The 108,553-nt window shown below is 40.0% G+C and overlaps 2 protein-coding genes and 1 long non-coding RNA gene across 5 annotated transcripts; 2 read left to right on the top strand and 1 right to left on the bottom strand.

Moving 5' to 3' along the window:
- Positions 1-14,858: 14,858 nt before the first annotated feature.
- Positions 14,859-98,615, top strand: LOC137197124 (cGMP-dependent protein kinase 1). Of its 2 annotated transcripts, none has more exons than XM_067610288.1 (18): positions 14,859-15,548; positions 24,819-24,985; positions 44,165-44,278; positions 67,857-67,962; positions 71,611-71,674; positions 77,093-77,170; positions 78,812-78,903; positions 86,121-86,186; positions 87,734-87,808; positions 92,733-92,829; positions 92,965-93,104; positions 93,456-93,545; positions 94,255-94,396; positions 94,815-94,978; positions 95,185-95,307; positions 95,401-95,463; positions 95,573-95,639; positions 96,647-98,615. In XM_067610288.1, the coding sequence occupies exons 1-18, from the start codon at positions 15,292-15,294 to the stop codon at positions 96,743-96,745; spliced, it is 2,004 nt and encodes a 667-aa protein (XP_067466389.1). In that variant the 5' UTR covers positions 14,859-15,291; the 3' UTR covers positions 96,746-98,615. The 2 variants fall into 2 exon arrangements, with proteins under 2 accessions (XP_067466389.1, XP_067466388.1); XM_067610287.1 differs by lacking the exon at positions 14,859-15,548 and adding an exon at positions 19,307-19,611.
- LOC137197125 (uncharacterized) lies at positions 36,431-73,698 on the bottom strand. The gene is made up of 3 exons (XR_010931355.1): positions 73,634-73,698; positions 72,963-73,015; positions 36,431-36,578 (listed from the first exon to the last, which is right to left on the bottom strand). It is a non-coding gene; the product is annotated as an uncharacterized lncRNA (long non-coding RNA).
- A 778-nt stretch (positions 98,616-99,393) lies between the features above and the next one.
- On the top strand, positions 99,394-103,312 carry LOC137197629 (dickkopf-related protein 1-like). 2 transcript variants are annotated; one of them, XM_067611113.1, is made up of 5 exons: positions 99,394-99,507; positions 101,470-101,705; positions 101,834-101,975; positions 102,177-102,311; positions 102,438-103,312. In XM_067611113.1, the coding sequence occupies exons 2-5, from the start codon at positions 101,490-101,492 to the stop codon at positions 102,701-102,703; spliced, it is 759 nt and encodes a 252-aa protein (XP_067467214.1). In that variant the 5' UTR covers positions 99,394-99,507; positions 101,470-101,489; the 3' UTR covers positions 102,704-103,312. The 2 variants fall into 2 exon arrangements, with proteins under 2 accessions (XP_067467214.1, XP_067467215.1); XM_067611114.1 differs by lacking the exon at positions 99,394-99,507 and having other exon boundaries at positions 101,303-101,705.
- Positions 103,313-108,553: the final 5,241 nt, after the last annotated feature.

The raw sequence follows: 108,553 nt of genomic DNA, 5'->3' as shown, positions 1-108,553 counted from the left end.
TAATGCACACTTTATGGTAAAAACTTTGTGGTTTGAATTGAACACTGAATATTCCTGTGTGATTCAGCAATCAAAGTTAAAGTTTGAAAAAAAAAAAAATCTGGTATTTATTAGTAGGGATGCACTGATCCAACTTTTTCAGTTTCGATACTGATACCTGGGTTTTGGGTATCGGCCGATACCAAGTACCAATCTGATATCATTGTTTAATTAATAAGCTGTATGACTCACTGTGTGGAAGAGACTGGGGTCATTTTATGTGTAAAGTAACATCAGACTTGACTTTGCAGTCCTAACATTACTTTCCTAACTTTGAAAACAAAATGTAACAAATAAACGTTTATTTGTGTAAAATTGATAATATAATCATGAATTCATGAGTGTGTAATTCAAGTCATTCATTTGCAGGAGAGCGAGAATCCTGGAGGGGAAAGCGCCTGAAGTGAGCCTGAGGAGCAGAGCTAACACTAACTGCCAGCCATTGCTAAATAATCAAACAGAAATATGACTTTTATTAGTTGCTTGCTTTTACTAAAGATAGCATCCAAAGCAACTTCACATAGTGTTATACGTTTGCATACACTCTGTACTGTCTATTAAACAATGTGCTTCATAATGCTGAAACACCAGCAGCAACCCAGCTCCGGCAGGAGAAAAGCGTCTAACAGCACCACCGTTGTGTTTTCCTTTCTAGATAATAGATCATCCAAGATTGGCCCTATTGTCACCGAGTAGTATCGGACCCGATATCCAATATTAGTATCGGATTGGTGCATCCCTATTTATTAGTTCAACGCTTAAACTCAGGTAATCTGCTTCATCAGGACTGTGTAGGTGAGGATTTATCAGGCTTGATTGACAGCCACATGAGCAAACAACCCCACAACTGTCAGTTCCTGAGTGTTGCACAGAAATGTGTCCCAACCAGTGAGAAGAGTGCAGTCAAAATAAGGATGTGCTATAAGACCTTGTGGCACATAAGAAGCTGACTGAGAAAATAGGATTTCGGGGCCCTTGAGACAGCCATAATTTAAAGTTAGCTACTGACTTTCACCCAATTTCATTCAAGGAATGAAGTTGTGAACATACTCTTGGAAATCCAAAGTAAAACGCGTCCAAAATATTTTTATCTTGCAAATTATCGAAGGACTGATCCGTTACTGATTAGCGTCGATTCTCACCACAACAGCCTCTAGGGAGAAGAGAGATCCAAATAAAACTAATTACATCATGACTTCTGTTGTTGATGAATTGTTGAAAAGGGGGTTTGAGTTACCTCTGGAGTTTTTGAAATTGCCTGCTAAAAGAGCGAGAGGTACGCATTACTTCTTGGATGAGAAAAGGTATATATTTACTCTGAGCTGGCTCCTCGGCGTGCTGGAGAATTTGCTGGCACCCCGGAGAGACTGTGTGCTGGCCAGCCAAGCTGAACTCCCACACTCTACTACTGTACACAGTCAAACGAGGAAGGAGGGAGTCTGCTGCATCTTCTAGTTTCAGCTGAATTCATTTAAATAGGCCAGACTGATGCTCTAAAGATAGTTCACAGCTTAATGCATCTGAAAATATTGTAGTTATGAAGGTGTAAAGTCTGTACAACAGTGTGGAGAAAACAGGCTGTGTTCTTAATTACTGTCACCATGCAAAAAAAGCTACTTTTTAAAAATGTTTCTTTATTTTTTTTGATTGAGAAGGGTGTTAAAATGCTTCACACTTGTAATTTTTGTTTGACTCAAGTAGTTAGTTTTGTATTAATCAAATCATATAGTGCATGAATAGTATGGCAGCATGTGAAAACGCAGCCTCTACTCTGCTGTTGTCCACACTGCAGCCTGCAACCAACCTGTTTTCCAATCTGGCCTCTCTCTGCGCTTTCTGTGCTTTCGTTTTTCTAAAGAGGAGCATTACTGCCTCGATATGTGAAAATATTTTTTTTACAGTTGCAAGGCTGCACTGTTACTATAGAGTAACTTTCCCTCCTTAGAGGACCCAAAGCCAAGAAAAACAACAGTCTGATTCATGGGTTCACAAGAAAATTCTATTCTATTCTCAGCAGTGCTGTGGTTTTTCATCGTAATACCATACTTAGTCTGAGAAGATAATGTTGTCACAGTGCAAATGGAGTTTTGTCTATTAATGGATGCCTTGGAAAGTGGGTGGTATGAGAAAAAAAGATTTGGGTAATAAAACTGCCACGGTGTATACAATCATGTTCTGAACTGTTGTCTTCATTCCCTCATGTGCTTATACTAGAGATAGTTTATGGATAGAAAGATACACACACATTTACATACATGCATGAAATCCGCTGATTGTTAAATGTCTCTTAAAGCTCGATAAGCAATCAGTTTGAACCTGAATTCCTCTGCACGTCTCTCTCTGTTTTCAATCATCTGTCCAGTGTTGTGAAGTGTTTTAATGGTGCATGTGAATAAAAATGCTCAATTTCTCCAACTGATATCTATAATATGTGATGTTGTAAGTCGGAACTACGCTGCTTACTATATATACTGTGCTGTTGTGGTCTACCTGCCTGCAAGCATGGATTTGGGGGACTGAAAAATGGCTAAAAGTGGTGACATTTAAACATCAAGAAACACTATTATATTTCTTTTATTGCTTAGTACTTCTGAGATGCGGTGAGGTCAGGAGAGAAACAACACATTTCCTCTTAAGAGACTAGATATCATCGAAGCACTTCAGGCCCAGAATGAATGTGGCTGCTGCAGAAGATGCCGACAGCTGTAATGATGATAGTTATTTTCTTCGCACACCATTATCAGTGTTGTTGAGTTGTAATGCAACCCCTCTCCCCTGTCAGGGCTACACAAACACACACATCTCAAGAGGCCATGAAATGACCAGTTTGAAGAGGGGACCATATCAACCCCCACAACCCCCCTTAACCATTGAAGTTTGTCCTCGCTTCAGAGCTTGCTCATCTCGCCACGCTCTGTCAGCTGGTCCAACACTCCCTACAGTCTCTGACCATTTGAAATTGCAATGCAGTTTCAGCCCATCCACCACTGGAGAGGTGACTCAGTAACTGTTACTCATGACAGCCGATATGATAAAGTGGTGATTTTTTTTTAGTGGTGGAGGTCTGAGGCTGGAAACTGGGTCAAACTACAGCTCAAACTGTGCTGTTAAGTTAGGATACAGTACGTAACTTTGCTTCCTTTACCTTCTATAATCTTACAAGCTTTGTTCCCAGTCTCTCGGCCGAGCTGGAATCATCTCTGAAGACGACATACTGTGTGATGTAACAAGTCAAAAGTCAACTCACACCAACTGAGGGGACACACTCATGACTGATAGAAGCAGTTTCCGTGCCATCTGTCGACAGTCCTTGCCACCAGTGCTGGCGCAGCACAGCACACGAACGCAGACGTCCTGGTTTATCTTGTCACTCTACCTGGAAGGCCGATTTCGATGCATCATCCTTGAACAGACACTTTGATCTCTGGCTGCTGAGTAGTTTATTTTTGTTGAGGATTTTTAGAAATAGGCTGTGTTGCAGAGACACGTTCGGGTGAGCAGACGGCACACTGATTCATGTCAGATCCTGGTTGTCAAAGTGTCATTTATATAAAGACCACACCACTTTTTAAATGTGGCTCTGTTGACATCTATTGATCACACTACATTTTGTCTGTCAATGATTCTATTGAACTTTGCCTTTCTGTAATGTGGTGCATGTACTGGGATTTTCAATAAATAGTGATATATTGTAGAACTGCAATGATTAGTCAATTCATTGATTAGTTGCCAACTATTAGATTGATCACCAACTATTTTGATAATCAATTTTTTTTCTCTAAGAAAAAAATGTCTAAATTCTCTGATTTCAGCTTCTAAAATGTAAATATTTTCTGGTTTCTTTAGTCTTCTATGACAATAAACTGAATATCTTTGGGTTGTGGACAAATTTATGACAAGTTATGGATTAAAAAACTAATCAATTTATCAAGAAAATAATCCACAGATTAATCATTAAGGAAAATAATTGTTAATTGCAGCAATATTTGTAGAAAGGCCTGACGACATTGATAGCTACTGGTGAGCAGAGTAGTAGGACTCATATGTATCAAACTGCTAAAAGTAAAAGTTTGGATTTACAACTGCAATATTTGATGTTTTCGGACACTTGGAGCAGCGCAACAAGCTTTAAACTCAACATATCATTACCAATAAAGTTGATATAGTGAAAGTGTTAGCAAACAATTGCCTTCTGTATTTACACATTCAGCAGACAAAAAGCAACATTTTGAATTCATTTGTGTTTCTGGCCACCTGGCGAAGGTCCAATATTTACTCTCCTTTTAGCTCTGTTTTGGTCTTCACCACTTCCTTATCCACAATAAGCTGAAAGACGCTAAAACGCTCCATACAGCTGAGGGGAACTGCAGTGTTGGGTTACAATTATCTGTAAGTTTATCACCATTATGATCTCTTTCCCATACAAGTAGTCATGTGATCCATTGCTGATATAAAAATATTGATTAGAGCAGCTTTAATGTAGAGCATATAGGAAGTGAGTGGCCTGATATTGTCCTAATGTGGGGTCACACAGGAAATGAGGATTTGTTTCATAACCTTGTACCTGAAGGACATGGCTTTGAGGCATTAAGGGAAACTAAGCCTGGCCTAGGCATTACTTTCTAATCATCAAACGCCCACAACTATAAGTTAATGTGTTTAAACTCATAAAATGTCTTTTTTCCATCAGTATACATTGAGTCAGAATCCAGACCTGCACAGGCTTTGAAAGGCCCATCAGCAGGGAGTCAATCAATACAGAATGATTTTGAAATATGGCAGCTGACTGCAACGTCGACTGCAAGCGAGCCTCCCTCCGCCCTCCTCCTATTTTCTCCTCCTTTGATGATTCTCAGTGGGTTAGTGAGTAGCAATGATAATGATTCTTGGCAATCGATGTATTCTGATGCTTAGAATCAAGCTCCACTTCCTTGACTATACTACTATACATGAATCATTTTCAGGCACTGAACGCCTCAAAAAGTCACAGAGACACAGCTGCCTTTGATCCCAGATGACATTGTGACTTCTTAGCTTTAGGATGGCATTTGGACGCTGTGAAAGAGGAACAAAGCTTTGGTCAGCAAAAGGGGAATGTCAGAGATAAGTACAGACGCCACAAAGTCTTATTTAATACCGTATGTGACTGTCATATTAGTTCACTGAGTTACAACATTAACAGGGACACAATAATGGCCTTATATAGAAAGTACTGAGGCTGTTCTTCAGCTGTTAAAGCCATAAAGCATCCACCCTGCATTAAGTGTCCTTGAGAAATAATCCTGGAGTACTACCAGCTTCAGTGAGATGCTTCTCTGCAGTTCAGAAGAGTACCAAAGCGTAACGGCCGAATAGATCGCAACCCATCAAACAATCTTCAAGACAGCTATTATTTTAAATGTCTCTATAAGCTGCTCCATGCAAGGATTTTAAAAACTCAAAGCAGAGCCTGTAAAAGCAGATTTCATCTTCGCTGTTTTAAAAGCTCTCAAGTCCACTGTGTTAAATAAATCATGCTTTTTGCCTGTGGGAACATTCCCTGTTATTGAAAAGTAGAGCAGGGAGCAGTTTTGTGTTGCAAATAATGGAGATCAAATAAAATAATATAAATGTGATTAATGTGGTTATAACTTCATGAGGCACGGATGGTAGAAATAAGAGAAACAGTCCAGCTGAAATCTAAGTCTACAGTACACTGGGTGATGAGTGTGTCCACTGAGTGATGCTGTTTGTCTTGATGAGCTTGTGCAAGGTCAAAGGGTTCCCATAATGGAGACCTGCATGGCTGATTTACTGCAGCGCAGGCAAATGAAGAGTGATCATGCCTGGAACGTGAAAACTTGGAGTGTTTCCCGGCAGCCATGCCTGACTTTTCAACCAGATATCTCGAAGCGACCCCTGAGGCTGAGTCATCCACCAGTTTTTTGCGGCAGTGAACAGTGATATGCTCTCATCCGGAAAACGTGGTCAGATTTTTACTGCATTTGCAAAGTCATAAGGGTCTCTCTTGACTGAATTCAGGGTGAGTTTGCTGCGTGCTGTTACGTAATATAGGGACAGATTCATTCAAGCATCTATGAAGAATGTCTCCCTGTTTCTGTTCATATCACTGTATCTCTCACACTCTAGAGATGGCCACTCTAGCACATATTACATTAGTGAGCAGTTGCCTCTGGAGGCCTGTCCAGTTATTCTAGTGAGCTCCTCTGGCGCCATGTGATGTCGATTGGAAATGAAGAGGGCGTCGCTGGCTACTAGGCAACTGCAACGCCGCACAAATCAGCAACCACGCAAGAGGAGCCGCAGATAATATCTCAATCTCTCCCAGTATCAGTCAGTCTTGTCTTTGTCATGCAAATATGGAAATTACATTTGCACGTAACCAACAGTGAGCCAGCTCCTTCTTGCTGAAGGATGGTTTCTTAAATCAGACATCAAAGCAGATCGGTGTATTCAGCTGCCAAAGAAAATTAATGATGCTTTTTAAAAAAAAATTTATCAGTCACTCAATCTTTTCAACGGGAAGACTTTGGAAAACACTCCAACTCTTAATGGCCACACAATGACTGACAGCAATCTGAGTGAAACAACAATAAGAAGGAGACAAAGCCATGGAGGAAAACAAAAGATGTGCCAGTGTGGATTTATCAGGGTGGTGGAGGGATCTAAGCATGTGGATGTGACTAAGAGGCGGAGAGTGTGGGCATTTTTCTCACGTTTTCCAACCACAGACTCAGAAGTGACAGCTGAGACAAGACTCCCCCCTGCCCCCCCCCTACTGTTAGCACGTACAGCCATGGGCAAATGTCAATCAAAGATGTCAGTCTTTTGTTTTGAGCTTTAACTGTATCATCTGTATCCCCAACATCTCTCGATCTTTGGCATTGTATGTGCATAACCTTCTCTCTATCATTTGATTTCTTTGTTACTGTTTATCTTGAAGTTATATTTTTTTCTTCATTTTTCTCGTTTACATTCATCAAAAAAAATTACACTATTACTCCCCTCTTTGCCTCAACTGTTACTATTTTTTAAATTATTACTAAACAACATTCACTAACAGATCCATAAGTGCTCTCAGACACTGTTTTTATAACACCTTCCAGTTAGGGAGACGGTAAATGGTTTCACAGTGAGTGGGGGATTGTTAACCCTGTGCGGTTTGAGCCTGTGGTTGTTGACATGCTGCAGGTGGTGGCCTGTTGAATGTCCAGCTGAGACAGGAATGTGGAGCCCCTATGGGCGCAAAGCAGCCAGGATCAACCGTGCAGGCAGGAGAGGGTTCTCCTGAAGAGTTAATGCTAGTATCATCAATTTATCAAAGGTTTGACAAATCTTTAGGTCATTGTGTGAGCATCCCACTGCAAAGCGCAACACAGGACAGCTGGGTCTTTAGGTCACAGTGCACATCATAAGAGGGGTTTAGTTCAGTGACAGGCTGAGGATCAGCGTAATGGCTACAACATCTGAGGACCCTTTCTAGTTGAGCCCTGGGGGTCTCCCACTGATTTATTGCTGTCCCTCTCGCTGCTTGTGCCTATCTTTAGCTCCACTGACTTTTATGAGCTTGTTGAAGTGAAGGCGTGCTGTGGCACTGTTGTCAGAGCTGGCTCCAGACGCTTAGACCGGCCTCTGCCATGACTTTACATTACTTCCTTCCACGGGTTGTGCAAAGCTTGCTTAGTATGCTGGTAACCCTGCAGAGATAGGCATGTGCCAGAGGAATTTGGGGGTGCAATGTCTGTTTTTTTTAAGGCTTCTATAACTTGCAACTGCTACCGTCTTCTAGCTACCTATAACTTCTCCATCTCCATGTGCTACTCTAAACATTATTCAGAATTATGAACAGCTGATGATGCTATGTTTTTGCAGTAAGAGGCTGCTTATAAGCTTGGTGAAAATGTTAAAGGTCAGGGTGTATTTAAAAATATTTGGAGAATACTCTCTGACAGCTCAGAGAGCTTTGAGGGATTCAGAAGCATTTTCAGAATAACATGGAGCTGCAGGAGAACTTTTTATCTCACCGGAGGTAGGATGTTCACTTTCAGATGCTGCCATTGGTCAGAATCTCAGCATGCCTCTTATTCATTCATTCATAATGCACACAGTGTAATGGAGGACAGTTTAACTCATAGTAGGTTCGAATGTGACTGACCCACACTATAAATCACAGTTTCAAAGCTGCTTTAAAAGCCTAATTTTCCAGCACTGCAGTCTTCTCAGACTCACACATTACGCCTACATCTACACATATTTGGTGATATTATTAGTAATCAATGTGGAAATGGCTTGAGACTTTGACCATTCAGTGTTGTTGTTGACTCCTGTATGAATAGAAACCTAGACTTAAAAACACTGAAAACTAATTTATTAATAAACCTGCAGTTTTTTAAAGATATGTTCTTATTGATATCATCATATTATTTATTGTTTGTTCTTATTATTATTACATCATCATTTTGTTTGTATATGTTTTGTTATTTCAATTGTTTACTTCTAGTTTTAAGGACTGTGGAGCACTTTGAGTTTTTCTTTTCAAAAGTCCCTTTTAAAGTCCTTTTTGAACAAAGTTCAATATGACTGTTACTAATTTGCCGAGTTTGAAATACAAAGAGGTCAACCCAAAACTTAAGTGCTTGGAGAGCATTTTTTCTCATAACAGCCATTCATTTGAAGCTGAATAATGGGCTGTGATGTCTTGTAAAAGCTTTACTAGAATTGGTTCTTATTTTTAAGAGGAATGTCTAAGAAAACATCCCAATTCAAAGAATTTCAGCAGACCAAGCTCAGTATATGTGAAAGCTTTGCGCATACAGTCCCATCTTTGTCTCCTGACCCTCACAGAGTAAGACTGAAATGCTTTGGCCTAAAGCCTGACGTATATCCTCCATATGGTATGGTTTACTCCGGGGGAGGAACGTGCTCTCTCAAACTAGCTTCCATTAAACACATTCCTTGCAAACAGCCCGATAACGGCACGCTAGTAGGTCCCAGCTCCCCAGTGAAGTGACTCATCACTCAGGTGTGTTTACAGCTTATTACGCAAGAAAAAGAGGCTCCTCTGGAGATGGACTAGCACTCAATGTAACACATTTCGAGCTCCAAGAAAAAGTCACAGCAACTCATCCTCTCGGGCAGCTATTCGCCTCAAATGTGTCACAGGTGACGACCTTTTCAAACACGTGCTTACACTTACACAAACACACAGGAAGTGAGACTCAGGTAGTGAGAGTGAGATCATGTTAGTGTATGTGTGAGGCATCAGCAGGGTCATTTATTTCACACAGAACCATCAATTACAACCCATCTCTGCCACGATATTAGTTTGTTGCTTTAGTGCAGCAGCTGTAAAGCCAGATGGGAAGGAAAGGAGGCTATTTGTTATCTCACAGCCTTAGAGATGAGAGGGATTCTCCACAGCTTACATAACATGTCTCTTTTCATTCAATGCAGGCAGGGTTTTGTCCATTACTCGAGATGGGTATCAATAATGTGATGAATGCAGGGATTTCAATCTTTTTTTTTCTTTTTTCTTTTTTTTTTTTTTTACAGATGTGGCACCAGATTAGGTTCAAAATGAGAGCAAGCTATAAATTCTCTGATGACCCAGATGTCCTGACATGGACTAAAATCAATGAACAACTATATTTATACCACAAATCTGTCTGTAAAATTAGTAAATAAAGCCTGATACTGCTTTATAAAAGTAAACTCCCCACATGGACACAATCTGTGCTGCTGCTTTTTAAACCGTCACACGCCTCAATTCAGTTTAAAATAAACACACACAGGAGAAGGAAAAGCAAACAGTCAATTTTTCTGAAATGACGACATCACAGCTATTGTCTCCCTGCTCCTTGATGACACAGTGTCAGACAGCTTGAGACAGGCGTGAAAAGAAACACCTCTGTTACACCCGAGAATTACCAGAGGAGCAGAAAATAATCCAGTTTCACCTGAGTGAACACAGAAAAGCAGAGCCTCCATTTTCTCCAGTAAAAATAAGATGATGTAGGAGCGGCCTGGATAAGGGTTCATGACAATATCTGTTTGTATTCTTCTCCTGTTACCACGTGTTGTTCCCTCTGTTTCAACTTGAAGCTAATACTGGCAGCCATTTTTTAGCATGTCTGGAAAACATCAGCAGATTATTATTGTTACAACAATGCCAAACTCAAAATAAGTATTTTTTTTTTCAGCTTAACATTTGCTAATGTCACTTCATTTCACAACACCAAACAAAAGGCATTCGTGAGATTGTTGACATGATTTCATTTCCCTAAATTGTTATTCTCAGTTGGTTGACAAAAGATGCAACTCTGAGACAAAATTCCTCTGTCACAAAGTCGTGAACCTTGTGGGTGGGCGGTCATGTGTACGGAGGCCCTGAGAGCTCAGTGCACTGCAACTAAATAAAACACATGCCAACAGACAAAACAGTGGAGCAGGGGGAAGACACGATATTATTCAGGCATTCATAGTGTTACGGTTATTTGTACACATCAAAGCTAACAAAGAGTTGCGTGAAGAATGAAAAAAGAGAGCTAGAAGGTTAAATCCAAACTCTGCTTACTTGCTTACCTCTGCACAACTGGCCAATCCCTGCATGGAGTGAATGTGAAAATTGGAATGACAGTGACAGGTTAATACCAGCAAGTATCTGTAATAATTATAATATAATGACTAAAATAGATTAAATTCTTTTTGCTTATTTTCCAACATGTTGTCTTGCATTTGTAGCATATTTTCTGTGTTTTGTTGTATTGTGTTTTGTTACGCTGCAAATGTAAAGTCAAACCAGTGAATGTGTTTTGCAGTTTTTATTCAACTTCTTTGCAGGGCTTTTTTTAATCTAAATTGTGTATGTGTTGTCAAACTGATGAACTGTTTTCCTATATTTGCTTGTGGTTTGTCTGTTTGTTTCCTTCAATTGCAGTACTTTGACCTCTCTGGGCCACTGTACATGTGACTAAGACCATTAACAATGTTAGTCAGCCAGTGCACCTGGAAGATGACGTGAATACAGCATTCCAACCAGTGACCCCTGACCTTCTGTTCACCTCACAGACACGTTTCTTCTCTCTGTAACACTAAAATGCAAAATGCAGTATCCTCTCTCCATCAGACTGTATAGTATTCAGGGAGTGTCTAGTGCTGAAATGATTCAATCAATTAGTTCATCAGCAGAAAATAGATCAATCAACCAACCCCTTAATTATTATTTATTCATCTTTTAGAATTAAATAGTTAGGTTTTGGATTGTTTGTTTTCAAACAAAACAAGCAATTTGATGATGTCAACTTGAGCTCTGGGTAATTTTGGACATTTTCAAGACTTTACTGATGAAATTATTCATTGATTAATTGATAGCTTGAACTGCTACATCAAAGACAACTGGACTTAAGTAGCTATACTTTTCTTACACTTGCATTATCCGATCTTTTAGTCACTTTGAGTAAAACCAGGCTGCGAACACGACACTAACATATTATAACCTTTTAAGTAGATACGGCGAAGTTGTTAGCGAACAGCTGCTTATTTACACATCCAAAAGAGACACATTAGCATCCATTTGCAGCTGTGTTTGGTGACCTGGCAGATATAAATCCAATATTCATTCTCCTTTACGCTCTGTTGAGGGAAACATCTGGCTCTTTCTCACTTGTTGCTAGCTTCATCTATCTGCTGTTCGGTGTTGGGAAAGTAGTTTACAATGTGTTCATCAGAGCGTTTCCACCAAAATCAGCTGCCTGCTGCAGCTATAAACGAGGATGGTGAGAGTGAAAACATCTACGAGCGACCCCTTTCACATACATGTAGCCATGTGATCCATATATAAATATCAAAATATTGATTATAGCGTCTTTATAGATGTTTAGCGTCTTATCAAATATTCCAGCTGCCTTGATGAGTGAGAATCTTCACAGACAGATTCACTGATAGATTAATCAGTAATTAAAATAATTGTTAGTTGCAGCCCTAGCAGCGTTACAAAAAAGTGGAATCCAGTTAATCCCCACCTATCTGATATTTATGTTACTAATGCAGAAAGACAGGAAGGAAGTATCATTATTGCGTTTGCTAAGTCAATTTCCTGTGCTCTGGTTCTATCCATCTCCAGTGTGAAGCGAATGATCAATCTTCAGCTCTGGATATGATATCATGTTACAATGTAAGACTACATCAATGTGATGTGAAGTCAGAGTATGATATTGCTGCTAGAGTGCAGGATTTAGTGTTGTTCGGTACTGAAAAAGGCTCAAAAATAGATGGCTCCAGGCTAAAGTATCTCTCCTGTGCCCGCCCCATGATGTCTCTCTCTTTCACACTCTCCCAGAGCTCATCTCACCTCTCCTGGGATGGCAGGCCCAGGCAGGCGGCCAGCTGGTGGTGTCTCATTGGGACCGGCAGCAGAGGCAACAAGAGCACAGCCAGATGCAGTATTAAAGACATCAGGGGCTCAAGGGGACGCTTCTCCAGAGATGTAGCAACATACCTCTCCTACCATTGCACTCACAGTAATCCCCTCTAAGGTTTCCATACGGGCTGCTGGCATGATCATGTTTGTGTGTCTACAGGGATTTTAGCTTTGTGAATGGTTACATAAATCTTTGTATGCGAGTTTTTGCATGGGTGATAATAATGTGCAAGTATATGTCTGGGTATACCCAAGATACCTTTCTCTATTTCTTTCTCGCTTGTGTGTGTGTGTGTGTGTGTGTGTTAGTGTGTGTGTGTGTGTGTGAGTGTGTGTGTGTGAGTGTATTACAGGAAAACAGTGACTAATGTCTGCCCTCTTCTCTTCCGTAAGCTGATCTGTCCCCGAGGCGAACGAGAGGGCACCGGCTTTTCTCTGCCCAGAGACGCCTTCGAAACACTGCAAAGACAGCACATGAACCTTTAAATACAGCGCAGCGAGACTCAGCAATCACCGTGAACTCAATGACGCCCACGAACAGCGACTCGAGAGGCAGTCAGAGTGTCTATCTCTAAGTGCCGTAAGGTCAACTCGGGGTCCATTACCTAACCTGCAACATCCAAGGGAGATGACCCATCTAGAGCTCAGACAACACAAGCTGAGACTGGTAGTGCAGCATTTCTCACCCTGTGTAAACATGGAAGTAGTCTTGTGTTGAGGTTACACAGATTTTAGGCCAGTGACGTTGATATTGTCATGGTGACGACGTAAAGAGTGTGTGTAGGTACAGGCACTTATAGTGAGCATTGGTTCAAAGATAATGAAATCAAAGATCAAAGATAATGAAAAACTGATTGATATTGTGCATCTTTTTTTGTCCCAAATGCATGAATGCCCTTTTCTTGAATAGGATGTCAGTAGTGCTTTTTCAGTGTAACCATATTCTCCGTGGATATGAACAGGGTCACAGAAGGTGATACTTAATTTACCACTGTCATTATGGGCACAGTGTCTGCTGCATACATAATTAATCAATCACTATTTTCCACATTGATAACAGCACGACCCCAGTCCTCACCTTGTCTTTGAATGCTGGTTGCATTCACTTTGCTCACAATCACTGTGAAACATGGAGAGACACATACACAGAGATCTCAGTAACAACAGTAAAAATGCCGCTGCAAGAGACACTGTGCAATCTGCACCTGATAACTCTCGGGGTGATTATCAAGCCAGGCGCGAGCTAAACGGGTTATCACAAGTCTCACATGGGAGACGAGGGTTAACAGCCAGTTATCGTGGCAATATTCCTCTGTGAACTATTTGGAGATCTGCAGGTTTGAATGGAAAAGGTCATGTCAAATAATGTGTAATAAAACTCTTCAAATAGACCTGTATGGCCACGCATTCCAGCAACAAGCATTCATCTCCAGCCCAACAAGAGGTGGTTGGAATAATAAGAAGGCAAGCAGTAGACAAGGGTGAGATATGTTGAACTACACGAGCGAAGGGAAGATCTGTTCACTCTATTTTTAACCCAGAATCTTAATGAAACATCCCCCTAGCGCCCATGAGCTCCCTTTTTTCCCCCCCTCAATGAATTCATTGAGTTGAAACAGATTTAGGCAGTAGAATGAAAAATGGTGCATAAAAAACGACTGGCTGGGTTTGGAGATTAATATTACAGCCAGAGAAGTGATGATCTATCACTGAACTCTCTTCCATATACAGCATAGTGAGGATGAAAGTGACGAGCACTGTTGCCAAAATATGTAATTACTGATTAAACTAATCAGTAAGATTACACATTCCAAATCTGTTGTGTAATTAGCTTTTAGGCTACTTTATGTTGGATGCACACAATAAAGCCTCTTTTTTAATCTCATGCAACTATGAATCATTCATTTTTGCCATTCACAGCCTTAAATTCTGATGTCTAATTTCATTATATAAAAGATTTTGGTTATTGTATGGTCCTGAATTTGCTGTTTTATATCAACTGGTTATTTTTGTGACACACAAGTTAGGATCACTACTGATAAAAAAAGGCACAGTCATCCTAAAAACTCGCATAATAAATGAATAAATCTCCATAACAACACTGTGCAAGCACAATCACAGAGGCTTCTGGCCAATATAAAGGCTGTTAGCCTTGTACAGAGATTACTTTCACTTCACTGATGTGTGCACATTCCATATATAAAATGTATCCATTGCCAACAAGCTGTGGCTTAATCCACTGTCCTGTGAAGCCAATACGGGTGCGGGACAATTGATTTTTTCAGTAGGTTAGGTCGTGGAGGTGATGTTGGTGTTTGCGCTTTTGTCACTCAAAGGGTGTTCCGGATTGTGCAGATATATGGTAAACAAATATTTGACAGCAGCAGCAGCAGCAGCAGCAACAGTAACAGCAGCCCTGAGCTTCCTCAGTGTGTTTGCAGTGTGAGAGGCGGTGAAGTACAGGAGTTGTCTCGGTTCTTTAGTGCCCAGTTTGACGGCCTGCCTGCGTCCTCGGGAGAGGAAGAGCTGCTGTAATTGGTTTCTCAATGAAGGATCATCAGCTGCTCCCCGGAGGCTTGGTGGACTGTAGCGTAGCGCTGCTCCATCAATCGTCCATTTCCCGGCTTTAAACACCGCTTTGCTCTTTTCTTCTGAAATAAACAAGTGGGCAGTGAAGGGGCATTATCGGAGCATCATCATCATCATCATCCTGAGCGTATTTAGAGGGGATTTTTGTGTCCGTTTTCCCACAACCTGTGCGAGCGCTTGGAGTTAATCGTTTTTGTCCATATCAGCGGAGAATCGCGGGGCAAAGTTTAACGCAGATTTTCAACATGAGTGACCTGGAGGACGACTTTGCTAAGATCCTGCTGCTAAAGGAGGAGAGGATACGGGACTTGGAGAGGCGGCTGGCGGACAGGGAAGACGAGATTCAAGAACTGAAGAGAAAATTGCACAAATGTCAGTCTGTTTTGCCCAGCGCTCAACTTATTGGACCGAGGACCCGCAGGGCGCAGGGCATCTCCGCGGAGCCTCAAACGCACCAGGACCTGTCAAGGCAGTCTTTTCGGAAATATGCCAAGTCTGACTGGTAAGATTGTTCAGCATGGTATTGATACTTTACTTTCCCATTACGCCCATGTGTCGGCTTTGTGTTTTTCTTTTTCACTGCCAAAATGTAAAGATGTGCCATGAAATATGTTATTAGAAGCAGAAGTCTCTTTTTTTCAACAGAAATATGAATGAACATGTTATGAATTCCACACACTCATTCACACACACACACACACACACACACACACACACACACACACACACACACACACACTTCTTGTGGCACTTCAGTGGCCTATCTCCACCTCCACAGAGCTTTTTTTCTGGCTGTTTTCTACATTTTCTGTCTTTCTTTTTTTAATGAGAGATGGAGGAGACGTTTGCCATGAATGGACGAGCACTTTCATTCTTGGGGGCGATGACGCAGCTCCAAGGCGAGTTTCAGAAAGAGCTCCTAATTGATCAGATCCATCACGGCGGTCCCACAGGACACAGACAGGAGGAAGTGCGATGCATTATTGGCTTTTAGTAGCTGGACGCTGAGGACCCGAAGTGCATGTCTGAGGATATTTAATACTCCATTAGAAAACGCTTTGTTTGACCATATGCTTCCTGCATCACCTTTAGGTGCTCATTTTAGCTTCACAGTATGGTTGTCCTGAATTTGAGGGTTTCACATGAGGCCTGTATGTGATTAGTTGTCAGTAATTATCTCATTTATTCACTTATTTTCAGTCTATTCAGCTTGATTGTGTTGCCATTACTCCCAGCTAAAAGTTGACACACACTCTCTCTCTTTTTGCGCTTTTTAATTTCTTTTAATCTCAATTTCTCTTATCAGAATCACATCAGGATAAATGGCTAATTATGTTGATATTACACACACACACACACACACACACACACACACACACACACACACACAGAAATCACTCTGATAACTCAATTAAGATGCAGCAGACAGTAGGGTTAATTTAGTTAAGATGGCTAGACAATATCCAATCCTCATTTGCATGAATAAACTACAGATAGGGCAGCTCCTTATTTGCACTCATTAATTGATGCTCAGTGTCCCTTCAGACAACACAAAACTCTTCAGAGAGAGTCCTGAAGCATAATGAATTACAATAAAAAGTACTTGAGAATGAGACACAGAGTTCCTGAATGACCTAGGTCGAGAAATAAAGGCTAACAAATATTCAAGACAAAAATAATCAGGTATACTGATGATCTATTGTCAACCTTTCTATAGGACCTGGGTCTATTCTGAAAAAGGTCAAATTATGCATATATACTCAGCTGATGAGGCACAATGAGCGCTTGAATGGGCCTCCAGTGAACAGAAAGGCTAATTGCTTGTGGCTGTGATGCATGTGCAGTGAAACGGAAGTAAACCTGTTTGCATTTGTGTAAAGCACCGGTGAAATGACGTGATTGCTCTCGGTGCCACCGGTGTCTGGAGAAGGGCGTCCACCTGTGCTGCCGCCGTGGGGTCAGAGACGTTGTGACCCCCCCGCCCCCATTAGAGTCAGGGACGTGGCACCAGCCGGCGGCCCGCCCCACTCATCGGATTACCGCACCATGGAGAAACGGATCCTGTTTCTATTGATCTGCATAGGAAAAGGGCTGAGCTGGATGGTTAGAGAGGTGAAATTTAAAGCGCAGAGGTGCTTTGAAGGACAGTGGGAGAGAGAGAGCGAGAGAGAGAGAGAGGGCCTTTTGATGATGGGAGGATGGGGATGCAACACTGGACTTGAGAGAGCCAGAGCTTGAATCTAAAGTAAACTTTGCTGCTGCTCAAGCTTTGTGCCCTATGAACTTTTGCTTCCCTTGACAGAGATAAAAGAAAATATGATGGTTTTTTAATTAGCTGAGGCTGCTTTGGCTTCATTAGAAAGTTTAGGTATCTGCATTTAGAGAGAAGCACAAGAAAACAAATCTTTTCAGAAAAATATGTAAAGCCTTTATGTTAGTGGCTTAAACAGACTATTATCTGCACTGTTTGTTGAACAGGTGTTCCTCACAGGTGCTTCATCTCGTTAAAAGTCTCACAGAAAGCTTACATTTATACCTTTTCACCTCTGTGAGTTCTGAAAACAGGTTTGCATTGTTTGTGCTCAGCTGCTGATGCGCATTTGTTTTATTCAAATCTCTCCAAGGTTGCCACATCGGGGCACTTTCACTTTTTGTGCATAAGCCTACTGTACATACCATTATGTGCAATGATATATCTAATTGTTTTATTGTTGTTAACAGTACAAACAACCTGTTTCCTCAACACACTGCTCAGTCAGTCACTAATTCATTAATTCAACACCAGTATTGTGGGAACATTAAGTGATAGACCTTTTTTCCTGCAGAGCAGAGTCATGACACCTTGTTGTTGTTTGCCTGGGTTGATCTTTTAATCCGCCACAAGAGGGCAGCTGTGATCTTTTAGTACACCAACTGTCTCTGCCTAGTGTTGTTCACATGCTTGTCAGGAAAAAATGCTCTTTGACCACCACACCAAAAACACCTTTCCTTACAGCCAAAGAAATCTCATTGCTCTTCACTTTTTGTCCACACTGCCAGCTTGTGACTCCCCACTCTCAGCACAGTAATTGCTGTTTTAGCCTCAGTAACTATTCATCCTGTCAGATTGTCCTTGGCAGTTTATCCTCCTCTGAATTTGTCCAGAGCGCATCAGGCCAAATGCTGTTCGCTGAGCTTCAGATGACTCATTGGGATAATGTGGACAGACAAGAGCGGCGCTCAGAGTCGACACACACACACACAAGATTAGATGAGGAATGTGGAGCTGCTGTGAAGAGTTGTGAGCCTTAGCAGCTGTTGCTGGTGGTGTCTGACATACTGTAAGGTTATCATGCTTTGCCTTTAGCACCTTCACTTGGTCCAGTTTTTAATCTGTCACACACACTCACACTCACTCACACACACAGACACACACACACATTGAGAAAAGTGGGATTACTTTTTACCACTTTGACATGCTTTGTATTGCCTAAAGTCAATTGTTTTGGTTCAAATCCACACTAATAGTTTCAAATATTTCCTGATTTTTGCACTTTTGTCCAAATTGACAAAAACTTACAAGTACTCCAACACAATACAAGCGGTGCAGCCTCTGTTCCCCAATAGATGACAAACATGTTGTTTATTTTTACACTGAGGTTCATTAAGTTTCCATCACCTTCAACATCCATTAAGGCTCCGGTGCTCATCTATTTGTAACTCAGCAGCCTCAGGGCGTCAGGACCAGTTACTGAGGTATGATGACATGGTTCTCCGAGCAGTGGCTTTCTCACTGAGTCCATTATTCATGTGAGACGAGCGCAGTTCTCTCTGGAGTGGCAGACTGCACTGTGCCACAGATTCCTGTAGGCGCCCTTCTCGACATGCGCTCTCTCCGGGTCTCAGCCTGACGCACTCGGGGAGGACGGTCCTCCGCTGTCACAGCACCGAGGGAGGGAAGGAGCGAGGGAGGGAGGGAGAGAGAGAGAGAGAGAAAGAGAGAGAGGAAACTTTGCGTGACTGTGGCTGAGACGCTTTATGGGCTCACCTTGGCAATCGCGGCATCCACCGAGCATACCTTCGCTTAAATTCCCAACATCCGCTTTGTGACGGACTGTGACGGAGGAATCCCCCCCTCAGGAGAGACAGGGGCTGCATCCTCCGAAGCTGTTGATGCCGGATAAAGTTTATGAGCAGCGTGGCAGAGGAGCGAGGATAAAGACTAGACTGCAGACATTTCGATAAACTTACTGGGGAAGTCGCTCGTAGCCACCAAGTGAAATGGGCACCTTGCGCGACCTCCAGTACGCGCTCCAGGAGAAGATTGAGGAGCTGCGCCAGAGGGACGCGCTCATCGACGAACTGGAACTGGAACTCGACCAGAAAGACGAGCTTATACAGAGACTACAGAACGAGCTGGACAAATACCGCTCCGTTATCAAACCGGCAACCCAGCAGGTCCACAAGCAGAATGAGCTGCATGAGCAGCAGCGGACGAAGAGACAGGCAATCTCGGCTGAACCCACTGCCTTCGACATCCAGGATCTTAGCCATGTCACCCTACCTTTCTACCCCAAAAGCCCACAGTAGGTGTCCATATTATAATCTCACAATATTCACTTTTAATAACGACATCTTGTATTAGTTGCTGCACTCAAGTATGAATTAATTCACCCTTAGTCACCTTTCCGATTGCTGTGCGTAATGTTACGTATGGCGCAGCAGGTACGGTACCTGTAGCACATAAGGAGGATGAGGTGTTGCTCTACAAAACACACACACACACACACACACACACACACACACATAGACACGCAGTGCGTAAAGGGGGAAATGTCATGACGCCTTCAACTATAGGAAAATGAGATGAAAAATGATCAGGAAACAATCATGACAGTTATTAATAAGATTAATCAGCTGTCCAGCAGTCCAGTGGTAGCCGGACAGTCCAATAATTGGCTAAGATGAGAGAGGAATGAAATGTCATCCAGTCAAAGGGGATTATAGGTTTAGAGAGCTGGAGGTGGTAGCTCAGTGTAATATACCTTTGCTTATCTTATACAAGCTGTGATCAAGATTAAGATTTCTTTATTATCATTTCTCAGCATTCACATACATTGAAACAAAATGAATCCTCTGCATTTGACCCATCCTATACGTTAGGAGCATTGGACAGCCATGGTGCAGCAACCGGGGACCAACTCCAGTGCCAGTAGTCAGGGGCACTGACAGGAGTTTTAGCCCTAACATACATGTCTTTGATGGTAGGAGGAAACCAGAGCACCCGGCAGAAACCCACACAAACACATGGAGAACATGTATCCACACAGAAAGGACCTGGGCTGGCCTTCTTGTTTTCTTGCTGTGAGGCATCAGTGCTAACCACTGAGCCGCCCATACATATTCTGTGACAGCCAGTCTTAACAGGCTCTCTGTGCATGTTAACCTTATGATTTGTTTAGAGCTAATCTCTCTCTCTTTTCGAACTCTCAAGCACCCTTTTCCTGCTCAACCTGGTCTGCAACGTCAGGCCAGTCTCTCAAACTGAAGCTGGCATTAGAAAAGTGACTCTGTTTTAAATTAACCCAGTTATCTGCTGAGTTTGAACTTTAAGGTTGTGTTATTATGAATCAATACTTACCCCTGTGGTGGTCGGGAATAATATCTACCCTTCAATCTGTAAGCACACTGAAATGTGGAAATATTGGATATATTCAATACATAATCAAAACAAAATCCAGCTTTGAAATGCAGAAATGGATGTCACTTAACATAAGCATAAAAGTGTTCAATTTAAATTATTGGTATATTATCTACTTTTAACCCCAGTAAAGCATATGATAAAATGTTTCTTTTGTCGTCATGGTGTTTTAGACTAAAATGAAAAACAAGGAAAGGAAAAAAAACAACACTGCACAGTTTGCAGATAGATCACATGTGTCATATGAATGGCATTATGCTCTCGACACGCAGACAAAGAAAGCTCCAAAGATTTCATCAAAGGAGATTCAAATATGAAGGGGGGTTATTTATTTGAGTAGGAACAGGCCATTAGTCTTTGTTATACCTGTCAGCTGTGTAGAAAACACACAAAAAGCCAAATCTTTTCTTGTGTTTGTTTTATTTGTCTCACAGTCATAAATAAACGCGAGACCCTGGACGCTGGGCTTGGAATGTCAGATAAGGACAACACACTAGAGTGACCGTTTCATTATGATTATCGTCCTCATCCTAAAGCTTTTGCTGTATATGGCTATTTCCATTAAAGGATTTCCCAAAGAGGCTTTTAGTGAGATCATAACAGGAAGTTTCTCATTATCAGGTTCCTGAAAAAAAAACCCAGCATCTACAAAATATCAACTTTTCAAAAAAATTGGGGGGATTGTCAAGCCTTTTGACATTTTTACTCCCAGAAGAGTTTGGTGTCTCATCTATCCAGGAGTTTCAATGCGATCATCTTTCAATTATGATGGACAAAGGGCAGTTTGAGATTTGACAGATTTATAAAAAAAACCCCGTTGTGACAGCAGTTTTGCATGATCTCAAAATCGAAAAGGAAATCTCTTGATGTGACTGAAAATTTACTTCCTCTTACCAAGTGGTTGTTTGAACTCCTATCAAAAGCCTCCCAGCTATAGCCTCAATTTTCTTTTCACACTTTCCATCTGACAGAAAATGACTTTCTCTTCAGTGTCTCTATTCTTATAAGCATAGCCATGAAAAAAATTATGATTGAGAAGCAGACAGACTCTTGAATGCAAATAATTGAGTATGTCTGGGCGCTGTTTTCTTGATTAGTTCAGCAGTATTATCATTATCCAATTAGTTTGGACATCTTTGCTCGAGCAAGTTGAAAAAGTTCATATTTTTCTCATGATACAAAGCAAACATTTATTAGCTATTTTGTTTCCGTGTGACTCTTGTAACTTAGGTTTTATTTTTTATTGCTCAATTGACAACACAGACAATTTATTTTTCTTCTATAAAATACACAAGGGCCTCCTGGGATAAAAGCAGGTCCATTATATTTTCATTTTGTTTTGGTTTTTGAAGTGTAGCGATAATGACTGTTGGATTTGGCTAAATATTTATATTTTTCTTTCATTCTTGCCCACTTTATCTTCTTTACAAGGCCCGTAGAGTGTTCCTTACACATACGCTATCCATCCCTCTCCCTCCATCTGCCTCTTATTCCTGTTAGCCTCTCCCACTTTTCTGCCATCTCTCTTCTTTTTTCCCCCTAAAAGAGCATATTTTCTCCTTTTAAGGAAGACTGAACTTGCTCAGCCCCAAAGTTCACTAGTGGATGAAGGCAAATATATCATCCTCACAAAGGAGAGGAAGGCTGATGTTTTTATAAGGGTCTGGTTGGCCGCAGCGGACAAAACGTTGCTCAACGTTGCTAGCAGAGGCTCGAGTCAGGGGGTCCCATTGGGATGGAAAAGGCCAGAAATGTCCTGGGTGTAAATGTAACAGAATCGGGGTCATTGAGGCACATTTCCAGAGTATTAAAGGTCAACTTCAAGGAAATAACGGATTTTCAGTTTGTTCCTGGTTGTTTAGTTCTGCTGTATAAAGTTAAGCCTATTTCACCATCTCAATAAAGGTCGTAAGGATCATCACAGTCCAAAAAAACACAACACTTCACACCTTTATTAAGATCTACACCCCAAAACCTAATGAGAACCTCAAGATGAAATCAAAATTATCTCCATGTGCAGTCACTGCTGAGAAAGGGAGGAGGGTTTGAGAAGCACATATGAATACAGAGTGAGTGGTGAGAATTTAAAAATAGGTGCAACACCTCAATCTTCTCTTTTCAATTCCCAACAGGAGCTTGTTCTGACTCTCAAAGGCAGAGTCAAAAATCTCTAATGAGGAACTTCAACATCATCCTGGTCGTTCTGTTGGAGAGGCTAACTGTTCTAGCTTCAATTCAATTTCTGTCAGAGAGTAAAAGCAGGGCCGTCTGGGGATCCACAAGCCTTGAAACCCTAACTGAAAATTCAGCCGGCTGTTGAATGCAAAAAGTACATTAGTGATCATTTAGCATGCTACTTGAGACTCAAACAAAAACAAATCATTCAGCTGATGGTAGAAAAGACGCTCTTGAAATTTGTAGATGTTTGTCAAGGTTGAAATTTGTATTTACATGCCAGATGTAATATCTGCTGTTTGGCATCTCCCACAATTTTGACTTTTTTATCGGAGGGGTCAACAATTTTCTTTGCAGATTCGTTTTTTAAGGAGAAACATTCATGTGACCTTAAAAGATCAATGCAAGCTCTATTAAACATTACCTCACATACATAAATGTGCAGAGGAATTTGTAGTACTTGCTCTCTGAAAAACAACAGACATGTTCATAGTGCTCTGTGCATAAATCTAACAAAAACAAAAAAAAAATTCTGAGCGCTGCTGATATTGTATCATGGCAGACATTGAAGTTTCTTGCTTGAAGTTTGGTTTGTGTAGTCATGTGGTCTGTGTAGGACTTTGCTTCAGCATGGCACCAGGCCAGAGAAGCCTGTGTGTAGGGGGAGCTCTGTCTCATAAATGTCTTCCAGGTTATTTGCCCTTTTAGCTATAAGCTCCACAGGTGATCAGCATCAACAATGCACCCTAGAAATCTGTTTCTGAAAAGGGCACCAGGCACAAAAAGGCAAGCAGCAGTTCACCAGTGCCTTTATATCCAGCTAGCAGGGGATGAGGGGTGCATTCTGTCATTTTTATGTAATAAGGTTTAAAAGCTTCCCTTCTTGGTAGGGGTTAGGGTTAGGGTCATCTTGTTGGATTAACCCTCATACATATTATTAACCTCATTCATCCAGCTGACACTCTGTCAAAACCAGCCAGGCAGCACTCAGCTGAGCAAGTCAGACTCTGGTGATGACATGCTTCAATGAATGAGTGATCCTGACTCACTGTTGAGGATCTGGTCCGCCTCAAATGGCTCTCGCATATCTTGACACTTTGTATCCAAAAGGATCCAACTAACGTTTGCCTCAACAGTCTCAAACGTCACTGCGTCTGGCCTACGTTCACCTGTTGTAAACATACGGACATCTTTTACAAACAAATACCTCTCTTCCCTCGATGATCCATCACCGGTATCTAATGTGTATTCCTTGATTTAACTGATGATTTGACTTAATGTCCCCTTTCATAATGTGGTCTAATTCCATTTGTCTGCTTTTCCTTTTAGCCCGCCTGACAAAGTGCTCTTTCATGTGTACACCCAGCGGTACCTTGACGACTGCACATTAGCTTTACAGTTAATTACATTCTTTCCTTTCCTTGCATAGTCATTGCAGAAAATACTTACCTGTGGAATGCCCTAATTACTCCACAGTCTGAAGGCTGATTTGGCTTTCAAAAGTACAACCCTGAATGGAAACAATCTGCTTCCATTAGGCATAGATTTAGCTATTTATTAACTTGCTCCAGCGTTTGGAGGAAATAAAAAGGTTTCACCTTGACGTCTTTGAAAGGAGAATATCTTTTTTGAAAAGCTACTGTGCAGATTGTGTGAGACTTTAATTCACTTAAAAGTAGGCAGTGTACCTGCCTGTTGTACTGGTCAACATCCTTCACTGGATTGTAGAGAATATTTTCATTTAAGCCAAGATCTTTGGTTGAGATTCGTGTATGATACCTTTAGACTCTTGTGCTAATTCCTCTCTCTTATTCTTTATCATTTTGTCTTCCTACAGCCAAGAAGCACCAGTATGAATTTGTGCTTGTGCGGGTCTGATATTGGAATATCTCATTTCATTTCACCTTGTCTTCCAAGGTCCAAGGATCTGATCAAGGAGGCCATCTTGGACAACGACTTCATGAAGAATCTGGAGCTTTCGCAGATCCAAGAGATCGTGGACTGCATGTACCCTGTGGAGTATGGAAAGGACAGCTGTATCATTAAGGAGGGCGATGTGGGCTCGCTGGTCTACGTCATGGAAGGTAAAAGCACACATGCACAAAAGGTACATTATCCATCCTGCGGAGGCACAAATGCATTCAAATGAAAACAACAGTTTGAAAGGCTGGGGTCTAAAATGACGTACGCAATTACACTTTTTAAAAATAAAAATTTAACACAACTGAAATTGTAGGGCAATATCTGGAGAGCTTTAAGAGCATCATCATGACAATTATGGAAAAGAAATGAAAGGACATTATTGATGGGTTTCTGCAGAGCAATGAACTAAAACTCCAGACTACAACATTTTGGCACTGCTATATGATTCACTCACATCCCAATGATTTTATTTTACATGACGTTGCATGTCCGCTGCATCCTTTATGTTTCACTCTTTTTTTTTTTTTTACCAGTATTGTTTCAGCATATGGCTTTTATTTTCATAGTTTTTAAACGAGGATTGGTGACTCTGAGTGTGAGAGCTCGGATTATGGGAACAACAGAACAATGTCCAGTCTGGCACTGATGGGATTTGTGAAAGGGCATATCTGCTACATGATTTGCAACAAGTGATACTGCAATAAAATGTTTAGAGAGCTGTCGTCCCTGACATTAGATTTGACCTCATGGAAAATGGCTTCAGTCAGTGCATTCAAAATATAATTGATCATTATATAGAGATGAATGTGGGCATTCACTGACATTGTACAGATTAGAATACAGAAGTATCTAATATACTGTATAAAAAGCTATAATCGCTTGTTTCCTCTCTAAAACCTTAACAGTTTACACATGACTCAGATACAATTTCAAGAATTCAAAATGTTTCATGGTGGAAATACTTTCCTTAAATCTAAACATCATGGTAGAAAAATGAGAAAAATGGAAACCACGAAGCAGTAAGCTTGAATCTTGTTTATAAGCAGTGGCATTTAAAGGTTAATATTTTACAAGGAAGAACGATGATATTGATTGTTGCTCCTATTGTTTCACGCTGGCCACCTATTTTGATTATTGGGTTGGAAAGACATTTCCTGCATGCTCCATTCAGCCAAACATCGTTAAGAACAGGTCTGTGGGAAAGTACGGCTTAAATGATGAGACAGCAATTTTCTTTAAAAAAAAAAGAACAGAAAAAAGAAATTAAAAAATATATATATACACTATATAACACTATAAATCTATAATTCTATACAACTGCACATTGCTCTCTTCAAGCGCAGGCAGATAGGATTTGACATATCTGAAAGGACTCCACAGGCAGTGTCTCTGTTTGGATGCCAGCAGAAATGTTATGGCTGCTCTCTGTCTTCATCTTCTCTTTAGTGAGTCACTGGGTTTGAATTCAAAAACCTTTTGTGGGGGGTCTAAGCTATGACTTTAAAGGTTATCGTATTAGGAAGATGACTCGGTCATATTGATCAGTACACCAACAGGGGTCTTTTACTGTGTTTTGTCTGTTATGACTGAAATGAAATATTGTCATCTTGAAGAAATAGATAGCTATAATTGTATGAAGTATAATATTAAACAGAAGTAAAAATGTAAAAAAAACTGTAGTGTTGTTAGACTGAACTAAATTGAAGTTGACTGTGCCAGTTGGTCCACCACTTTGGACCAGACTGACATATCTCTATTGAAAATATTACCATAAAAACATTCATGCTCCCCAGAGGATGAATCTTAATGACCAGGGTGACCCCCTGACTTTTCCTCTAGTGCTACCTGAGTGAAACGATGGATTGTCATGAAATTTGGTTCAATATTCTTGTTCTCATCATCTTCAGGATGACCTGTAATGATTTTGGTGAACTCTGACTTCTCCTCTAGTTCCATCATCATGTCCAAAGTTGAATTTTTCCAATTTGTTGGTTTATGACCAAATACCTGCTAAACTAATGACATTCCTGTGCTTATTAGCAAATGTTAACATGCTAACACGCTAAAATAAGTTGCTGAACACAGTAAACATTATACCTGCTGAACATCAGCATGTTAGCATTGTCATTGTGAGCATGTTAGCATGCTGACATTAGTATTTAGCTCAAAGCACCACTGTGCCAAAGTACAGTTTCACAGAGCTGCTAGCATAGCTGTGGACTCTTAATCTTGTTCAAACTGCCTTAATATCAACACATAATTAAAGACATAATTCTTCAAGGTAGTTTTAGGTTAGTTGAAGTAATGTCTAATAAATTACTTCTAATTAATGCCTGAAATGATTGGTGTAAGCAGAATTTCCCTGGTCATATATATTTTGATGTCAAAGATACATTATTCATGTTTTTTGTGTTATACTGTTCATATTATTTATAATCTCAGTGTGTATGAAAACACCTTATTTATAGGGCATTTCACTAAGGGGGAGTTAAAAGGTGACAGTAAGAATGGGTCTAGAATTACAGTAAATTATTTGATGACTGCATGTTGTCTGTCAGTCAACACACAGAAGTGACCACAGCTCTGAACAGTCAATTAGATTTAGACATTTAATTTTATGAACCGTCTTACATCATGCATAATTGCAGTGTTTCACATCACTGTTGTAAGACGGACGTCATTTGTCGTCCTTATCTGTAAACTGCAGAGAGAAGTCAGATATGTAAAGAGTCGAACATGTAACTGTCATAATGCAAATGAAATGCAAAACACAACTGTGGACTGTGCAAACCGCCAACAGAGAGCTGAGATGAAAATTTGGAATGTGGGAGGGGAAGTATTGTAGATTATATCTTTCATGTACTGACACCTGATGAGTGTTATGAGAAACCACATCTTCAATTATTGCACCGGTGTCCTGCGTGAATCCAACAATTGTGGGTGAAAAAGGAAAAAGTCAGGGTATAAACCTCTACATGTTGAGCCAATTGTCTAAAATTCAGTGTTTTTTTACCTGAACACCGGTCTCATCTGTATGTCGTGAGTAGATCCTAATCTCTCTCTGTGACAGAGGCTGTGAGAAGATGATTGTACCAGAGGTGACTCGTCATGCTGGGTCACCAATGAGCAAGTGTCACACTGACATGATGAATAGGCTTCTCTTGAGTGCAACAGAAAGAAAGAAAAGAAAGATACAAATCTGAGAGAGAAGTAATTGTTGAGGGGCTCTGTGATTTCCTCTCTAACAGCGATAGAGGAAAGAACTGTAGCATAATTAGAAATAGGGCTTCAATTCAACAGTGGTCATGTGCCACTAATATCAAATGTTTTGGTAATTATATTATATTTTCAGATCCCCAGTTTAAGTTTAACATATTTATCTTTAATTAATATTTTCATCTCTCTCTTGTTGCCCCTTACTCTCTTCTATTCCACTTTTTAATTCGCCTCCTTTTTGTTTCTTTGCGTCATGTTCCAGCGAGTCCCTTGCCTGCAGTTCTCACTCTAACTGTCCCTGGCCTTGACTTGCTTTGCATAAAAACAAATGTTAAAAGCATTAGCCCAAGGGGTGATGACTTTGTGCCAAGGTCTGAGGAAGGCCATTGCGTTCTGCGACTTTTTAATCCATGCTGACAGGGTGTCTGATTACGCCATGGCATGTCAAACACACAGCTTCGTCAGCTGAACATTGTACATCATTTTCCTAGCAAATGAAGTGTTCACTACGCTGGCAGTAGTGTCATTTCGTATTGAGAGTTGGCAGGCTAATCATTAACGTTTTGCCCTGAGGCTGACAGCATTTGTCATGCGTCATGTAACCATATGAGGCTCAAGTAAACTACACAAATACAAAGATTAAATAACAATAATAGTGTGCTACATCATTGCTCTCATTTAAAATAAAAATATTAAAACAATCTCATGAAACAGAGAGCATATACATCATTTATGCTTCCCTAGTGAAAGACTGGACTTATATTTCAGAGAATATCACAGCCTCTGTGTGTTAACAACCTCAGGATAGTTATTACAGATGCACCTGATAATTAAAGATCAGACAAAACAGGAGCTGCAGAAACGGAATAGATTCTGGCACTGGTTTGCTGCTGTGATGAGACTGTCCGCTTGGCTGTGGCTGCTGTAATAAATTTTTGTTGTATTTTGATTGGATCCACTGAGCTGTATATGGCATCAGTCATCTTAAAAATACTGATTGCAACTGAGACAAAAGCTCATGTTTCCATGGAGATGAGATAGGTTTTTGCTTGACTGTGTCATCCACGAACACCCATACAGGTGGCTAATGATAATAATAACAAGTATAATCACATTCAATTACTATCAAATATTTCCTCGACAGTGAAATGCCCATGGTCATAATTCATCTCAATCTAATGAAACTTTGTGTGCTAATAAATATAAGTATCTCCTATTACACATATCCTCGAGGAACATGTGGCAGTAGGAGACAGTGTTGATGATGTTAACAGTAAGCTTGTTAAGGTGCAATGGAGCCGCCTAATCACTAAATCTCTATTCCCAAAGCTTCCTGAGCTTTGGGAATAGAGATTTAGTGATTTGTTTGGATGGCATAAACACCCTGAAACACTGGGTGGTGGTCAAAATGCAAAACTAGGAAGAGTACAGACTATAGTTTAGTCTAATTCTCAAGAAAATGGTGATCATTTCACCCGCCAGCTGGAGAATGTTAAAAAATACACAGTTTTGTGTTGTTAACAAGAATGAGCTCATATCTGAAGTTCAACGACATTAAAATTAGGAATCCTTCAGTTGTTACTGGTAATAATGACCTGTCTAATTTGAAAGTTAGCTTTCGGTGTTAACGTTAAAAATGGTTATGTTTAGGGCTGCAAGTAACAATTTTCATTATTCATCAATCTGCTGATTATTTTCTCGATTAACTGATTAACTGTTTGATCTCTAAAATAGAAGAAAATTGTGAAAAATATTCCAAAAAATGTTACCCAGAACACAAGTTGACATATTTTAATTGCATGTTTTGTCCGACTAACCCAGATAGCATACGGAAGTGGGCCACTTCAGGCAATGATGCGGCACTGCTGACCTTCTTCTGGCCTGGGCAAAATGGATGTGAGCCTGAAATGGCCCACATGTAAAATAACAAATATGGCCCAAATATCCCAAATCAAATGTGGGCCTTTTTTGGTAAAGGTGCGGTGCTCTCAGGTATGTGTATTCTGGATGTGGGCCAGTTCTGGTTTATCTGGTTTGTTCTTGGTTGACATACGGCTTGCTTGTGGCCCAGATCTGGGAGACAGGAGCGGACTGCCTAAGTGGCATCATTCCATGCCGTATGTGAGCCAGATGAAAGTGCAGAAAGTGTCGGGTGTGGGCCGGATCTGGTCCACAGCAATTTTGCTATCTGGGAATGGTTCAAAACCCAAAGATATTCAATCTACAATTATAAAAGACTAAGAAACCCTCAGATATTCACATTTGGGAAGTTTGAACCAGAGAATTCTGGTCTGACTAATCATTTGATCCCTGGAAATGACTAATTGACTAATTTTTTCAGTTCTAGTTATGTTGAGATATAATTTGAAATGGTTAGGTATCCATATAGATCTGACCATAGTTATGTTTAGGTTGATATTAGAGATACAGGGTTAAGTAAAGGTTTGGTGTTGTTAAGTTTAGGCTAAAAGTCTGGGTTGTACTTCTTGGATGAGAAAGCTTAACTGAACTGATTTCCTCTGTCTGACAACTTTATTGTGGTAAGAGGATGTATTAGGTCTCTCCTGACTCGATTTCCTGTTGCCAGAATTGAATATTGAATATTCACTTACGATTCCTACTTTGTCTTATAACTTTCAGCCTGAGTGATAAACAAGAACATTCAAAGAACAAGAAAAGCCTCGCCAGGAGGCTGTATATGTGATATTGACTCTGACTCATGTATTTGTTTCAATTTGTGATATCTTGTAGGAAAAACAGCTGTCTGCCCTCACTGTATATTTTACTAGTTTTATTAAGTATACAGGGAGAGCAGACAGAAAGGTGGGGAAAGAGAGTGGTGATGTTACAGTAAGAGTCAGCTCCAAATCCCAAGTGCTCACATTGACAGTTTCTTTGACAGGCTAACAAAATTCAGTGCAACCATTGATGCACCATTTTATTCAGCTTGAAGTGTTCAGGGGATTTGAGAATACACCTAGGATTTGACATTTTCTCAAAACAAATTGGACAGAGTCCCAATTATTTTATCTGACCTACAGTTAGGTAAGGTAAATATACTATTCTGACAGGTGTCTTCAAGAAGACTTGAATAGTTGAAGTTTAATTGAGGCTTAAATGTTATCCTTTAATGTTTGAATATGACAGAAAACAAACAATGTGGTGTTTAGAGGCTTATGCTGAACCACTCTTGTCATTTTTCCTTCTGTTTTTTCAGAGATATACCTATGAATAACAATGAATAACAATGTTTACCCACTGTGGCTCGATACTAGTTTCTCTCTATGAGGGGAGTAAGTATTTGAAGCTTTTTGACTCTTTATGATAAGGCACTCAAAACACTTGGTAGACATGATTGTGTGTGTAAGCATCAAACTCTGATGCGTTTGCTTGAATCTCTAATCAAATATAAACAACACTGGAGTGCCCTGGTAGCTGAATGGTTACTGCACATGCCACATATCTGCAACGTACCTGTTTTGAGTCTGGCAAGGGACCCTTGTTGTATGTCATGCCTGTTTTTCTCCCCACTTGTTTCCTGTTGGCCTCTTCACCAATAACTAGTCAATAAAGGCAAAAAGGGGCAAACAAATAATCTAAAAAAAAAAAAAAAACACTGGGAAATGAGAAGCAGAGGTGTCTGTTTACATTTAATTTCATTGCATATTTTATCTTGTCATAATCCCCTTTAGCTTCAACCAGCACCTTATCGCCTCTCTGTCACCTTGTACTCTACCACACAGGCTGAGTTATTAAAACCTGACATGAACATAAATCTTTAGAGCTCCTCAACATTGACTATTTATAAGGGAATTATGAGTCATATAAAATGTCTTCAGCCTGTGCTAACCACCTTAACTAACCAGCTAACATGTCACTAACCACCAGCTAACAAGCCCAAAAACATAATCAAGGATCAAGCTGGCAAGAGTCTGCAAGAGACAAAATAAATAAATGTGTCTCTTTGAGATTCTAACATAGGCTGGAGTCTACTGGTCAATGAGGCAGAGTAAAGGGAGATGGCTCCTCTCTCATCTTCAGCAGAGCTTAGAGATGTAATCAATACGGGCACCTGAGTGTGACTCAATGTCATATGTGTGAAAGGACACAATATGTAAAGCAAATTAGAGGGATTATCTTGTGTTCCTACTGCTTCTACTAGTATCACCTCTACAGTTATAACCACTGCTACTGGTGTTGCTGTTAATAAACTATCTGCTGATCACAGTGATTATTACGATCTATTCACATATTAATGAGGTGATGTGCAAATAGCAAATGCATTGGGTTGCAGAAACGTGAGTGCACAAACCCATTACACTACATTGTTGCCTGGCAACTTAACTAATGCAGATCTCAAATTGTTGCTGCTGTTGCTGTCAAAGTAGCATCTTGGGGAAAAAGGCTCAGCAATGTGAGGCTCATAAATTTTAGTTTAATGGGCCCCAAAGAGTACAGCATGCAGCCAACTTTAAATACAGTAACTACTGCCCATTGTGTCTTGACAACATCATACAGCAGTAAATTATAGGTTAGTAATGAACCATAACCCACTGCTGAGGCTCAGACTCACCTTCTCTGCTGAAAAGGCATCACAGGGAACTCAATTTCAACTACTCAGGACTAAAATCGAATGTAAGATTGACTATGCGCGTGAGTATGTGTACCTGCGTATGCAACATGGCACACAATACCATTATAACCACGAGATTGACTCACATATAGCTAGCCCTCTTCAAGGCTATTGGCTCTCATGATAACTCTAATGAGGCTCTCAGTGGAGGTTTATTAAGGCGTCATCAGGGGAAAAGGTGAGGTGTCTGTAATTGGAATGACATTTAAACACTCTCCCTTATTATCTCAAACACACACACGGTAAAAGGAACTGTTGGGATCAGGTGGTAGCCCTGTATCTGTTCGCTTACATGTGGTCGCTACTGAAATCTGCCCCTATATAATGAAATAGCGGCGAGTGCAGAGAAACTGTATCGACAGAGTTGCACCTTCTTAAATGAAATACGTGTGTAATGACATTTCTGTGATGTTGTTGCCTGAAATGTCACAGAGAGATAGATTAATATACTTGCACCTTTTTATCTCTATACATACAATGTGTGTGTGTGTGTATGTGTGTGTGTGCGTGTATAATTCTCTTTCTTCACTTGACTGACGGCATCGTTGATGCAATATTCAGGCATGAAAAATCGATTGTTGTGAAAGATCCTGCAGGAAATATTTTTTTACTTTCTGGCATTTTGTGATTTGATTTCTAGTTTAAAGCTTACAATGTAACAGTGAATTAACTGGATGCAAAGCCTCTACAGATGAGCGCCACACTGGAAATGGGTTTTTATTCATCAAAAGCAGTGAAAAGAGAAGAAAATGTGTAAGGGCGAAGGAGTAAAAGCAGGAAATACAGTTTTCTATTCACCACAACAAATTCAGGTAGCTTATTGATTTTTTTTTTTTTAGAAAGGTGCGTAAATATCCAGCTGTATTTGCTAATATATAATAGCCTAATGGTTTGAAATACTTCTATCAAGAAAGCTATAACTTCAGCTAATGTGCTATTTATGTGCAAATAGTGTGTACGCGTGTGTTGCAGACTAATAATCTCACCTACGCTTAGCAGTGCATCATCTGCCCTCAACACCAATTGAAAATACTCTTTCTCTGGCTTGTGTCTTCTCTCATTTGCCCTCTCTGCCTCTAAGTTGTTCCTTTTGTCGCTTTCTCTCATTAATTATCTCACTTACACACACGCTGGTACCAATTTACCAATTCAAAAAGCTCAAATACGAGACCAGAGACATGCATGTTTCCCTCTATCACTCCTCCTCGCGTTTTACTGACTTTGACCCCAATCTGTCCTCTTGTCACCATCTTTCCCCATTTGCTCGTCACTTCTTTTCCTCTTCTGTCTTATTCCCCTGTTATTCTCCGCCCATCTGTCCATCTCACCTCCTTTTCATTCTACTTTTCTCTTTATATTCACTGCGTTTGTCTCCCTCTCGGTCTGTCTGTCTCTTCCTCTTCTCTGATTAGGGTGAGACGGCCTTTGTTTTTTTTTCTCTTCCAAACCGTAGAGTAAAAATTGATCCTCATTTTCACTCTACAGAGGCCAATGAATACATCTTAGATAGAGAATTAATGAGTAATTTGTGAATGATTCCTTAGCCTTTATCCCCTTTGTGGCTAACCCCACTTTTGAGAGTTCCTCACCTGGAAAGATCATGAAAGCAGTGTGTGTGTGTGTGTGTTTGTGTGTGTGTGTGACATGAGGAGAGTGGAGGATGAGGAAAGAAAAGCAGAGACAGTCACAAAGAGCTCAAAACCATCATATGAGCCGAATAGTATGCAAATGTTTGAAACTCTATTCTTTGCTTTGACTATAGGTATAAGCTGTACTGTATTGTATATTTACTGCTGTGAGTATATGTCTGAGTGTGTGTGTGTGTGTGTGGGGAGATGGTAGCCATACATTTGGAGTAACGCTGAGAGTCTGCTGTGCCTGGATAAGCTCTGTGCTTGCTGAGGTTCAGACTGAGGATACAAGATATGGTGCGAGTAATCTGCTCTGCTACAGTGACAGACAAATCCCTCCCTTCACCCTTAGACTAGCACGTTCACACACATATACTGTACACATGTCCAATAGCTGCAAAAATAAAGAAAAACTTCAGGGTTCAGTAACATGTACAATACTGACTGCACTGGCTTTTATACAAGATTGTTATCTGAGGACAGTGACGACGTCCAGCCTTGCAGGTTAACCAGTGTTTTTGGCTTTTATTGTTAACTTACATACTTAAAGAAGCCTGTATACACTGAACTTGGAAAGGCCCGTTTCATCAATCAGTGTCACTGGAATCAAGCTTTGCAGGACTTTGAGATAAGGGGCTCTTTTAAATCTCTCCTCTCTCACTGCAGACTTTTTATTGAGTCTCCTGAGTTAAAATTCATCTCTTTGATGTCTTTTTGAACTTTGATTGCCTCTGCCAAATACCCTCAACCCCCGACATGGGAATCCTCACGTTTTTTGTGCCATGTACAAATCACTGTTATAAGCTGCCTTTGTCTGTGTGTGTATGTGTGTTTGTCAAGTGTTTGTGTATGTGCATTCACATACATATAAAGTAGGAGCACACGCTGTTTTATTTTAATTATCTCAACTTTTCCAAATCTAAGACAAACAGTTTTTGTGTTAAGCTTGATAACAAAGCATTTTGGACATGAAGGGATTTTGAAAAGGGGTTTAGTGAGGCAAGGAGGTTAAAAGACGCAGCATGTGTTCTTGAAACAATCTGAAAGAATGGAAATTGTGGTGATCCCTTAACTTTTTATCTAGCACCATCATCAGGTCAGTGATTTAATGTATCCAATACTTTGGTTTATGACGAAATTCTTGCAAAACTAATGACATTCCCATGAGCCTCGGCTGTTAGCATGCTAACACGCCAAACAAAGATGGTGAAAGTGGTGAACATTATACCTGCTAAAACATCAGCATGTTAGCGTTTAGCTCAAAGTACTGTCTCACAGAGTTGTTAGAGTGGCTGTAGACTCTTAGTCATGTACTTTTTATGCATGAAACTACTGCACGTGTTTGTGTGTGTAATAATTTGTGGGACGAGACTGACAGTGATTCCTTATAAGTGCCTTCTCATGTCTGTGGTGATACAGCACACTACTGAAATGAGAGAGGGCTGCGGAAATGAGAGGGGCCCATTATTGTGGTACTTTAGATGCCACATTAATCTGTATTCTGATGCTGGAGCTGACTAATTAAGTCTGGACTGCATAAAAGAAAAGCTACAGTTTGTGCATGTGGCATGGTCGCTAACTGCTAATTACAACGCTGTGATTTGGTCTGTGAATACAAAATGATCATTTTCACTGCCCCCTGCTCTGGCTATCAATCAGCTTGTCAACACATGAGCCATAATCAGAGTTTGATGACTAGAGGCGTAGCAGGGATGGAACCAGACCTATTAAAATGTTTTAATGAAAACAGAGAAAGGAGGGAGGCTCTACATAAGGGAATTTAACTGTAGCGCCTCACCTCACATGTCTTATTATTTCCACTGAATGAAAGTAAGCTTCAGTGTGAGGCAGAAGGGCTCTAAAAGTAGACATATATAGCACATATAGTATGTTCTTGCCAGAGCCCTGACTCTAAAGTGGAATGTAAAAAAGATAAAACCAGCTGTCCTTTACATCCTGTTGATAACACATTGTTTAGTGTCTTTAGGTCCCACCAACCACTTGTACAAGACTGCAATGTAATTTTCCACCGTGCTGATGGCAGGCAATCCTGCGTGAGGGTGCATTAGTTGAACTGAAAAAGATTCTAAGTGCTCTCATCCCAAATGATGTGATGCTCACCTATAGCATCAGGTGTTCCTCCTTGTCTTCCTGCGTCTTTCTCCCCTGCTGTCCGTGTTTCTCATATCCTCGCTTTATGTCTGCCGTCTTGCATTTCTCGCCCCACTCCTCTTGCGTTCTCCCCTGCTCCTTTCTCTTTCCCCTTTGTTGTCCCTGTGATAAATATGGCATACGTTTAAAAGCGCTGTTTGACGTCAGCTGGTTTGTACTCGGATCTAACCCAAAGAGCAGTGCATATACACTCACTGCTCAGTTTATTAGGTACACCTGTGCAATCCAATACGACAGCTCTGCCATAAATTCTACATTTTGCAAAGCTTATATATTTTCAGTTTTTCTTGACATTGTCAAGTGATAATTCTACATTATGTTTATTATTGAGGTCATAGTGGGTGGTGGTGGTGTACTGGGGTGCATTATATTGAATAGTGTTCCTAATATTTTGTCCACTCCATTAACATACATGAGGGGGGCAAAATAATAAGTAAAGTAGAATTATCACCTTACTGATAATGTCAAGAAAAATTGAAAATGTATGAGTTTTGTAAATGTAGAATTTACGGCAGAGCTGTTGTACTGGGTTGCATTAGACTGCACAGGTGTTCCTAATAAAGTGTATCTACAAAACTGTCTGCTCTTGTCAATTCAAAAGGAAGCACCTGTGTTTCTCGACGAGACACAAAAAGTTTGAGTGCACTCCAGGCCAAACAGCTGAAAGTTGTGCTACGCTAGTCAGTCAGCTGGTTGACTCAACTTGGAATCCTGAATCTAATCGTGTCCATCTCTTGCTCAGTTCAAGACTTGGGAGAAGGAGCAAGTTTTGAGAGAAAACAGCTGACACAAACATAACAATGACCAATGTGAATCCCAAATTGTCCTCTATATTAGGTCTAATGACTTACATGCTTTAAAAGTTAAAATATTTTGGTACAACTTCATACAACATCACCATTAATGACTTTCAGCTGTACAGTACAGAAACTGCAGTCCCTCTCTTACTTCTTCAATGGGTAAGATTCCTGAAGCTGCAGCAGGATACACAGACTGCTCCACAAGTTTGTTGACAGAAAGCTCACAACGGCCAACAAGTATATTTTTGGGAGAAGCTACAGACGTGCTGCTCTGTAGAACAGGGATGGGTGACTCAGGGCATACATCAAACTGTGTTTATGTTTACCCTACTATTTGTGCTTTGTGGAAGAGATCCAGGGTTACCTTTACTACAACTAAAGGTTCTTTCAGACAGCGAGCAGTTACCACCCCCACCTCCATTATTTCCCATGTAAACATTAGTGTTGATGGCAGCAGCATTGGCAAGGAGAGAGAGGGCAGCTGCTGCTCATGTAAATGTGCAACTTGCCACCATGGCTCACTGTGTGGTCATGGGAACCCAGGAAAACATTGCCATGAGAGGTAAACAAACATATCAAATGTTAAAAAATGTCTTTGGAACAACATCAGTTACAATTTTTGATTATGGCAGCACCCCTCTGCCACCCATTTAAATACAAAACACTGACACCGCCAAAGCACTCCCTATCTGAAAGTATCCCAACATTTTCATTCTGCGAGTTGAAAATAGAGCTGCAATTAACGATTGTTTTCATTATCGATTAATCCGTTGATTATTTTCTCAATCAATCGATTAGTTGTTTGGTCCATAAAATGGTCAGAAAATGGTTAAAAATGTTGATTGCTGTTTCCCAGAGCCCAAAGTGACATTCTCAAATGTCTTGGTTTGTCCACAACCCAAAGATATTCTGTTTAATATCATAGAAGACTAAAGAAACCAGAAAATATTCAGATTTGAGAAGCTGGAATCAGAGAATTTGGAAATTTTTTCTTAAAAAATGACTCAAAATGATTAATCAGTTATCAAAATAGTTGGCAATGAATTTAATAGTTGGCAAATAATTGATTAATCAACTAATTGTTGCAGCTCTAGTTGAAAACAAAACATCTTTTTATCTAACTCCATTGCCTTCACCCTCTATCCCTGTTTTGGCACTCGCCAGCCATGCATCATCCTGCTGCTTGTATTCTTTCAGCTCACAGTTACACAGTCATACAAACATGGATTCCCAGAAACAACAACACTCAGTGTTTCTGTCATTTCCAGTGCCAGGGTGCTTTGAACTTGATACAAGTCTCTCCCATTCTGAGCCATCCGTCCCGATTAATAACATAACAGTGCTGTTCCTCTCTCTCTCTTTCTCTCTCTTTCTCTCTCTCTCTCTCTCTCTCTCTCTCTCTCTCTCTCTCTTTCTCTCTCTCTCTCCCTCTACCTCTTATTTTGTGTTTGTTCTTGCTGTTGGCTTCAGCTCACATCCGTATTTTCTTAAACTCTAGGGTTAATTTTGTTTTGAGCTGGAGAGAATAGTAATGCAGGACATGTGCTTGAACACTGATGCAGAACAAACAGTCCTAATTATTGAACACAGTCACAGTCCTGTGGTCAGGAAGAATTACCAATTCTTTAAAAATGTGATTAATTTAATAAGGTCCATTTATTAGCCTCAAACCCAGACACGTTTTGACATCTAGCCCTTTGAATATCTTTCCACTGAATGTGAACCAGAGTGCTGCATTCATCTTGAGATCAATTTATTATATTTTTCAATTTCTGATGTCTCCTCACTGTGCTGCCGCTATGAATATTTTTTCTGTTGAAAGTGTTTGGGTTTTTTGAGAGGTCATATCGTGCTCTTTGAAAAACAAGGTGACAACACAAATAACTGCTTGGAGCTGATGTACTGTAAAAAGCTACAGTTTCAGCCCTATTTCAGTCAAACTTTTCAATAGATTTTTCTTCCAAACCACATCTTTAAAAAAAAATAAAAGGGCAAATGTTGATTTTTAAACCATGGAATTTTCTGATCCCATCTCAGTCCCTGTTGAATTGATCCCACGCTTGACCAAAAGAGCTTTCAACCTCTGTCTTCCATTCTCCCATGGCTTTTCCTCCACAAAACCACTTAAACTGTCAGACAGAATGTGACTCTTTTTCTCATAGACATCTCTGTTGACCTTAAGTCAGAGGTGTCAACTTGGGCAATGTACCACCTGAAAACAATTCAATGATAATGGCCTCATTTTTGATCAGTGGGAACAGGATTAAACAACGTTCTGCTTGATGTAGTATCAGCGTTCCTCTGTGGTCCTAATGGATAGGGATAAGATTTGGTAATCTGACCCACTGTGCAGTGGCGGAAGAACAAGGCCCATCAGGATGGAATGGTGGTTGTGTGTTATCCTCTATGGGATTTGAACTCCCCCACATCCTGTTTCTTGATGTTCATTTTGTGCTGCTCGGAAAACATATACACTATCAATGGAATAAGAGGAAAAATCAAACAGTATCCTGTGCCTGACCCTTGAAACTCACATTTATTTATAGACACAGTCTAATGGCCTCAGTGTGAATGACTCCACGTGGAAGTTAACAGATGTCCTTTTCTTCTAATTTATTTTGGCACTAACAGAGAACTTTGTCACATGCTGCTTACAGAGGCACCTTGAAATCATAATGACTTTATCTTTTATCTGATCTTGTTAAATGTAGCCATCAAATTTTGTTTAAAAGACAGATGTCTCAATAGAAAAAAGTTGATAATGTGGTCAGATATCCCTATCCATTACAGAGGACTATTTAAGTGACTCCTACTGGAAGATTAGTAGGAGAATATTCACATTGCTTTTCATCTGTGGACCTTTTTTTTTTTTAACACCAGTGTGAAATAAAATCAACCCAAAACAGAGCAGCTTTTTGATCTGAAATGCAGAATCACATCTGACTTGACCAAAGGGAAGTCTGCTCAGAGGTCTGTCCTGATGCCCTGCTATGTGGAGCGCAGTACTGTGTGCATTCAAATGATCATCCATTAACATAGCTACACAACCTCAGGGGTAGAAGGCTTGCTGTGATACATCGACAGTGAAAAATATAACGTCACTTAATGTTATACATACAGTATTTAATGTATTTTGAATTTTTCAGTTCCTTCTATTATCAGTTTTAATTTGCCTTTAGACAACATGTATATGGCTGTTGTTAAATGGCTCTGTAAGATGTAAATGTACTGTACTTTGATATCAGATCGACTGCCCAAAGAGAGAGAGCGCATTTGCCTGTGGTGTTGTTATTTGAATAAGATTTGAATAGCACTTGCATATGAGAGGTGAATTTCAAGTGCATTTGGAGCTTCCGTAATAAAGAATGTGATAAAGCAGGTCTTATTAGACACGAAAACAGGAAGGTGGACCATGTGTTTGTGTGTGTGCACATGGGTGCGTGTGAACTTGAACTAAAAAAAAAAATAAAAAAAACACCATTCGTGGATTGGATAATTGGATTACTTAATTTCCTAGCAATTCTCTCACAGCCTGCAGCCAGTGAATTATCCAAAACAAGCGCTGTACTCTGACGACTCACCTTTCTCAGAGTTGAAACATTGCATGGCTCTCCACAGGAAAGTAATAGTTTTGTCCATGTGAGACTGAAAGTTTTTACTACCTGGTATGTGGTTGTGTTTGTCCTTACATGAACCCACAAGACACTGCTGTTTTTAAATCACGGACTGCCCTTTATTGCACTTAATGAGGTTCTGTGTCGTGTGTCCTTTTGAATAGGGTGCCAGTAATCTGTATATATACAGATATATAGTGTATCTATCTCTATCTATATATCACTGCAGGGACTTTCTTTGCTTGCACTCCACCAGAGTTTCTTCCTCTTGAAACTAAACGTTACTGATGAATCAGAGCCTTCCAACAACAACCAACAATTTCTGATTCGTTTGTTTTGATACAGCAAAGCTCAATAGACATTTCAAACAGTTGATGACAGACAGCTTCCTCCTTCACTCAGAGAACAACCACTTCTACACGCAGGCATGTCTTTGGTATTCGCTTACAATTTTCAAACAAGAAAAACATGGCAGCTGTCGAGAAACCTTTGCCAATTTCCATTCATCAATTTCAGAGCTGTGCTGTATCCCCTATCTGTGACACATAGGTTTAATAGTTCGTTGTAAAGGTCCACGAGTTCTGAGAGGTGACAAGTCATGTCAGCATCTAAACCCCCCCCCCCCCACAGTTTGCTGATTAGTCTGACACGTACTGTATGTGTTGAGCTCAATCGATTCTCAATGCCTGTTCTCCAGACTTAAATCTTATAGTGAATTGAGCTTACTTATTACAGTCTATAGATTTTCTGAGGCTAGACTGACACTACAAAAACATTTCAGCTGTATTCAGTTCATGAAACATTCGACAGTCGTTCTTGTGAACAAGCACGAGGGGTGCTCATGAAGTGATCGATTTCATGCTCATGAAAGTGACAAACATCAGCTTGTCTAGAAGGAGTAGAAGGAGAAATATGAGAAACTACAGTGTTTAATGACTGCTTTCATAATTTTTCTGCATACATAAACCAAAACCATGATTATGTATCAGAACTGCAGCATTGTTTTGAATTTTAAATAATTCTTTAGTTGATCAAGCAGTCAGCTTCCTGTTACTGTCTTTAAGTGAGCCATCCTGTGTTCGACTCTGCCATTACTGGATTTTAAAGAAACATCTGAGAGAGACAAGTTTTGTGTGTATGTTTTTCAATCAGTCTAAGAAACCTCTTATGAATTAAGCTTGTAAACGATGCACAAATAAAGCATTGTTTAAAAAAATCGGAAAGTAACTTTTTATGGCAAAACATCTCAGTTTCCTAAACTGTTACCTCATTATTTGAGTGGAAAAAGCAGAGTTTTACCAGAAGGCTCTGACACAAAAAGGCTGTATAACAGGGGCAGTGAAAACATCGGGAAAGTAGATGGTAAGATGGTGACATACTTGAGGTGAGTATTTTCTCCCTCGTGTATCGTATCATGCTGAGTGTAAATGGAAAATATATTGTTTACTACATTGAAAATGGCACTCTATAGTTACAATAAGGTGCCAAAAAAGACTACAAAGGAAACAGAATCAGTCCTGAGACAGACAAGTTTTTTGGGGGGCTTTTTGTCAAAGGGGTTTGAGGCCCTCTCTAACAAGATAACGTGTCAAACTGTTTCCTCTGAGGATGACTCGCTTGCTCTTATCATCTTGCTATATTTCATCAGTTGCCTAGAGCACTCTTGAACTATTTTCTTTGAGTTTCTGCTCTCGGTGAATCAGAGTTATAGTCTTGCTGGAATGCTCAATTTCTAGGAAAGCATACATCCTTGATGAGGCTTGTCTAAACACAGTGGCAGCAGCCATCCCCTCAGTCACAGGCACAAAGAACGACACTGTTAAAGAAGAAAATGGATGTACTTGCTTAAGTGTTTCTTCATGTGGTCTTGTTGGGAAAAACCCCATTGTTATTGGAGTATATTATATTAATGAGATAAAAAGCAGTTAATGGTTCCTTAAAGGACAGGTTCACATTTTTTCAAGTCTGTGTTAGTACAATACTCACATACCCATACGTAGGTCAAAAGGGGTTTTGGTCGCTGTAATTCCTTCCATTCACACTTTCCTAAAGTGATTGTAAGAGATGAGGGACCAAATCCACAGTCTTCGTTCTGGGTTGTTGCTCAAGTTCAGCTGAAGATAATACTTGGCTTCAGTAGTCTGAAAAAGTCAAATCTTGTGGGTATAACCCAAAGTTAGTCTTTTCAGTGGCAAATCCCCCTTTTTGTGTTCCCCCTGGACAGCAGTCCCTGTTGAGCTGTGGTGAACTTTGACAGTTAACAGACTGTAACTTTGGAAGTTGACTCGGCAAACTCCAACACAGAAGCAACCCTGTTTCCTAAAAATGACATTACTAAACTGTAACATGACAAACATAACAAAGTTTAATAGTGTTGTTGTTACTACCAGTGGATGTTCTACTGATAAATTTGATATTATGAAAAAAAAAAGAATACACTGAACATTTCACTCATATGTTCAGAATCTAATGTACATTTTTGTTCCTTGCCAAATATGTTAATTAACAACATTTGCTCATTATGCTTCCTAAAAAAACATATTTGCTCTTGCCATTTAGTAAATATAAATGTAATTTTGAGGAGACAATGCTGACTGAAGCCTCATATTTACCTCAGCTAAACATCAGAATGTATTTTCACACCGAACTGTGGATTTTGACCCTCATTACTGACATTGAAATCGCATTAAGAAGGAATCTCATGTCCTAGTGTGGACAGGAGGAATTATTACAGTGACCAAAAGGTGTTTCAATGTACAGTACATATAAGCATGTATGCTTAATTAATAATAATATTATTTTGGAATATTCCTTGTGAAATGCCTCAGCTCTGTACATTCTCACATACAGTATATTGATTAAAACAGTTCTTACCTTCAGGCAGAGCATACTGTGTCTGTGAGTTATGAGTTATGATGCGCTAAGCTTAAAGCAGATTTTTCTCACGTTGGTGCTGCTGCAATGCTATTTAACAGGGCCATGCACAAGCCTTGGTAGGAGGCCAGTAGCCCTTGGAAAGTCCACAGCACTGCAAAATAATCTTATTTTTTTTCTAGCCCAGTGAGTCAAGAGCAATCTGGCTGAGTGCCCCCAAGAATGAAGCAAAAGCCCTCAGATACCTATCATCCACTCCATTTCATTACCGAAACTTTGTTTGCTGATCATATTGAATGTAGCAGAAGACTCAGACACTTGGGTAATCAGGCAGGAAAAGAAATGCAGTTTGAATAGCATTATGTCTAATGGTGTATCTGTCTTTCTTTGCATTTTTCAGACGGCAAGGTGGAGGTGACAAAGGAGAGCCTGAAACTCTGCACCATGGGGCCAGGAAAGGTGTTTGGAGAGCTGGCTATTCTCTACAACTGCACCAGGACTGCCACTGTCAAGAGTGAGTCTCCACAGGCACCTGGAAAAACATCTGAAGTGTTTGCATGAGTCTGTTGCCAATCTGTTGCCTTTGTGTGGAGAATTAGGGGTCTTTCTAGCCTCTAAGTTATCAGTCCCGCTTCGACACAGAGAGAGGGATCACACTGTCACTGTATGAATGGGTGCATGGAACCCAGCGATAGCATTGTTACTCGGTCATGATGAAACACTACCCATCACCAGTCCTCGCTTTCGCAACACTCCGGTTAAGTGTCTTGTGAGACCCCTAGTGAGCTAAATGGCAAGGTTTACTGCCTCTGCTCTTTCATGTGTCAAAGCTCCAGCTATGAAGGATGTACAGTGGTGAGTATGTGGTCTATCAGACTGGCGATTTGAATAGTCATCCTAATAGAGTAAGGAGAGGAGACTGAGAAAGGAGAGGACAGATGGTGGACCACGCACATTTGAGAACTTGTGTGTTATAAGAGAGTGTGTCAGGATGAAAAATGTGTGTTTATGCAAGGCAGGAAATGGGAAATGGCTAAAAATGTGTCTTTGGATAGAATAATAAATAGACAAAAGGTGAGATAAGAAAGGGTCTGGTGGTTTAATGTGCACATGCATGCAGTTTAAATTGAAATAAATGAATGTAGGGGCGGGTCTTCTTGAGTGACAGTATGAACTAAATGGTTAATGTTAATGTTTAGTCTTCTGTCTTTTGTTGTGTATGAGTGTGTTTTGATGTGTGCATGTGCCTTAAATGATTGTTGAAAATACTGGCAGACCATCTGTGATGGACAGTTGATGATATTATGTTCAGATTTTTCTTGTCCAAATTGTATCTATATGTATCTCTATATTTAGTTTAAAAATTTGTGTTGGAAGAATTCAGTATAATGACTATTGAACTGGTAAATAATTCCACACACTGAGAGCTGGTTAAGTTGTCTGTGTTTGAGGTGAAAATCTATGTGTGGCCCAGCTATGAATTAGGGCTTGGCGATATGGCAAAAAAAAAAATCACAATAATTTTTTCCATATTGATCAATATCAATATTTACCATGATAATTTGATAATGCTGCCATTTAAAGAGTATCCTGATAATGACTGAAGCTTTAAGAAACCAGAGGGTTCATTAGTTAAACTTTAAAATATAGTTTATTAACATAAAAAATACATAACATAATATAAACATTTAACTTTGCAAACGTGCTTTATCTGCTGTAACAAAACAATACAAGTTAGCTTGCCTTGTAACTTATTAAAATAATGTAAAGAAAACTAAAAGCTGTGATTATTATCACATCAAATTCCTTTGGCAGGGCAGCAAACATCTCAAATGTTTGTAGAAGTTCAACAGAGCCAAAAAAAGTAAATAAGTGGATCACAAAGGCCCCGGCACATTCAGACACTCAACTGTAAGATCAAATAAGTTTAAAAGATATTAATTATGTACTGGTTTTACATCTCTTAAATGTTTTAGAGGTAGAAATCTGAGTAAAAAGTGCAAAATTGTAATCCAGTCATTATGCTACATCTTTTATATATATATCAGTACATATTCTGCTGTAACCTCTTCATTTATCTTACTGACTATGTTATTTTCTGTGCTTAGTTCACATATCATGAGATTCTTTATGAAATGACAATAGTGTTAGTGTGTAGCCTCTAGTTTCTACTATTTACTAGCTTCGAGTTTAGCCTAGCTTAGCACTTAGCTTTGTGCATTCGCAGTCAAAGCAGCCTTGTTAAAACGATGGCGTGTGATGACTGTTCCGCAGTTGCAGGCAGGATGTCTCTACTAGAGAAACGTGTCCATGACTTAGAGCAGCTTTTTTTCGGCTAATGTTATTTTAGATGTGACGGGCACTCCAGATAGGCATAGCCCTGCTAATTATAGCACAAGTGTAGTCTCGTTGGATGTGGTAGGAAATGGGTGTGTACTTTGATGTACAGGCGAAAAAACTGCAGAGTGACTGGCTGTTGTTGTGTTTATTTCTGCTGAGTGATATGCGGTTAGATCCGTCCATATTGAGTAAAAAAATGTCCAAAGTTTATCATCGTTATCGACATAAATTTTATCGCGATCTCGTATCGATATCGTTTTATCGCCCAGCCTGACTTTGAATGGGCCCGTAGAAGAAGGGACAAGGAGGCAAGAGTTGAAGGTTGGAGGAAACGGGTTGATGATGGCATCAAGGTTGCACGCCCCTTGCTGACCCCTTTCATGTCCCGTGATCCCCTACCACTGACCAGCCATCCTGACAGAACTCCCAGCTCCTGTTGCTATGGCAACAGGTGCCCACAGGGAGATGAGCCAACTCTTGTGGGATAAAATATTCCCCTTCCCACAGGCGACACAGTGTCTGTCTTTTTCTTTTTGTATATTCTTTTGCCTTCCACCAGCGTACCGGCCTGTCCTTCCACCGTCGTTAGAGGTGTACGTCAGTGCTTTGCCAGTGAGGTGGCTGCTTAATAAAAACTCTGCATGGAACAAATGATGTAACTGTCTACATTGGCAGAAGTGTGTTTACAGTCTAACAGGGTCACTGGCACTGTCTCTGAGGGTGGCTGTCTTTGTTTTAATGTATGTGTCTACACAAGAATGTGCCGAGAAATTCAGTTGCCACATGGGCTATTAGAGGTGACGGCCTCCGATGGAAATCACACAACTACCTGAGTGCAAGGGGGTATAGCTTCCAATAAACCAATTTAATTTGATCTGCATGTGGAACTCTGTAGGAGGATTCATCCTCAGTGTAATTTCAATTTACACTGCATGGTCTCCTAAGCCATACGCATGAGCAATTACATATTGGCTTTTAGATGATGAACCTGCTAATGTGGACTCAGAGGAGTTCATCCATAAAATTGTGTACAGTATCCCCCCTTCATCCTTTAATGCTATAGGTAACTCACAGTATAATGACATTACTGTTAACTGTGATAATGAAGAGATGATTTGAGTCTGTCACCTATTAAAAGTACTTGCAGAAACAATTAGGAGCCATTACGTTAAATGACTCAATTAGAGAAACTGTGTGTGGTTCTGATTTGAACACTGTGCTTTGAACTCAGTCAGATCAATCAAGAGCAACACAAGGCTCCTCCACCACAAAGTGTTTACGTAGCTGAAATAATGAAATGGTAGAGTTTGCAACATTTTACGTTGCTTTGAAATAAAACAGGCAAGGAAATGTGATTGTTTAATTAGTTTCAGTGACAGTAAAATTAGCTTGAAATGTTGTATTGCAGCTGCTGTCTTAAAGGAAAGTTACTGTGATTTAGCCTATTTTAGTCCCTTTACTTTAAATTATCTATATTTTACGTAAGTGCAAACAATTTCCAAAGCACACAACACTGTTACAGATTTTTCATTGTGTCCTATCTTCCAGGCTTCATTTGGTTTCTATTAATTTCAAAACGATCTTTTCACAGACTTGAAACTGGCTTGATTTTGGTAATTCATCACAGTGAGCTTTGTGTCTGATGGCTTTCCAAATCAATCTGCACTTTCAACTGTCTACAAAGTGATAACATGACTCTGACAAGAATACACGCAGACATAATGTTCGCTATGATAGATTATCTATCACACACTTAATTTTCAAATCTCGGCAAGTTGTTTGTCAAACCACACTAGCATGAAAGTGAGCCAATGACCGCCTGGAAAGAAGGCAAAACACAATTTGGAAAATGGTTGGTAATGGACAACAATATTTGTGATACATAGTAAAAATATGTTAAATCACTGCTCTAGTTGGCTAAATGACCATAACAATATGCAAATAAAAGGCTCAGTAAAACAAATGAATAATACACTAAATTAATAATACACTGAATGACCATAACAATATACAAATAAAAGGCTCAGTAAAACAAATGAATAATAAACTAAATCAATGATACATATTTCAGCTCAACTATTTATTTGTCCATTTATGTTGGAAAATGAACCAGTTACACATTTTCATGTGGATTAGACACAATTGTAAGCTCTCCCACATAATACAGGGATTAGTTGAACACTATTTCTTGCATTTGCATGATTGCAAATTCCTGGACGGACTGAGACGGCTATTTGTCTGCCATCATATGAACACTTGCACGCTTGCACTCTCCCAACAGAAATGGATCCTGTTAAGTAAGTTTCTTGCCCCGACTTGAGCCTTTCGAGTAGCGCTTACTCCCAGGCTGTTCACTGCCCTCAACAAGCTCAACTAATCAATAGGTTATGTTTAGTTCCAGGATACAGACACACTTAAGTGTAGAGTTACAGCCTCGCTGGGATTTTGGCTTTGCCAGTCGCAGCAAAAAAGGTGGGCTTTTACATGAGGAAAGGACAAAAAATGCTGCCTGAGACAAAAAAAAAGTCCATACCATATCACCTCATTTTCACATGACATTGGCTGAAGAGAAGAGGGGAAGAAAAAGGTAGGAGTGATGGACAAAAGAGAGAAGTGTTAAATAAAGTAAAGGAGTGACAGCAAAATGAGGGAGCCACCTCAAGGGAAGTGAGACAAAATTGGTATTTTTTTGTCTGCAGACAGAGAAGTGAGGAGGACAGTGGCCTTCTGCTTAAAAAAACCAAAACAAACTCTTTTATAGCATCAAAATGTCACTGTTTCATGAAGACTTAGACTTGACAGCATACCAGGACGCAATTCAGCATAGAGTGACATAAAGCTGTGCAGCATTTGAATGTAGTAGACATCACTGCACCACATGACATCAGTGGGAAAGACATCATTTAAAACAATATTGTTGTGTGGTTCTGACTATTTCTTGAAAAATGCCATTGAAAAATAAATCCTTAGTCCACTTACTAGCTTTTTTCCCACAGTTTTCTACCCCAGGACACAGTCTTTCTTAGCAGACAGATCTGCCCATAACAATTGGGTGAACTGCAGAAAAAGTGGATCTTGAGTTTAGATTTTTGTCAAACCGCTGTTGTAGGTCAAGCTCCAAGGTCATTAATAACCTTTCAAGCTCAAATATAAACCGTATTAGAATATTTAAATACGATACCAGAATGTGGCACAAAGATTTTTTAAAAAAGTACAGTCATAGCTGCTCTAAACAAGGAATTCTAACATTGTTTTTGGAGCAGTCCTCTCTTAGAGAGTGAGGTCACCGGCAGTCACTACTAACATAATCAGCGAGACTGATTATCTGTGCGCTCCATCTTAATGATAGTGGTGGAACACGCAGTCTCAGACGTCATTGCAGAAACTCAGTGGAGCTCTCAGTTGGGATCATATCTAATGCACATGAATGCTTTGGCATATGACAAGATTATAATACTTTTCGAACAGTAACAACATTATAATCCATTTTGAGAAGTACCAGGCCAGACAGAACATTTAAAGGGAGATCCAGAAGAGGTGGGGGTTAGCATGTTTTTGAAAGGAAATCCTATTTAGCACTAGCCATCAAGCAGACTGTTGGGCATTTGCCAGCAGCTGGCATGCAGGCATGCGTAAACACACACACACACATTTCACACACAAATTCTCTCTGTCACTCACTCTTTCTCACAGAGAGAATTCAGTATATTACAGTCAGAATTGACAAGCATTCATTTTCATGATGATCAATGTCCAACATTAGGTGGTCATTTTTTACACTGGCATGCCATTCACGGTCCCATGCTCATTTGAAAATTAGGTTTCACTTGTTTAAAGGAGCGTGTGTCTGCAGATATTGGGAAAAACAAGCTCGGCTATGAAAATGGTTGCATTAAATTGACTGGAAACTAAATGACTGGGGGTTAAAAACTGGAGGCTGTTGCATGGACAACTTGTCTTCCCCCCCACTGAGCGAGTCAGAGAGAAGTATGTTTATTATATATTTTTGACAATCAGAGTGACTTGTTCTGGTCAGAGCTAAAAGTACTTCTTTTGAGAAATTGAATTTAACAAATAAAGCGCTCAAACTGCACACACATATCTATGTACTTTCTGACATATGCACAGATGCATACAAATCTGCATTTTGACAGCCTCAGCATGCTCCATAGATGAAACATGACAGCTAGTAGTGTGCTGATGTTACGCAATGCTTGTGCATCTGTATTCATACACACACTTGTGCATTACTAAAAACAGTACTTGGGATCATGGTATCACAGAAAAAAACATGAAGCCATATAGCACCAGCATTGTTCTGGAGACTTCAGAGAATGGCCCTTGTTACAGAGTGATAGCTTGGCTGTTTAAAAACCCTTCCTTCCGCTGGGAGTGAGCAAACAGTTGTCTTTCTAATCAGCCTGAGAGAAGAAAATGTGCATGCGAGTGTGTGTAAATGTGTGCGTGTGTGTGTAGTAGACTACGTCTGCTCAGTCTCAGGAATCACCCTGTCCACAGTAAGTGAATCTTGTTTTGGCAGAAAGAGATAAGTTACAGGTTTGACTCCTTGGAGAACCAGGCACCAAGTTAAACATCATCATGACTGCTGCGGAAGGTAGAGAATGGCAGCTTTTACTGGAGAGCCTGTTGTGCTTAAATAATAAAACATGCTGCTTGTATGACTGTCAGTATGTGTCAGTATGTGTCTAGCACTCTGTTACTCTTGGGTCCACTTTGTGTATTTATACTGTACGTCTCTGATCTATTCCACAATTATTTCCCTGATTGCTCTTCTTGTGTCTATGACGTATTTACTTCACAAAACACACACACATATTCATCACAAAGAAATGAAGACTGTTTACAAAACATTTCTTGACTGCATTTGAACATTTTTCACACATCTCTTGATAATGAAGCCTTTCTTTGACCAAGCAGTGTGATTCCACAACGTTCTTGGATACTCACATTAGACCTGACATAGAATACCAAGCACCAGCTGTTGGTATACTATGTGAATAAAATAAAGTGAATGCAGGATGTAAAAGCACCCTCCTTGCAAAAAATCATTACTTCTGTGCTTTTTGAAAACCAGAGTGAGTACTTTCAATTTGCACCTTAAATTTGGCAACTTCTTATAAATTCAACTGAAAATAAAAACACTGAGACAGGTATGCAGCCTCCACTAGGCTAATATTTCTGCATGCTGACAGTGGAAATCTGTTGGAGTGAGTGGCTCTGTCTTATATTGATCTTATATTAACTCTATGTCAGCTACATTAGCCACATTTAACATCCAAGCAAATAGCATCTTGCTGGTGATTTTCAAATTTATAATTTTTATGATTACACTCTGATCACAGATATAAGCTTTCCTCAAAATAAATGTCACTTGTTGAAAAGCCTGGAGCTTGTTTCCAACACTACAGCCTTATATCATGTTAATTTATCTATATTTCTGTTATTTACTCTCATTTAATATTTTCATATAAAACAACACATTTGTATTTTGCTTGCGTCTTTGCATTATTTATTTCAATTAAATCAAATCAGACAAAGATGAAAAACATTGGAGTCTACCATGAAAAACATGGTAGACTGAGACTTTCTGAATACTGTGCAATAGATAAGTAGCTGTAATTTATAAAGATATGTCTTAAAATATGATGAAATTAAAATATGGAACAGGCAGGTTGTCTTAATATCTAGTGGCAAGTCATTTCACACTTATTTGGATTTGGGAAGGGAGAGAAGAAGCTATATGCACTGAAAAGGGTGCACACTGTGCTGTTGAGTAAGTGGATAGATTATCTCAGAGATGTAGATGTAGAATAAGTGGCTCTAATAAGAGTATGTAATGTATACCATAGAGACATAAGACCACTGCAGCTTTTAAGAGGAACAACAAATTAGATTCATTGTTGTGAACCAAGGGTGGACCTATACACCATCATTAGACAGGGCCGGGCTGTGAAGATAAGGGCTCTTCAGGAAAGATAGTGAGTGCAGTCTTAACAACGAGCACAGGCTCCATCTGCTGTGCTGCTGTGTATTTTCCAATTTTAGGCTACTCACCTTAAAGCTTGGGTAGGAAATATTTTAGAAGTATTTTTTGCAATATTTGTTGAAATTCTCTGTATATCCCAACAGCAATCAATAACTCCAATGCTCCGACAATAAAAAAAACCTTAAAGCTTGGGTAGGAAATATTTTAGGAGCATTTTTTGCAATATTTGTTGAAATTCTCTGTATATCCCAACAGCAATCAATAACTCCAATGCTCTGACAATAAAAAGAAAAAAAATGCAGTATCTGTGGCTCGCGCAGGCCTGTAATAAGTCCGTTCAATCATTTCATTCAGCCCAAAGTAATTGGACGGACTACCTGCCTGTCAACCTACCTATCACGGCGAAGTAGACAACATAAAAAGTTTTTAGGCCAGGCGAGCAGTGGGACACCGACAGAGGAATCTCAACAGAAAGAATGAAAACATTGTGCGATCATCAGACTATTGCCTGTAGTGCAGGGTAAACTGTACAGCGCATCATCTTATCAACAATACTGGAGCAAGAGGCCTTCAATGGAAGTGAACTCGTCTCTGCGCCCTGGTTCTATTTGTCACTCTGGGACTCAGTTTGGAGCTGTGGGGCCGGGTCTGGCTCTCTAACAGATGGCTGACTGAGGAGGTTTTGGAGGCTGACAATGAAAGAAACACAGTATCACTTGAATTCAAGCAGGGAGATGGGAAACTCATTACTTTGTGGCAGACTTCACTTCCTGTTCACTATTTATTCTTTACTAATGGTTGTTGTGCCTTGAGAGGAAGTCGTGTGCGTGATTGAGTGCAGTAGTAAACACTGTTGTGTTGTGTGGGAGTATGCTAATGCCTGTGTTTGTCTGGTGGGAGGGGCTTAGGACAGAGAGTGGAGGAGGGAGAGCTGCAGGAGGAGGGCTTTATTTTCATATTCTGGACATAGTTTTTCTTTTTGCCTTTTCCAGAATACCACCTACCCCAACTTTAATTAGAGGTGCAACCAAGGCCAAGGAAATGAAAGACAGGCGACAAGGTAGACATACAAATGCATCAGTAGACAAACATGCAAATGCAAAAATGAGAGAAATGGGAAATGGACTTCATGGTTTATTTAGACAATCCACATCAGAGTGCACACAAGCAATTGGACAAGAAATATCTGAAAATGCACCACACAAAGCAACATGAATGAATACTAATGATGATAATGTTAGAAAACAAACCTCACAAACTGGCACCTCATTTTCTGTGACTGTCATGTGCATAATGTTGTGATCTGATATTTTGCTGCTAAAGCTAGGGCACCATCACTCTCCTTTCATCACCTCATGCTTGTGTGTGCAGAGGTTCATCATGGGATGAGGGATTTCACTGGTTAACTGAAGAAAATGCAGAAACAGGGACAGGAGAGAAGACACAGAGAATGTCTTTGGTAGATAGAATTCCAGTGGGACCGAGCAGGGAAAAAAATATTCTCTGTTTCCATGGCTGCCATGGTAACACCGTTGCCAGAGTGCAGCAAGAAATGCGGTGGTAAAATGGTGATGGTAGCACGGTAGCCCCCACCCAGCTGTTTGAAGTCACGGTTGTTGTGCTGGTCACTGCATGAATTTTTGTCTGATGTTGGTATGTGTAAGTTGACAATGTGGCTTATTTTTGTAGATGGATGGAAACATCTGAATTCTTATGCACTTTTGTGTGTAAGTGCACGTGTTAATAATTCTCCCTGTGTGTGTGTTTCGACTGAGGGCCCCTGCTGTTGTTGTTGTCCTGATTCTCAGTTGGAGCACAGGTGTGAGCCTGGAGCTAAAGGCTCTTCTGGGGGTCTAGACGGCTCGAAAGGTTAAAATTCTCAGAGAGAGGCAACCTCAGACAGCAGCAATATACAGTCAGTCAGTAAGGAAACAGTCCTGCAGGCATAGCTTTAAACAACTCCTTTTCTTGGGCATTTTTTATGCTAATAGTCTCATGTGACAATATGGGCAGGCTAATAATATAAACATGAATTTTCCTCTGGGGGATTGTCGGATAACTGAGGGCAGCTCTTTCCGTTTAAGGATAAGATTGGTGTCTACCTACCTTGCATTATCCAGGGGCCATTTGCACTGCTTGCCTTTTTCGATACAGTTTTGCGAAACATCTATGTGACAAAAAAGTAATTTGTTGGTGAAGTTGTACCTGAGTACCAGTGAGGGAACAAAGCTAAGGAAACTCTGTGGTGCTGCTTTTCTTAACAATACTTTTACTCAGATGCTACTAGTCTACTTGAATCTTACAACCCATTTACACTCAGACTCCATTTACACATAGTCACTTCATGCGTCTTGGCTGGATCAGACAGCCATCCAATTTCTAAAAAGCTAAGTGTAAATGTATTGAAGAAGCATTTGCAATGCATTGAAATCCAATTGCGCGAGCTACTTCAGGAGGTGGTTTGAGACACATGCGTCAGTTAACGCTCTATGAAAGTAGCTTTGGCATTGTCTGTCCCTTCTGATAATGGCAGCTAAAGTAATGCTGAAATGACACTGAAATTAGCCGCTGTTCTCCCCGTTGCTTGACCACCACTAACCACTAAATGATCTGTATGGGTGAGAAAGCATTGACCTGTATGGGTGAGGGTAATGGCATGAATGAGAGCCTGTGAAGACGATAAAACTTAGTAGTTTATCCATCCATCCATGTGTTTGTGTTAGTTTATGGATAATTGTTAGCTAGTTGTTATTACTAACTATAGAGTGCAGAAGGCAGATTATAATCAGATTTATGATCTGGCCAATGGGGACATATATGTGGCTAAGTTTACATGAAAGGGTCTTAAATCTCATCTGGATTTTATCTCAGTATGAGACACTTAAAATGACAAGTTTAAATAGGGCCTCAGATACTAGTAGCTATCACTGGAAGATACTGCTTGTGAGGAACATGAACTCTTATCCTCCACAGAATGAACTGGAGCATGTATGACTCACAACCTTGGCTATTTTACAGGCTTATTGATTTATGAACTTGTTGAGCTATCTTTGTAAAAAGGAATTCTGTAAGCAAGCTGTTTCTCACACAGTGTAGAAAATGTACCCTCGAGAGTCAAAGTCGATGAGTGTGGAACAAAATGCTTATTACAGGTTTTAATTTAGTTTGACCTTCCCAGTGCAAAGATCAGATAGGTGTGGTCCAGCGGTCTAGGACACATACCATGCAGCCATTCTTAGCCAAATTGCTAGACTAATGTTGAGCCAATCTGAGAGAGAACACAGGACTGACCTTTCATTCAAAAGGGCTGATTGTTGTTTCTTAAGTGCATGGTGAAAAAATAGAAGCAGCAGAAAGTGTGGCATGGCGGAGGACAATACATTGCCTTATATACATGGATCATTTAGAAGGTGTGGAATGTTAATATTAGTTTACCAGTCATGCTCGCTCATGCTTGCCAATTCTGGTCTGACCTCAGCATGAGGCAATAAATAGGCCTTGATGTGTGGTACCAGAAATACAATTAAAACAACTGACTGAGAAGCAATGGTATTCCTATAACATCCTTACTTTTGCTGACTTTCACCCTCTGAAAACCAATCATTTATACAATTCTTCTTCACTCATTATGCATGTAGATCTTAGCCATGACCAAGCTAAACACATCTCTTATAAAGCTTGAAAACAGTGTTGCAAAAATGAAGCAACTATGAAAACAGTATTGGATTAAACACAGTGCATTCAATGATAGTGATTACAAATCAGAAAAGAGATGAGATACCATAAATATGAGTTCAGTCATCCGACTCATGCAGAGTAGATTAATTAAATGTAGAATATGTACAGCATTAATGTCTGGCGTCTAGGTTCTAACCTCATCACTCCCCACAAGGAAATATTGAGCTCAGGACAGTAAGGAGTGGGGAGTGATGATAATAACTTCCTGCCCAGGGGAAGGTAGACTCAAAGCCTACAACTAGCAAACACTATATGAACGGCAGCAGTCGTAGCAGCAAGTGACAGGATAGCTTGCTTGAGCAGTGTGGCAGCAGGGATGCAGCAAAAGTGTGAGTTGGGCTGCCTGAACTAGCTTGCAGGCTTTCCTTCCTTTAGACAAAAGGTATTGTAAAAATGTATTAGTACAGTAACAAGAAAACTGGATTTACAAAAGCACACTAGCTGTCAAATTAGTTATATCACGAAATTGTTACTGCCAGGATTATAAATGTCTCTATGACTTGGAGAATTGCTACTTATTTCTACCACCCACAAATTGGTGGACAGTAGCCATACAGAGGACAGGACTATAACACCGGAGGCCAGGGTTCACATCGAGAGTCATGCATTTGGTTACAAATACTCTGGGTCAGAAGGATCATGGTTTCGGTTACACGTTAATAAAGCAAACAAAATATGTTGTGCTTCAAGTCATTTTTTCTGTATTTAACCACGGCCACTATCTTTCCTTTAGTTGGCTTTAGTTGCTACAAGCAGATTTTGCATTGTAAGAGCAAAGATTGCAGGGAAAACAAATAAAATATGTTGTCAAACAATTTTTTGTCGATACATTCATTAAAAATGTTTCCTCATTATATTGATATAAATATAATTCAGGTGGCATTACATTTCTCTTGAAATATTAGGTATATGTAATTATGGGAAGTACAACACAGTAATTAATCTAGTAAACATGAATGTAGAGTCCACAAGAGTTTAAGTACCTAGAATGCTGTAGCAACACGTTTGCATGGTCGTGATCCCGGTCAGACAATCAGTATAATGCTAGCTTGTTTAGCAGTAACCCAATCTCAGAAAAGCTAATTACAAACAATTGTCACAAAAAAAGCTATAAGGAATGGAGTCCCTACAAATAATAATCCAACAAGAGCATTTGAAAGGTATTTTGCTTGGTCACAGATCTCATAATGTATCAATGTCACTGCGCTACTAACAACAAATAGTTCAACTGAAACTAACCACTCTGATAATGTTTGTAACATGGCGTAATTTGTTTTTCCTACAGGGGATCCTTGAACAGACAAACACATTTATAACCTCCGGGCCAGTCGTAGGTCTGATTAATGTTTGTATGGTTATACATCTTTTCCCCCTATAATGAACAGTTTCTCCACAGAAGCAGAGCTGAATGTAGAACTCCTGCAGAATAAAGAGGCTTCTTGACAGAATAATTGCTGTTTCTTTTTTAAAAAAAAAAACAGCAGCACACACACACATATGCAATGAGTGTGTACACACACATATTGGCATGTAGTCACTCACTCACACATAGACACATGCATGTTTTCATCACATTCTGGCAAAGCAGAGGGGGAAATTATCACTCTAGCTTCACTGTGTTTTTCCCTCAGCGGATTGCAAAACATCAACCGTGACTGACAGAGGACCTTATGAAATTGAACAATGACACAACAAGTCATTTCTTCTTGTCAGGAAAAAGAAAATACTCCTATGTTTGTAGTAATTTTAGAGTAGACGCCATGGTTATATCAGTCAGTAGGATATTGTCTTGGGACATTACATGAATAATTCCAGCTGACAATGTGTGACACATGGTTTCACATTGTTCTCATGATATTTGACTGTCTGACAAACCAATAATTTGACAGATCTCAGTGTGGAATACGACTAGCCTGCAGAACCAACTATATAGAGAAATGTATCACCTGATACAACCTGGACCAGCGCCTAAAATAACCCACTTGCTGATGAATAGCAAACACACTTCATTTCCTCCACTTGATTTTCTACAGCCGGGAAGGCTGAAATTTATCAGGTTATTCAAACAGATTTCCTCTGAGGCAAATAGTTTCTGGTTGATTGTCTATAATGACAATGACAACAAACAATTAAAATTCATCTCGCAAACTGATGAGAAAGCAATTTCTGCTGAAAACGTAATTTTTTATTGACTTTCAAATTCAATTGCCGCTCTCCCCCTAACAAAGCATTTGTCCTTACTATTGACGTCACCAGCTCAGGTAGCAGCAATAACATCATGACATGAATTCCTGTTAATGAAAAACTCTGAACAAAGGACAGAGACCTGTTAAAAATTTACTGGACTGATTAAAGGCTTTAAAAAAGAACAATATGATAATGGTTTTGCTCATTTTTTTCCTTTGATATAACACTCTGTTCTTTTGTCCTTTGTAATTTCTGTCCTGTCTATCATTTATTAACTCCTCCTCATCAAAGAGAAATCTCACTTTTCTTTTGGCCTATGACCCCCCCTACCTTCACTGGTTCAGGTGAAACATTTATCATCTGAGAAACTGCATTTTATGAAGGCTTTAGAGTTGAAATTTGCCACCCTACTTTAATCCATCACTGTGAATTTAAATGGAGCTGTTGCAGCGACAGCTTACCTTTTCACCTTTATGCATCAACATTAAACAGCTATAAAGACTTCTAGATACATGAAATGAAATGTACTGCAAAGGGACTGGTATTTCACCCTATAGCTATTACTATTTTTTTATTTGCAGTTTCACTAATTTATCCCCATAACTAAAACACATGCTCACAAATATATAGTGTTCATCCGTTTCTCCTATCCATTGGAGGTTTAAGATGACTGTATATCTGTTCACCCTGCACCATGCTTAACACTCAAATGTATGCCAGTGACTCCTCGACCATTCATTATGTCTCATACAATTGGGTTGCTCTTATATCATGTACTGTAAAATAAATTTTTGTACAGTACCACTCAGATACCTTTTTTCCTTTATTTTGTCTGCAAATGCAGAAACAGGGACAGGACAGTTTAGCCAAAAAAATTGTTTTTGCAGCAGTATTGTAGCTCTCAAATACTTCCTGTTGACACATATCCCCTACTTACTTAGACTACTTGACCTTAAATTTGACTTTTTCTCATACATTTTGTTCAAACTTATATTTGAGACCTAGAAAGTGAACTTCAACTGACAACACTGTTTTTAAAATAGTGTTAAGTAATCACACATGTAAATCATCTTTGTTGTGTCACTTGTCATCACTGATTGTTCACAAGACAGCACATCTCACCTAGAAAAGCTATTCCTTGAATGGAATGGAGAGATGATGAAGTCCACCAAATATGACTTTTAAATATTAATGCTTTTCTATCCCAAAGATTACAGACTCCTTGCTCAAGTTGTCAAAATCTTTAAGCTGGAAATGTTTCATTCTTTGCTTCAGGTATGAATAACATTTGCAAATCTGCATTCACTGAGCTAACTTTAGATGGGCCACTCTCCTTTCAGGAGAATGGAATGCTTATTTAAACTGACAAAACTCCAGTCTTCTAAATGTGTGCATGTTTATGATGAACTTCCAAACAAGATCAGCTGTAAGTGATGAATAAAGGCCGAGAGTGAGGTTTGTTAATGTTACAGAGATGAGTGGTAAATGGTGTTTTTATCTCAGGACTCACCGAGACAGAGAAAGCTAGAAGCACGCCTTCAGAAATATTCCTATTCAATCAGCCGGTGACAGGAAGTTTCCGACCGAAATGTAACGAGAGTATCCTTCCTGTGCTCAGTGTTAGATTTATGCATTTAAATATTATGATTCCCACACGTCTGGGTGTCTTTTTTGTTTTACTGATGGACCCTGTTGGACTTCAGTGATTATAAAATTAAACTTTTTCTTCTGTAACCACTGAAATTGAAACACCAAACATAACAGCAATTATATTGGTTATTCTCTAAAACAAAAGGAAAAAGGTAAGTAATCTTCTTTTACTCTGTCCTCCCTTTGGTGCTCTATACACAACAAAGTGTGGGTGAGCATGGTGGGTGGATGGCGGCGAGATGACGTTCAGTTCAATATTTCTCAAGCAGCTGCTGCTCCAAGTCCATGGACTCCTGTCTCCCACATGGGGCGAGTATTGGCAGAACTGGCAGCTGGAGATTGCATCTGATTAAGCAAGCTAGTTTTCTGTGTTGGGATTCAGTGATTTGTGAAATCTGTCGTAAGAGCACATGCTTCCACCTTAACTACAGACACTCAATGCTACGGTTTACAATAAATCATTTAAATCATAGGTGGCTGTTCTTTTGCACAGGAATTTTAGAAACGTATTACATATTTCAACTATTACCAAATGTATTTCTCAGTGTCTGTTTTTCCTACTCTGTGTTATGTTCCTTTAAGCCTAAATAATAATTAAAGACATAATTATGAGGAGAATTCCTCTGTTTTCATTTCTCTTTAGGCTCTGTGACAGTCTGGTGTAAATGACCTGTCCTGCTTTCTCACGCTCTAAAGAGCTCGTCCAGATGTAATCAGACTTGGCTGCTGTTATTAATGACTTAGGGGGAAAGGAGATTACACTCTTCCAACCTGCAGCCATGACAGCATCGCTCTCTTAACGCTTTCCAAAACAAGACGTGTAGGAAACCTCGAAGGACTAGCGTTCACGTGACTGTGATTTTAAATGTGTGTCTCAGTCACTGAGAAGAGCAGTATTTCCCCTATATTCATTCGCCGCTGCAGAATTATGAGTACCACTGCTTAAATTTCACATGATCATTAATATCAATGGGCTATGGAGTCCCGGAGTGGTTTATAAAGCAAGGAATCTCTGTCTGTCTATCTGTCTGCCTGTCTGTCTGTCTGTATGTTTGTCCTTCACATTTCTCAAGAACCGTTCATCCAATCTACTTCAGACTTGGCTGATATATTGCTGGGGACTCAAGGAGGTGCCATGTCGAGTGTGAAGTTGTTTGGATGAGTGGTTCTTGAGAAGTATATAAAAATACCTCATAAACAACGTTGATTTGCTTCTTCTTCTGCCCGTAATGTCAACGAGGGGAAATACTGACAGCGCCACTCTGCCATTGCAACCCACATTGTGGTTGGAGGTGGGATTACATCTGTAGAGTTAATGACTTGAAAAAGTTTAAGAGACTTAGGCTGCATTCACACCAAATCAGGCGGTATGGCGTTCAGCTGCAGGGTCGAGCGGAGGTGTGTGGGTTTGTGGGCATGTTTATTTGTGCTCTATTCACCGACTTTCTCGCTACCAGCGCTCCCTCTCTTCATTCACTCTCTAGCTCGCTCGACCACAGCTGCTCTCTCTCTCTCTCGCTCTCTCTCTCTCTTTATCTCTCGTCTTTTTTAAATTGAGTTGGGAAGCTGACAGCAAAGTCTAACTTTACTAACGTTATCAAGTGAAGAGAAATGTCCTCCCCTCGTCCTAGTAATGTCTTTGTCCTCCCTGATGGCAGAGTTTACAACTCTTGTCAGTCTGATCTCCTGCTGTGATTGGCCACCACAGCCTTCAGCCGCAGTGACATCAGGTTGTGTTTCTCCAAAAGCTGACTATGGCTCAACTTTCCGGCCGCAGTCCAGTGTGGCGCTGCAGAGGCCAAAACGGCCGCAGCCGAGCCGCACTACCCCCATTCAAATGAATGGGATGACTGGCGCAGCTAACGTTAAGGTCAGCTCCACCTTGTCGTCCAAATAAGGTCACTTCTGGCTCCAAAAATCCAAGATGGATTACTAATGATTGTCACTCACACACTGTGCAAGCACGATAACACCCTACATTATTGTGAAATAGTTTTTAGTCATCGACTAGTGTATCAAATACTAGAATTCTCCCTCTCCTCATTCTTCAAAGGACATCTACATGAAAGGTACTGTTATAAGAGTACTGTAGCTCCTTTAAGGAATAGGGCAGTATCTAATGTGTGTGCATAGTGAGTTTGTGGTTGAGCGAGGGTGAGCAAGCAGCAAAAGGTGACGTGAATGTGAGCGGAGTAGAGGAAAAGGTTAGCAGTAAGTTGTCAATCTGGCAGTGAATGTACAGTATAGGCTACAGTGTGTCAGTTAATAAATGCTGCAGCTTCTCAAGACCAAGAAAAGTCTTGTCCATTGTTTCCCCAACTGCTGGAAAAGTAAAGGTGGTTAGCCCCGTAGTTAGTGACAATGGGTTAGCCTAACCTGACCAGGCTCACTTCACGTGGACTGACCTTTAAGGTGGGACCAGCTATTCTCATTTTAGTGTCAATCTCAGCTGCTTCTAAACAGAGAACAGAGAAATGGCTGGCTGGCTGCTGGCTACCCCCTACTCCCCCACCCCAAAGCAATTGTCCTAGGGGAAACAGAGAAGAGAACGGTTGCTCATCTAATTTTCTAAGACATCGCAGGGAAGGAAAAAGGGGGGTGTTTTGGATAAAATGGCAATGATAGAAATTACATTGCAGGAGTAGGCAAGTCAAAGATTTGAAAAGGAAAAGTTGATAAAGTGACAGTGAAAACAAATTCAAATGCCCTGAAACCCAAACATTATAACAATATTTCTGAGTGAGAATTCTTATGGTGGATGCACTAACTAATTAGGTGGAGACGCCATTCCTTCTCTCAAAGCTGTATGACCCCAGGTTAATCATCTACAAGTGTTAAAATGATAATTCACATCTGAGAACATCCTAATAATCAATGTAGCACCAAAGACACATTTGATTAATGTTTCCAAGGTTTTCTAACACATTTTCTTTGCTACATTACAATGATTTGATTACCAGCGTGGTAGCGTGGCCTTCTTGTTAAAATATACAGTATTCTGTCAAAATACATGATCTGTCATGATCTTTTTGTGGCAGGTTTTATTTCTCCTCTAGAAAATGTCTACTGGCACTGCAGCAGGCAGATAATAAATGCAGATTTCCCTGCATCTATTAGATAGATGAACGTGGAGATGGGGAGAGTTTATTTTGGAACTTATTTTCTGTTAAATGATGTGTACACTGCAATAAGCAGTGTATTCTCCTGTTAATACTATGTTACTAACACATATATTTCTTCTCATCAGAGAGTACAAGTTTTTTTTCACACTTCACCACTTGAAGCTCTAATCTCTATTTAAGTACCGCTTTCATGTGGCCCAATGGTACTTTTGGAAAGGAATGTGGATTTTCTGCAGTGCAAATGGCAGAAGCTTTATACTTCAGCTGAATCATCATGGCCCAGACGTAGACTGTTTTGAGTCATTTTAAACCCCATTAAAACTTACATTAAAACACTCACAACAGAAATCAAGATTACAGTCGCAGTAATGCACAATGTTTTGATGTTTCCAAACCCCACACTCTCTGGATGTAAACTGTCATAACCTAAGTACAGAGAAGAAATGTTGTTGATCTCATGCTATATTTGTATAATTTAATGAGCAAAAATTAGATTACAAGAACAAACATACATGGAGCATTTGCATAATGCTCTGGGCTGAAATTCAGTTACGATGAATTATGACTGAGGCAAATGAATGAGTGACTCCCTCCGACACAAATATGCCTTGTCCTGCATTCTCTGTTGTTGGTGACATTCAAATGATTATTTCCCACAGTTTTCCTCAGGCTTAAACACAGATCCTCCCTTTTGAGGCCTGGCATGCCAAGGGATCTTGTTGTCCCATTTTTGCAGTATTCACTATCAACACATATTGGTCTCTTGTTGCAAATAATTGGGAGAAATTGAAGGGTTGGGGATTACAATCACTACATCAAGGAAAAGGAAGGAAAGGAGGAGCAGGAGTAAATGATAATGATAAAGTACTCGGCTGTGAGCAGCAGGGCTATGAATAGTCATCTCTCATTCTGACATGGGATTACATTCAATTTAGAGGAGCTTTCAGGGGCAAAGAATATAGGTGTTAAAAACAGTGGCAGTCAGCATTGTGTATGTTGAGGTTGGCAAGATTTTAATTCAGGGAGTAAAATTTTGAATATGTATTTATGTCAATGAAGACTTTTAAACGCACATACAAAAAACTGCGACTGTGTTTTTAAAATTTTGAAGGAACTATCCTCGCAGCCATTATTTTCTGTAAGCTCACACACCAGCAGATTGTGGGTTGGTGCACGTCAAGATGCCACTTTTGCTGCACCAACAACAGTCAATTTTTCACGAAAGTGTCAATTTTATCATAACTGCACCCTGGATTGCCACATCATGGCTACTGTACCTTGATTGTTTGATGTTTTGCTCTTTTTGAAAGAAAATGGCTGCATATATTTTAAACCTTTCACCTTCAAACCCACGGCAAAACTAAAACAGAAATGACAGAAATTTGACAAATGCTAATGATCACCTTCACAGATGACTAACTGAACTAATCCAATGCATTTGTCATGTACTTTATATGATAGCATTACATAAGGTGAGTAAGATAACAGCTATTACAATACAATGCAACAACAATACAAAGCAATTTGAAGCAAGTGGCCTTCAATACCAATTTTCCCAAAGGTAGTATTTATTGCCAAGCTTCTGTATTGGGTGGCATAAAATTGCACAGGTGTTCCAGTTTTTTGTCTACCTCCCGTGTTTACAGTATGCACCTGTGGGTTTCAGTGTTGCATGCATTTATAGTCTACTGTTGAACTGACTGTTTAAACCCCGGTGATCATCCCAATGGAACAACACTCTACTCCATTCCTCAAAACCTTTCACAGACAACTACTTACATCTCTCCAGCACTGCCTGGGGTGTTATGTGCATCTAGAAAGCTGTGAAGCTAATGGTCGGCAACCCATGAGCATTAAGACATTCATCTGTGCCCTCACTACAGGATAACTAGCTCCCTGAGTCTCACTGCAATTTAGTCAAGCTTCCGAATAATACGTTTACCTACTGTGGTGCGCTGCAGGCTCCTTACATATCTTATTTCCCAGTGCCCCCACTTTCTGCCACAACACTCCATTGCACACTATATAGTGGCCAATGACGTCTAACCTCCCACTCTTGTTGCTTCGGGGTCAAATTAGAAGGCAACTCTAATCATTTCTCTCTAGACCTATCTCCATATACCAGATTTGTTGGGTCTGCAGTCCACCTTGGAGTAATTTGTTGCCACCATTTGGCCACATTGCCCCAGTAGAAAATAACTTTTTTGATTAGATAAGACATAACTCGATCAGATATGGTTGAAAATTTTAGAATAACGCCTTTGGAAAACTTGCAAGGAGAATAAATGTATTATTGTGGAACATGTGTGCCTGGACTCTGGCTTCAATATTACAATGCACAGTGCAGACGGTATGTCACAGTGTATAATTCAAATTTCTCCACTTAGTTTATCTGACGCTTGCTTAATGTTTATGTGTGCATGTGGACACATGAGCATGTGTGTTTAATAGGACATACTTGTATACATATGTGTATATGCACATCCTGTATGTGTACTCTCACATCTGTGCATGCTTATAGAGGATGTCTGCATATCTGTGTATCCACGCATGTGTTTCTGTATACATTTATATGTCATACTGTGTGTTTTTGGGTTCCTCCTCCAAGAAAGTGTCTCTAACTAAAAACAGTGTCAGGTTGTGTAATGAGGGCATTTCTCCTGTGGTTTGGTCCTATTTTTAAGTGCTGCCAAAGTCTTGGTCTGCAGAGAGAAAGATTTGTGGTGTCTGTCAGAGTGCGTCTCATATGTGTATACATGCATACTTACAGTATATGGGTTTGTGTGCAAGTATGTATGTGCATTTCTGTGTGTATATGTTCAGTATGTGCAGCCATATGTGAATTTCTAGTATTTACTAGGTCATCACTGACAACAGTTCAACTCTGATCTGACCCTTCAGCAATTCATGCTTAACTACCATAGCCATTATCTTCACCTAAAACTCATTCTAAAAACAAGAAAATATTTCCTTGAAGAAGTGTCAGTTGGCTGGAATCACCTCTCTGAGCAAAAACTCTCTAAGGTAAATCCCAAAGATAGAAACAAATTTGGTGTTCTGTGTGTGTGAGTGACTGGAATCATATTCATTAAGAGTACTAGTATCAGATATAAGCTATTAGGAAATTCCATTAAACCAGGGTCCTGGCCTAGCAGTCACACTACTGAAGTGACATACTGAATTCCCAGCACAAGCCTGCTGCTTTGTAGTGAAGCCTGTGCTGTGACTTCACTGTTGGGAAAAACACTTTTTTACACTCAATAAATATCACACCGTTATCAACAAAACTCTTTAAAACTCTGTGGAGAAGTGTCGCACTGGGAGGGTGACATAAAATGAAAAGCTCTGGAAACTGACATACTGAAGACACACTCAGATAAAATACCAAGTAGACTGACTCTTATCTGATGAATTTTTTTCTAATATTACTACATGTCCCTGTTGCTAGAGGGCTCCCAGGGGATCTCCAGATTTGTTTTGGGGTCAGACTGTAGATTTTCTCTTTCTTCTTTCTTATTACTCCTCACAGTCTACCGCACAACTGCACAATTGAAACACTGAACTGAAATTAAGAGCCTTTGTTGAAGAAGATAATGACACTGGCAATTGTCAGAGACACCAACGTTACTTGGGAATAATTATCATATAAACTGCTATTAACAAAGCGAAGCACTAAATTCTCAAATACATTTTACAATGTGGCTCAGCTAGACGGAATATGAGGTTTTTACATGTTTTGTTATAAAGTTTCTGCCCCAACAACTCCATTTTGTCTGTGAAATGGGGTTCAATTGGTAAATTTAATGACATTCAGGTGTGTGTAGAGGTGCAGTGCTCTGATGAAAAACCAGCAGGCCTGGCTTCTAACAGAGTTGGCTCACAACAGAGATCTGTTGAGGTGAAACATATTCTAATCAAAAATGACTACAGAGGACCTCTGAGAAGGGGCTTTTGAGGCTCAAACACTGAAAATGGCAACAAAGGAATTTCAAAAGACCGAGGCTTCCATCAATCAACAGCCAGCCATAAAAAATGAGAAAAAAATGTGAGAGACTTAGCACTGTTATGGTTCTTTGAAGGACTGGATATCCTGCTAAGATTGCTGCATGACAACTGTAAATTATTCAGAGGTATCAATGAAAGCTAGCATAAGAGCAATGCACACTGGGTATCTCTTACACTCACTTAATTCCACATAATCCGCCCACAATACAAAATTTATCTAGTTTGTTCATGGTTTGTCCAAAGACAAAGTATTTCTGCCTGTCTAAAGCTTGTCTCCGACATGGTGCTCTGTGGAATAATACTCTGTGGTAAAACAAGACACTATGCTATATCTAAAGAAAAAAACACTGCATACATACAATTAAACCTTCATCTATTCCATGTGTAGAGAGCATTACAGTTTGGATTGGATTGATGCCTCAGGGCTGGTGCAGATTGCAATCACTGGGGGAACAATTAATTGTAAATTGTTCCAGGAAATTGTACAGAATAATATCAGGCTATCTGTTTGTGATATGAAACAACTTAGTATTGTCGAGTCAGAGTCCTGACCTTAAACCAATTAAAATGCTGTAGCATGACTTGAAGCAAGCCATCCATGCAAGGTATTCCAAAAATACCAATTAACTCCCAACTGCAGAGTGAAGAGTAATTGACCAGAATACCTCTTACTTGCTCTGCAGGCCTGATCAGCTGCTGGAGAAAACACTTGGATTAAAGTTATCGCTATTAAAAGAGTGACTACCTAACCTAAAGGTTCACAGATTTTTCCTCTCTTCTCTCTGGTGATTTCAGTAGGATTTTAGTTTAATTTCACTCACATACAGTATACCATGACATGAGTCTTCTCACATTTCCAGTTCAATATAAAATGCCTTAAACTGCATATAATATTCACTTTATTCATATTGTGCATGCACAAAGCATAAAGCTGTTGCAGGCCATGTATTATGCGTATACTATATATGCTGTTTTATTATTCTTATCGCCTGAGGGTAAAAACTGTCTCACATGACATTGCTCACGTGTATTCTTCTTTCCAGCTCTAACAAATGTGAAGCTGTGGGCCATCGACCGACAATGTTTTCAGACGATCATGATGAGGACGGGTCTCATCAAGCACACAGAGTATATGGAGTTTCTGAAAAGGTGAGGAACCAAGGCAAATTGTCCCACAATGACAGACAAATGACCTGAATAGAGCTTTGATCTGGGATGCAATGAATTAATTAACAAAATGAATTCAGGAGAATATGTGTGAGCTGTTTTGTAGAAGATTCCATACTCCTCATTTGTGCCAATAAATCATATAACTCTACATAAATTGCTGGTGCTTCAATGAAGATGTCATTCATCCTACAGGAAAAATACCTTGTACTTGTATCATATTTCTTTAAAGCCCCTATCTGTATCAGAGAGCCCTGACCACTTTTCTGTGAAGAAGCCTATTATCACTTAAAAGGCCTGCTGACTCTTTTCTCTTTTTTTGGCCTGTATGGAGTAAAGGATAAAAGAAAGACTCATCAAAAGACAGAGGGAGCAGTGTGTGATGATCAAGATGCATGAGATGCAATTACAGTATAAATCTTTCTCACCCTGTATCTCTGTTCGACTCTCCTGTTTTTCTGTCACCCAATTTGGTCTTCATCAAGCCAATTAAGTGATTATATCACATCTCCCCTATATTACATATTATATTACATGTCATTTGTCCTTCTCTCTTCTCACTCCCTCTCACACATGTGTTCCACTGTTTATGTTTGTTTGAATTTCCAAAATCATTAAAGAACACGCTCATTTCTTCTGAACAAATCCTCATGAATCACTCTGATCATGATCAGACTCTGTCACCATTTGACAGAGTTGTTTCAAGGCAGGCAGATAGATACAGCACACAGGAAACCAGCTTTCCGCTAGAAATTTCCAGCAAGTCCTCATATCCGAATTGCAAAAAAGGTCTTATGTCACTTCATTCCAAAATGACCCACTGGTATATTTACGTTTGGGAAATTAAAATGGCTGGTTAAGGTTAGGAAAGGATCACAGACATGGTTAAAAGAAACCAACGATTGCTGTTGATGTCAAAGTCACACTGCTTGTACACCCAGCCATTTCCTTTAACATCTTCCATTAGACCCTATCATTTCTGTAGCTGTATAACAATGTTGTACAACTTCTGCCTTTGCTACCGAGACCATAGACTGTAAAAATAATGGACGTAGCCACCGTGACGTCACCCATTGATTTGGACTCATGTTTTGAAGCCTCAAGTTTGGCATTTTGACCTTCGCCATCTTGGATTTTTGGAGCCAGAAGTGATGAGAAGTGACCATATTTGGAAAAGAGGGTGGAGCTGACCCTAACGCTAGCCACTAGCTTGGTTAGCACGGTGCATTTACAGTCTATGGTTAACTGTGATAATGCTAATGCTAATGCTAATTTTCGCTAGTGAAAAATGGGCTTAAGACCACTGGGGGATTGGTTGGGGGATTTTGACAGGGTTATTGCACACAAAAAATGTGAAAGCAGCGCAGACATTTCACGGAAGCACAGACGCAGTCTGAGTGTGAGGACAAGGGCTGAAGCTGGAGTAGGAAATCTGTGCAAGCAACAATATATCTGAGTGCAAGCATACAGTTTGAGCAGAAACAGAGCAAATCTAAGTGCAAGCAGGGGCTATTTGAGTGCAAGGGCAGGGTTTGAGGGAAAGAATTACAAAATCTAAACGTGAAATCAATAAATCATGCTCTCAAATTAAAAGACCATGCTCTTGAATAAAGATAGGAAAAAAGCCCCATAAACTTTTCCATTTTCATTTTAATATGGTCACAGATTGCCCATAGGAGTATGTGAAAATGAAAATGGAAATTGGATCATTGAATTTTCATTTTTACTCAAATAGCTCATATGTATGTGGAAAATTATAATGCTACTGTGGAATTACATTTCAATTTTTAAGTTTACATTATCATTTTGATAGAGTCCCCTATAGGCTTCCATAAGGTTGTTTTTAAGCGTTTTGAACATCAACACATGCATGCAGCACAACAAATGCTGCATGCTTACACCATGACGGAAGACTTTAAGACATACAGTACAAGAAATATGTTTCAAACCAGATAAAAACACTATTAATCAGACTTTCCTGTCTAAGACTGATGCTATTTTAGTAATGGCTTTGACTAAAAAAAGACAAAACACTATCTCTTTACTGAGTGTGAGTGTGTACTGTATGGCAGCTCTCGCCTCTCAGCTGCTCTTGTATAACAGTCCAACAGATAAGTAAATATTTAATAGCTGTACGTATTGCTTGGTTTGGGCTTACAGTGTGTTTGGTTTATAACAGGGTGTCAAGGGGGGACATTTATATAAGAGATTTATAGTAACATCTGTTAATTCACAATATGTATTTATATTCCTGTTTTGTTTCAGAAGCAGATCTAATAAAAGCAGTGTAGGTAAAGTGTAAGAACAAACACATGCTGGTTCTAGTCTTCTACCCACTCTTTACCTGCTGTAAAATTATATATTGGCTCTCAGAAGTTGTGTAGGAGGAATACTGATGAAAAACTGAAAGAGAAATCCCACATTGTATTATATGCAAAGTGTAAGTGTGCTTGAGTATTTTTTTATTACCTCTTCCTTATCATGTATTTTAAACCACTCAAATACATTGCTCCAGGGGGAGTAACTGCAGGGATAGTTTCTAATGAGCTTACAAACATCACCTACATTTGCAAAATGTGTATTGCCGTAACTGATATTTCTAAGGCTGGTGAGTTACTCAATCCTCTGAACCCTTCCACTTAATAGATACACTCTAGCTGTAAGGCACAAAATAAAAACAGACAACCATCTGCCCAACGATTCACCAGACTTGGGCAATGGCGTGGAAATCACTAAACGAAGCTCTTCATCAAAGAAATACTAGTTTTGTAGATGTTTTTATGGTACAGTATCATTAGGGAAACAGCACTTCCCCATTGGCCTTGTACAACTAACTAATTTGCTGTAACACAATTAAGTTGATGAATCGGAAATATACTACAACAGAGGTCTTTTGTTTGTGTCAACAGCTTCACAGCTTGAAGGATTTAAACTCCATATGTTTCATGTAGAGTAGGTCATCTGTTCACTGCCTAGCTGGTTAGCTAATGCCTCTGTTGAGGAAGCAATGAAACAAGGATCAGCATAGTGGCTAGGGCCTGGGTTGGGGGCTGAGACAAGATGGTTCAGATTACTGTAATAAAGCATGGAAAATGAAGGGGGAGAGGGAAATAGAGAAACAGAGAGAGAGATGATACGGGGAGATAAGCCCTTTGTTCACCAACACGGGTTATTTTCTCTCCTCTTTGATAAACATTGGGCCAGTTTTTATTTAGTAGGCTTGATAACAGGCAGATAACATTCAATGAGGCTGCCCGGAAGCATACAGAACAAACATTAGAGCCTCATTCTGGTGTATTCAACCTTAGGATCTGATGCCCTGCTGTGTAACCAGACACGTTGCCCAGTTCATGCTGAAATATTTATATACATGTACTGTAATATAGTATACAGGCCAACACCCATAGCATTATATTGATCTTCATGTGTTCCTGTTGCACATATTTATCTTTAAATAGGTCTGCTTAGATTCTGGTCAGCTGTTTAAGCTAATGCATTCAGTACGTATGCTGCCAGCTACATCTTTCTACATCTTTTTTCTATCTGACAACTACAAAAGACTGAATCAGTAATATATTTAATATGTGTGAGCCTTTTTTCTAAAAGTACTTCCTCTTATTTCTCCTGCAGCGTCCCCACATTCCACGGCCTGCAGGAAGATATTCTGAGCAAGCTTGCCGATGTCCTTGAGGAGGTAAGTGCCTTATTCCAAAGACTGTGACATCTGCCGCACAAAGCTGCAGATGTCCACTCATCTTGTTAGATTTTCACCCAATCATTTTCTTTCATTGCAATCAGAGGAGGGATCCAGAAGGGTAACAAAGGCATATTCCAAATAATGTGCACTGGCAGAAGGCAGTTGGACAAGTTGGGTGGGGGGTGGGGGGTTGTTACTCTTTAGTATATGCTCAGTGCAGTAATATTGAACTAAATGGTCCACCTACTAAGGTACAGTTAATTTCATGAACCAGTTCAGGAATTGAGTGCACAGTTGCCAGGAGTCATTTCAGCTTTCAAAAGGGATCAAACAATCTAAGCAAGCCAGGGCACATTGTAATCCACGTTACCACATGTTGAAGGGTGACATCCATTTTGACTTAGATGTTACTACTACTACTTTAAGCACTTTCTTTTCTTAGAGCATAGTTTGTTTTTGTTTTTTTAATGTGTGTTTTTCCTACCATTCTTCTTTGTGGCATACATTGTTTTGCATTCATTTACGCAGACATTGAAATCACCCTTCAGATTTGAGTTGTGTAATCCATCAAACTGAATGGAATATTGAATGAAAGTTTTTTCGAGTTCCATTATTGTAATGAGATAATGCAATTAAAGTACAAATTGATTTGAAAAGTCTGCCTGGCATTACCTCATAACAATGTTGTAACTTGAACAAAAATATATTGGTCTCAGTGTTTACTGTGATGGATTAAGAGTCTGCTAATTGATTTTCATTCCAAATGTAAATGAATGGAAACCAACAGTTGCCTGAAAGCCAGAAGAATACATTAAACAACCTGAACCAAACCAGCATGGTTTGCCAAATGGTTAGCAGTTGTGATGTGTGACTTATCATAAATGGACTGAAACCTGCAAAATCCTTGTTCTTCTAACTGTAGTTTGCAGGATGTCTTCTTTGGGTACATGTCATGCTGGTGACAGTGTGCATTTTGAAATGTGTCTCAATATCACATTTTCTACCCATCTGCACACCACTTCGTTTGATGTTTTCTCCAGCATAATTTAATTATGCAAACACATTCTCATTCACACTTTTGATGTGTGCTACTGACATTGAGGCTTTTAGTATGTTTGTTGAACTGCATTCAAATATGACCTCTGCTCACATCTTTAGGTTATTTCATGTCTCTGTGTGTATATATGTGATCATGTACGCAACCAAAAGCAGCCCAGATCATTTTTGCTTTAAAGAAAAGCCAAAGAAGGCCAAGTTGCAAGGATTTTCCACTCTTAAGACTCACCCTGGGGAATGGATTGACCATCTAATGCTCGCACTGGTCTTGTGTAGGAGTTTCTAGCAAAAATAGAAGATTAAAGATTTGTTTTAATTACATTTGTTCTTAAATGTGACATGAACAAACTGCTAAACATGCAATATGGTGACAATTGTTACTTTTAAGAACCATTACACAGACACATTTTAAACCTACAATTATGTTGTAACTTTTTCAAACATCAAAACTACAGCAGAGATGTCACAATACTCAGTGAGCCATTTGTGGAGTTGTTTCTCCCCATCCAGTAAAATGTAACTGACCAACCAGGCAACATGAACATGAATGTACAGTAATGGTCTGTATTCATAATGCAAAACTGTTACAAATGACTCAAAAAATGACCATAAAGTTAAATCATGGTGTTTCTTACACTGTCTCATATTTAAATCTTCAATATGTTAGAACATATTTTTTTCAGGACTGGATTGTATTTGTTACACCTTGTGAGGGTTTCTGTTTTTCTGGTGTAAAATGTAGGCTTCTTACTGTATTTGGCCAACATGTTATCTTACTATCTTTCCATCATATCATCCTGGTTAAACAAGCAATAACATGCAATTTATTAATACAAGATGGAAAATTTGATCTTTTCTGTAAAGACAAGTGAAAACACATCATCTAGCTAGGTTACATACCAGTGAAGTTCAAAATCTTGGCTGGGCAGGTATGTGAGGTTCACACAGGAAACATGACACCACCTAAAAACACAAAGCTATTTAAGGTTTATAAAATTCCACCTAGCCTGTGATTGCTTGTGACACTTTTGTTAAGTTAATAAAATGTGCCTAACCTTGCCTTATGTTGTCAACAGTAAAATCAGAAGTTACTTTCTTAATTACAGTGCTCTTTCTCAACAGATATCCCCCCAATAATAGAAAGAAATATATCTGCTGTTAACTCAATGTTTACTTCATGGTAAATAGTTTGCTAGCACAACACAAGCTATATGCTTAAGCTAACATTTTATGTCTACCATTAAACCATATATGTAGCTTCTGTACTAGTCATAGACTGTATAAAATAATGGACGAAACCACTGTGACGTCACCCATTGGTTTGTGGACTGGCGTTTTGAAGTCTCGAGTTTGGCATTTTGACCTTTGCTTTCTTGGATTTTTGGAGCCAGAAGTGATTAGAAGTGACCATATTTGGATGAGGGTGATGCTGACCCTAACGCTGGCTGCTAACTCGGTTAGTGTGGTGCATTTACAGTCTATGGTTAACTGTGATAATGCTAATGGTAATGCTAAGCTTCACTAGCAAAAAACGGGCTCAAGACCATTAAAACAAAATGTACTTACCGGACAAGACTTTGTTAGGCGACAAAAATGTTACAATTAACTTTCATGAACTGAAAACACACTAGGATAGCGATGGCTATACTCTGCAAATCTGGGGTTACGTTACCTAACCAACGTTGTTTCCGTGGTAGGGAATTGTCAATCACAACATAGCCACAGCCTAAAGCCTACTCTCCTTTATTGTCACCATAATTTACAAAATGAACATCATGCTGTATTGAAGAAGCCTTAAAACTAGCGACTGAGACCATAAACTCATCAAGAAACTGTTTACTGAGGTAATAAATCAAGTGAGAAGTAGGGTCAATTTCCCATAGCATTCCATACAACGGACCTCTGTTTGGAGCCAGTGGAGTTGCCCCCTGATTGCCATTAGAGGGAATGCACTATTCACATTATTTGTACTAGCTAGCTAACTACTTTTATTTGCTTACAACGGTCATTGTACTGGAAACTGCGGTGTATGTCTGTTGCGTGCATGATGGCGCTACCAGTGTCGGTTTAAATGGATTGATTAGCAGATTCATTTAACGTAGGCTATTGGTTGGGGCTTGTCCAATCAGGTTTCTTGTAGGTGGGAATGTTTATCATTATTTGTCATCCTCCACTAGCCTATGGTTTTGGCTCCAATGGGCACAAATACTAGTTGTGTGATTGATAGCAGGCTTTTAAATACATTAGACAGGTTTTGTTTCATAGTTTGGAGATTCTGTGTGTCTTTGTGGGGCATTTAGATTGTGGTGTAAGTCTTTCATTCACTGTATCTATATACAGTGGCCTACATCATGATTAGCAAAATGTGCTGACCCAGCTTGTAATGCACATGCTTGTAGCCTAGATCTGCAATGACATTCACTATTGACTAAATTAGCCTAAATTAGCCTAAATTCGCTTTTTAATTCACTGTATTACCTGTAAAGTGTTATGCTTCAAAGAAGTATGGCCCAGAAAATGAAAAAAAAAAACAAAAGCCAGAAGACTCATGTGTGTGCCACTTACATTATATTTTCAGTACCATGGCAGCTAGTATTATCAGGATCATGGCTAATACAATGGCCAGTAACATACCGCCATCACATATTACATGATTTGTAGTAGGGAATGTACCATGGTAAAACTGAAAATGCCATCCATCTCCATCACAGTATGGAACTTTTCTGTGCGGAGATTCTGTAACTACTTAAAGGTCAAATTGATGATGAAGACCTAACAGTTAAAAGTGTCTGCAGACTAACAATGTAACCCAAGAGATGCAGTTCTGCAGCCAGTCAGCTGGGATATTGAAGGGCAGGAGAACCAAGGGAAGCTATGGGCTTACACATAACAACCTTTATGGGCAAGGACAACTCCATCAAGGAAAATAAAGAGGTTTGTGGGAAAGTACATTGACCTAAGGAGGCAGCAAGCTATGCCACCGATGGCAAAACAGTGTCAGAGGCTGAATTGGAAAGTATAAAATGGGGCAAACATGGCTAAAGGGAACTGTGGGGAATGGAAGCAAGCAAAAAATAGTTTCACGAATTTGGGAATTTCAAGGTCTCTGTCTGTGCTAGGTCTGTGCTAGATTGATTTGTGATAAGTTAGATATAGCTATTTTTCTCAGTCCATGATATATTAAGCTGAACTAAACATCACAACTGCAACTTTCTGTTAACTCAAAAGCTCTGTTTTGATTGACACTCAGCAGGCATGAATCATACACACTGCTTGGTGTGAAGTAAGATGTAAGGTACCTTTTCTTGGTAAAATTGTATGAGAATAAAACACCTGGAAAATGTCTGTGCGGAATCTGTTGATGCTCTAAAAAAATAAGAAATATTGCGCTCTGTCTTCAGTGTAGAAAGTGAAAATCCTACCAGAACTTGTAATATAAAAACAAAACAATGCATGTTAGACTGTGGTCCTTGTCCGTGTTTTTCAGTAACTTCTTGTACCTTCTTGTAGCTCTACTGTACTGTAGATCATGATATAACTTGATATTATTCCTATTCTCTCCACGGCACAAAGGGTTTTTCACATCACATCAAGTTATGTCACATCTTACATACCATTTCAATATAACCTGAAAGAAACTGTCCTTGGAGCAAATTGATTCCTTATTTGGCAGTGAAGGTTATTTTCAACATGAGGTGAGAATGTGACTGTGAAAGTGGTTTTCTGTGTATGTGTGTCAGCCTTGTGTTACATTGGTGACCAGTCCAGAGTGTAGCCTATCCAGTGCATGCTGGGTTAGACTCCAGAAGGCCTGACCCTGAACAGGATTAGTGGGTATAGAAAATGGATTGATGAATAGATATCCTGCATTAATTTTACTCTTAGAAAGGAACTGTAATTTGTCACTAGATTTGATGCAGTGTTATTCATTTAGTCATCATTTTATTTATTTACTTGTCTATTCATATTTAAGGTTGCAGATTATACCAAGCAAGCAGTGTGTGGAAGGCAGAAAAACACCCTGGACTTCTTGCCAGTCTGTGGTATTAAGAAAAAGCATCTAATTGTGATTTATCTGACTTGACCAGTTTCAGCCTTATCTCCTCTGAGGAGTACCCTTTTATCTTTGGTGACAGCATCTCACTCCCAATGTGAGAAATAAGGAAGAAGAATTATAATGTGCCTGATTAACTCTTCCTCTTCTCTTCTCTTCTCTTCTCTTCTCTTCTCTTCTCTTCTCTTCTCTTCTCTTCTCCTCTCTTCTCTTCTCTTCTCTTCTCTTCTCTTCTCTTCTCTTCTCTTCTCTTCTCTTCTCTTCTCTTCTCTTCTCTTCTCTTCTCTTCTCTTCTCTTCTGACAGACACATTACGAAGATGGAGAGTACATCATCAGACAGGGGGCCAGAGGAGACACCTTCTTCATCATCAGCAAGGGAAAGGTGAGAAAAATGCCTCTAGCCTACCACCAAAATAATCATCACTGACATCACAACGCAGGGCATCATGCCACACACGGCAAAGGACACCTATCTTTAAAGCTAAGAAGTATATTTTTGGGGCGGAAGTTGGCTGTCATCAATCATCTTGAGATAGGGGAGAGGAGAGACAGAAGTGCCGCGTCTTTCATCATCTCTTGCTGGAGCAGTGGGAGCATCTAGAAAGGAGAACGGAGTCACTTTCATTTCACCTTTCTGTCATCCACAGTGGCTTTCACACTGAGCACAGATGACACAAGTGTCCCGTCCGTCATCAGAACTATCATAGGGCTTTTATTTCCCGGTATTATTAACATGTTTTGAGGTTGCAGAATGTTCATCCCCCTTTTAGATGCCTGTTGCTCTTCGTCCTCATTTTCTCTCAGCTGTTTTTAAAGATACTTCTACCTTCTTGTCCGTTTTACACATGTTCCTTCACTTCTTCTCTCACCTTCCCTTAATCATGTTTCTTCTCCTCCTTCCACTACCCCTTCTCCTCACCATCATTATAAACACTGTCAATAATAGCCCTTTCTCAAGCATGTCCTACTAAAGATATCCAAAGAGGAAAATTGGATAATGTTGGCAACCAAAAACTCCTCCTCAAGTCCCAGTCAGTTAGATAAATTCACATTTTCTCTGAGTTCACACATTCCAGGATGTGTCAGTGTAAAGGATGAAGCTACAATATGTTTCTGTCTTTTTTTCTCTCCTTTTGACCCAAAATACACTTCACAAGGTCGGCACATCTAAGTCACACACAGATATGCTCAAGGACATGGATGCAGACATGAACACACACACACACAAGCACACACAAACATACTTGACCTTATCAATGCTTTTTGTCTCTATCCAGACCACAGACGGTGGACTAGAAAAAGACATACCACCATGTTTTGGCATCTGACTACACACACACACACAATCTGCCTTCTGGCCCCACACTTTTTACCTCCTACTTCCTCTTTTTGGTGTTTTTTTCTGCAGCCACCTGATCGGATTAGATCATGCATAATTACGCTGTTACTCAGGTGTAGACAGCATTACAGTGTGCTGGTGCTGGATACGCTGCTACACCTGCACAGATCTGACTAATCGATGAAGACAAGATCCCTCATTAGGCGAAACGACCGTCTCTTTTTCACTTCCTTTAAAATCTACTCAAGTGTCATCACTTTGATTTGTAAAGTCTTTCAGCACAGCACAGTGCCATCACTCACATGTCATCTGGCTAATGAAGTGGTCAGATCTTGCACAGAGACGGCAGTCACCTGTTTGTAACAGACTAGCCATGCACAGAGATACCTGTCATACTGGTTTGTCTCCCCTGTGTGTAATAGTGTGATTAGCCTGCCATCTTGACAGATCATTTACATGTCAAGTTCTTCCTGAATGATGGAGATGTGTAAGTGTTTATGAAATGTTATCACCTATAAACTAAACTATCTCCCCTCCTCTACTTGCCACACATCTTCATACCGTTTTACTTTCTTTTCATTGTTTTACAGCCCCCTCTCTTTCCTCATTTCCATCCATCTTCCTTCCAGTCACACTACTCTTCGATCTAACTATCCTCTTCCTGGATTTCTTTTCTCTTGTTAGGTTAATGTGACCAGGGAGGAGCCCAGTGGAGAACCTGTCTACCTGCGCAGCCTTGGGAAAGGAGACTGGTTTGGAGAGAAAGCCTTGCAAGGGTAAGATTGTTCCTAAAACTGACTCTTCCAATTTAAATCGCCTGCTCTCCTGCTGTTTCTGTCTCTTTCACTGTCACCCACTTTCCATCTAATTTTCACACGCAATCTGTCTTTAATATCCTTTCTCTTACACTTCTGTGCAACTATCCTTTCTAATTTGCTATCAATCAGCCTCCAGGTCCTATCTTTCCATCAGTTTTTCCTCAACTCACTCTTCTTGACAGGTGTGATAACATGCTAAATGTTTGGTAATGCTTAAAGCCGGGTACACATTACACAACTTCAGGGACGATTTACTATAGCTGTTCCAGACACATTTTAGAGATCTGACACAAAAATTTCTATTTGAGAATCAAAGAAAATTTGGTATGTTTGAACTGATAAGAAAGACTGAGGCTGCCACAGAAATTGAAATCTTTTTTTATCAGATTAGGGTTTTTTGTGCAACTTGAAATAAGACAAGTTCTGAAATGATGGCTTATGAAGTCATATTTCTAGTTAATACTATACAGTATAAACAGCATAAATATGTAAAGTTGCCAAGTTCAGCTAGTTCACCTCCAACCCTCTTTGCAGAAAATACAAGAGAGCTCTATTTTTACCCAAATCAAAAGAAAAAAAAAGTGTTTTTATGTTCAAGTGACAGTGGAGATCCCTCAAAACGGCACCAAGTGACAACCCATCTGCGCTATATTGTGCACACAGCCATGTCACACAAGAAACTACAGGGAAACATAGTCATTTATTTGGTGTTTGACAGTCATATAATGTGCTCCCCAGGCAAAGACTCATTTCATTTAGACAATTTTATCTATGTGCTTCTTAGATTCCTTTCTCTTCTCTTCCTCTCACTTCCTGTCTTGGTTGCCAGACCATTGTGCTATCAAGGACATCTCCATGCTGTCCTTGACTGTAATAATGAATTTCCACTCTCTTTGTATGTTTTCTTATGAACATTTGTGTTAAATATATGAGCATATTTGCTGTTACTAGCCCAGAGGTCAATGTTGATAGAAATAAACATGTACAAAGCAGATATAAATCAACTATGTAAGCTTGTGCCAGGAATATGTATTATAGCTGTGTAGATGTACTGAGGCAAATTTGAAGTAACCAGGCTGTCTATACTTGAGGGATCAAGTGATTCAAAGCCACTGCAAACATTCAGCACTCAAATACTTTTACTGAAAGAACACGAAGGTACAATAAAAATATTTTATATGGCTTCTGGCATCAAATGCCAGTGTCCTGAAGTGCTATTTTTACCTTGCTTTTTGTCTTGTCTTGTCACAACGGTGCACCTCCATGGACAATGTTTTATTAAACCAGAGGGAGGGTAAAGATAGCCAATAGTCTGAGGTGTGTTATGTCTGTGAGGGGGTCAGGTAGAAACAGCGAGCATACTGTATGCATTCATGCTGGTACATTCAAGTGCAGGCATGTCAAAATGGGAAAAAAAAAAAATGGAGATGTCGCCATCTTGTGGTCATTGAATGTGAAACCCATCTCAAATCAGCTCTCAAACCCTTAACAATCATATATCAAGAGAATAAACACATTAAAACACAAAGAAAGCTAAATGCTAACCTCTGTGTTGTCATTGTTTTTATTTTCAAAAGTCCAATTCACACTGCAAATGCTAGATGTGATATTCATGCAACAGCTGGAACTGCACAGATGGTTGGGCTTTCTTCCATATGTTAAAACTAATGACTATAGGATATGGAGGATGGGAGATAAGATACATGTGAGGCACAGGAAAGCTTGATCTCTTGGCAGTGGGAGGAGTGGGTTGTTCCTAATAGAAATTTGATCCTTTTACACTAATGAGATGTAAAAACATACTGTTTGAATGATGAATGAGAGCATGACACAAAGTACTAATTTATAATGGATTGAGCAGCTGTGCTACTTTTCAAGTGAACTATTTGAATTTTTCCAGCAATTCAGTGATTTCTTTTAAGCACTGCTGAGATTACTTAAAAGGGAAAGCAAAAAAATCATGACATATCACTCTGGTGACTCTGTATGTGCACACATATGTACCGCATCAAACCATATGTAAATATGGTATATCACATTTATCCTTAAATATACAGTTACATCAATACATGTGTAGTGTTTCCCAGAGTGAGATTTCAAGTAGTGTCTTGAAAAGCTCTCCAAAGCAACTTCAAGAATATCTCACATCTTGTTTAATCAGGAAAACCATATTGTCTCTACCTCCCACTAAAAGAAAGTGCTCTCCCCGCCTCAGTGTCTGCTCATTGTTGTCATCATCTGTTTTCCTCCTTTTGTCTTGGAGTGTCTTGAACGAGAGAAGCCTATTCAACCACAGCTTTGATGGTCAAGCGTGTCTCGCAAATTTAAATGATTGAGATGCTGGCCATCTTCGAAACCTGGCTTTTGATCAGAGGGCTCTTCTGCAGGCTCATCTTTCTAATTAGAAGTTAACTGTGTGTGTCCTTGCTCATGAAACTCAATAGCCCCTACTCAAAGGCTACTCTGTCCATCTGAAAACATCGCCTTTGATCTGTGAGAACAACATATTTACAAATCAAAGTCTGCTCTTCTGCCAGCCGTAATGGTTTGTTAGTGCTTGTGTGAGTGCTGGTGTGTGACGTATGTGTGTGTGTGTGTGTGTGTGTGTGTGTGTGTGTGTGTGTGCATTAAAGCAGTAGAAGAAATATCATGTTGCATGTTTTTTCTAAGGGGTTAACATATGTATAGCCCTGAATGAATAGTACAGTACCTCATCCCAATAAGTGGATGTTCCAACTGTTGTTTGGACGTAGCCAACAACATATCTGATGTCACATTCTTCCTGTCATGGTGAAGTGTGAGCTTTGACTTGAGGTGTAGATCCATCAGCAGGACGGCCTATGCGTGCCCTGACCTGTTCTCCTGTGTGTACTGTGAGTGTGTGTGTTTATGTGTGTGTATGTTTGCGGGGGTGTGCCTGGAGAAGATGAGAGCTTGTTAAAAAAAAGTGTGATGCCACTGACAGAAATGTAATTGGTGTCAGTGTTCGGCCACATCTGATAAATCACAGCGAGAGGCTGTGTCAGTGTGGGTGTGTTGCCACAGGTACCGGCGTGCAGATGAAACGAATCAGGAAGTCCACTTTGAAAGTTTATCACACCGCAACACTGCACTGTGGTTCAGTCCTTTTGGTACAGTTTTTTACAACTCTGTAAAGATAACTCAACAGCATAGGTTTCTCCGGTCTCAAAGGCGACATGTTCATCCTTTACGCGCAAAGGGCCACGCCACAAGGTATTCTGTTCTGTGTGCTTGTACAGATAACTCTGCACTGTGCTGCTACAAAAGTTGAGCCAGAATCTACCTTTTTGCTGGATGATGCATGCGTTTTTCCCCCCCGAGCTTGATCCCACAGTAGCCCTGCTGTGCCAACACAATGGTCTCATTGAAATGAATGCTACATTTTTTGATGACAAGCTGTGTTTAGACCCCTCTCTTTCTCCCCTCACTGCAAGCCATTGCTTACTCTTTAAAAAGCTCATCAACCATGAACTACTTTTAACTTTCCATTCCCATGTTCCTGTCTGTATCCTCTGTATGTTTCACATTCCTCTAAAGCATACCGTAGGATCTAGACTAATGGAGATATTTTTTTATTTTATACAGCTACCGCACTGAACTTCCAAACACTTGAAACTTGCTTGAGGTACTTGATCAAAGAGAATCCCATGCTGCCTATTTTATTTTAGAAACATGCACAATCGCTGTGTGGTAAAGCAGTTTCAAACTGGGACTGTTCCTTCAGAGTTTCCCACAGGCCCAAAATTTATTTTAGGTGTTGGAGCCGAAAGGGGGGTGGGAGGAAGGGGGTGGAGGGGTGGGGTGGGGGGGAGCTGCAAACAGCATCAACAAGCATTGAGAGTCAGCTGCAGCTTTAGCACTGAATTCACAAAATAACTAACAATTTCAAAAGTATGTACCATTCTGGCAGAGTGATCTGTCAACTTCATGTCCAAGCAGAGTTTTGACAGCCAAGAAAAAAAGAGGATTATTTTTGGGCAGGCTACCAAAATAAATCCCATACATGAGAAATGCTAGTTCCCAGTTGGTGTGGTCATGTGGTTGTAGGAAGCACAGACATCTGAGACTTTAGGGTAGCTCTCCTCAGTGTCCCTTTCAAATCGTTCATGTTTGCTTATGTGTTCTGGGCTTGATATTCTAACAACAAATAGCTTGTGACACTTTAATCGCGGATGTCAGAGCTTCAAACAAGCATATAAATGCACCAACAAGGAAGTGTTTTTAAAAGCAATCTTAGTTTTCATAAACTGATGCCTGTGGCTGCCCGGAATCGTAGAAAAGATATATTCATAAATGTAAAAATGCGCTTTGGAGAGAAGTCATAATCAGCAGTTATGTGGAGTATGCACAGTTAATGGGAAAAAGCTGCAAAAACACTGGCACTTTACTAAAGCACTTTCATCCCAGCCTGTGAAGTCTCTTACACACCTATCCAAGCCCACCTGAATACCTCTCAGTCACAGAATTTAAGCTCAAATCATCGACTGTGTCTTCCACAGCCACTTCTTGTTCTTGCCCCGGTGTTGACCCCGGCTTTACTTTTCTCTCTCCAGCTTAGAGCTTCTGCCCCACTCTCAGCCTCCATGCCTGTACATTATTTTCATAACCCCCCTTCCCGGGACACCAGATCACTGTCCAATTACCATGTTCATTTCAACCATCTCCTGGAAATCAACACCACAGGCTCCCTCCTGTGTAACTCCAAAGGACATTCCAGACACAGCATGCAGCTGCTTTTAGTGTGTCTGTACTTGTGCTTGTGTGTGCGTGTCTGTTTTCCAGTGTATTCCTTGTTGCACTGCAAATTAACAAGTGCAGAGCCATCTTTGGCTTAGTGGATGACTTAGGCTCAGCAGTGTGAAAATGACTCATTCTGACAGATATTGTTTGGCGATTGTGTTTCACAGAGAACATCGCCAGCATCAACGCAATGGCGCAGTAAGTTGTTTCCCTCAGCTACAGTCAAGCAGCAGGGGACAGGTGTAACAAGCTGCTGTCTAATATGAAACCCTTTAGGTCTCTTAAGGATGATTCATGCTTACGTAACCACTATTTCAATATAGCCCAAAGTGTTGTGTTGTTGTGTTGTGTCACCATGGTTAGTAAATGACACAAACACTGTACATTTCCTTTTATGAAGTGACAAATTAACTCATGTAACAGATTGAGGATGTCGCTGTAGCTGTAGCTCATTAACACTGATGTGAAAACTGATGTGTGTGTGTGTGTGTGTGGGTGTGTGTGTGGGTGTATGTGTGTGTGTGTGTCTGATGTGCAGAACTTTGTTAAGATATTTACCAGTAAGGGAAAGTGATGCATAATCTGCTAAAATGTTTTATTAAAGAGGTTCTTAATTTATCTACTAATGACTACTCAACATTTTGAATTCATATCTATAATATGAAGAGCATTTTTGATGTGTCCTTGGATACATACTGTATATGACATGAATTAAAAATAAGCTTGTTAAAGTTACTCCACAGAGGCAGGTAAATTTCGAGAAGTGGCGTGATAGCTTTTGAAAAGTGACTCTACATCTGGTGGATTGTCACTGGCAAATTCACAGCTGGCATATTACAAGAATTTGTGCCTCAACAGCCCTAAAAAGTGCAAGTTAACTCCCTATTCATCTGAATATTTGAATAATCACCTGATTAAACCTATATTATGAGGGCTCTTATGCTTTCCTTTATGAATTACACTAAACCAGTTTGTTAAATACTCACAAAAGAAGACATTTCTCTTTTCTCCTCTCTTACCAATTTGTAATTTGCAATTAATTAAATCAGTCACTCTTTCATGAGAACGTCGATTAAATTATACAGAGTAAAAGTCTTGTGCATGTTAACCATGGAGAACTGTTTCCCACTGACTGTCGCTCATCAAGACTCTTGTTCCCCAAACTAATCATTACATAATCAATAGTATATACAGTATGTCATGGTGTAACACTGTGTATTCATCCAAACTGGGACATTTGTTGTTCTTTCACCTATTACTGTAACATGGTTATTAATACTTTAAGTGTGCTTAATGGAATGTAAATGGGTGGAAAGGTTTTGAATGCTGTTGTGGGCAAACACAAGAACAGGTGGAGCAGCGTTTGCCAGAGAATAGTGTTCAGAGCTTGGATGCAGGTCATAGTAGCTCATAAGAGGTGAATGAAATACTGTATGTGCCACGCTAGCTAGAGGGACCCAATAGTCATCTTTTAATATATCCTATTCCCCTGTCAAACACCTCCTTCATCTGCTCTGCTCTCCTGTCTTCTGTAGTCCTCACCTTTCAAAATTTGTTGTTCCCCCACCAGCTGTGACCTTTTATTCAAAGGGGTCAGCAGAGAGAGCGAGGCAGAGTGTGCGTGAGTTCGTGCATGAGGAGGGACGGTTGCGCATGTGTGTGCTTACAAGAGGGGAAGGCAGAGGGAGTTGACATAGCGTGAGGAGGAATTGTCACCTCAGCTTATTGAAATAGATTGCCATATGTCTGAGTTCAGATCAGACACAGAGAGTGATTGTCAGTTACTTTTTGAACTTCAATTGAATTGGATCAACTCTTGAGTCAGAATTTGTTTTTTCCTCTTTTGAAAAGATGGGGCATGAAATAATCTGCTTATGGGATATCACCCGAAGAATCCCCCGTCTTTTTCTAATATATTAGAGTGGATAACGCTACACTTGGATTGGAGATTTATATACAAGTATTACAGACAAGTCTTTTATTGGAGGACTGCCCTGGGCAGTGCGCTGGTTCAAATTTAGAGCTTATCGCTGTGGGACTCTGTCGCAGACTTTTTCACAGTGAAAGATGGACTCTTGGGATACAGACTCAGAGGATTCATGTGATTGGGGCGACTCCTCTGAAGAAGCATCATCATCAGAGGAAGATGAACTTGATGTCAAATATAATAAAGAGTAATGTCAATCATTCAGTGTTGTGTTTTGCCTGTGCTAGTTTCATTTATGGAGTGAATGGAGTAAGACATGAGTGATTTACAAGTATTTGGTTTGACTGGTTCCATCATCACACTTCTGATACAGAATTTAAAATTAATAATGATGTGATGTAATGATGGCCGCACAGTGTGTGATCAGTGGGTCAAATGTATAATTTTGCTATTGTAGCTAATCATGCTTTATGATCTTTTTCTCCAGGGAGGACATCAGGACGGCCAATGTCATTGCAGCAGAGGCAGTCACCTGTCTGGTCATTGATAGAGAGTGAGTATCAATTCCCACATTTCATTGTATTGCAATAACATGGTTTGACATTTTAATGTTTATCATATGTTTAAAATAATGTAGATATCCAAAGAAGTTTATATAAGGTTTCTATCTAAGGAAACAGTTTGTCTCTGAGCATCTCTAGCATTAAGTCTTGTGGTGAGAATATAGAGACAGACGGGTTGGGCATGGGGAGGAGATGGTATCAGCTTACCCAGGGCCTCCCTCTGCCCTCAGGGAACAAGGCAGGCACAAATGGACCATCCTCAGAGCTAGCAGAGAGGATAGTGAGTGAGTCATCCAGCACAGGTGATTACCACAGCCTGTCATACAAGTAGCTAATGCCGTCATAGCCCACAAAGCTAGCTCATTATGTTACTGTGTTGGTTGGTTGTATTTAAAGCTTTATTTGTCTGTGTATTTATTAATTTCCTGTATGTCTATGCATGTGTGACGCATTTAAATGAAACATAGCAGCTTTAGAGGTAAGATTAGGAGAATTGCAGGAGCTGTTCTGGAGAAAAAAAGACAGTAGGAAGAAAGTGGAAAAGCAAATGGCAGGGAGTCATCGACTCACTGCAGTAGACACTATAACCAACCAAACATTTAAAGAAAAGCACAGCTCTGAAACAGCCCAAGCTCACAGACAGTATGGTCTCAACAGGAGAAAACAGCAGCTGTATTGCATCTTCTGTCTGACAGCTTGATGAGCCTTGCACGAAAACTGTCTCAGCTAGTTGTTCTTCCAGGATGTTTTGAGTCTTTTACATAAGCAGTATTGTTTTTTTTTTCATGTACCAGATCTCCCCATGTGTGCAACTCGGAAAGTTGTTATTTCATTATTATGCTTTTATGAGCCTCTTTAGTCATGTTAATGAAAAAATAGTTCAGGTACATCCAGTGAGAAAATGAACTTGTAATTATTATTGTTATTTTAATGATAAAGGCCTGACATAAACCATGGTTGCTGTTTCTTTCAATGTTTCTTTGAGTTGAATAACTTTACTAGCTGCTAAAAGAACAGACAATATTTTATGGGGTTTTAATGTCTAATGATAACTTGTATATCCATCCAAGTTTTATCCAGTGTCTTTTCATCAGTCAGCACAGTATGTTTCCTATTTCATAATTCATTGATTAAAAAAATTATGCAGGACCTCTACTTTTGTCTCCAAAATACCCACTCAGCACCCGTCTGCTATCACACTGTTTTACACCTCTTCGGGGTAGCTCTGTCTCCTCGTCTGTTCACAGTGATTTTTGCAGAGGCTTGTCTCTAAAAGCAGACTGATTAATATTTCATAGTAACCAGCAGTGATTTTTATGACAGTCTGGCCATATATTTCACCAGCTTCTCATATGGATCGCCTGAAGTGTACAAGCTGTTCTGTTCCCTCTAACCATAAGCTATTAATTCATTACATACTGTAAGTGGAGAATGGGTGTACTACTTTGGGCTGGATAGAGAGAAGATCCTTAAACAAAGTAAATGGTCACGACAGTGTGAATCAATGCTGTTTTAACTTTTATTTTCTTTGTTGCAGTTCATTTAAGCACCTGATTGGAGGTTTGGAGGATGTATCCAGTAAAAGTCAAGAGGATGCAGATGCCAAAGCCAAGTAAGGCAATAACAATTAATGCTATGTCTGAATTTGTGCTTGGGGCTTGATTTTTGTTTGTCTTTTGTTTTAATCAATTAAATTAGCAAATTAATTTTCAGTCAGCAATTAGCTTCTAGAGCGTTGCACCATACCGTGACTGCTCACCAGCTGCAACGTTTTATACAGGAACATGCCCTAGGCCAACTGTTAATGCATTGTGCCTTTAGGTTTGTTACATAACAAGACAATACTCGGGTGGCAGGCCAGAAAGCAGAGGCAATGACCTCCGCCTCTATTTCTGGAGGAATTAATATGTACTCTATTTATCATCGCTATGGAAACAAGAGAATAGCACTATAGAAAGCACAGGGCACCTTGGCAATGAGGTGGGCATCTTGGGGTATATATTGGCATAATCTGATACCCCACTCATTCGGCGCTAAATTGTGAGTCAAGGTGAGGGGAAACGAGAACCCGGCCGGTAATGACAGATTACAGAGACTGAGAGAGCAGGGGCAGCTTATCACCACGGCAAAAGAAAGAGAGATATAGATAGACGCAAGAAGTGAAGAGAGACAGGGAGAGAACAAGATGAAGCAGACTAGACTACTGGCTGATGCTTTGGACTTCTAGCTGACCGCCGAGATTGTCAGTCATCTTTGCAAGTCAGTGGCATTTAGTCAGCAAAGAGCAGAATATAACACCAGTTATTCAGTTGAACAGAGGCATAAAAGAAAGAGAGAAGGTATAAGAGGGGGGAACTGTGGCTTGCCTCTGGCATTTAGCCCTGGCCAGGTGGTCCTTATGGCTCAATACCTCTGATGATTGCTCTGCTAGCAGATGTGTGTGATTGAAAAAGATTTGCAGTGAGCATTCTCTAGCCCATTCTTCACATTGCTAGGTTTTCAGGGAAGCTAGTTTGAAATGGATTTTATGCAAATATGAATCACAAATCACACTTTTCCATGGCTATCATTTGTAACCTTATCATCAACCTTGTTCTCCACCAAACGTCGACTTAAAGGACCAGTGTGTAGGATTTAGTGGCATTAAGTGGTGGGTTTGCAGATTGAAACCAAATGAATACACCTCCTCTCACCTTCCCCTTCAAAGCATGTAGGAGAATCTCGCATGGCTGCAAAACTTGCAAAACACATGAAAGGCCTTCTGTAGAGCCAGTGTTTGGTTCGTCTATCCGGGGCTACTGTAGAAACATGGCAGTGCAACATGGCGGGCTCTGTGAAAGAGGACTTGCTCCCTATGTAGATATAAAGGGCTCATTCTAAGGTAACAAAAACACAATTCTTATTTTCATGTGATTATACACTAATTAAAACATACTTACTATACTATACATGAATATTATATTCCATTTCTGCTAATTCCGTTCCGCTAGATGTCACTAAATTCTACACACTGAACCTTTAAAATAGAGTCTCTATCTCTCCCCGTGCTCCCTGAAATCTGTCACATCAAAGCCGTTTTCACCCTGATTAAGGTAGCTTCACCTGCCGTGTGCTATGTGTGTGTGTGTCAGCTCTTGCTGGCACTTCCCGCCCAGCAGAGCACATTTGTTTCTTGGTGAGGAAAGCCTGAGTCAGGATCCCACAGTGATGGAAACTATCTCTAATTGGTCACAGCGGATAAGCACCATGCAGCAGTACTGTAACTATACAGCAAACTACAGCTGCTCTCTGTGAGGTTGACAGGTCTTTCCTTCAAAGACTACCTCCCTGCTATGTGCTGTGTGCGCACATTGTTTTTGATCATGCTTCTCTCTGTAGGAGGAGCTTCACATAATGCATAATAGAGAGAACGCAGCCAACTCTGTTGTAATCTTTCACCTGTATTTTTACATGCATAAAAAATGAATCCAAGTATTATGTTTAGCGGAAGGTGAGGTGAGCAGAGATTCACCTGCAGTGTAGAGCTGTAATACCAAACCGTAATAATCTTATCGGTAGGGCCTGCAAATCCTCACAAAATTATGCTATCCTTATTTACTGGAACATACTTAAAACTTTTAAATACAGTTGCAGAAGTCTAAAAAAAGCTTTGTTTCATGAGGAGTCCCTGAAATGACAACTTCCACATTTTGTGTTGGATCAGAGGCTTCTCTCTCCTCTCATTTCCTGTCATCTCTGCTGCATACTGTCTATTAAAGTAATAAAAACTTCCGTTTCTTTGTTCTCAAAATTCTCTAATAGGTCAGCAGCTGCTTTCATTTCCCCCCACTGTCTTATATGATGAAATTAGTCTAATTTTCCTATCAAACTGTCATTAAACAGTCTTATATCTAAGTTTATGAAATTCAAAGATGGCCTGTGTTGAGCATAAATACTGCTCTTTTCCAGTTAATGTTTTTGTTGCTCAACTAGAAAGAAAGCTCTGTATGATTGAAGATTGATGAGAAAATATGACCCACTATGACTCAGCATGTCCTGTGTCTATTGGGCAGGTATAGGAGTTCAAAAAGCAGGGGTTACTGGTAAATAAAAGTGGCATTTAAGGTCAGTCAGCTTTAAGGTCAGAGATGCTTTCTTTTCCTCTCTCCTCTCTCTTGAGCCAGGCTAGACCAGAGAAGAAGAACACACACACACACACACACACACGCAACCTAACCCTAACTTTAACCACTGACCCAAAAATCAGCATTTTACCAAATGGGGACACGGCTTTTGTCCCCAGTTGCAAAAGCCGTCCCCAGTCAACTGATCTTAAGTCTGGTGTATGTCCCTGAAAGTGATTTAAGTCATACTACACACACATGCATGCACACACACACGCACACTTGGACACATGGGGATTGCATCATTTTTTATGATCTCATCTGTCCACTGATACAGATTATCACCCTCTGCGGTGCTACTTGACCCGCATAGGAACACTTTGTTATTACAGTGCTAGCAATGGATTTGCCACCTAACAGTGGTAAGTAACATGTTATTTCCACTTGATGCAAGTGACCTCAAAATACAAGTACTATGTAACTAACAATGGTTACATTACTGTGTTGGATGCAGCTGAGCTCCGTGTTAGTTTTCAGTCAAGGTCATGGTTTAGGCATCTATTTAAGGTGGATGTATGGTTCTAAACCCTCTGGGTCTGCTGGCCAGTATCATATTCCTGTTTCTGACATCTAGTGCTTCAAGAACATAGACAAGTGCTGCTGTCTGCCTATATGGAAAAAATATACATACATGTATCTCCACAAGAACAATAAATGTATGTTTTACACACACAGTGACACAAAGTGTTTTTCCTGAAACATAACTATTTTTACAGTGAACTTCACCAGCTGGTTTCAAAATTACCTTATTTTATTGGCTTTAAGAATAGTTAATCTAATGCACAGATTAGAGTATATGGATTGATTCCGCTGGTTAATATATCTTCACTCTGTGATTCAGCTTTAATGCCTTTGAGTTTTTGTTCCTCAGCTGTAATATTCTCTTTTTAACTTGATACCTCTAATAGAGCAATGTCGCCATCTGCTGGCAAAAGGTTACTATTATTTTTAAACCTCTTTTAAACAAGAAACCATGTTTTTAAGACTTTCATAATGTGAAATGATTGCCTCCAACCTGAGGCCTTCTATCTTGACAGAATTTGTGAAACCTCATGTCTGCATCTCATAGATTTGATTTGTCTCTGTGTGTGTTAAACACTCAGAAGTTTGGACATATTTGGGAGCCACTGAATGTTGGTCAGTCCAACCTTTTAATAATCCTGTCTCACACACAGTATTTTTGTACTCTCTGTCACAACTCTCAGTCCTTTTCATAAGCAGAGAGCATTTTGGGATTTGAAGTGTTTTCTGGGCTTGCTTCCAGATGATGGATGGGGAGAAAAAGATGAAAGGATCACCTTTATATCTCACACTATAGTAGTAGTGCCTGTACACACAAATAAACAGCGACTGCCCTGGTAACCTGATGTGTTTCTTAGAAACACCATGCTCAGTAACCTGCCAACACGTGCCACCATTGTGCCCATTGGCAAGCAGCTTAGGGAAAAGGTTTTATTGTTCTAGCTTGTAGTATTACTGATGTGTCTGGTGGATCAGATGGAGTGAAATTCCCTTTACGCATCTCAAGTGCCACTTATTTAACAAAGAAATCTCATTTGACATTTAATTTATCAAATTCTAACTAAAAACAGTGCTCATAAAATGAGTCATTGTTTAACTTATTTTTATGTAAATAAAGTTAATTGCTGCTGCTCTATGAAGGAAGATTGCTGACTTATCTAAACAAGCCCTCCTTGTATGGTTGTTTTTTTTGATAAATGTTGGCGTAAGACTGTACTGTTTTTGTCAGAGAAAAGGCCTCACTTTCATGCAGTAGTCTGTTCTGAGTGACCCAGAAAGGCCTGTCCAGGCTCAGATCTGTCCTAAGCCCACTGATCCAGAGACTGATCTGATGAAACTCTGTCTGGATCAAACAATAACCAGAGAAGACATGGGGCATCTGGGGATAAAGGATGGACATGTTGGAAACAATCTCCGCTGCCAGCATGTGCAGGTCAGCAATGGCATTTTGGGGTGTTCAGTGGCAGAGCCAAAGCATGTCTTCAGAGCCAGCTGAGCAGTGAGCAGCCTGTGTGACAGATGTCCCGTCTTTGTTCTTTCATCTCAAGAATGGGGACAGGCTGGGGACAGTTTAGTCTGTGTTCAGACAGAGGTCAAAGTGGTTTGCCAGCAGACTAAACTCCAACTCATCCTGTTTACGTGTTCATATTTATACACTCCACATCCTCAATAACATCCTTGACAGATTACTATGAGTTAAATCCTCTAAGATTTGCAAACAAATGAGCTCAAAGAGAGACGGATATTTTGTCTCAGGTTGTTGAAAGTGGATTATCTCTTCTTTCATACTTCATCTCATCTCTAATCCTGTTCCCATTCTGTCTTTGTCTCCCCCTTTTCCTGGACCCACAGGTATGAAGCAGAGAATGCATTTTTCTTCAATCTCAACCTAGCTGACTTCAACATCATCGACACTCTCGGGGTTGGTGGCTTTGGACGTGTTGAGCTGGTAGGGGGCATCGCACTTTGAGAGTGACATGAATGATACAAATCTTAAACAATCAAATGTACTAACCAGCTGTGCAGATTAATGTGCAAGGCTGACCTTTATATCTGAGTTTCTTTTTTATTCTTCTCTCTGCAGGTTCAGCTCAAGAGTGATGAGAACAAAACCTTTGCCATGAAGATCCTGAAGAAGCGGCACATTGTCGACACAAGACAGCAGGAGCACATTCGTTCAGAGAAACTCATAATGCAGGAGGCCCACTCTGACTTCATTGTTAGGTACGCCGCCTGATCAATTTCACTACTGTATATGCCACACATGTCATAAGGATCAGTACTTTATTACCTCAGAGCCAGAAGGACCTGGGTTTCATTGCCAGAGTTTTCTCTCTAGAGCTTGCAGGTTCTCTCATAATAAAGATTTCTTCCCACATGCAAGTCAAGTATGTTCCTGAGTTGTGCTGGTGACCTATACAAAGTGGTTTTTTTTGACGCATTCATCCCTGTGTATGCTGGAAAATGCTCCATTTTCCACAACTCCCCACATATTGTCTTTCTCCATCCGTCCATTCGTCTAATATATTTGCATTTGACAGCTGTTAAAGATAACATCCACTTTTGTGTTTTCAGACTCTATAGAACATTCAAGGACAGCAAGTACCTCTACATGTTGATGGAAGCGTGTTTAGGAGGAGAGCTGTGGACCATTCTTCGAGACCGGTAAGCTCTATTTCATCAGGTCAGATATTAATGTATTGTATTAGTTAATGTTAGTGATACAACGAGTGACTACAATATACTGTATGGTGTGTGTGCAGCACTAAAACCTCAAGTATTTCAGCCATGTTCTTTTGCAAGATTTCTAGAGTTTTTCAACAAAAATTACACGTTTACATCTCAGCTATGAATTTTGTAGCAGTACAATTTTAGTTTTCTTGTAACATGTGTAGATCAAATATGTGTGGAGCCGCAATGGTTAGTCAATTAATCAATTAGTGGAATGATCCGATATGATATTAAACTGTTTATTACTTTGGGTTGTGGACTATTGGTTTGGAAAAACAAGACATTTTAGGTTGCATCTTGGGCTTGATTGGTATTTTTTTACCATTTTCTCATCTCATTTTAAAGACCAAATGGCTAATCAATTAATCAAGAAAATAATCCACAGATTTATTGATAATGAAAATAACCATTAGTTGCAGCCCTAAATATGTTGAGTCAATTGGTTATTTCTATTTTCTGGAAAGAGCTTACTTTCTACTATTTCAACACCAAACACAATTTCCTGAGACTGGTTCCTGGTTGGTCTATGAAAAGACGTCATTATTCGACTGCCGCCGTTATCTACCAGCATGCAGCCAGTGCTTGTCTGCATCTTTACAGAGTTGATTGTCAGTTCATCTCTGTTGTCCTGCTGTGTTTGCAGGGGTTCATTTGAGGACTCAACTACCAGGTTTTACACGGCTTGTGTGGTGGAGGCCTTCGCCTACCTGCACTCCAAAGGCATCATCTACAGAGACCTCAAACCAGAGAACCTTATATTGGACCACAGGGGCTATGCCAAACTGGTAAGAGATCAACAGGGGGCACAACCTAAAAACTTTTGCATTGTCTGTGCTTTTTTTTGTCTAAAATGCTGTAAACTAGAAAAATCTCATCTTTTTATGATGCTCCAATGAAGGATCAAATGAAATTCGAACACTGGCCTCATGTTAGCTGTTGATAAAACCATAATTATAGTGTGGAATGATTGAGGTTAAGTCGGGTTCTGTGTTTTTTGGGGTACCGCCATTCCCCTCTCTCCTCATGGAAAAGCCAGTTTGTAGCTTTTGGTAAAGCAACAACCAGCTGCTCAATTATTTCTGTCCATCACAGCAAAGCATCAAGAGAAAAACCTTAATATTATATATATTATATATGTATATAAAACAATTACACTATTTCAACTTTGACTGAGTGACCTAACAAAGTCTTTCTTTTTGTTAGGTGGACTTTGGCTTTGCCAAGAAGATTGGTTTTGGGAAGAAGACATGGACCTTCTGTGGGACGCCGGAGTATGTAGCACCAGAGATCATTCTAAACAAGGGCCACGACATCTCAGCTGACTATTGGTCCCTAGGAATCCTCATGTTTGAGCTCTTAACTGGCAGGTACACACAAACCTGGCAATGTCCATAAAAACTGTTCCTTGTGATGACATATTCTGTCATAACATAAACATCAAAACAAACAAATGAAAAAATCTGCTCGGAGACTGAGTATTTTAATATGCTGCCATACTGTATAATATTACTGATAATTACTTATCTTTTTACACTTTTTACTCAAAACTAATACAATTGCCTCTGTTACATAGCCCTCCATTCTCTGGCCCTGATCCCATGAAAACCTACAACATCATCCTGAGAGGCATCGACATGATCGAATTTCCAAAGAAAATTACCAAAAATGCTGCCAACCTAATCAAAAAGCTATGCAGGTGAGTGCTGGTGCCTCCAGCAGTTCAACTCAGTGTGATTAATTTAAGTGTGGTCTGTTATAATGAAGTATCGTGTTTTTTTTTCTACTGCAGGGATAATCCTTCTGAACGACTGGGAAACTTGAAAAATGGTGTCAAAGACATCCAAAAGCACAAGTATGTGTGCTTATAAATTAATAGAATCCTCTTTCATTTGTCTTTGCAGTGTAATCATGCTGTTAAATATAATTAAGAAATTAAGAAGTAATGCTGTTTTCTCTTTTAGATGGTTTGAGGGCTTTAACTGTGAGGGCTTGAAGAAGGGGACACTGACACCTCCTATTATCCCTAATGTAAGTGCACACTGCTGATAGCGTTACTCTTTATATGCTCTTTTATGTTCAATCTCATTGTCAAAATCCATTAGTAATCCTCTCTAAGACCGAGCTCCTTGTCATCCCAGCCAGTCCCTCTATACAACATTGAATCAACCCAGCTCATATCTACAAAGTCTGCCCGTAACTTGGGTGTCATGATTGATGACCAACTAACCTTTATGGTTCATGTGGCCTCAATTGCTTGGTTATGTCAATTTTCTCTGTACAACATCAGGAAGATCAGACCCTACGTGTCTGATTATGCAGCACAACTCTTGGTATGGGCTCTGGTAATATCACACATTGACTACTGGAAGGCCTTCCCCGCATGTACGTTCAAACCTCTGCAGATGATACAGAACACAGCAGCATGGCTGGTCTTCAACCAGCCCAAAACAGCACATCATCCCTCTGTTCATATCTCTCAACTGGCTCCCAGTTGCTGCCCGCATCAAATTCGAAACCCTGACACTCACTTACAAAACAGCAACTAAAACAGCTCCCGCCTGCTTGAACTCCCTCATTCAGGTCTATGCTCCCTCCTGCTCACTACACGCCAAAGAAAGGCGCCTGGTAATACCACCACAACAGGGCCCTAAGTCGCTAGCGAGACTCTTCTCTTCTGTAGTTCCCTTGTGGTGCAACAAGTTACCAAACTCTGTTTGATCTAAAGAGTCCCTCTCAATTTTTAAGAAAAGGCTAAAGACTCAGCTCTTTCACAAACACATCCGCTCTTGATGGACTGAGAAAAAAAAAATCTGCTTCTATGCAGTCTATGCACTCTATGCATTGCCTCTGTGCACTGCCTGTTGGCATCTACGTCCTATCGGACTCGAGCTTAGCTTTATGGGACTTACCCATGTTGTTCTCTCCAGACTAGATCCTTGCTTGTGTTGTATCAGCTCTCAGATATATGTTGCTTTGGATAAAAGCAAAATTGTAAATTGTCATCCATGTATATGATTTTTCTGTTTTTCTACCAGGTCACATCAGCAGTTGACACAAGTAACTTCGACAGCTTCCCAGAGGACAACGAGGACCCGCCTCCTGATGACAACTCTGGCTGGGATGTTGATTTCTGAAGTCCTGCTGTCCCCTTAAGACCAGGAGAAACTCTTCTTTTGTTGGCTTGGAGGCCATACTGAGAACATGGCTGTGTTGTAAAAAAAAAAAACTGCATTAAAAATGAAAGAGAGGATATGAAAAAGAAGATAAATGGATGGATGGCAAACCCTCTGGGTCACCGATATGCCTTTATTTCACTGTGGCTCTGGATCAAGCATTTATAATGGGACTGCTGTAGCACTTCTTCAGTGTTGTCTTACACTCGGCGTAAAAGGCAAAGGCAAAGAGAGTGCAGGGATACACACACATACATACAATACAAAAAGGCTGATAATGAAGCCAGGTTTTCCCATGTAACAGGGAAAAATGCGTAATGGGTGGATAATGCTCAATAGTCTGTCTAAGTTTGGTTCTAGGATAAATAAGAGTGTGAAAAATGTGATGGACTGCTCAAAAAGAGAGGAGGCTGATCGATTTTTTTTTTTCCTCAATATTTGTTGGTGGACTTATGGGAGGATATAAGATGTGCAGTTACTTCCTGGTTTTTGACATGCAGCTGCTGGCTGCAATCTCTGATACTTTCCAGAGAGCTACACAACGGATTGCAAGTAAAACTGGTATCAAGTGCTCTAGACTAACCTGAATGTCACTGACTTTCTTTTTATTGAGACATCCATATGGCATACAGTATGTACGGTACATAGTATTTGAATTTACAAGGTACATTCTCACACATGATCATATCCAGGCTGAAATCAAATACGTCGTACACTTGATAGGAGATCAACCTACCTTGAAAAGCACAAACACTGTGCGTTCAGTGGAAAGAGACGTGACTCAAGTGCCCTGCTTAAAATTTAATTAATCACACCGACACACGTGAAATGTCTGTTAGTATTTCCATTAAGCAATGTGTCATTATGCATTCAAATCCTTTAACTGAGAAAATCAGTAGTTAAAGCTCATTTTAAGCCTCAGTAGATAAAGTCATTCTTTTTTTTTCTTAAATACGCTTTGAATCACGCATATGAATGCTTCGGTACCTACATACTTATTAATTTTGTTTTTAAACCACCCAAATGCCTCTTCCCAGTCAACCAAACCAGACTTCCTTTGTTTGCTCCTGTATAGTTCTGACATAACTGTGAACATGGTTTCAATGTCTTTGGTGCTGTTATTGATAAATTATAATAAGCGATGGTGAGATGACAGTACTGGTTATTGTTTTGTATAGTGACTTTTTTTGCGCTTGATTTCTTTGTTATGTATACTTGACTTCCTTCTTTAGAAAATTGGATACTAGAATCAATTTGTAAATTTGAGTGAACATTTGTTTTATATCACTCGACACCATCTTACATTGTGCTAAGTGGTATTCTCAAGGTTTTTAAACAGGTTTAACCATGTCAAGTAAATCCTTATGAGTTCATCTTCTTTGGAGGCAAAATATACCACATTCACATGATCTTAAGACTATCTTAACTTCATCTTATCAAGAAATTTTAAAGTCTTTCAGAGACAAATAGTGAAAGAAGAAAGATTATATTTTGTGAAAACTCACTTTGTCCACTAGCACCATGATCTCTCACCCTACACATCACCTCTCATGTCCAACAATCAGAGCATTAAATCAGAAGAAATGTAAGTGCCTTAAATCAATGGCATACAAAATTGACATCACAAGACCTTTTCGATGCTGCATGAACACATATACACCTCAAAAACGTATGTCCTCTTAGATGGCTGCTTCTCATCCTTTGTTATATCTAATAAATACATTAATCACTATGGCAAGAGAATTTCTAGTCATTTGATGGCTGAGAAAAGTGTATACGAAATTATTTTCCTGCTTACCCCTTTGATTTATCTCACATGGACATTTATTAATAGTAAAAAGATCAAATCTATCATACCTGACATGACTGCATTGACATGCTTTTCTCTGTGTATCTAATGTGATCTTATGAAGTCAACCACAACTGGCTTGACATGAAACACAAGTGAACAGTAGATCATAGCCCGGAGGGACCATCCATCACTCGTTTCGGTTGTGAAATCTTAGTATTTAGAGATGGCAAGAATGATTTGCAGTTTAAACATTTAACTAATATGAAAACAATCCTCTTGTTTACCACTGTTGACAATCTTTGATGGTATGATAGCATTGATCATGATCCACTGTCATCTAAATTCTCATTTTATCATTTGGTGTAAACAACATATTTCATCCCAGAAAGCCAAACAGACTAACACACTTCTATTTAAATACATGAATCATTGAATAGATACCACCATGTTGATGGAGAACTAAAATTGAGAAGAAGAAATCTTAGTGCTGTAGGCATACCATAAGTATTTTACTGTATTAAGGGCAGGTTAATTTTATCACAAAGCCTTATGTATGTCATCACTTTACAATCCACTGGTTCTAAGTCTTATATTGACCCGCCTTCTGCAATGTTACCTGATATTTGCCTTGTGTTATGTTGTTTTTCCGCTGTAAATTAATTTTGCAGAGTGCCACGTGTAAGATTTTTAAAATTATAGAGTAAAAACAATACTTTTGAGTGGTGTTCGTCTCTTTGTCATTTGAAACAAATCAGAATGATTTATTCAGAGCTTGAACTGTGAAGATTTTACAGTTTGCTGTAGTTGCCACATGAGGGAGCTGCAGGAAAGACAGATCTTCCTCAACCCAGCTGCCTCAACTTGATGTAAACTAGTTAAGGTTGCCTCCGATCTAATAATCAGCCCTAGAGTTAATGTCATCCACTTAATGGTAAGTGCAGATGATTCAGATTCTCTGGTCCTAGTGTTATTCGCACAACAAATCTGTTTGGGGGACAGGGGAACGGCTACAGCCATAACAACAGGGTGACGTCTTCAAGATCAAAGGGGATCAAAGTGCATCAAAGGAGCTCACCTTACCAACACTGACAGTTAGTAAAGTGGAGATAAAAGCTCTACTTCAAAAGATATACAGCAATTCAAACGCGCAAAGTGCTGCAGTGTGTTTGTCAGGTGTCTACAGCGCATCTCTCTCTCGTACACACACACATGCACGCACACACACAAACACAGGCGACCAGCAGATGACGTCCAAGTGCCAAAATAACTTCATAGAGAAACCAAAGTGCTCGTTTCCATCGCGCACTTCAGCACCTGTGAGCTTTTCTCAGCACATCGGAAACTGACTTTGGCTCACGCTGCAAGAAGTGACCATAATCAAATAAACCCCAGTCTACTTTTTGTCTTAAAAACAATTCCAAAATGCCTCCTGACACGACAAAAACGAGTCCTAGTTATTCCCAAATGCAGTTTCACTTGAGTCAGTCATTTTCAAGAGCATCTTGCAGAGAAATAGAACAGTTCACGACTTCATTAAATAAAAATGTTTACGTTTGTTGTTTACCGGATGAAAAGGTGGAATGATCTGTCTTGGCTGGCAAACTTCTTATCAAAAACACACTTTTAAGACTTAATTTGAATATTTCAGGATGCATCTTCCCCTAGTTTGGGTATTTCTTGCAGCGGGGGAACTCAAAGGGTCAGAAAGCAGGACAGATCAGAGTTGCCTTTAATCTCAAAGTGCCAGTCAACCCTGAAAGGCCTCACCACGGAAGTCCATTAATTCGGTAAACTTTTCACACCCCTTAATGGTCTGCATATCCTACACATTGATGTCCACCACTGGTGTAATCAAGCACACTTTGGAGGATAATTGCCCCCTTTGCAATCAGAAGGATCAAATGAAGTAGTTAATCGACGCAAGTTAACTTCAATCACTGTCTTCACACCGCCAAAGGGCAGTTAGGCTACTTGAATGTCAAAGAAACTGGGATATCCAACAGCTCTTATAAAGAGGGAGAGCTGAGTCTATGAAAAAAGAAACACACAAAATCCCACACTGTGATGAGTACTGTCTATAAAGCGAAATGACTTGACAAATAAAATGTGCTGCAACATTTTGTAGCATATACATTTGTTTTGTCAAATTAATCAGACCTGTAATAGTCAAGATAGAATATATCCATGTTCGTATAAATGGTGAAATGTTAGCATCAAAATTTTGGAGAAATAAATGAATTCTGGTATATAAAGCAAGAAAAACATGTCTTGTGCTCAGTTTTTATTGGGAAACAAGATATTTAAAATAATTGCATAAAATGCCCATATTATAAGTTGTATCAATGTAGTGTGATTATGTTTTCCACACATTTTCGTAAGCAAAGCAGAATAAGGTAGATGACTACACTAGTGAACCTTGACAAAAAATTAAAAAGTGGAAATAAATAACTTATTCATTTTTATTCACAAGAAAATGTGTTTTTAAACTCCCTGTATAGAGTACGTCCTGGATATACTTTATTTTCAGTATGCGTCACTAAACGATGGGCATTCAGACAGGCTTTGCAGGTCATTATCATTACACAGACACTGTGAATCGCAGTCCTGTGCAGGGAGAATAGATGGCCATTTCCGTACAGTGGGGCTCTCTTTGAAATTCCACCCCTCCGTCTTTGTTGTGCTCAGCGAGGGGCGGGAAGACAAACAGGTCCACATGTATAAAGAGATCATCCCAGGGCTGTAGTGCGTCAGGAGACTTCCAAGCATCGTGCCGAAACTCTCTGGAAACTTTGGAATTCAGGATTCAAGGCCGCTTTGGACTTTGTCACTCAAGTCATTTTTCCAGAAAGAGAAAAAGGATTTTTTTTTTTCTCCCTGTGTGTTTGCTACACAGCAGAATTCAAGAGGAGAATCATGCAGATTCCGTCAACGCATTGCTTCATGGCTGTGTACCTCACGCTGTTTGGATACCTTGGGGACGTTTACGCGGGGACAGTTCCGAAGAACTCCAACGCCATCAAAAACTTACCCGGTGCTTCGGGTAGCAAAGGCACCGACACTGTCAGTCCGAGTCCGCGTACCTCGCCCTCCGGTAGCATGGGACACAAATTATCCGTTGACACCTTGCAGGTAATTCATTCACCCGTGCGTAAAAGTCAAGTCTGTGCGCAACGATAAAAGTTGCATTCACGTATGTTTTACAAGTAATCTTAATACTTCAATGACACGCTGCTTTTGTTTTTATCATGCCATTGCAGTCAGGCGTTTGCACAGATGATGAAGACTGCGGAGGTGATGAATTCTGCAACGACGCCCGAGGCGTCTGCCTGCCCTGCCGTAAGAGCCGAAAGCGCTGCGCACGGGATTCCATGTGTTGTGCAGGGAACCGCTGCAGTAATGGTGAGCAGAGGCATCTCATCTGAACTATATACTTACATTTATGCTTACCAAGTTGTTGAAATGTGTTTGTCTTGTAGCCATACTGTCTTACATGTCTGCGTTTTCATTCATATCTTATGCAAAAAAATAGATGACTTTGTATATGCTGTGATAAATACAGACCCTTAAATGCAAGTCTCCTCTGTCCTTTGACATTTCCAGGTGTTTGTCAGCCAAATGACACTGATGGTACAGATGCACCCATCACCACTGGCTGGCACACACATAACAGCACCATGGATCATCATACCAAGAGGCCTCCCTCTACCCATGGCCATCAGCCCCATGCTGTGAAAGGTGAGTTTGCTGTTAAGAATGATTAGTCTTTATTGGGCTCAAGTAACAACTTTCTTAACATCTGATGTTTCAGTGAGATCTGTTTCATGTAACATATTGTCATCTCTCTCTTTCCTCTCTCTCCAGGTCAAGAGGGGGATACTTGCCTGAGATCTGCAGACTGCTCTGAGGGTCTGTGCTGTGCCAGACACTTCTGGTCTCGCATCTGTAAGCCGGTGCTGACGGAGGGACAGGTGTGTACGCGCCACCGCAGGAAAGGCAACCACGGCTTGGAGCTGTTCCAGCGCTGCGACTGTGGTGACGGTCTGGCCTGCAGACCAGAGAAAGGAGAGCGAGACCACAGTGTCAGCAGGACTGCAGCCCGGAACCTACACACCTGTCAGAGACGCTGACACAAACGCATGGACACACACAGAGACAGAAATACACGCTCACACACACATACAGCACACACATCCTGCAAACCTACAAATCAGTCATAGACACTGACAAACACTTTTCAGCCTTGCATACACCAGAGATGCTGACATACACACACAGACACCAACACCTAAGACATTCTTTCCTGCCAAAGTTGCTGACACAAACACAGCACCCGGAAGGATAGACATGATTCCTGGGAAAAGTGATACACCCAGAGGGATGCAACAGTGCAAGATGGACTGATCTGATTCCCCATCAACAGATAAGGAGTCGGAAGTTAGGAAGTGACATTTCAGAGGTCTTGGCATGATCGATTCATGTCATCGGTAATGGCAGAGCTGTTTTGTTTCTCTTTTTATGGAACTTCAAGCCTCAGTTATTGCAGTAAATTACTGTATTGTAAATATTATCCTGGAGGTGGCACTTAATTGAACTATTGAATTCTGTCAACACCGGTATTATTAAGACATGGTGTTGCATGCATTGTAAATGTGTTATATATATTGTTTTATAAGAAAATGTTATATACAGAAAATGTGAATATATTAGTTTTATTAAACGCTACTCTGATAACCTTACTTCCTCTTTCTACACCTCATTTTTGGCAGAAGTTTTTTTGATGGATTACATGTGTCCATTGTGTTGCAAAAACAAAAGAAAAATCTTTTTGGAAATTGTTTCAGTGACGTTTCACTCAAGGTGTCCAAATATTTTAAGTTGGGTTACAGGAAGAAAATGTTTCTGGTATTACAAAATAACAACCCCATTCTAGAGCAACAGTTATTTGAACAAAAACTGGTGCAAGTGTTTAACTCATAGCCCAGTTATCAGTGGTTAAGGCTGAGTGGATGGTTTAAATGTTGGCCCAGATATGCTTCTCAAAGTCATTACCCTCAATTGCTGAAATATGTGCAGGCACACTGGTACAGAAAACATACAAAAATACAACTTTTAATGAGTCATTACCAGAGCCCCAACATGCCACATCCTGCTATGGAAGCAGATGATGGTCCATCAAGGCTATGTCATCAGACGAACATTAAAAACAGGACAGGATGCTGCCATATCAAATGATAACTGCAAAGAGGTAATAACAAAGTATGTGTGTCCTGGCGAGGGTTTGCCACCTAACCCTTTGGTGTTGCTGGCTAGTTTCTAATTACAACTTCCCTGCCTTCATGTGCAGCAGAGCAGATAGTTAGCTATCCAAGCTAAAGCCTCTAATTACTTCATCTTACTCAATCTACACAAGGATTCATGAAATGAGGTGCGCGGATCTTCAGTCTCAATCTCTCCAATTGCACAGCACACCCCATTTCCTGGCTGTTGTGCAATGGATGTGCTCTAATGTGTAGGCTATGAATCCACCCAAATACACCTTGGTGCCTGTAATTAGACCTGTTTAGATTAGAAGATGGCAAGGAAATTACTGTACTTTCTGCTCGATTCTCGTGTCAGATCAAAAGGAGCATAAGACACTCTGACCGAGTCAGGTAACCTCTTCATCTGTTTACACCCATATACATTAATTTTAAGTTTTTTAGGTTTAGTCTGACTGTCACGGAGGGTCAGTGGTGTAATGTAACTAAGCACTGCATTTCTAGGCACTATTTACTCCAGTACATTTACTGGACAGTTATAGCCATTAACTTGCAGATTAAGATTTTAAAAAGCTTTAATGAGCTTATAAAATACAATCAATTTTCTTTCAGTCAATATATACTGACTTAGTACCTCTACTTTTGGTACTGTACATTTTCCTGATAATAGGTACTTTTACTTCAATAAAATTTGGAATGTGGGACTTTTACTTGTAATAGACTATTTTATATTGTGGTATTGCTACTTTTACTTAAGTAAAGGATCTGAATATAGGTTCCACCACTGTTGATGACAGATCCATCGACAAAGAGGCAGGCAGACATACAGAGACACACTGAATTTAAACAATTTAGTGTCCATTCTTCAGAGTAATTAAGAGTAATGGGAGCAGTACAATATACCATGCAGCCGAAGCCAAGTCATGTTTGTGGGGGTCCTGGAATCTGTGTGTGTGTGTGTGAGCCTGTCATCATTACACCAACCTCAGACTAACACTGGCCACAGGCATGTGCCCAAGTCCAGGAAGGCCAAACTATGTGTGTGTGTATGGTACATACACAACAACAGCATCCACTTCAACCAGCAGACACACACACACACACACACAAACACACACACACACACACACACACACACACACACACAATCATGTCCCCACATGCCCACTCACAGCTATTACACATATACAAACACATGTCCACACACATTCACACACCCTGTATGGGCGAATCTTGGGGTGTGAGAGGTTTGGAGTAGAGCACACTCACCCACGCAATGGCATCCTAACCAACAACATTTGGTGTTGTCATACCACAAGAATGAATCAGCATTTCCACTGACATGCGTTTTCATGCTACTGTAGACCTCCAGAAACTGGAAACATGTAACTAGATCAAGCTTTTATCCCCTAACAAAATGCATATATGTTACATTTCACGAGAATACTGATTATCCGTAAAGTCTGTTGGTTTTCATTCAGCCATGTATTCTATGTTATTTTCATAAGGAGATTAAGATCTAGCTGGACTGATACTCATCAGGTTCAGAGTATTACTGTGTGATAACAATTAATAGGCAATAAAACAATGAATCATTTTTTCATACTGCTGCCCTAAATGCTATCACACTTCACAATCTAAGAGTTACAATAAAGCTTTTCTCTGCTTGAGTACCTGGCGTATCTGTCATTGTTATTCTAACATTGCTGCCAAACACCCTTGACAGACATCCCTGAGTTAACAAACTCATGAGTGAACCATCAGCGATCAAAGGGTAAAGAAACAAGGCAGTGTACACAGAGGCAATGCGTGTTATTTTGTCAGATGAAAGAGATGGCATACTTCTGGAATGAGCATTCGGATCAAAACCAAGCTCTTATGTAAACAAAATTTCACAGGGAGGTGTCAAACTTCTGGGTGCTGGCACCCATCACTTCATAGAGAAGAAACACAATGCTTGCTATTCATCTTTGTGGGATGACAATGTCAGGCCCAGTGCCACAAAGAGTCTTAAGGGGGCTTAGCCCCCTCAGTTGTATTTTTTGCCCCCTTGGTTTAAGCTTTATGTATCAAAAACAACAAAATTATTGGCAGAGATGCATGTGATTATCGTTTAGCTGTTGTTTCAGAACCATGGACAGTGCTGTTTGTTGTGTGTAGGGGGTGCGTGCACCACACACGACAAAAAAAACAAGCAAAAACCAAAGCTAGCTTGTTTACTCATAGTTCAACTAACGTTAACGTTAGCGTTAACGTATCACCTACATGTTACCTGGCTTGTTTGCTTAACCGTAAAATGCAGTTCAGGAATAAGGATGGATATCAGAATGTGGTTTTGTAATAAAAAACAGGAGAGAGAAAACAAGAGACTCCAACCAAGGCCAGTAGGCCCAGCAGCAGCAATAATATCGCTAAGATCGAGCTAGCTGGGATAGAGCTAGCTCCACCAGCTGCAGAAGACATTACTCCGGTGGCGGCCCCTTCCACAACATGCAGAGGCAGAATGGGTCCGCAGCCTCCTCCAGCTCCAACTGTCACTGCTCCTGTCAATCTTGGGACAGACAACTACAAATACAAATGTATTCTTTGATTTTTAAATAGTAGCCTCGTGTTGTTGTTATTTAGCCTTTCTGGGGTTATTGTATGGTTAAATTAATTATTTTCATTTTATGAAATAATTGCCCCCTAGAAATTTTTAACGGCCCCCTCAGTCACTTCATCCTGGCGCCGGGCCTGGACAGCCTGCCTGATTGAGCAATAAGGGGTAATCTCCCTGTCCTTGGGAAATAATAATTAAACAAAGAACAACTCATTCAGAACAATGTGTTGTGTGTGTGAATGCAGGTGGAGAACAGGTTTGCTCCACTGATTCAACTTTTGAGTGATGTTAACACAACAGTGGAAACAAGGGTTTTCACAGAGCGAGGTGATGACATACTGTACTTTGATTGGGTATCAAATTACATTTTTCTTGAAAAAGAACAGCTTATTTATTTAGCATCTTGCACAAACCCTGAAACCTGATAGTAACAACAAGACTTTCGAATGCTGCATATAGTCACTGCACCTGGCTGCTCACAAAAAGAAAGTTCTAATAACTAATTCCCTGTTTTTACACTTGTCTTTCTGTATGAACTATTAATTAGTTATTTATATTCTTATATTATTTAGCTTTTGCATTGTTGGTAGGTGTATTTTTTACTTTGGAGAGCCAGCATAGCTTCTCTCCCCACCTTCAGTCTTTGTACTTAACAAGGTCTTAACACGTTCTGTGTCCAGCTCTGCACTTAAAGCAATAGTTTGAAATTTTGGAAATATATGCATATTTTCCTTATTTCCACAAGTTAGATGAGAAGATTGGTAACATTTCCATACCTGTCCTTTACATATAAGGCTACAGCCAGCCGTCGATTAGCATAGCTTAGCATAAAGACTGGAAACAAAGGGAAACAGCTAGCCTCACTCTGTCCAAAGGTAACAAAATCTTCCTACCAACAACTCAAAAGTTTTATCACTTTCTCTCTCCCCGTGGTTGCCCGGTAACCTCACTGTGACTACATTACCCTTTTTTTCCTGGATCAAACAAACTAAATATGTCTTAAAAACACATTAAAAACATTATTGTTATCTCAAAAGTGGGCTTTAGACATGCAGGTAGGTGGATTTGTTACCTTTTGACAGAGCCATGCTAGTTGTTGGTGCTAGGGTAACCGGCTGCTGGTTGTAGCCTTATATTTCACAGACATGGCATTGATCTTCTTATAGATCTCAGGAAGAAGCATACTTTAGTTTAAGAGAGTGAATGAAGCCCATTTCCTAAAATATTCCTTTAAAATATCAGCATGATGCCTCTAAAACATTTCCATTTAATTAGAGAGCTGTGTGTGGGGCTGTGTGTGGGGCTGTTCATGTGGCGTCCACAAGGCCCAGCCCGTCTCTCGCTGCCATCCTTAGGACAGAGCCGTGACACTGGGTTCGCTCACCAGGGGAGTCCCGTGGATGGACTGGTTTGATCCATCCTGGTGTTCCCTCCATCTGCGGCTGACACCTCCTCTGTGGTCTCAGGTCCCTCTCTGATGATGTCATACCATGTTTGAGTCCCCATTAACCACATGAAGGAAACTTGGCTGCTCTGACTTAAGCCGTAAAGGCCCGTGGTCTGTAAGTGTGTTGGGCTAAAACAGAAACAAGTGTCGTATTATGTTGCATAAGCTGCTTGTTACAGTAATACTACATGAAAGCCCATGGAAAGAGATACCTGACCACAATACCATGTGTTTTGCTTTGCTCTGTTGCCTTCTGGACTCATGTACATGTTTATTTTCACTTTGAGACTGGCTTTTTCAACAAAGCCAGAGGCTGTTGGACTCAAGGGCCATGTAGGTGCTTCAATTTGTCCTCCACCACCTGTATCCTTCAGGTGGATTCCCTCACTCTCTCCAATCCCTCCATGTGCCACTTATCCCAGTGCTTTCACAGCTGCGACCAATTCACTGCAAACAAACAATCTGCCCATTGTTTATACAAATAATATCCCAATATGCAATGTCTGCCCGCTCTGCCAGACGAGTAGGGAGCGAACAGATGCACCAGGAGGGGGGCAGAGTTACAGCAGGGGATAAAAATGCCTACTCTTCATTATGGTTGGTCCAGAAGCTTGCTGCTGGCGGCCTAGGGGCTGGGACTAGGACAAGGGCCAGGTCCAGAGCTGGCTCAGCT

Source organism: Thunnus thynnus, chromosome 14 (genome assembly GCF_963924715.1).
Source record: "Thunnus thynnus chromosome 14, fThuThy2.1, whole genome shotgun sequence".
Taxonomy (NCBI): Eukaryota; Metazoa; Chordata; class Actinopteri; order Scombriformes; family Scombridae; genus Thunnus; species Thunnus thynnus.
The sequence above is the reverse complement of the archived record's forward strand: the minus strand, read 5'-3'. Positions and strand labels throughout refer to the sequence as shown.

Bases quoted from the DNA above. Each gene is read 5' to 3' on its own strand.
- LOC137197124 (XM_067610287.1), top strand. From the start codon at position 19,307: ATGGGCACCTTGCGCGACCTCCAGTACGCGCTCCAGGAGAAGATTGAG. The intron at 24,986-44,164 runs GTAAAAGCACAC...TGCATTTTTCAG, and splicing joins GCTGGTCTACGTCATGGAAG to ACGGCAAGGTGGAGGTGACA. The intron at 92,830-92,964 runs GTAGGGGGCATC...TTCTCTCTGCAG, and splicing joins GCTTTGGACGTGTTGAGCTG to GTTCAGCTCAAGAGTGATGA.
- LOC137197629 (XM_067611113.1), top strand. From the start codon at position 101,490: ATGCAGATTCCGTCAACGCATTGCTTCATGGCTGTGTACCTCACGCTG. The intron at 101,706-101,833 runs GTAATTCATTCA...ATGCCATTGCAG, and splicing joins TATCCGTTGACACCTTGCAG to TCAGGCGTTTGCACAGATGA. The intron at 101,976-102,176 runs GTGAGCAGAGGC...TGACATTTCCAG, and splicing joins AGGGAACCGCTGCAGTAATG to GTGTTTGTCAGCCAAATGAC.